General features: G+C 47.7%; 1 protein-coding gene, 1 long non-coding RNA gene and 1 pseudogene across 2 annotated transcripts; 2 read left to right on the top strand and 1 right to left on the bottom strand.

Annotated features, from left to right (window-relative positions):
- Positions 1 to 38,290: 38,290 nt before the first annotated feature.
- NOL10 (nucleolar protein 10) lies at positions 38,291 to 127,007 on the bottom strand. Its single transcript, XM_027077888.2, has 21 exons — positions 126,816 to 127,007; positions 124,074 to 124,119; positions 121,508 to 121,606; positions 118,439 to 118,516; positions 117,040 to 117,077; positions 115,701 to 115,837; positions 114,923 to 114,988; positions 113,262 to 113,322; positions 108,465 to 108,550; positions 105,896 to 105,974; positions 104,022 to 104,171; positions 102,002 to 102,068; positions 95,026 to 95,078; positions 65,160 to 65,286; positions 62,643 to 62,722; positions 62,363 to 62,461; positions 60,489 to 60,578; positions 51,924 to 52,097; positions 51,426 to 51,673; positions 42,455 to 42,557; positions 38,291 to 39,108 (listed from the first exon to the last, which is right to left on the bottom strand). The coding sequence occupies exons 1-21, from the start codon at positions 126,879 to 126,881 to the stop codon at positions 38,989 to 38,991; spliced, it is 2,067 nt and encodes a 688-aa protein (XP_026933689.1). The 5' UTR covers positions 126,882 to 127,007; the 3' UTR covers positions 38,291 to 38,988.
- LOC113604928 (uncharacterized) lies at positions 50,055 to 66,774 on the top strand. The gene is made up of 3 exons (XR_003426969.2): positions 50,055 to 50,384; positions 64,277 to 65,306; positions 66,458 to 66,774. It is a non-coding gene; the product is annotated as an uncharacterized LOC113604928 (long non-coding RNA).
- On the top strand, positions 123,151 to 123,308 carry LOC113592532 (uncharacterized; annotated as a pseudogene).
- Positions 127,008 to 144,179: the final 17,172 nt, after the last annotated feature.

The raw sequence follows: 144,179 nt of genomic DNA, 5'->3' as shown, positions 1-144,179 counted from the left end.
GAGCAACCCTGCGGCGACAGGAAACCACAGACCCACCAGGTGACAACGGGACCTCTGCCTGCTGGGTTGGAGGAGGGCCTTTCCCACATCAATAACTGCCCAAAGGTGCCGCTGCTGGCTATTTGCTCCAGCAAAGAGGCCCCGGGGGTGGGGGGCGGGGAACAGGAGCGGTCGGTCGTTGGAGTCACCACCTGATCGAGCTCACACGAATCCCATCATCCTCCAGGACCCTTAGGTCTCTGCAAAGCCCAGAGTGCTAGAATTTAAATCACTGTCTCTTTTTTTGAGGCTTGATGATAAAAACGGTGTCTCTGAGTTCAGTAGGCACATGGTAGGGCTTTGATACTTTTTATAAGGAGAGAGAGCTTTGGAGGAGGAGGAGGAGAGGAGGAGAGGAGACATCCACTCAGCTGGTTTCCACTGTGACAATCCTTGTCCTGTGAGCCTTGGATCCTCTCGTCCATGTATAACGGAACCATTCAAAAATTTGTTTTATTACTGACCCCCATGAACCAGTGTCCGGACCGGTGCGCCATAGTCACCAGACCCTACTAACTAGTCCTTGGTCATTAGAGCTCAGGACCAGTGTCTGGCAATGCCCCCCAAGTCTTGGTTCTTCTTGGTCCACTCCACGGTTGCTCATTATGGCCATAGGCCCCCTTGGGGAAGGGGGTGGCGGGCAGTTTGCGGCATTTCCCTGTAGTGTCATCTTGGGGAACCTCCCCTCGGTGATTCCAAGGGCTCTCGGGTCTGGGCAGCGGGTGAAACACCTGACTTTCCACCATGATGAATCAGGCCAGGTCTCTGCTTGTCAAGCTGGACGTTTCTTTGGTCATACAAATCGACGAGGACATTAGCAACAGTCTTTCTTAGGTCCCAGGAACCCTGTGATCGGTTGAAGACCTCTGCAGGGCAGCGCCTTTGAGGACCATGTGGGTCCTGCTGCCTGTCTCAGGGACACACCCACCTGGCCCCTTCAGGGACCCCAACATTCCCTCTGAAATCAGAGGGCCCATCTCAGTGGGGACAGATCCCGGGCTATCTCGGCAGCCCCGGGGAGGGGGCAGGGGGAGGGATATTGACTTCCTCTCTCTTCAAAGATGCTGGTCCGCTAACTTTGACAGCTAGACTCAGGTAAAGGGACTGTATCCTCGGGGGAATGGCGGGGGCGGGGGAGGGGCTGCACAGGACAAGTCTGCCCACCATTTATTCCCCTGATGTGTTTGGACTCTTTGCTTCACATTAGTGTGAAAACTCAACTTCCTTTATCTTGGGCCAACACCGGGTCCAGGTTAACAGCCAACCACTGAGCCAACAGCCTCACCCGGCTCACCAGGACTCCAGATTTTTGCTAAGTGCAACTATATTTAATGAGATCAACCCAATCTAGCATTCGATTTCTTTCTTCCTAGTCTAAATATTCTCAAACCCGTTCTCGCATATACTCCTCGAGACTGAGATTAAATACATTGGCACATGTTGGGGGGTTTGGTAGGAGTTTGGTACCCTTTCTGTGTCCTGAAGACTGGTCTCCCTCATCTTGCCTGGTGACCCTCTTGTTGTCTAAAGGCAGCAAGAGTGGGCGGGTGAGGAGGAGACAGAAGGTGGAGCTTTATCAGCTGGGGTGGGGGGAGGGGGGTGATTCGCGGGCTCTGGGGGCTTGGGCATCCCAGCAAAGCAAACATTCCCAAAAGTGCCTGTGCAATTCCCAAGGTTCCCACACTTTCCCTCAAGACATCCGGAGGGCTACGAAATCGCTCTGTGTTCAAGTCAGACTCTGTTCAGTTGTTTTTTTTTTTAAGTTTATTTTGAGAGAGAGAGAGAGAGAGAGAGAGAATCCCAGGCAGGCTCCGCACTGTCAGCACCGAGCCCGATGTGGGACTTGAACTCACGAGCCGTGAGATCATGACCTGAGCCGAAGTCGAGGGTCCGACGCTTAACCCGCTGAGCCACCCAGGTGCCTCCGGCCTGTGCTCAGTTTTGAGTCACATTAGTCAAGGCTACAGAGACAAGCTCTCTGATTCTGTCAACATGTCTCGAGCCCGTTCTTTCTTTCTTCCAACTCTTGGCACAATTAGGAGCTGCCAGCCCACACAGCTTCAACACGGTTCACCCCAGTGGCCGCGTGGCCGGCCTCCCCTGGGCTCCGGAGGCCTCCATTCCAGGTGAGCCCAGGACATGAGCTCGGTCACCGTGTCTCCTCTGTGGGTCACGCTTCCCTCTTGAAATGCCAACGGGGTCTGCCCTGCCTGAGACCCTGATGGCAAGGGTAACCACCGCCAGTCCCTCTCTTCTTGAGGGTCTCCTCGGGGTGCCCGGTTGCAGACAAGAGGGCCCACGGTAGCTCAGGCTGTGAGGCTTAGAGCTTCCGAGAGGAACGGACAGCCAGGTTCAATGCCACTGACCAGGAATAACACGCTTGGGAGAAACACTTAAGGGTTTCCAGAAACCCCCCTGCAGCCCTGCTTGTCACCCCCGTTCATAACGTAGGCACAGGCCATGGCCCCAACCCAACGCCCAAGTCCCAGGAGGCGAGGCCCAGCACATGGCTGCTCTCTCGTGTTCCTCCGGCTGCCTTTCCAGTCTCGTCAGCGGGAGGGCGAAGACGCAGACCCGGACGGGCCCTCGAAGCGGTCGGATAGCCCTGGAAGGTCGGGGGGCAGACCCCATCCCAGCCGGGGACCACGGAGGAGACGTGGAGAGCTGTGTTGGACACGCGACAATGCAGAGAGAGAGAGAGCTTCCAGCGGGGACCCAGCCCTGCGGAGGCCTGGGGACGGGGTCGCACGCGGGCGGGTGTGCTGGGTGCCCTTGGGGCCTCTCCACGGCGGAAAGCACCCAGCCGTCCCAGAGCCCACGTCCTCCTCACCCTTCTGTCTGTTGCAATCCTCTGTGTCTTTCCCGGCGACTGGACACAAGGCCTGGTCGTTCCCTCGTCTGTCACAGATCATAGACTGTCTCCAGGAGAGTCGCACCGAGGGCGCGGATTCAGGATTCAGCAAACGCCTTACTCGCCCTTTGAGCACGTGGTACGAGTTCAGGAGACCCCAGAGCCTCATCCCCTGCCGCTGCTTCTCTGAGCCTTCCCATTCCCCTGCCCCTCCCCCCAGGTGTCCCCTGTGCTCCTGTCGGGGCGGGGGGGGGGGGGGTGCCAGGGGCTTCTGTCAGACAAGCTGCTGCTTGCTCGCCCCCAGCTGCCCAGGGCCCTCTCTTCCCTCCCATTTTCGCACGGCTTCAAAAGTGCTTGTTTGGACGAGGCCAGGCACCTGCAACAGCGTCTCCGGGGTTAGACACACGCAGGTTCGCAGGTTCAAATTCTGGCTCTGTCTCCGCCCACGGGCTCTGTCACCTCAGGCGAGTGACTCAACCCGAGTCCCAGTCGCCTCACCTAGGAAAGGGGCGAGTATAATACCTACCGTAGGACGGCTGTGAACAAGAAATGAGCTGCACCCCTGAAGTCACGGGCCAGTCACGGCCCAACCATGGCTCCGGCAGCAGCAATAATAACACGTCAAAGGCCAGCACCGGGTTGGATTGTCTCATCCGGTCCCCGGAGTGGCTCTAGGCCCTCTGTGCTGATGGAGACACTGAGGCTCAAGTGGCTTCTCCAGGGGGAAGCTTGGACTCTGATGCAGGCGGTGTGGCCCCAGGGCCTCTGCTCAAACTACCACCCTGTAACTTCTTTTCTTTCCAGACCCAGGCGAAACCTCCAATCGCAGAAGCGCGTTGGGGTCCCTCCTGGCATCGTGTGGCCAACACCTGCAAACCGTCCCCGGTCCCTGCCCTGTTCCACCTGGGCCGGCCCTTGCTCCCCGCGGAAGCCCGGGAAAGAAGGCCCCCACCGCCTCCTGGCGGATCCTCTGCGCGGTCACAGAGCCCACACCGCACTTGGCGTCTGCAGCCCACGGGGGCTTGGTGTCCTTCCCAAGGCCTTAGACCCCCAGCCGCGATGCACCGCCTCGGAGAGGCAGGGCATTTCCTGGCGGCCGCCCAGCAGTCGGCCAGGCTTTTAAATCAGCTGACGTTCTCTACGGCCCCGGGAGACAGGGCAGGATGCTATCCCAGCTCGCACGTGGGGAACCCAAGGCCTCTGCCAAAGTCACTCCGCTGGCAAGAACCTAGGGCCCTTCCTGCCTCTCGCCGGTCAGCTGGCATCTGGTGGCAAGGCGGGGCGCTCTTCCCTGCCCAGGCCTTGTGTTGGAATCACCAGGGAACAGATTGCACACCCACTAGATCAGGGTCTCCGGGTGGGGCCCATGCCCTGCAGTTGCTTTTTCAATACCCAGGGGGTTCCCGTGTGCGGCCTCCGTCATGGCCACTGCCATTCCCGCTGTGGCCGGTGGGGGGGTGGGGCTTTCCCCCGAATCACCCACCATCATGAAGATTTAGGAACACATTGTGCGAGTGGAGGACGTCTCTGGAAGAACCGGGGAAAAATCAGGGCTGGAGATCGTTTTGAAATCCTGAGTTCACCTGGGGACACCGGGCTCTGTCTCGCCAGCTCAGAAACGGCCGAGCAAGACAAGACACATAAGCGCTCAGGGCTTTGATGAGGAACCGGAATATTTATACAAGAAACAACAACCGAGAAAGGGAAAAAGCAAAAAGCATCCAGACTGAGCCTGCTGTGTGCGCTTTTGCTCCAACCGCAGCCCTGGGGCCCCGGGGGGGGGGGGGTCCTATTTCTGGAATGCGTCTCTTTGCCTCGTGCTGTTGCTGTTTCAGCAGGAATGTTCTGGACGCAGGCAGGCTTTCTGTCGCCCTTGCTCTGGTCTGTGTGTTAACACCTACGCTGGGGCCTCCTTCGCATACAAGTGATGAATGTCAGGCCCAAGGAGGCTCCCTGGGTCCTTGCTGCCTGCCTACCCAGGCCCTCGCCGAGGAGTTTGGGGTTCAAGTAGGGTGTCACCGCTCGACTCTCGTCTGGGGTCCGCAGAGAACCCCTGAGTTGCGCCCTACAGGCTCCCGGGCCCTTGGCACTTTCATGGAGCACATCTGTGGCCTTGCTGGCGGTACGCACAGGGTCCGGAGCTGTCTGCCTCCGCTGGGGTCACTCCCTGCACGTCTTCAGGGCCGAGAGCCACCCTGTCAACCTCCCCTGTTCTGGGAAGGGCGAGTCCCCGACCTGGCCCAGTCACCAGAGGCGGATTAAAGTGCTGGGTGTAGACCTCTGGCCCTGAGGACAGCCAGAAACACGAACCTCATCCCCCTCTGCAAAGCCCCTCGGGGCACAGACCTCCTGGCTTGGTCCCTGGCGCCATTCCGTCCCCCCACTGCCCCCCGCAATGTCTGTTCCTAAAGGTTTGCTTTGTAGTCATTCACAGGTACGTAGGCAACATTCCTCCCAGAAATTCGGGCACGTCCCCCTCCTGCCTTATAAATGCTTTACTCCCTGCTGTGGGAAGACTCAGTTTCTGCTCCCGAAAGACTGGAAACGATGCCCCCCCCAGACAACCGGGTGCAATGACATCATACTGCGACATGGGTCGCAGCCACCGGCGTCCTTCCTCAAACGTTCCCAACAAGGCAGACAGGCCAGCACTTGTGGCCACCTGAGGCACCTCTCTCACCTCTGACTCTGCACTTTGGCCCCGGATGGACCTCGGTTCAACTCTGAGCACCGGGCTCTGACCTCCTGGGGGGGGGGGGGGGCCGTGAGCGCCAGGAGCCTCCAGGAGACAGATTTCATGCCCTGAGCTGCTGAAGCCGAAAGGAAAGCTGGCGTGGGGGACTAAGAATGAGAACCAGGATGGGGAGGGGGGTCCAGAAAAGAGAAGGGCCTGGCAGGAAGGCCAGACGGCAGCTGACTCGGTCACAGGCCACAGTCGTCGGGGGGCCCTGCCCAGCTTCATGGCTACGGCTGCAAACAGGTGTCTCCTCCCTCCGGGCCCTCCCTCCAAAGCACGTTCCGGCATCCACGCCTCCTTGCCAGCTGTCCTGGACCTTGGTGGCCTTGCTCATTCTCTGGCCCCCCGGACCCGTGGCAGGAGCTCTGAGGGAGCCCCAGTCCCCTCCGTCTCCTACCTCGGGCAGCTGGGCAGTGTTCCCGCCTGTCACTTCTGCTTCCCTCCTGGCGGGTGATGTAAGGTCAGGCCTGCTCTTGCAAGCAGAAGGTCAGAAAGAGCTTGCTTGCGCCAAGGATGGGGCGACGGGGCTGGAAAAGAATGAGAAATTTAGCTAACAGTCAACTCTGCGAACAGTCCAGCCTCCCTGCACCCGCCCCCCACCCCCACCCCACCTCCCAGAGGCTGCAGAGAAAGGCCCGGGGCCAGCAGTGACTCAGTGACTTTCAGCCCTCCTGACTGCGGCAGCTCGAGCCGGGGAGAAGGTTCAGAAGGCAGAGGCCTCAGCTCATACCCAGAGATGCTGAGTACCCAGGGGGCTGGGGGGGGGGGGGCTGGAATCTGCATTTCTGGGCAGCCCGCAGGGCTTGGGGACAGTGGCTCATCTCTGACCACAGGCTGCAACACTGGACAAGGGAGAGACCTGACCAGGTCTGATGCCCACCCTGCCCAGGCCCAGTGAGCCTGACCCCTGCCCTTTAGAGAGGGCACTGACAGCCCAGAGGCCACCCGGGAGGGAGTGACCACAACGAGGCTGTCGTCATGGGCCATCACACAGGGCCCGGAGTCGGTTTAACGCTCCGCTGCTGCCGTTCTGAAACATGTAATGATTTCTGAACAAGGGCCCTACATTTTTATTTTTCACCTGTGATAGATAATAGAAAATACGTATATTGGTCTCTGCCCCTGGTTCTTGGCCCAGAGCTCCTAAAACCTTTGCGATGCCCTGAGTGATAAGAGCATTTAGGAGCATTTCTGTTCCAATATTTGCTCTTTGACCGTAGTCTGACACAGAGCTCCTAAATCCCTCGGAATTTCCTGGGTAATAGCAGTGTCTTTGTTCTAACGAGGTGAGTCCCGGAGGGCTGCGGGAGGGGACTGGTCACCAGAGGACCAAGCCGTGATTAAAAGGCTGGAATTTCCAGCCTCACCCTCCATTCTCCGTAGAGAGGACAGGGGCTGGGATGGAGTTAATGAGCCATCATGCCTAGGTGATAAAGCCTCTCTAAAAAGCCCTCAAGTGCGGGGGACCCAGGGCTTCCAGGCTGGTGGCTCATGGAGGTGCTGGGGGTGCACTGTGCACGGAGTGAAGCCCCTTCCCACATAACCCTGCCCTGTCCACCTCTTCCGACTGGAAGTTCACCTGTCTCCTTTGTCCGATCCTTTTAGAAAAAAATGAGTAAACAGTAAATCATCTGTTTTCGTGAGTTCTTTCTTTTAAATAATTTTTTTATTCATTTGAGAGAGAGAGAGTGTGTGTGTGTGTGTATATGTGTGTGTGAGCAGGGGAGGGGCAGAGAGAGAGGGAGACACAGAATCCGAAGCGGGCTCCAGGCTCTGAGCCATCAGCACAGAGCCCGATGCGGGGCTCGAACCCACGGACCGTGAGATGGTGACCTGAGCCGAAGCCGGACGCCCAACCGACAGAGACACCCAGGCGCCCCTGTTTTCGTGAGTTCTGAGAGCCTCTCGAGTAAATTAATCGAAGGAGGAGGTCGTGGGAACCTGCAATTCACAGCCAGACGGTCAGAAGCACAGATGCCCATCCGGACTTGCCATGGACGTCTGAAGTTGGCGGGGGGGAGGGGGGGGGGTTGGGGGCTGTCCCGTGGGACTGAGCCCCTAACCTGTGGGATCTGACACTGTCTCCAGGTGGATGGTGTCAAAATTGAGTTCAATCCTAGGACATCCGGCTGGTGTCGAGGAATCACCCGAGCGGGACAAACCCCACACTTCTGGTGTCAGAATGTTGGGGGTAGCAGCAGTGTGCAAGGAGGAGACGCAGGAGGATCGGGGGGGGGGGGCTTTCCTAAATTATTAAAATCTTTCCAAATTACACAACTGGTCCCAAGCCAGGGGGGTGAGTGCCCTCCTCAACGCCGGCACCTGCTGCCTGGCTGGTGTGTTAATGTGGAGGACATGGGACACACATAGAGAAGGGAGTGGCCGTCAAACATCCGGAGGGCTGGCAGAGAAAATGAACGATCTGGCTTCTCGAAGGACACTCAACCCTGAGGGTCGGACTGAGGCTGCTGGCTGGTTTCCAGGGGGAGGAGGCTGACTGAACATCAGAGCATCTGCCTGTGGCTTTGCTTCTCCACCACGGGGGCTGCACTCCAGGCAGGAGACCCCGGGGCCTGGATTTACTACCTGGAGTGACCCTCCTGGCACTTTGAACCTCGGTCCAGGGACACGAGTCGTCTGGCGAGTGCACTGAGAGACCACCACTGGGCACCCAGCGGGAGGGATGACAGGCCAGGCCTCCTGAGCGCTCACCAGCCCTCTGCCCGGGTTCATAAACACAAAAAGCCTGATCACCTGATTTTTTTGTGTTTATGATTGTCATCTTGCACATGCGATCTTCCCCATGTGGGAAAGTGGCTCCCAGAGCGGGCGCGGGCTGGGCTGGACGGGGCTGGGCTGGGCCACGGCACCCAGGCCTCCAAGCGTGCCCTCTCATCAGCGGTCTGGGCTGGCATCTCATATCTGGCACCGCTGCACCCTGGGACCTAGATAGAGAGGCGCCTCGGGCCCGACTCCTCCTCGGCCATTAAAGGCAGAGCTGGCGTCCCCCATCCCCCAACCCCAGTCCAGTCCCAGCGATGGCTCGTTCATGAATCCATATTTGCTGGGTACTTCGTGCTGCTCTTTGCTTAGTCCTGTTTCGACTGGCAGTCCAGAGAAAAAAGAAAAGGCCCTTCCCTATCACAATCTTGGAAGACACGCAAACAATGGAGCCTCATTGTTTGGAAAGTCCTTGCCCTGGAACCTAATACTCTTTTGGCTTTTAGCTTTGATCTTGCATCTGGAAAAACCTTTACTCCTTACCCTGGTGTCAGCGACCGGAGCTCGGGCAGAGTATTTGAGAAGAGAGGCCACGCAGGCCAGCCGGATCTTGGGGAAGGGGATTCTTGGAACGACAGTGACCTCCTTCCTTCGTTTCCTGATTGAGTTGGTGCTGGTTTGCCTGGGGCCATTTTAGCACCAAAGTCCCCCAGTCACACCAGGCCTATAGCCTGCAGAGAGGGGCTCAGGGACCTCAGAGCAGGTGGGTGGCTTGCCCCAAGGACACGGCTCAGGGGCCCCCCTTCCCCTCCCACCCGGCCCTCCCGGGCAAAGCCAGCTTGGAGGCATCAGCCCCACAGCCGGTGCAAGTTCAGCATAACAGATTCTGTTAGTCTTAGTAGAGAGTCAGAAATAAAATCAGTCTGACACTAGGTCAGAAATAGATGAGGAAACGAATAAGCAGAATGGAGAGTTCATAAATGCTTCCGGGTATACTCACTCGGGCACCCGCCGTCCAGTAAAGATGGCCCCGTGGAAACCAGGGGAAACTGACTCCTCATACGTGTAAAATTAAGCGGGCTCTTGTACCTTAGAGCACGTCTTAAATAGCAGACTCCATGATGAAGTAATCACTTTAATTACGAACCTAATGCAGGCGTACCTCGTTTTATTGTGCAGACACCGTGTTCTTTACGAATCGGAGTTTGGTGTTAACTCTGCGTCGAGTCTCTGGGCTCCACTTTCCCAACAACATTTGTTCGCGTTGTGCCTTTGTGTCACATATTGGTCGCGAAATAGTTGGTAAATATTTCAGACTTTCTCGCCATTAGTCTATTCGGTATGGCGATCAGTGCTCTGTTTATGCGGCCAGTGGTTATGACTCACTGAGAGCTCATATGACGGCCCTCATATTTTGGCAATAGAGTACTTTTTAATTAAGGTCTGCACGTTGTTTTGTTTTGTTTTGGTTTTTTAGACACAGTGCTATTGTACGCTGAAGAGACCATAGTAAAAGGTACACATAACTTTTATATTCACTGGGAGGCCAAAAAAATTCACTTGACTCACTTTATTGCAATATTGGCTTTATTGCAATAATGTGGAACTGAACCCACAGTATTTCTGAGATATGCGTGCAGAAGGAAAATGTCATAGGAAAGCTATGTAACCTAGAGATTGGAAAACGCTTCCTAAACAAGACCCCAAAAGCACAGACTATAAGGGAAAAAATGATAAAAGGATTCTGTTTCCCGAGTCCCACCCCTCTGCTGACCATAGACACCTTTTACCAACCCCCCGTCCTCCCCACCCCCACCGCTCAGACACCTTCCTTTTCGGGCACGTCTCATCTCCCAGCCCCGGACTCCACACATCCCCACAGTGTCCTGTGCACCGGTGCCTGTGTCCCACCTCCTGGGACAAGCATCAAAGCCCTCGAGATTCTGAGTAAGAGAGTGTCTTGTTATTCATGGTGATGAGGGAGTCCTGAGAGTTCATGGTAACAGATGACTCAGGAGGGGGCCTGGCCATACCGCAAAGGCCAACCGAGTGATTAGAGCGTTGGGGCTTAAGCCACACGGTATCAGAGCCGCCCTGAGGGGCAGGATGAGGAATCGGAGGTTGAGGTCAATCCCATAGCCAATGGTTCAAGCAATTGTGCCTAGGTAATTAGATCCCAGGAAAAATGCCGCACCCCAAAGCTCGAGTGAGCGTCCCCAGTGGACAATGTCACAGTTGAATGCCACGACCCCAGTGACCGTGGGGGCTCCTTACTCCGAACCCTCTGGACTTCTATACCCTCTACCCTCTTCCTTTGGCCAGGTTTAATTTTTATCTTTAGCTATAATACAACTGTAACCATAAAGTATAACCCTTGCCTGAGTTCTGTGAGTCACTGTAGGGAATTGTCAAACCTGAGGGGATCCACGGGGACTGCCAAATTTGTAGCCAGTGGCTCTAAAATGTCGGTGGTCCTAGGGATCCCTGAGCTTGTGGTTGGTGTCTTAGGTGAGGTCCATCGTATGGAGGACGGGCCCTCAACCTTGAGTTTGGCTGACCCCAGGGAGGTCCCGTTCCTGAGGTGCTGTCCCCACAGTTATAGTGCCCACCCCCCCGCCCCCCAGGCTGGCTCCCTGCCTCCGGTGTCGTCTTCTCTCCAGATCTTCCTCCAAATTGCTGTCACAGAGATCCCCCTAAAACTCAAATATTACCTGACACCTCCCTTCAGCCCTTCACTGGCCCCCATTATACCCCAGGAGGAGAGTCAAGAGACCGTGGCCCCCACACAAGACCTGTGACCTGGCCTCTTGCTGACCTCGCTTTCGCCCAGCTCAACCTCAGGAAATTTCTTTCTGGGCCTCACCCAACTCCTTCGAATTTCCTGAAGCTTTTTGTCCTAACATTGGTCATCTCCACTTTGACCTTCAGAACTCAGCTCACGTATCACCTCCTCCTCAAAGTTTATCTTTGACCCTTTTCCTGAGACTCACCACTAACGTAGGTGACATCGGCCATCACCCTGTGATACTTACACCTGAGAGGAGAATTATCTGCCCTTGTGGACTGAGGACTGAACTGTGTGCTTTCAGAGCAACTGTCTCTTTGCACTTCTCATAGCCTGGAAACCCAGGAAGCTCCCTGTCCATGCTTGTGGGATGAATCACTCAGCCTCGAGAATCCTCACTGACTCAGTTATCCCAAGAGAGTAAGATTTACAAATATTCATTTCTCAAATTGACACTGTTGGGAGGTTATTCCTGCGTGCAAAGTCCAGGGAGCCCTGTTTTGTGCATCACGTTTTGTCTCTTTTTAGCATTGTGTGACCTTTGCGGATCACTCGTAGTCAGAAGAGTCATTATGGATATATGGATTACACATCGTCTGATTTTAACTAACGTAAATGTCTTCAGGGGCGCCTGGGTGGCTCAGTCGGTTGAGCATCTGACGTCAGCTCAGGTCATGATCTCACGGTCCGTGGGTTCAAGCTCCGCGTCGGGCTCTGTGCCGGCAGCTCGGAGCCTGGAGCCTGCTTCGGATTCTGTGGCTCCCTCTCTCTCTGCCCCTCCCCCGCTCACACTCTGTCTCTCAAAAATAAATAAACGTTAAAAAAAAATTAAAGTAACTGTCTTCCAATGGAGAAGCGACTTTAAAATGATTCAGGAAAAAAATCCTACAATTGAAAATAATCCTAATACATAAGCCCAAGTACGGTATTTGTCCCCAGGTCCTGGCACAGATCTCCTAAAACCCTGGTATCTCTGGGGCGATAAGAGTGTGTTTTGTATATATGCTAGTGAGGGGTCTCAAAAGTGCTAGAAAGTTCCAGCGTGGGTTCTGGTCAACAGAAAGATCCAGCCACTATTAGGGGGTTTGAACTTTCAATCCCTCCAGAGAAGGGAGAGGGGCTGGAGATTAAGTTCCAGTCCTGGTGGCCAACAATTCGATCAATCATACCTATGTAATGAAGCCTCCATTAAAAACCCCTAAATGATGGGGCTTGATGAATACATTCACGTTCCGGGAGGGTGACACACTTCCGTGTCATGGGAACAAGGCTTCCAAGCTTCAGGCCCCTCCAGACCTGGAGTTAAGTGTCCGACTTCGGCCCAGGTCATGATCTCACAGTTGGTGGGTTCGAGTCCCGCATCGGGCTCTGTGCTGATGGCTCGGAGCCTGGAGCCTGCTTCAGGTTCTGTGTCTCCCTCTGTCTCTGCTCCTCCCCCCTCGTGCTCTGTCTCTCTCTCTCTCTCTCTCAAAAAGAAATAAAAACATTAAAGAAAAAAAGCCTAAGAGGTATCACCAGCAGGCAAACACTTAAATGGGCTACAAAATGGAATAGCAGGTGACAACCAACACAAATAAATTCCTTCGCCAACAAATACATTTTCCAACAGGAAAATGCCTAGAAAACACTAGTGGAGATTTGAGCGATCATGAGACCATTTATTCAGCGGGAAGCATGCGTACAATTGAATAAAACCACAGATACTGTTACTATATCTGGAAAAGATCACATTTCAATAAATGACTTACACAAAGAACTACTTTTTTTTTTTTTTATGAGCCCCTAAAGGAAGGCATTTTCTCAACCGTAAGTGACCTCTTTGAAACAATGTGTTTATTGAAAAACTCTGAGAGCTACTGGAGCTGCCTTTGGCTTGGAATTTTTTCTTTTAAGGAAAGAATTCGGGATCAGGTTACAAAGAGAGTGAGGCAGGGAACTCACTCCTTTTGTCCTTGAGGAAGGCAACGAGGTTAATGCAAAGAAATGCACGCAGATACAGGTGGTTACTTTGATAAAGATAAAACCTTGAAACAGTAGGATCTCGTCCAGCTTTTGCGATGACAAGAGTGCAGAAAATCTTTTGTTCCCCGAAGATCTAAGCGTGATCTTGTGACAGAACAGTTAAAAGGCCCATTGAGCTGAAAACAAACAAAAAACAAGTGTCCCAATTTATTGCCCCTTTGTCTGATGCACTCGCCTGGTAGGTGTCTAAGACGCGGCTGCACAGGCACATGCACCCGGGCGTGCACGCCATCTGGGCCTTCGGGGCAGAAGTGGCGTTCCAATAATTCTAAGAAATTGCTTCATATTGTCCCGTTGAGCATTTCGGAAACTACGTTTGAAAAGGAGACTGTCGTGTGATTTTTTTTGGTGGAGGGTCCCCTGGCAATGTGTCAACTACAGAGCTTTCGTATCCGAGTGCTTTAAAAACCTGAGTGGCTCAGCCGGTCGTGCGTTGACTCTGGATTTCAGCTCAGGTCATGATCCCAGGGTTGTGGGATCGAGCCCCATGTCCGCCTCTGCACCGAGCATGGAGCCTGCTTAAGATTCTCTCTCCCCCTCTGCCCCTCTTGTGCTCATGGTCTCTCTCTCTCTCTCTAAAATAAAAATTAATTGATTTATTAATTAATTAAAATAAATCAAAACTTGGGGGAACATAGTTCTTTAACCTATTTAAAAACTGTACCGATGAAGAGGTCTGAACACATTAAAAATATAGAATCTTTGGGGCGCCTGGGTGGCTCAGTCGGTTGAGCGAGCGTCCAACTTGAGCTCAGGTCATGATCTCACAGCTCGTGAGTTTGAGCCCCGCGTCGGGCTCGGTGCTGACGGCTCAGAGCCTGGAGCCTGCTTCGGATTCTGTGTCTCCCTCTCTCTCTGTCCCTAACCCACTCGCATTCTGTCTCTGTCTCTCTCAAAAATAAATAAACATTAAAAAAAAAATTAAAAAAAATAGAATCTTCTGGTTAGTTTGCACAAATAGATGACAACAGGGAAGATGGAAAGCTATTAGCCAGATTTTAACAACAACAGAAATCTTTGCCTAATTGGTGGATTTCAAGGAGAAACACGATTTTGTCTGAGTAAACAATGAGGCTCTTCGTTCACGTATCAATTTGTTTTTTCTTATCATTTCTGTATTTCATTGCTTAGTGAAGAAATAACGTCTTCAAGATTCATTTGTGCTGCGCGTGGGTAACTACACCTTCCAAATTGAGCCTCCTCCCGACCCCACCACGAGCTTTGCTGTTCCAGCCAGGCAGGGCTATTGTCTCCCAATTATGCCCGATGCTTGCCTGTCTCTGATTTGTTGCTCATTCCATGTCTCCCTTCTGGAGAGTTCTTCCTTTGGTCTTCCCTACTCCCGCCCTTCTCATGCATGGAAGCTCAGCTCAAATCCGACTTGCTTCGGGAAGAACTTCTGGGCATTGTCTTCCGTGTGCACCTCGCTTCTCAGCCAGACAGCCGGCTCCTGAAGGAAGACTTGGCATGACGTTTCCCTGGCCCCTCTGACGAGCTCCACACCAGGCCAGGCGCCTAGCGGGTGCCGGAGAAGTAAATGAAAATGCGTGAAGAGTAGTATAATTTGTCCTAAGTATCCCCTGCACTTTGGGATCAGTTCAGTAGGCACTTCCGGTGGGGTAGACACGGCTCAGCTTTGGAGACCCAGAGGCGCCCGTTCCCAGCTGGGCCACTCGTGGGCTGTGGGACCTTGGTCAGCCTCAGTTTCTTCATCTATGAAATGGGCAGACGCTACGGGGGCTCACCAGGGTCAGTGTGAGCCGCGTCTTACACGGTATCTAGCTCTTAAAGCTGCGAAGTACACCCTGGGTGAGGTACCCGGGTACCGTCTCAAGGCCCGGGGGCACCCTCCCCCTCCCCACCCTGACTTGGGGTCCTTCCCACGAAGCCAGCCCCAAAGCTCTGTGGTTTCAGCCTCTTCTTATGGGAGCCCAGCTCAGCGGTTCCAGTAACACAGAGTGTGGAAATCGAGATATTCTCTCGAGTCCTTTCTCCGTTAGATGTCCCCGTAGCTCTTCCCGGGCTCCCTGACCATTGTCACTACCTGGCATCATCCCCAACCAAACCACATGCCCACCACTGCTGCCAGACTATTTTGGAGAAGTAAAGAACTGGAAACCAGACTGGGTGTGGGGCTGGGCTCCTGGTCACGGGGGGATAAGGGAGCGTGCTGGCACCGGGGACCCACCGGGCGCCCCGGAGGACTCGGGTGTCCCAACGCCTTTCAGTCAGAAGCGTTGGCTGCCTGCTTCCATTCTGACATTCCCCCGAGAGCCGTGCCCTCACGGCATCTGGACTTCCCGAAGCTTCTCTCACCAGTGACCCCTCGTCCGGCTGACCCCACGATCGGCAAAGAGTCCCATTCCCCACGAAGGCTGCGAATGGGCGTTCCTGGGTTTTATCTTTCATTGCTAATGGCTTCTTTTTAAAGAATCGATTTTAGGGGCTCCCGGGGGGCTCAGTCGGTTAAGGGTCTGGCTCTTGGTCTCGTCCCAGGTTGGGATCTCACGGTTCGTGAGTTCGAGCCTCACATCAGGCTCCGTGCTGACGGGGTGAAGCCCGCTTGGGATTCTCTCTCCCCGCCTCTCTCTCTGCCCTGCCCTCCTGTCTCAAAATAAATACGTAAACATAAAAAAAAAAGAATTGATTTTAAATGTTTCTCTTCATCTGTTGCTTTTTACAAGTGTGGATCTATTTTGAGAGAGACAGAGAGCGTGAGTTGGGCAGAGGCAGAGAGAGAGGGAGGGAGTCCCAAGCAGGCTCCGGGCTGTTCGCGCACATCTCGACGAGGGGCTTGATCTCAAGAACCGGGAGACCGTGACCTGAGCCGAAATCAAGAGTCAGACGCTTAACTGAGCCACCCAGGTGCTCCTTAAATGTTTCCTTTTCAATGACGGAAGTAGCAAACGGGCTGTGAAAACCTAAGAGCAATGCAGATGTGCATAAAGGAAGATATCAAATGTTCCGCTGCCACGCCTACCAGAAAGAAATTGTCGCTGTCCGAGAAAGAACCACTTCTCGCCCACTTCTAGAGCCCACTGGCAGCTGGCCTCACGATTCCTGACACTCTGTCCCCTGCCACCCCTCCCATTGCACGTGTCCCCAGCAAGGGTGGTTTCCGGCTGGTGCGGCCCTCCAGCTCCAGGGTCCCGATGACATACCGGAAGGCCTGCCCCACCACCAGGGTCTGCCCTGAGCCGGACAGCTGACCCCAGCCCTTCCTTCCTGGAGGTTTTTCCTCCCCCGTCCTCGGGCCTGCACACGGCCTCCGTCAAAGGCTTCGTTCAGCAGCCACTGGAAGGAAACTCCTGTCTGGAAAGACTGGATCTAAGAAGTGACGTCAGCCAGACCTGTCATGGGCATCACTTGGGTCCAGGGGGAGCGCGTCATCCCTCCAAAAGGGCCCGTCTGGAGCCTAAAAGAGGTACTTTTTAGCACGAACACGGGAAGTGTTATCGGACAAGGCAGGAAGTCGCCGCACGGATTTTGTCACTCCCCGGCTAACAGGACTTGAAAAGGTCGGATCAAATCGCATCAAATCAAAACATGTTCTATGTGCCACGTGTTGAAAAGAATACAAAGAAATGTACAACGCAGTCTCTCCCTGCAAGGAAATTCAAAGGTGTGGATATTGTTGTCGACTGAACGTATTAGTCATTCCACTTGGCATCGCGACGCAGAGAGATCCAAAGCGGCATCCTCCAACGTTCCGGAAGTCCAGACCAGCTGGGAGCTCCACAAAATCACCGAGATCTGCGCTCTAACGGGCTTTCCGAGGCTCATCCCTGGCGTGTAGCCTTTGTCCTCACAGCCCAAAATGGCTGCTGGAATCTGGTCATTGCGCTAAAATTCCAGCCTTTGGGGAGGAGGCAGGAGATTGGAAGGGACGGTCCCTTCTTAAGAAACAGTGACTCCCAGAAGTGGCATTTATCGCTTCTGCCATGTTGCCCTTGTCCAGAACCGAGTGACGTGGCCACACCTAGCTCCAGGAAGGCTGGGAAGTATAGTCTATTCCAGCGGTCATGTGCTAGCATTTAGGATTCCTGTTGGGAGAAGGGGAGGAGAGGTGTGGGGTCTGCAACACCAAAGCCTAGAGGAAACAGTGGTGGTTTGGAGATCCCTGGTGTCGGGGAGACGCTGGGCTCATAGGTCCTTCCACGCCGTGTCTAATGCGCCCCGCAGGGCCTGTGTGCTTCAGTCAGTTATAAAGATTCTTAGAATCTCTGCTCGAAAGGCCCTGGAGGCCCACTGGTTCCCACACCTTCGGCCCCGGTGATGACGAACATAGTTTCCTGTCATGCATTTGCCCCTTTTCTGTTTGAGCGGCCCCCTCGACAGGCAGTCATTACCTTCCGAGGCACTTGGCATTTCTTTGACTTAACTGGTTCTCCTTCCGTTTGAACTTAAACCCGCTGGCAACTTGTAGGAGGTAGTGATCAATGCCACAGCCTGAAGGAGCTCAGGTTCTGTGCCAGTTTGGGGGGACCCCTCTGACGGGACTCCTGATGTGTGCACAGTAGTGCTGGGCCTGGGGGGTGGGGTATGTGCCCTGTGGGTGAGCAGGGCGGGCGCCCCGAGAGGAGAGAGCCAACCACCGTTAGCAATCAAACCCTTTCTCCAGCCCCAGAGTAAGCTGTGCAAAAATCCAACACGGTTGTTCTGTCCTGAGGGTAGTGGATGGGCAGGGACCGCCCCCCCAGCTGGGTCCCCCAGGCCCCCACATTACCAGAGGCAGTGGGGAGCCCCCAGGCCCCCCTGAAACGACACTGCCCTTGTTCCATCGGGAACAACAGCTCTATAGGCCGTGGGGACAAAAAGGCCTGAGTGGGTAGGACGCCAGTCCTCAGGCATTTGCAAGCTGGAGGCTGGGTCCCGGGCTTGTGGCGGGCAGGCCGCGTTCCCCAAGGCCTCACCGCGACCCCAGGGTCAGGCGGCCTGCGTGCACCCTGTGGCTTTTTCCGTATTTACTCCTGAGTGTCCTTCAAACAATGAAGAGGAAATACTCCCAAGCCCAGCTGTCCAGGATACACGTGCCTGCAGCCTTTTTCCAGCGACAGAGCTGCGGCTCGGTGACGGGGGCGGGGGGGGGGGGGGGGGGGGCGGGCTGCTGGTCACGGGAAGGAAGCCCCACCCGCGGGACCAGGAAGCAATAATGTGGCATCACTGATTTCACGGCCGCTCTATTCTCCAGGCCATGAAAGAGAGGCATCGCGCCCTTCCTCGAACACTACACCTGCGGCAGGCCCCCGGGGGCGGCCTCGGCTTCCCTTTGAACCAAGCACGGCCTTGGTCACACCCCAGCTTTGAGGTGTTGGGACTCCCTCCTGCCCGGGGACCCTTTATTCCCGCCTGATTTGGAAGGCACGCCTCCCTCAGGACTCGGTCTGTCCTGCCACCATCCCCGAGGGCCACAGGCAAGATCACAAAAGCCACGCGAGCCTGCGGGGACCATGGTGGAGCCCCCTGGGCCCAGGGAGGCAGGGACGAGAGGAGCAGAAGCACCTTCGTGGGCCTAAGCCCCCCTTTTCCAAAGCGGGGGGCTCCCGTCAGGGCCGCCAGGACACAGCACCACACCCCGAGAGGCTCGCTCGACAACAGAGATTTATCGTCACGGTTCTGGAGGCCGGAAGTCAGTGGCCTTGGTACCTTCCGAGGCTGCGAAGGCGGGGTTCTGTTCCGGCCTCTCCCCCCCGCCGCTGGTGGTTTGTTGTCAATCCTTGGTGGTCCTGGGCTCGTGGAAGCATCACGGGGACGCCTGCCTGCCTTCACCTTCGCACGGAGCTCGCCCCGTGTACGTGTCTGTGTCCCAATCTCCCCTCTTTACAAGGACAGTTGGGGCCACCCTAATAGCCTCGTGTTGACCAAATCATCTGGGTGACCATATTTCCAAATACGGTCACGCTCGTAGGTACCGCAGGTTAGGACATCCACGTGTGGATTTTAGGGGACACAACCCCCAACAGAAGATGCACCAGGGTCCCCAGTCCCATGTGAATTTCAGTGTGTCCCACGCAGGAGTTGGGACAGACTCACATTAAAAAAGTATGTTGTTTATCTGAAATTCAGATCTCACTAAAGCATCCTATACCCTCCTGTCATCCCTCCCTCCCTCCCTCCCTCCCTCCCTTCCAACTGGCAAACCTTACGTTAAGCAGACCCCCCGCCATGAAAATTCAGATACCCCCAACAGAAAAGTGGGCTGGTTCTTTTCTTTATGAAAAGATTAATCATGAGATGCCTTTACAAATAGCAAATCCCAGGGCGCCTGGGTGGCTCCGTTGGTTGGACGTCCGACTCGGGCTCAGGTCGTGCGTGATCTCGCGGTTTGTGAGTTCGAGCCCCGCGTCGGGCTCTGTGCTGACAGCTCGGAACCCGGAGCCCGCTTAGGATTCTGTGTCTCCTTCTCTCTCTGCCCCTCCCCCACTTGTGCTCTGTCTCTCTCTGTCTCTCAAAAATAAACGAATGTCAAAAAAAAAAAAAATTAGATAGCAAAAGCCTCTGGAGACATTAGGCAATTAGAGTAAGGACCAGTATCTGCACAGACAAGGCAGAAACCCTGTGTCTGATCCCCATCTAACGCTGGGACAAGGAGGGTCAGTATGGGGAGTAGGAGGCTGGACCCCTGCTGGATTTGCACTCCTGGGCGTGTGGACGTGTTAGGGGCAAGCCAGGTGGGTGAGCAAGAGACCCACCTCCAAGCCCCGGTCCTAGGACCATCTTGGCCCAGTCACCTACTCTCTGAGCCTCGGTCCTGTCGGGGAAGCGCACATCTCCTTAGTTCGGAGGAGACAGCTGAGGACCTCAGCCCATCTGATGGGAGGCTGGAGGCCGGAGCCTCCCTTCAGCAGGACGGTACGTGGGGAACCGGGGCCTGCACCTGGCAGGCTCACCTGGGCCCCCCCCCCCCACACCCAGGTACCCACAGTCATGAAGAGGGAGCCGGTGTGGCCGCAGCCTGCTGGTGCTCCGAGATTTCTCCACTGAGATGCTCAGAGGCAAAGCAAAGTGCACCTGTAACGAGCCTGTTTGGCTCCTTTATTTTTTAAACATATATGCACATATATGTTTATTTTTGAAAGAGAGAGAGAGAGAGTCAGAGCACGAGCAGGGGAGGAGCAGGGAGAAAGGGAGATCCAGACTCCGAAGCAGGCTCCAGGCTCTGAGCTGTCAGCCCAGAGCCCGGTGCAGGGGTCAGACTCACAAACCACGAGATCGTGACCTGAGCCAAAGTTAGACGCTTAAGCAACTGAGCCACCCGGGCGCCCCCGAGCCTGTTTGGTTCTTGAAGTCCAGACTTTCTCTTGTGGTCAACAGCCCGCCAGGGATAGTGGCAGGAAAGTTATCCAAACAAACGGTGGTGTCGATCTCAGGGGAATTAGGCGACGTGACTCTCCAGCAATTAGGCGAGGGGCAATTAGCAGGACCAGGCAGAGACTTGGGGGGAACGGGGTCCTGGCACCTATGCCTGGTGGCTCGGGGCCCGGCCCAGCCCCGTCCTGCTGATGTAGCAGGGCTGGGCACAGGGACGGAACTGGCATCGCTCCTGGCGGGTGTGGACACTCCGTCACAGCTCCCGAGCTGTGTTAAGCTCCGCACTCCCGATCAGGAGCGGGGCCCACCACGTTTGACTTGCCCCTTCCGTCTGACGTGCCACTCACTACCTCTCGCTCGCCAGCTCCCGTGGAGTCTGCGGTGTTCGCTCCCAGAAGAACTCAAATCCAAGCAGTGACAAGGAGGGCACGAGTCCCTGGAGCCTGGCCGGGGGTGGCGAACGCCCATGAGACGAGGAATTGGGCCGTCTGCACGATTTAAAATTTTTTTTTTTCAACGTTTATTTATTTTTGGGACAGAGAGAGACAGAGCATGAACGGGGGAGGGGCAGAGAGAGAGGGAGACACAGAATCGGAAACAGGCTCCAGGCTCCGAGCCATCAGCCCAGAGCCCGACGCGGGGCTCGAACTCCCGGACCGCGAGATCGTGACCTGGCTGAAGTCGGACGCTTAACCGACTGCGCCACCCAGGCGCCCCTCGTCTGCACGATTTGACGAATGTGACAAATAAATCGGGTCTGACTCGGCGGGGTAAGTCGACCGTGTCCTTCAAACGCATCACACCTTGTGTCATAATCCTGGCGTGGGTTTTGCCCTCCTTTTCCGTCAGTATTATTTAAAACCCACGCTGCTTGCTTCCCCGGATGATGCGGCTGCTTCCACAGGGACCCATCCAGTAGACAAAGTTCCTGATCCTGGAGCTGAAGGGCACCGATGAGTCAGTGCGCAGGGAGGCACCCGGGGTGCAGGAAGCGGCTGATCAGGCGTGAAGGAGGCAACCTGAGCGCCCAGGGAGGGAGCTGGGGGGTGTTCCTGAGCGGCAAGCCTGACCCCCGGGTGTGATGGACAGAGCAGGGCAGGGACACCCTGTCCTCAGGCGGCTGGGGCCACGGCCGCCCTCGGTTGACTTCAAAGGAACTCAAAGCAGGGACTCAAACAGCTCCCCGTGTTCACAGCGGCGTGGTTCGTTCACACCAGCCGAACTACGAAAGCAAGCCTCGTGTCCGTCCACGGATGACTGGAGAAGCCTGGTGTGCGCGCGCCTACAATGGACTATAAGTCAGCCTGAGAAATGAAATCTGGGTACATGCTACCACGGCACGGGTAAACCTTGACAACGTTATGGTGAGCCAAGTAAGCCGGACACAACAGGGCAACTGTTGTGCGATCCCCCCCGCCCCTTGCATGAGCTACCCAGAATTGTCAGCTTCCCAGGGACAGAAGGTAGACTCGAGGTTTCCAGGGGCTGATGGGGGGGGGGGGGCGGGGTGGAGAGCTAGCGCTTCATGGGCACAGCGTTTCTGTGTGGGATGTGAGCCACTGAACTGTGTGCCCACAAACGGTTACCATAGCAGAGTCCCTCTCCCCCACGGAAGGGACAGGCGTGTTTTTTTTTTTACTGGTATGAAGAATGCTATTCTCAGTTCAGCACATGCTTCAGGGAGCCGAGTGAGCCGGAGCCCAGGCCGGGGAAAGAGGGAGACAAGGACGGAGTGTGAGGCTGGCCCTGGGGCTCCCCCCCCCCACCCGCCCTGGGCCGCTCACTCCTTGGGGTGCGGACGCTGCCAGAGTGGAAGACGGGGAGGGAAACTCAAGTTGACTCATCTGCAGGATGTCCAGATCCGGATAGGACCTCCAAACTTGGCAACCTCAGAGGAAATGATCGTAATTTTTTCTTTTTTTTTTTTTTAAGACTCTCGTGTCACCTAGACGCTCGGCCGGGACTCTGTTTCCTATTTCAAGACTTTTCCAAATGGTTGTGTTTGCGGAGACCTTCACAAACACACGTCCAGGGGAAGGAACCAGAAGGAACGGGGCTTCTCCAGGCCTGCTGCTCAATTCCCTGGGCTCGAAACCCTCCTCAGGTGTTGAGCCGGAAGGGCGTTGTGGGGACGAGCTCGGGGCAGGAAGCGTTGGGGCTCAGAAACTTTCTGAGATCTGACTCCAGTAACTAAAAAATAAATGGAATGCGGATCAAGAGGGCTTTCCCGAGCATCTGGGCCTCAGCAAGACTCCGCTCACCCTGAGTGAAAGACAGGTGGGGGCTCCTACTCTCTGGCTGTTTTGATGCGGTCCTTCCGAGAAGATCTAGAAATAAATGCATGGCTCGTTCCCATTCTCTTATGTTCAGTGGGCACCTGAGGAGCCCTCCTGCGTGGCTGGCAGTGGAGGCCGAGAACCGGAGCGGTGAGGCCCGGCCTCCGGCCTCCGAATTTCCAGTAATTTCCCCTTCTCCTCTTGTGGTATTTTTGCCACAAGGACAAGTGAGGACAGGTGTCCAGAGGGGGCCCCGCCTGCTCTCTCCTGAAAGATCAGCCCCGGCTCCTTTGCCCCCACGTGCTGGGAGGCCAGCCGTCGCGAAGGCCGCCCTCCAGGGTCCTTCCGGCCTGAGGAGGACGCACAGACTGAGCCTCCACAAGCCACTGACCGTTTTGCCTTAATTTGTTGCTTTCGGGTCTTTTCTTTAGACTTAATTCTTAAAAGTTAGACTGAATTTTTTTGGAGCAGTTTTAGATTTAAAAAAAAATTTTTTTTTAATGTTTGTTTTTATTTTTGACAGAGAGAGAGACAGAGCATGAGTGGGGGAGGGGCAGAGAGAGAGGGAGACACAGAATCCGAAGCGGGTTCCAGGCTCCGAGCTGTCCGCACAGAGCCCGACGAGGGGCTCGAACTCAGTAACCGCGAGATCATGATCCGAGCCAAAGTCGAGGCTCAACCGACTGAGCCACCCAGGGGCCCCTGAGCAGTTTTCGATTTACGGAAAAAAGCAAGAATAGAGAGTATAGGGAGCTTGCTTGTACCCAGCACCCAGCTTCCACCCTCACGGACAGATTAGTTTGGAACGTGTGTTACGATTCGTGAACCAAGGTTTTTCCTTGATTTTTCCCTGCCGTCCTTTCCCTATCCTAGGATCCCACCTAGGACACAGTTACGTCCGGTCTTCCTGTCTCCCTGGCTGGGGCGGCTTCCCGGGGACTGTGGTCTACCTCGTTAGCCGGGACCCCACACAGCACCCAGAGCTGTGCTCTACCTTTCGAGTGCTCAGCCGGGAATGAAGGGAAGGGGCTGAAGCAGGAACCCGCCCTCTCTCCCAGCGAATGTCAAAATACCAGTAAACTATGTGAGTTCAAGTGACTCAACACCGTTGTCTTTGGAAAGACAGGGATCAGCGATGGGGGGTGGGGGGAGGGTGCATTTTGCTTTCCTTGTTACATTTCTGTAATGTTGAATCGAGTCTTTTTAAATAATCAGCATGAATGCCTCTTCCGATTCGAAACAATAAAATAGTGGCACCTGGGTGGCTCAATCCGTTACGCGTCCGACTCTTGATTTCGGCTCAGGTCACGATCTTGCGGTTCGGGAGTTCGAGCCCTGAGTCAGGCTCTGCGCTGACAGTGTGGAGCCTGCTTGGGATTCCCTCTCTCCTTCTCTCTCTCTGCTCCCCCCCACTCGTGCTCGATCTCTCCTCCAGAAAATAAATAAGTAAACTTTTTGAAAAATAAAAAAAGAAACAATAAAATAAAGTCCAGCAGTGAGGCGGGGCCGCCCGCTCGTCATCTCAGCACGGCAGGGGGACGTGGACATTTTCCCACACGGAGAGGCCGGTGTCTACCTAGGATGAGCAGGGTACGAGATGGGCCCAGAGCCACCCCGTTTCCTCCTAAGGCATGTTGGGCCCCCAGCCCCCGCCTCTGAAAAGAACTGAAGTTGGGCTGATGAGCAACCCTCCGGAGAAGGCAAGGCGAGGAGGTGATCGGGAAAGCGGGGGGTTGAATTGGCCAAGCCACCTTGGGTTCAAGAGCTGCCCAGCACCTTCGCTCCAGGAAGGGAGGCGCAGGTCCTCGGGGCACCCAGGACCCACAGGAAGCCCTTGGCCGCCTCCTGGCGCTGTTGCTGGCCGACCCTCATTCCTGGGCTGGCCCCCCTGCCTGGAGTTTCAGGACCGCCCCATGCAGTCATGGCCTTGTCCTGTTCTGTCTCTCCAGGCAGAACTGGAGCGAGGGCCCCGGTCTTCCCTGACTCTCGTACACCCCACCCCGCTGCCCACCCCCGTCCGCTGTGGGGACAGCACCGGGGGGGAAAGGCTTCCTTCTAGAATCTGAAGAACAATCTGAACAGTCTCAGATGTCAAGTATGATTGACATCACTTGCCGGAGTCCCAAGTCCCGGTTGGAGATCACGTCCTAATAGAGGAAGCTGGGAACGTGGTCGTATGAACAGAGTCAACGTCTCCAGGCCCTGCGTGTCCCTGAAAGCTGCGGGCGGCAGTTTGAGGGTTTCTTCTGAGCCGTTTTCCCTCCCTCCACCCCCCCAGTCGCGCCACACCGATCGCCCAGAAACACACACCCGTGACCCAGCTCGCAAGGGCTCGCGCAGTGGGATGTCGCCACTGGCGACTGTGCGGCCCAGAAACGCCGGAAATATTTCATAAAAATGACTGAGTTATAAGTCAGGCCCGCGCATGGCAGGTTGTGATGGAAACCGCAGATCTGCTTTGGAAAAAAAAAAAGGCCAATAATTCGAAACCCAAGAGACTGGGATTCCGAAATCAAAGGGAGGAGGCGGGGGAGGGGCGGATGAAGGAAGTGAAATTCTTGAAATTCACTCAATTTCTCGGGGGTTCTTCCTTCCCTGAGCCACGAGAAGCAAGGCCACGGCAGACCACCGGGCAGCACGAGGCAGGAAGCAGCACCTCCAGGAAGTAACTCTCCTCTGTTCTGGATCCAAAGACATGACTCTTCTACGACGGAATGTATCCGGCAGGTTGTATCAGGAAGAGGGAGGCCCAATCTATCAGAGATCTGGCCTCTAACTGATGAAAACGGTGGTGGGACAAGTGGGGTCAGGCAGTGGGGAGGGGGCCCCAGGGCTCCAAGAACTCTGTTTCCGTGGTAATGGTGCCTGTGGCTTGAGCGTGGAGCCCACGCCACGGACACAGGGTCTGGGACCTCATTTGGAGCACAGTCTCCACTGTGTTGCCATCTTGTGATATGGATAACCGTCCCATGGGCAGAACCCATCAGAATGAGGCTCCCTGCCCTCCCCGCCCAACCCGCCCCGCCCCCACTATGCCACATCTCTGGCCAAGCTGGTCCAGGCCGGGCAGAGACGGGGTGATGCTGAACACCCACCAGGAACCCACCATTTTCCAGGCCCTGTCGGGTGCCTTACTCATTTTACCTCATTAAATGCACCGCCCCCCAGTCTTGTGAGGTAGAAATAATGATGCCCATTTTACAGGTAAAGAGATCCAGGACGTTTTAGGAACGTTCCCAAGTTTTCAACTTATGGTAAATGGTAAATCTGGTTGTTTCTCCCGAATGTGTGGTTCCTGATGCTCTGCACACGGCAGGCCCGGTTGTGGTCAGGGTCCCTTCCAGGGAGGAGGTTGCTATGGTTACCGGTAAGTGGAAGGAATCCAATCCCCATGTTTGCCAAAATTCACAAAGGGGCAGACCTGTCAGTCAGGCCCTTTTTTGAAGGGCACTCGCAGCTCCATGAGCGTGAGACCTGTCCCCGGCCTTGCCCGATGTCACCTCTGTCACCAGGTTCTGGTGGGAGCCAGATGTGGGCAGAGGCACACGGCGTATTCTGCCCCAGCATCCTCCCCTTTTATCTGCATCAGTCGAGACAGGGCTGCACCAAGAGACACGCGGACCCCCCGGGGCCTCCCGGGGCTGGAAGGTTAAGGTTGACGATGATGGATGGCCTTGTGAACTGAAGAGCTAGGATTTAGAGAGCAATCTAGGAGCCAGAGGGACAGAACCCCTGGATGGTGTGGCCCCTGAACACTCCCCGAGGCTGAGGGCGAGCTGAAGAGTTTGGCCCCCACACTTGACTTTTCTGGGGGCGCCTGGGTGGCTCAGCGGGTTAAGCGTCCGACTCTTGGTTTCGGCTCAGGTCATGATCTCACGGTTCGTGAGTTCGGGCCCCAAGCTGGGCTCTACGCTAACAGCATGGAGCCTGCTTGGGATTCTCTCCCTCCCTCCCTCTCTCTCCCTGCCCCTCCCCCACTCGTGTGCGCACACGCGCTCTCTCTCGCCAACTAAATAAACTTTAAAACACAAAGAAAACCTGAGTCTCTCCATCTAATTGCACACAGCGCCTGCCACCCGGGTCTCCGTGAAGAAAGAACACGCCGCGTTTCCTTCATGTGGTACTGAGCTCACCTACATGAAAGGCAGTGACCCCACTTGCTAGGCCAAACCCTGAGGGAAAATAATTATTTTCCAGCAGACATTTTTTAAATGATTCTTCAAAGATGCACCCCCCATCCCCCCTCTGCTGAGAGGAGTACCCCTCCCCCCACTTAGGGGCAGAGAAGCCCACGGGCCTAGAACGATCTACCCTTAATGAACGCCGCCTGGCAGCCGGGCCAGGAGGAGGCCTCGGAGGGTCCGCTGCTCGTCGCTCTCTCTCCTCGCTCCCTCTTGCTGCTGCCCCACCGGCCTCTCCTCTGCAAGAAGCTTCTGCTGGGAACCCTGGCTGTGTTCCCGTGGTTCTCAGTCAGCTCCGTCCCTCTGGCCCCTCCGTCCCCTCCGTCCCCTCCGTCCCCTCCGTCTCCACAAGGGCCGACCCGTTAGCCTCACCGCCTTCAGGTCGAGGCCCTGCCACTCACCAGCCCGCTCCCTGTCCCCACCGGGACCTGCCTCCTCACGACAGTGGCCGTCACAGGTTCGCATGGGCTTGGTCAAGCCATGTCCCTGCAGTGCCACCTGGAGCTCCGGCTCACCGGCCTCGGCCCCTGCCGTCGCTCCTCTCTCCACCTCCACACCTTCTGTATCTTCCATCGCAGAGCCTGGTTCTCCCGAATCCGATCCCTCCCGACCACTTGCGGCGCGTCCCCAAGACGTGGCATTTTCCAGTTTCTTTCTTTCTTTTTTTGATACCTTAAATTTTATTTATTTTTAAATTTTTATTTATTTACGTTGAGACCCAGAGACGGTGCAAGGGGGGAGGGGCAGAGAGAGAGAGAGAGAGAGAATCCCAAGCAGGCTCCGCACAGTCAGCCTGGAGCCCGATGCAGGGCTTGAACTCACAAACTGGGAGACCACGACCTGAGCCGAAACCAGGAGTGCGAGGCTTAACCAACCGTGCCACCAGGAGGCCCCAGCCGGTTTATTTCAAGTGTGGGAGTAAAGTCTTTGCCGTCGCCGTGGACTTGTGGCTCCACGGTCGGCCGTGCGCAGAGCCCTGCTGGGGGTGGGGGGGGGGGATTCCCCGCTCCAGAGAAACGAGGGAGGAGGCTAAGTGGCCACGTACGCTGACCTCCGAGCCTGGCAGTTCCAGAAGCACGGAGACATGTGGGACCGCCAGGGAGGCCCTCAGGCCCCGGAGAGGGTTTGCTTTCTCACATGAAGTCACAGACAGACAGCACAGTTCTTGCCCCCGGAGGGAAGAAGAACCCGGCTGACACGGAGTCCGATCCTTGGAGTTTGGAACACAGCCCGTCTCAGACCCAGACCTCACTTTCCCCGTTGGTGACGAATTAAAAAAAAAAAACTTGTTTTCGTGTTTTGTTTTATTTATTTTTGAAGGAGACAGAAAGACAGAGCGTGAGCAGGGGAGGGGCAGAGAGAGAGGGAGACACAGAATCCGAAACAGGCTCCGGGCTCTGAGCCATCAGCCCAGAGCCCGATGCAGGACTCGAACTCACAGACTGTGAGATCATGACCTGAGCGGAAGTCGGACGCTCAACCGACTGAGCCACCCAGGCACGCCCCCATTGGTGATGAATTAAGAGCGGTGTTCTCTGCCATCCCCCTTAGTCTTTTTAGCCTCATCTTCCGATCTGAAACTTTAGTAGTTTATTAACATCTGCTCGCAAGTCTAGTAGCTCCCACACCTTTGTTGGTGCCCCGAAATGTTGCCCAGCGTCTGTGAAGCACGAGGCTGTGTCCGGCAGCTTCCCCACACCCACTCAACAAGGCCGGACCAAGAACTCGCTGCGCGTGCTGAATCCCACGCCCGGCGCATAGCGAGGGCCCGGCGAATCCCAGCGTGCTGGGTCATTTCATGTGTCATTTTGACTGACTGGGCCCCTGGGTGCCCGGACATCGGGTCAAACGTTCTCCCGGGTGTTTCTGTGAGGGTGCCTCTAAATGAGATGAACGTTTTAGTAGACTGAGGAAAGATGGGCCTCCTCGGTGGGGGTGGGCCTCACCCAAACAGTCGAAGGCCTGAAGGCAGAGCAAGAGGGAGCTCCTCCCGCCTGCCTGCACCGACAGCACGCTGGGCCTCTCCGGCCTTCAGATTGAGACCGAATCTTCTGGAGTCTCCAGGCTGCTGCCTTCCTGGCCGGAGCTACGGCATCTTCGGGTTCTGAGTCGGGCCTCTGGACTCGGACGGGCACCACGTTGGCTCTCCGGGGTCTCCAGCTGGCTGACGGCGGATCTGGGGAACCCGTCAGCCTCCGTAACCGGGTGAGCCAACCCCTCGCAGTGAATCGCTTTACGTGTCTACAGTCTGAGGGTCCTCCCCGGACAACCTAGTGCAATCAGTGTTATCCGAGCGGGGACCAGATCTCCATTCCTTGCAGCCGGCGGCGTGTCAGGCGCTGTGAGTGCGTTCGCTCAAAATCGCTGAAGTGCCCGCTCTGCGCCCAAGAGAAAGAACCACGCGGTTCGTGCCACGGCGGGGACGAGAAGGTCGCAGGTGCCAGACTCGCTGTCGGTCGGGAGCTACTCGGTTCTTTATTACGGCAGAAACCAGCAAGGGTAAATTTACTTATTATCGTGAGCTACACGGCCACACCTTTTCTTATGTGTGCTTCAAACAAACCCGTTGTCACGGTAACTCTCTGAACACAAGATGCGACCTGCCTTAAAGAGCCTGAGAGCTAATTACAATAGTGCTTTATGTGTAGTTATACCTTTCTTCTGAGGAGTTTAATGGACCCCACTCATTAAGCTTCACAAACATCCTCTGAAGTCTGCAGGGGACAGATACTATTAGACCCATTTTACAGGCAGAGACACCAAGGCACAGACGGGTTAAGCGACTTGGCCACGGACTGGCAGCTTAGCCGCGAGCAAGTCTGGGCCCGACCCAGGCCTCCTCTTGTTGCCTTCTGTTGTCTCTGCTCACCGGGCTCCCTTCTGGGTTCCGAGAGCCCTTCTTCCCGAAGGGCTCGGCTTCCCACAGCGTGCCCTGCCACCGTCCAGGTGCAGAGGGGATGCTGCAGGGGTGAGGGAGGGAGCGGAGCAGGGGAGAGAGGAAACCACTGCTCCATCGGCCTCGTGTGGTACAGTCAGCGACGGGCCTTGGGGGCCGCGCACTCGGCCTGATGTTGGCAGGGGGGAGGCGCGGCCGCGGGGCCACAAGCCAACTCCCAGGCGCACCTGCCTCAGTCGGGAGAAGTCTGCCCCTCAGTGCCGGCCACGCAGGCCAAACGCAGCCTCAGGGGCTTCTGCTCTGACTCAGGGGCCCTCCAGGCAGGGCCCGGATCAGCAGTGGCTGCCATGGTGGGAACCCCTGGAATCTGGGGGCTCCTCTAGTATCTGTGCCTGGAATACTCCCCCCCCAGATGTCCTTTCAGACCTCCCCCCCGCCAGGGGCGCCTGGGTGGCTCTGTGGCTTAAGCGTCTGACTCTTGATTGAGGCTCAGGTCGTGATCGATGGTTCGAGCCCCCAGTGGGGCTCTGTGCTGACAGCACGGAGCCCGCTTGGGATTCTCTCTCTCCCCCTCTCACTCTCTCTGCCCCTCCCCTGCCCGCTAGCTCTCTCTCAAATAAATAGACTGAAAAGAAAAAGCGCCTTTCCCCAGGCTCACTTCTTCCCCACGCCTGTCCCCACGTGGCCTGGTTGACACGGCGGCGGCTTCCCCGGCCCCCATCCCGCGCCTCAGCTCCAGTGAGCTCGGCAGGGATCCCGGTCTCTCCGTGACCCCCAGGCAGGCCCCAGGGGCGCAGCGCCCTCTGCTTGGTCCCCGGCACTGGGCGATCGCTCAGTATCCACACGGGCCTCGAGTTTTGACTCAGGGTGTGAGCGGAACGATGAGGACGAGGAGCGCGTTTGGCGGGGGTGGAGCACGGGGTCCACGAGTCTTGTTTGGGACACGCCGAGCCTGACACGTCCCCACGCAGGCGACAGGTGCAGCCGATTGGTGGGTGGCTCCGGGACACCCAGGAGAGGTGACACAGCGATCCAGAGGTGGTGACCGCTGGGAAGGGGAACGAAAGGTTCGCCGAAGAAGTCCCCGACTGTGTCAGCATTGTGTGGGCGGTGAGGGGAAGGGGCTGGCAGTGAGACCAAGGAGGACGAGGGCCTGGACGGTGTCCGACAGGACAGGGGAGTCAAGCGGGGTCAGAGAAGTCTGGCCTCAGATCTGGCAAAATCTGGAGATGAGCTTCCGGCCTAAGAGCTATTGTCCTTGAGTGGAGGACGGAAGGAGGGGCTGTGGGCAGATGGACGCAGGCCTGGGGCCACGAGGAGGAGGGAGGAGGCAGTCAACGAGCCTGTAGATCGGCTGTGTAGACCCGCTGTGTAGAACCGTGGGCGGCAGAACCAGCAGGGGTAGGAGGGAGAGAGAGGAGGGAGGGTCGGATGGGGAGGAAGGTTTCAAGGCCCTAATTTTGAACCCACAACCGGAGCATCTGAATTGGGAACTGGGTGTGTCATCGGGAGGACAGCGAGTTCCAGGGATGTGATACGGGAAACCCACGCAGGCAGGTGTTGCTGCTAAACTTAAAGATTCTTTCAAATCCTCGGAGCCTGGGACTCATGACTCTGTCCGAAAGAAACCCAAGGCCACTAGAAAAGTAGTTGGCCTCTCTCCCACCCAGCAGGAAAGCATTTGGCCCTACGACCTTGAAGTTCCTCCTCTGGAACCTGCCACAATCACTCGCCCCCCCGCCCCGCATCAGGAGAGCAGGGCGGCACACAGATTTTCTAATAAATTTTTCACCCACTATGTGCTCGTTCGTGATGAAGGACAAATGTTTGGAGTACGGGACGGCACCCTAATTCCCCATATAGTTCATTCAAGTAGAACTATTAGACCGTTTGTATTGCACTAATTATTTAGGTAAATTTACATCGGGATAAAAACTGATTTTCAAGAAGGAAAATTACTAGGACTGGAATTTTCCATGCATATTCAAGGAGACATGTAGTATCCTAAATCAAGTTATTATATATGCCTAAATATAAGGAAGTTCCAGATATAAGACAATTCCATAATTTCCCAAGGAGAAGAAAAAAAAATTATACCAACTTGGATACGTAAACTTTTTAGAAATGTTGACAAAATCACCAAGTATCTACATATATATGTGTATACACACACACACACACACACTGTTTTCTAATGCTTTGTCCTTCTCTTTCAAAGTATGAAATAGAATTCAGTCATCCCAAGACCCAACACATCCATTTACTTTGGACTTTGCTTGGACTAAAATACACTTTTGGTATTCTCAAATGCAAAGAAGAGACAAGTTTTCTATTGAATATGTAATGTGGAAACTGGTCTTTGTCACAAAGAGTTAAATGGTTATGTGAGGGTCACCATCTATATTTGCTCAAAAACTCTAGAGTTTTGTTTCACCTTCACGGTTACAAAGGTAAAGTGAAGGCTGAAAATCATTTCAAAACCAAAATTGATCAAATAAAAACCCAGCGTTTTAATGCATTGAAAATTTGCCTAAGAACTAGAAAATCTTTCACGTTTCTTTATAAAGCCACGAAAACTTTCTTCTATAAAATCTGTTTTGCATTTATTTCTTTAAATGTTTTTACTTATCTATCTTGAGAAAGAGAAACAGAGAGTGCACGCAGGGGAGGGGCAGAGAGAGGGAGAGAGAGAATCCTAAGCCGATGCAGGGCTTGAACTCACGAACCGAACCGTGAGATCATGATCTGAGCCGAGATCAAGAGCTGGATTCATAACTGACTGAGCCACCCAGGCACCCTGAAATATGCTTTGCATTTAAATGATGCTGACAGAGCTTTTAAAAAGAATTAAATATTCATCTTGTACATTTAGTAAAAAAAAAAAATTCTTCTAGAAGCTCAGGCAAAATGTCTCACCACACAAAGTATCACAATTACAAGTTGTGGCAACAAGGACACCTCTGGGGGATGAATTTCAGTGGGCTTTGCACCAAGTTTCTGGAATGCAACAATACAATCCACCTGTTCGGGTAGGCAGTGATTTTCAACTTGGGGCTGGATCTACCATAGTGGGTCGAGAAGTCAATTTAATGGGTGTGAACCTATTACGTGGATGGGTGGGGGGTGGGGGAAACGAAGGAAACTGGAATAGGATAGAAAGAACAATCGCAGGGAGCTTAATAGGTTACAGTTTGTATCACTTTTGATATGCATGTGTTCTGGGTCACAATGTCAAATGTGTTTCTTACTGTGGGGCAAAGTAAGAAACATTTGGAAACCAGCGGAGGTAGAATTTAGGAAACCCAGAGAGGCAATAAAACCAGGGGAAAAGAAAAAGCAGAGCCCATGCTTCTCAACTCGATGTCTTGGGTTTTATTACTTTGAAGAAGCAATCGGTTGTTCTCCAAAAATGATGGCGGGGTAGAGAGGTAGGAAGGAGAAAAAGGATCAGGATGGACAGTTAACTGGGGACTATGAGATTCAACCAGAGCAAAGGCTCTGAATCAAGAGTGAGCTTGGTGTGCAAAGCACAGACGTTCGGGACGAGGGGAGTTGAGGGGAGGAAGCTCACTCTGGCCCATAGCTTTGCTTCTTAATTCAGGGAGGAAACAGAAGCAATTCAAGGGAGTGCCCACCAGCTTCCCTCTCCCTATCTGCCTATCCGTCACCTACCTACCTGAACTTGCCTGTGTATTTCGCCTTCTCTCTCGTTACAATCTGCCCGCGTGTCTATGCAAGGTCACTACGTCTATCTATGCACCACACCCCATTCCCTCCTTTGCTACTGTGCCGGTTCTAAACTACGTCTACGCATTCCTTCTAGGGTGGCCCAATCTAGCAAATAAAGATATAGGTCATCCATTAAACTTGAAGTTTGGATAAATCACAAGTTTTTCACGTAAGGATGGCCCACCCGATATGCGGAACATACTCTGAAAAATTACTTGCTTATCTGAAATTCACATCTCACCAAGTGTCCTGTATTTTATCTGGCAGCCTTACCGATGCTCCTTACGCTCAGAAGACGGCACCTAATTGAGTTGAACGGGGGCGGGGGGGTGTGTACTTCACGACTCTTAACAAACGGAAGAAAGCGTAAGACCTCTGACGCATGACCTCTGGCACCAGGTGATGCTCGAAAGCATCGTGCCCTCCATCTTGGTCTCTCTCACGCTTGGATCTATTGCTCCGGGGAGTTAGCTACCAAGTCCTGAGGACAGCCCCATGGAGAGGTCCAGGTGGCGGGGGAACTGGGACCTCCTCCTGCAACTGTGTGTCTGGGTGTGGAAGGGATGTGCCCTCCAGCCCAGGTCACGCCTGCAGACGACCGCACCCTCAGGAGAGGCCCTGCATCCGCACCACCCAGCCAGGCTGCTTTTGAATTCCCGACCCACCCAAACCGTTAGGTGACTCTGTTATTTTAAGCTGCTAAGCTTTGAGGTAACTTGTTACACAGCAGTAGATAACTACTACACTTACTGATGCTGTCACTCTGGAGATGGTCCTCTCCGCCATCATCACTTTTTCCTTCTCCTGGATGATTCCCAGCAACTTGCAGACGTGCTGGGATTTCTCTCGTTTTAAAGAAAACCGTCTCTTGATCGCACACGTCCTATTTTCTGTTCCCGTATGTCCCAAAACTCCAAGTGTTGCCCACCATCCCTCCTTCTGACTCCCTTTTGCCGACTCCCTCCTGAACCACTCCAGTGAGGCCTTTCTGCCCTGAGACGGCTCTTGCCAAGGGACAATCGCCCCTGTGGTATTGAATTCAAAGTTCCATCTAACTCAACTATTCATTGAATACAAATGTATTAAATAGCGACTATGTGCCAAGCATCGTACTACATGCTGGATATACAGCAGTGAACAAAACAGACCAAAAAAAAAAAAAAAAAAATCCCTGTCCTCCTTCAGGGTACATTCTGGTGTGGGATGGGGGTGGGGGACAAACAATAAACAAACAAAAAAAGCAGCACAAATATTTATGGATAACATAGTATCTGGAATCAAAATCTTTCAAAGTAATGGGGCCAGCGGGTAGGAGTTCACGGTGAAATGACATCAGATCGCTGTTAACTACTGAAGCTGGGTGATGGGTACGTATGGGGGAGCACATTAAGCTGTCTTCTGCTTCGGTACATGTTTGAGAATTTCCATAATAAAGTCTCTTACAAGCACATCGTATTGGGTATCCATTGAGGTGTGCGGGGGGCAAGGGCGGGACCATTTATTTAACATCGGCTGGTTGCTCCCTGAGTGTGACAGACACGCCAATGGCTGGCCGAGGAAAAGCACTCCAAGCACGGGAAATGCACCTGCAAAGAGAACGCATCTGGGCTTAAGAGAATGCCTGGAGTGTTCTAGAAGCAGCAAGGTCAGTGCCACGGTGCCCCTGCCTGTGCACTCACAGGTAAGGTCTGTGCTGCTCATGGCGGCCGGAGGACACACGGTGTGGGTCTCGCACGAGAGATGAAAACCCACACAACTGTCTGAGGAACTTTGTAATAATTATAGTTGGAGGCCTACCAGTACACTCCATAAACAGTGTGGAAAAGAACGTCATTAAGGGTAGCCCAATTATGTTAAAAAAATATCTGCTTCTGCTCTTAGGACAGATGGTGAGTCCCACGGATAGAGCTAAAACAATAGCCTAACTAGAGAACCAAATTCTCTCAAATCTCAGAAAAAGAGAGATAATCTCAGAAAAAAAAAAGAGATAATCTCAGAGAAAAGAGATACAGAAAAAGAAGAAAAAGCAGCATTGCCATTTACAGTGCTTTGCTACACGCACGGGTGTTCCAGAAAGTTACCTATGTACGTCTCTTGAAAAAATAAGTTGGGTTACACTTATCACAGATGTGACTTCTTAAAAGGTTCTTTCCGTAGAGTTTTAGGCATAACCATCAATAGGGGAAGAGTCAGATTATGGATCAACCATACAGTAAAACAGTCTGAAGTTTATAAAAAGCAATGAAGTACATCTCTCTGCATAGGTCCTCACTTGAGAAAATTAGTTCTAAAAATCAAGCTGAGGAACAGCATAAATAGTATGACCCCATTTGATTACCAAAACAAATGTGTATATAGCTGCTTATAAGACGGAAGAATATTTGAAAAAATGTGTCTTAGAGCATCAGGAGTGATCTCGGGGGATCAGATGGGACTAACGTGTTATAATGGGTACAGGTGACTTTGATACAATTCTTTTCTAATCAGATTTTGTAGTTGGGGTATAACATGCATACAGAAAGGTGTACCAGTTGTGAGGGTAGTAGCTTACCACCCAGGTTAAGGGGCAGAACCAACCAGAGCCCAGATGCCCCATCGTGCCCACTGTGTGCCCATCAATTTCCTTTCAAATTTGCCTTTCACTTTCTTTCAAATAGTTGTTTAAAAACATGTTTAGGGGGAACCTGGGTGACTCAGTTGAGCATCTGACTCTTGATTTCGGCTCAGGTCATGAGCCCACGGTTTGCGGGACTGAGCCCTGCGTTGGGCTCTGTGCTGACAGTGTGGAGCCTGCTTGGGATTCTCTCTCACCCTCTCTCTGCCCCTCCCCTGTTCACTCTCTCAAAATACACAAATAAGCTTAAAAAAAAAAAAAAAAAAAACAGGGGCGCCTGGGTGGCTCAGTCGGTTAAGCGTCCAACTTCGGCTCAGGTCATGATCTCATGGTTCATGGGTTCGAGCCCCACATCAGGCTCTGTGCCTGGAACCTGCCTCGCAGGACTCTGTGTCTCCCTCTCTCTCTGCCCTGTACCTCGTTGTGCTCTTTCTCTCTCTCTCAAAATGTAAATAAACATTAAAAAGAATGTAAAAACCCCACATTTAGGCATCAGGTCAGGGATATTAGAGACTGAGGGGCATCTGGAGCAGGACGAGGGGAGAAATCACCGCTCAGTAGCCCCTGGGACGGTCCTGGTGTGGAAACCAAGCCCCCATCTTTAGGCTGTGCCCGGCTCCCTAACGCCCTGCATGTACTTCTTCTCTGGTGGAGACCCACAACGTAGGGCTGGAAAGTAATCCATCACAAACCAAACAATTACCAAGTATGAAACTTGCATTCCGAAGAAGGGAGAAGATTGTGGCAGGTACCTGAAGAATCTCAACCCGGAAGAGAGGGGGCTATTCTAAGGCCCTGACAGGGGGGCCCCGGGGCCTGGAGGGGGCATCTGTACATCGACCTGCTGAGTAAGTTTTCCCTGAACACCCATCACAGATCCCTCTGCCCTTTCGGGGATCCCCCAGGACAAGAGCTGAGCGAGGGGCAGCCCTGCCCTGGAAAAACCTCGGTATTAAGAACTCGGTGGAGTCCACAGGGACGTGTGCAGAGGTGAGGGAAGGGCGGCACTCGTGAACCTCGCCCCATGCTCATGCTCACCTAACACAAGTACCTTAGTTAATTCTCACAAATGTGAAGCACCAACCTCATTTTACAGGAGGGAGTGAGACTCAAAGAGGTTAAATAAACAGTCAAAGGCTACCGAGTGGGTGGGCAGCAGGGCCGGGATTGAACCCTCGGTCGGGCCAGCTCTGTGGCCAGCGCTCCAGCTCCTCGCCCCGGGGAGGCCCCGGCCCCCCATCTTAGAAGAGCCCCCATGGCACACTGGCTCCCCACCCCCAGGGAGTGTCCCCCAAGAAAGGAAAGAGAGGCCTGGGAAGGCCAGGTATAGGTGTGAAAGCACCCGGCCCCAGGAAATAGGTCTGCTCAACCCCCGGGAGGAAAACCCGCAGCCAGCAGTGTCCTCGCCTCACTTCTGGAGTCCTCTACTGAGGAAGTGGTCAACGTGGGAAACAGAGAAAAGGAAGTGCAGAAAAGCTGAGGCCCCTTCCTTCGGGAGGAGGTGGCTCATAAAAGGGGTTCAGGGCATAAGAAGCTGGAAAGGGAGAGCAGTGGCTCCAGGGATGGAAACAGGTGAGGCCTCTGGTCCCAGAGCACGAGCCGGGCTGGGTGCAGGCAAGAGTCTGTCCCCACACGCAAACCACACGGACACGCACCACAGACACATTCACCACAGATACACATACACACAACACGGACTCACACGCCACAGACAAGGCACCTTTTTTTCTGGAAGCACACCACACCTCTCGGGCCTCAGAAGCGGACGCCTGTCCGCACAGAAGCAACAGAGATGTGATGGGGACGGGGGATGGGCCAGGAACGTGAGCCGGGGAGACCCGGACGGATGAGGAACCGTGCGGCAACAGGAGGAAGAAAAGGAAGGCGGGGAGAGTGGGCTAAGTCCGGGGCCGCGAGGCCAGCTACACACTCTGCAGCCTGCTGCCCTCAGCACGTTCTACCTTCCCTTCGTGCTTACAGCATTTTCAGAAAGATTCTGTCATTTGCGGGCCAAAGAGCCCCCGTTCCAGCTGTGCATAAAGAAACACGCTCCCAAAATCCCACGAATACCTGCAAAACTAGGGAAACCAAATTTAATTTTCAAATTAATTCAAAGAACGGGTCTGTCTCAAAGGAGCCATTAAAATGAAAGTATTTACTTTTACAAATGTTTTCTCCAGCCAGTGTTATCTCAAATTGCACTTAAGAAACAAACAAAAAAATCTGTACTCTTGTGAAAAGTTAAAAGAATAACCAGTAGCTTCCGTTTCCTGTTTTAGGTTGTTATTACCGCTAAGTTATACTCTCTTGGTACACGAACGTTTTTTTAAAAGTCCCAGACTAACACGCGTACAAGCCACAAGCGTCCGAACGTCTGACCGCGAAGCCGGCCGGCACCCGGGCACCGGGTGGGACGGGGCGGGTTGCCAGTGAGTGGCAGCAGGCGCCGCAGGGAGGAAAGTCCCGGGACCACGAAGAGCCTGCAGTTTCAGCCCACAGTGACTTCCCGTCTCGCGGCACACGTTTCACAACGTGGAAGAACCACCACCTGCTCCACCTGATTAAAACCCGGGGAAGACCGACTGGGGCAACGACGACTTACAGAGGGCAGCCTGGGGGCGACCCACTGGCCGGCGGGGGGCGGGGGCGGGGGCGGGGGCGGGGGCGGAGTCTGACGCGGAAGCACGGGGACAGGCCGCCATTCACCCTGCAGAGGCGCCAAGGGATCACGGGAACCTCCAGAGCGCGCTCCCCCGTCTGCGACGCACTCCGAGGGCGAGCGGTCCGGGCGCTCCCTCCTCACCACACGTAGGGTCATTCCCAGATTCAGTGAAATGGCCGTCCCCGTCTGTGTCTTGACTTCAGGTGACCGGCTGAGCGACGCAGTGTCTTCCTTTCCTGTCGGTGCAGTTTCTCAGCCTCTTGCTGCTGCTTCTGCTGTTCAGACTGAAGGAGGAAGAGAAGTGAGAGAGAAGGAGGGAAAACCCCAATACCCCCTTTACAGAAAGGGGACCGGCAGACCACCAACGGCCACAGCCCCGCTGCGGGGCTCTGGAAAGACTGCCCCCGGGACCCCGGGGCACGTGGTCTGGCCCCTGGACTCTGCCCCCACAATGCTGCCCTATTCGTAAGCCAAAAACACGTATTTCCGTGGCCCCAAACCCAAAACAAAACAATACTTACAGGTACTAACGGTGTATTTCAACCCACCCACGATTAAGTATCACCCGCCAGAACTGGTTCCAAAGATGTTCCAGCTGTTTCCGAAGAGTCAAACTCCCCTCGGAAGCCAGAGATTTGCTACCGTTAACCACCGACAAAGGCTGGGCGGACAAGCGGCCTGCGAGCTCCTGGCGGGGCGAGTGCGCAGGTAGGCTCGCGGGCCGAGCGGGCCGACCGCGCCGAAGGCGCCCCGGCCCCCGGGAGGCCCACCGCTTTCAGTGGTGCTTCCTCGACGCAGAATCCACAGTGGAGGGAAGAGCCGTGTGGTTTCCAAATCACATCTGACGGGCCCAACAGTACCAACTCTTGAATGCAAAGCTCAGAAAGTATTCTCAGCTGGTGGGACTGCACGAAAGGGAAACTGAGAAAGCGCTGCCGGGACCTAATTTTTCTGAGTTGAAAAGCGCCACCTTATAGACACCAACGAGGCTTGCCTGACGGTGGCCCGTGTTGCTCTCCGCCCCGAAAATACTCCTCTGTGTTCTGCTCGTCAGGGGAAGTCTCTGTCCTCACCCCAGCTGGTCCGACTCAGTACCTCCCGACCAGAGCTGAGAGGTGAGCGAGCGGTGGGGAAGCAGAGACGACCCGAAGCGTCGAGTCCCCTGCTCTAGGAAGCTCCGGGACGGGGGCTCCGGACGAGTCCGAGTCCTTTCTGATTACCACTGTTTCCTCAGAGCCCATTCCACGGGGCGCGTTCCTGTCCCGTGTGTCCCGAGCTCCTCCGCGCCCACCGTGCCTCTGCTCCGGGCCCCTTCGGCCCACTACTCCTCGGAAAACAGCCACACTCAGTTTCTAGAAATGCAAACGGTCAGTTTTCTGCTAAAACCTGTCAACGGCTTTCCGCGGTTCCACTTAGGTCCGAGGAGAAACCCACGGCCCGCTCACAAGGCCCCGCAGGACCAGGCCCCCTGTGCTTCCGACCAGATCCGACACCACTCCTCGCGGGATCCCGTTTCAAACACGCGGGCCCTCGTCCGCACCCTCGAGCATGCCCGACTGCCTCCCTCCTCAGGCAAGAACTCTGCCTCGGTGGTACCCTAAGCCTGGAGCCCCGCCTGGCCCCTCGGGGCTCTCAGCCTGCACATCGTTCGCCCTCCCCGGCCCCCGTGTGTGGGTCAGGCCCCGGCGGATGCTCTCACCGCACCTCTGTCTTCCGCTGGGGTCCCCGCCACCACCACCATGATGGAACTGGGGGCGTGCTCCTTTCGACAGACTGAGAACCGGAGAGGCGGGGACCACATCTGTCTTGTTCTGTGTATCCCGGGCACACACCCCAGAGCGGATATCTGAGACGCACTTGTTAACGGTAAGCTCAGAAAACCCGAGGGAACCCGCCTACCGGCACACCAGGTAACAGGATCAGGACCCTTGTAGAGTCAGTCAACACTGGGCATCTAATATTTTGTTTCTTCATGTTAAAAAGAATCCCCGAAAGTGTCTCATCCAAACAATTTCGGGGAATGACGAACCCAGTAAAGGTAAACAGGGTGCGCTGCAGCGTTTCTGCAGCTTCAACACGGACGTCCGTCCCAGGCGTCTCCCTATGGGTCTGGCGGAAGAGCAACCTTCCGGGAGCACCTCCCTCGCCAGCTGCACACTGCGCGGGGCCCTGCCCGGCCTTCCCCACCAAGGCAGGAGCCTCCTGAGGAGTCTGTAAGCAGCCACGACTGTCCCGCGGACGGAGCCCCATCCAGAAAGGGACCCGCACCAGCCTCTCTCTGAAAGGCCGTCCTGGAAGACGTCCACACCACGTGACCGGCCCCTTATGATCTATGGGCCAAATAGCTCATCTCCACGTTTTCCTTTCCTTCTCCATCTCGGTCCTGCCCCGGTTGCTCTCCCACAGTCACCAGCAGGCCGGCCCAACGAAAGGGGGGACACGGGCGCAGGCGAGACCACACGGAGCAGCCTCGCCAAGGATCTGATGAGGGAGGAACTACGGTACAGGAAATTCGAAAACTGGATTTGGGACCTAATCCTACTTTTGCCACTATACAATTTTAAATAATATGAGAGCATGAACTTTCCCCTTCCATTCTATTCACATATTAGAAAGTATACATGAGGGGCGCCGGGCTGGCTCAGTTGGTAGAGCACGTGACTCTTGATCATGGGGTCGTGAGGTCAAGCCCCACATTGTGGGCAGAGTTTACTTTAAAAAAAAATGGGGCGCCTGGGTGGCTCAGTCGGTTGAGCGTTCGACTTGGGCTCAGGTCATGATCTCAATGGTTTGTGGGTTCGAGCCCCACATCGGGTTCTGTGCGGACAGCTTGGAGCCCGGAGCCTGCTTCGGATTCTGTGTCTCCCTCCCTCTGCCCCTTCCCCGCTCATGCTGTCTCTCAAAAATGAATAAACGTTAAAAAAAAAATTTTTTTTTTTGAAGTATATATATAAATCTTGGAAAAACTTGAGATGTTACCTAAATATATCACACACCTAGTAGAGAAAGAGATTTCTATTAAAAACTACACAGATCCCTAATCATTCCTAAGTAAAAATGAGATTTAAGAAGTTAAAATTTGGTTACTCAAATGATACAACTGGCATAAATCAAATATTAACTGATGCATCCCCCAAAAGAGCTTCACAGCCTCTGCTTGACTCAACCATGGGGCCATTTTAGGTATTTCTTAGTGCTTTTGTTTTTAGCCAAAAAAAAAAAAAAAAAAAAAAAAAAAGTAATAACAATCATAGTCATAATTTCAGAGCCATCCTATTTTCATTTTCGCACGAACTGTGTAAGCCCCAGACAGTCAGGACTTTCCCTTTACAGGGAAACCAGGGACCAGGGACCAGAATGAGTCCAGTGACCCAGATACCACACTGCTGCCCTGTCCCCCCGGGGACCCCGGGACCCGCCTGCCTCTGCCTCGGCCAAGCTGTGTGCCTGCCCCGAACCCAGGAACCCAGGAGGGGCTGTGGCTGCGGGAGGAGTGCCAGAGCGGGAACACGGTTCCTCCGAGGGGAAAAGCCTGGGAGGGCAGTTCTGAGGCCAGACACACACACACGTAGCTCTACTGGAAGCCTAGTTCCCTTTCTTGAATGAAAAAACATAACACTAAAAACTTACCCTCTTTAACGTGAACGTCAACTCTTTGCTGCCAACTGTGGTGTCTGATATACTCAACGTGCCATTTTTTGCCTCAAGTTTCAAACGATCTTCAAGCGTTTTACTGTGGGAAATTTAAGAGAACGATACGTTAATTAGCATTACGTTGATTTAGCATTTGAAACCAGTTTTAATGAGCACTGCTCACATGCAGAAAATCCTTTACCCTTGTGGTCAAGATAGAAAACGGCATTCATTTAACACAACCGCGGGAAGAATTAAGGGCGCTCAGCCTTTGCTCACACCCAGTAGATACACGGTAAAAACAACAGCTGCCCCAACAGCCACGAACTTAGTATTTTAAGTGGTGGTTCCAAATAGATTTTCAATGATCGCCGCTTATCTTACTAAATCACATTTCTGAAGCCAAGATCCAAGGAGCACTATTTCTGAAGCCTGTAATTTCCTGTAATGGTCAGCGGCACCTATGCTTCCAAAGCATTTCGTATTTAAAGCATGCACAAGGTAGGAGAGCGTTTCACTCACCTCGTCGAGGGAGCGAACACACAGATCAAGCCTTCAGATCAAGGCTTGGAGAAGGGCCACGCGAATTCTGATTTTTCCTTCGCTCACTCTTAGCTCCCTGGACTACACTCACCACCCGTCGCATGAACAACCCGAACCGCGAACCGGCCTGACTACAGACGAGGGCAAATTCTATCCGATTCAGTCTATTCACTCACTGCTATTTCTCCAGGTGACTTTTCCTTCCAATTTCTTACTTGAATTACTCTTCCCGAAGCACTTTACCCCAAATGTAAATTTTGTTTCAAGTCTTGATCATATATTCCAAACTTTTCTAGAGTCTCTTTCTGTACTTCCTGCCCCTGTTACGGTTTGCTGTGCCCCGTAATTCTCTGTCATCTGCATAATTAACATCGCTGTGCCCCGGCTTTACAATCAAGACGTTCCATTTGTATTTTGCACATGTAACACTTCATTGCATGTTGCTGTAACGTTTTATTAGAAAATCACAACACTGGCCCTTTTTGTTAACTTGGTTCGGAGGGGAAAAAACTGCGTTAGGCTTGAAGACAAAAACTTCCCGTAAGTTTTAATATTAGCTCTAATGCCTGGAGAAACGGCAAAGCAGCAACACCCTCAGGTGCCTGTGATGGAAACGGGTGCGGGGAGCAGAGGAAGAAAGAAGGAAAGAACGTGGTTCTCTCTTCTATTCCCTCCTCGAAAAAAGTAACCGCACTTCCCTTTCAAGTTAATACTGAACGACCTAACTGAATTGGAAGACAGCTGAACCGGGTGCAGGGTTTTCTTTTTCCTGAAATACGATCTTCATCACTAATTACTGGGCAGAACACTGCTCCGAAACGCCCCGTAAGATAAAGCGATGCTCCTTTGAAATTCTGAAGGAAACGTTTGATGTGCACACCACGAGAGATTTATCTCCAATTTACGACTGGTAGTGATGTACGAAACAGGTCTTCTTTACATAATTTGAGACGTGAAGTGGTTAGCATAAAAGTGGCACTCTTTTCTAAGCAATAATGTTATTAAGAAGCACTTTTAAAGTACTTTTCATCTTCAAAGCGCTTTACAGACGAACTAATTAATCCTTTCAACATCCCTGAGACACAAGTATGTATCCTTTATAGATGGCGAGAAGGGAGGTGAGAAGCTAACTGGTCGCCCCAGGCCACACAAGGACTCAAGTCTAAAAGCCAGGATTCCGGTTTGAGAATTTCTGGTTTCCAGGAGTGTGCCACACCAAACCCGATTTGTAAAGTTTTGTGTAGGAAATGTGTCCACTGGGTCTCCTAAATGACAAGCTTCCACACGACAAACGGAACGGAGCTAAGATCTAGTTTACTTTTTTTTTTTTTTTTTAACAAGAATCCCGACGGGAAGCATACACGGACTCCAGCGTGGATGGGAGTGATGTCGGCCTAAGCACATTCCTTGGCCTGTTCATGCCGTTTTCTGTTCTTTCCTTTCGTGGCTTCTGAATAGCTCCGGAGCCTTGGAGACAGGGTGGCACACGGAAAACACTAATTTGGGCAGAAAGTGACTTTTCAAGTAAATTGTGGGCAATTACTACTCTTTTAAGAATGACCTTATTTCCTCCATGATAGGGTCTATAAATTCTGGTTTCCTCTCAATGTACTTTCAATGTGCACTTGTAAAAACTTGTTCTGTCTGGGCTGCTTGGAAAGAGAAGCGGAGTTTTAGAATGAGCCGTGGCACAAGATCAGACACAGGCACTGAGCGTGCAGATTTCTACATGAAAGCAAGCGCCCCTGCCCTCCCTTTGAAAGTCAGTTTACGGTACGTGGCTCTAACCAGCCATCCCTAAGCCAGCGCCTTGAGAATGAATTCAGTCAGAGACGATTCAAGAAGCAGACAGACACCTGAAAACCATCTACTATAACAGAAGCACAAAATGCACAGGGCCACACCGTGTGTCACCAGTAAGTAAGGTTAAGAATTTCAGGGAAAAAAAGTTCACTGTCACAAGCTGAACAGCCCCCTTCCCCCCCCACCAATGTGTGGGGACTGGTGAGGAAGACAGATGTGGGCTTTTAAAGGTTGAAAGAAAGAAATTACTCAGCACAGGACAGACAGGGCGATGAGGGGAAGAACCAGAATTCTCAGCAAGGCGATCTTTAAAAAAATAGGGGGGGGGGGGGGCACAAAGTACAAGGGGAAACATCAGATCAGATATTTATTGTATGCCCCAGAACTAATGCATCTCAACTGAGTTTTTAAAAATCACTTTGTGTGGAGGCACGTTGTGTTAGTTAGTACAGCACTGAGAGGAGTTAACTCAAAACAAAGGACTCATTCCTCCACAGTCTACACCAAAGGGAATAAGGCGGCAGTGGAGAAATGGAATCTACAGATAAATGGCAGACGTTACGTACTCTGTTTAGAACAAATGACTCTGACAGATACTTACAGAGACCGTATGGGTTGTTGAAAACGGTCTGATGCTCTCTGTCTGCAGGTGCTCCTTCGAGGCCCCTATCTTCGCAGATGTGAACTGAAGTAACCAGGGTGTCTGGACACCTCATCTATCAGCTTTATTCAACTTTAAAAAGATTCCTAACGTCCACTGTTGTCGCAAGTGCGGGGCAATAGGCACTCTGGTAAGAAGCAAAGAGCTCAAGGCCTCTCTTGAGGGCGATATGGCCGTATCTACCGCATACCCCTTTTGATCCAGCAAGTTCCATGACTAGGTCATACAGCCTCTAAAGGAATTCCCGCACGTGTGTATATATTTATCACCATGAAAAAGGGAAGAGGAAAGCAAGGAACAACCTAACCAACCCGAATCCGGGAATGTGACCCATGTGATGGCCCGTCCACCTTATGAAAGACTGACGCAGCTCTAGGTAGGCCTACACGTACTTACAAAGAAACATTTTCAAGACTTCCTGCTGCATGAAGTGAGAAGTTCAACCGCCATGTGATTACAGCAGGGCCCATTCCCGTCCAGGAAAAAGCTAACACTGACCACGCGTGAGTGACAGCAGTCACCTCCGGGAGGGAGTGTGGGGTCAAAGGGAGATTCGCCTTTTATTCTACACTCTTTTTAAGTATTACAATGAAAATGTGCTTATGTATCACCTGAGTCCCTATCAACTTGAGTAAGATTCTTTTTACCAAGTGCAACTTTGGAATGAAATCACTTTCAAAATCAGATTTAAAAAATGCTTGTATTAAACGAAGAGCGCGTGCCTTCCGCTCTCATCCACGACCAGTGAGGGAAATGAGCTGGAGGGTCCGTCCACAAAGTGGATGAAGTCGTAGGTGTGATAAGCGGCTTCCCAAGAGCTACTACAAGCACCTGGTGAACAAGGTGAATTCCTCCAAGGCAGGAAATGTCTTTGAAACCTTTGAATTTCCAAGGCAGACCACAGGCCTGGTGCTTCAAAGAACACTTTCCTACTGAAGGGCCGCCTGGCAGGGAATATGTATTCCCCCGAGGGGAGGGGGTGAGGAAGCTGTGCTCTAGGAGCTCCCCCCTGCAGGCTCCCCGTGCCCCCTTCCAGCGCCTCCCAGCACCCCGCTTCCAGAGCCTCCCCGAGACCCTACCGCCCTGATCACCAAAGTGTGGTGTGCCCAGACCCCGGCCCGGGGCCAGCAGCACGAACGCCCCCACTTTCTAGCTACAAACCTGACTGTTGCCACCCATCCCGCCAGCCTCCCCTCGGGTCTTTGAGGAGGGACCCCCTGTCCTTTCTGAGGCTGTCTCCTTAAGCCGTGCCCTGGCCGCTTCCTCCTGACTGCTCACTGAATTCAGCTCTGTCAATTTACTTATGTCTCTTGGGTCACTGTGTGCTTGCCGGTCAATCCCCCACACCCCCCCCCCGCCTACTAACACATTCTGTCCCTCAAGCCTAAAAAACTTTTCCCATCGAGTTATTGGCTTTGACTCCTTCCTTTTTCTGCCAAACTTCTTGGAAGAATCATCCATATGCACTGTTCACAATATTTATTATCTCCATTCATTCATCAATCAATCGCAATCAGACATCTGGGCCGATGCCTCAGAAACGAGTCCCAGCAAGACATCTTCCTAACGGCCTTTTAAACCTCCGGCTCGCGGGCCTCCTGCCCCATCTGACACTCGCACCACACCCTCCCCGCTCGGCTCTCTCCGGTTTTCCTCTCCATTTCTGAAAACTACCCGGTAATTTTTACTACCTACCTTCCCCTTAGCCTGTCCTCCGAATCGGAACTCTTTGCCCTCGGCTATTGGTGTGTGCGGTGCCATCTCTAAATTTACACGCAGCATTTTGCTTCCAGTTGCATTTTTCTAAAGAGAGGTGGATGGTTTTTATCGTGGACTCAAGAGAAAACCTCTGTTGCTCCCAAGGGGCTCCATTCGTCACCCTCGCCGCACTCTACACATTGGTCTTCCTCATACCGCGACCGCGGTCTCGATCACACGGGAAAAGCTGGGATCTCAGCCCTGTGTCTTGCCCCCCCCCCCCCCATTTCCCTCTGTCTACTGAACATTACCCAGAGGACACCTGGGCACCACACACTTGACGTGCGGATACCCAGCTCAGTACTTTCAGCCTGAAACCCGGTTTTCGTTCCGTATTCTGTATCTCAGTGGTAACACTGCCACATGGTTCAACATCACCCGACTACTCCTTTCTCCTTTGCCATTAAATTAGTAACGGAACAACACCGTGGCATACGCCCATTTTCCTGTCTCATTCTTAGACAGTCTGTGAGTGACGTGGCTCGAAGTCGGCCCGGTTCTCGCTGCCCCCAGTTCAGGCTTCATCACTTGTGACTGGGATACTGTATAGTCTGTTAGCTGATCTTGGGGGCCCACTTACTCCCTGCCTTTTCTCCCTAAAACTGAGATATTTCATTAATAGTTTCTGAGAAAGAGGGACTTTGTATTTTTATTTTCTACAACAAACACGGACTGCTTTTACTGTATAGAAGCATGCACACCATGGGGTGGAGGGGCTGGAAACAGATTTGATGGTGTTAATCTTAGCGTCACGACGTTCCCGGGCTCCTGTGCTTGGGCCGGGGGGGGGGGGGGGGGTGGCCTGTCTGCTGCTCCCGCCGGTCACCCTCCCGCACCATCATGCTTCTCTCCGTTTCCACATAGCATTCCTGTGCCGGCACGCCACTCCTCCTGGACCAGCATCCTTCCCACCCTGCTTTGGGGGCTCATCTTTTTGCCTTTCAGAAGAGCAGTTTCGCTATGACCTCTTGTTAAGACTTCCTAAGTCTCCAAAAGTTCAATCCCTTTCGGTCTTCCGTGCTTTCCGCACGCCTCTTCACGGCTCACGGAGGACCAGCTAGAATGTCAAGGCTCCAGGACGCGAGCTGTGCCTTGTGTTTCCATCCCCCGGCTCTGGACTGCACTTTGCTCACACTAGGCAGGCACTCAACGAACATCCGCCTGAAGAATGGGCGAGGAGAGAGGCTGACGGACGGATGAATAAACACAACGCACAGCACACTGCAAGGCACATAAATGTGTGCCGACAGACATATGTATCTATCTGACGCCGTGTCACCACGCCAAGCGAAGAGAGGGACTCACTCAAGTACCGAGTTAGGACTCATCGTTCACTTTTCTCTTCACAGAAGCAGTTTTAAAGCCGGGCGGGTCCGAGTGAACACTGAAAACACAACATACTCAGTTTTGATGCTGTGTTTTATTGATTGCCTTGTGGTAACTGAGAGAATAAACGGAAGGCGTTCGCTTTGGTGTTCTCAAGGACAATGGTTCAATGCTTCATTAAATAATATTAAAATATTGCAAGTTCGGGATCTGCCAAAATGATCCAGTCAAGACTAGAACTCAGTAAGCAGTTTGTGCCAAAACGCCCAGCCAACTGCAGGCTGTTCAAACCAAAGGGTTATTACTTTCGGCTACGGGACTCCCCTTTTAAGCTCATGGAGTCCTATCACTTACATAGTTCTCTACTCAAAAAAAAAAAAAAAAAAGAAAGAAAAAAAGAAATGTTTACTTGCAATGTATTAACCTGGCTATTACTTATCCACTAAATACTCCATCTTGTTTGTTTCTCACATTAATGTCCTGCTACAACCCACAGGCAGAGCAAAAATGTCAAGAAGGTTTACTCATGCCTCCGGCCCCAAATCACCACGTTGCCAGGCTTACGCTAGAGACCGCCGCTCCCAGGTCTCCCTGGCCGGTGGGCTGGAGTAAATGATTCTCAGCAGCCCTGGCGAGGGTAACTCCCCGAGATGCCCGACACGTGGCCAAGGCACAGAAGGCCCCCTTCCACCAAGGTTCATCAAGTGCTTACTTGGGTCTAGTACTGACTCAGAAGCCAGCAATAGAGTAAACAAAGCGAGACCAAAGCAGCAGATAGTCTAACAAAGAAACTCCCTCCCCGGAATCGGAACACTACGAAAGCTAGCCTTCCTCCCGCTGCTGAGGCGGACCCCAGGTTAGATGCCCGAGAATAACAGGGACGCGGGGCCAGGCTGCACGCGCCGCCGGCAGGGACGTGAAGTGCAGCGGCTTCCTTGAGAAACTGCGTGGCAGCTTCTCGGAAGGTTAAGCACCACGTTACCATGTGACCCTGAGGAATACAGCCGGGAGAAATGAAAACACGTCCGTGTCAAACCTGGTACGCAGATGTTCGCGACGGCATCATTCCCAACAACCGAAAGGCGGAGCGACCCAAACGTCCGCCACCGGGTGAACGGGTGAACGGCTACGCAGGCCGGTCTAGGCACACGCCGGAATATTATTTGGCGAGAAAACGAAGGAGGTACTGGCAGACGCTACAGCACGGATGAACACTGGAGACGTTGCGCTAAGTAAAAGAAGCCTGACAACATGCCACGTCTCGCGTGGTCCCCGTTATCGGAAATGGCAGGGCAGAAAGCGGACAGCGGTCGCCCGGGGACGGGGTGGGCTGCGGGCAGGTGGCGGTGACTGCCACGGGGGGGTGGGGGTCTCATCTGGGAGATGAAAACGTTCTCAAATGAATTGTGAGGAAAGCTGCACAGCTCAGTGATTATACTAGACACGGGTGAGCTGCACGCGTTAAGTAGGTCAACTGGATGTTATGTAAATTGTATCTCAAGGAAGTTGTTACCAAAAAAAAAAAAAAAAAAAAAGGCCAGTAAAGATATCTTCAAATGATATCAACCCTATTACTAGATTCTTTGTTCACCAACAGATCTTTTGTTTGTCGGAAGCGGAATTTTGAGATGCTCCTGGATTCTACGTTACAGGAGTCCCTTAACATCCGGTGTCTCAGATGCTCGCTAGAAGTTGGTGAGATAAACAGGACTAGCCAGATCTCCGTTCCAGAAACAATTCAGCCTGTCCAATGATGTCCTCTCCACCCTTTCCCTACTTCCTGCCTCCGAAAAACCACATTTTCCAAACGGGAAGCCAGGAGCTGGAGAAGTACAGGTACGGAAGTGGTACTAAGCCGGGCCTCACACCTCGCCATGTGGCCCGCCGCCCCCGGCCCCCGGCGGACTCCCCACACCTTTGGGGTCTTCTTTCGAGATCACCTATCACACTCTCATCTTACACATTAATACTCAGCCCTCGAATCCTCAGAGCAGAGACTTACACAACTTACAGCTCGTACACAATCTAGAACTGAGGACCTAGCTTGTTCCTTACCTAGACACAACAGAAGCTGTCCTATAATACGTACAACAGAATTCTGTTGTCATGTCCTACAACAGAAACTGTCCAAATAATACCTTTTTTTTTTCCCATGTTCACTTTTTTATTGTGGTAAACTATACTCACGTTGCTGTGCAGCCATCACCACTATCCATTTCCAGAACTTCCTCACCACTCCCGACTCATAAAGTGATTTCTCCCCATTCCCCCTCGCCCCAGCCCCTGGTAACCACCATGCTACTCTCTGTCTCTATGTATTTGACTATTCTAGAATACCACTTTTGCTCGTCTCTCAGCTCTCTCGCAAAGGGCTTGAAATTTCTGCCAAATTGTCCAAGTGACTTTTTCAGTAATCAGGTAAGCTGAGAGAGGGATAAATATAACTGCACTTCTAATTAAAAAAATAACTTTTTTTTAAGAGGGAAAGAATGTGTTACCGGTTAATTACCACTGCACGGAAGACTACTGAACTGCGGGGCAGAGAATAAAATGGGTATTTGCAGGCTGGGGAAACGGGGAAAAAACAAGGACAACAAAAGCTATGTGACTTTTATGGTGGACAAGTGTGCTCACTATACTGGCCACTACCCAGAGGGCTAGACCCCGGGTCTTACTGTATGTAAACACCACCCCAAAGCGCTGTTAAAAGTCATCTCAATAAAGACAGTGTTACTTCCCCTCAAGCCTTATGGCGCTTCCCTGACATTAACTCCAAAGATGCAAATCCACCCTTGGGGCGACACGGCGGAGAGGCAAAGCAAGGCCCCGGCCACACGGCCAACTCGGGGAGGCACCACCGAGAGCAGCGTTACCTACTTCATCAGCTTCTGCTTTGTGGCAGAATCTCTGAAGCTCCTGAATTCCTCGCCTGCTTTGATCTCGTAAAACTGGGGCCTGAGGACCGTCTGCCGGTCCTCCCTGAGCTGCTCCTGCCGCTTGGCCTTTTCCTCCTGGTGCAGCAGTCTGCGCTGCCTCCTGACCTCTTGGACCCAGGCTTTTTCATCATCCGAACTCTCAGCACTTTCTGCATCACTTGGTTTTCCTTCCGGTTCTTCCTCCTCTTCCTGAAAATAAAAATAGTAAGCGGCAGCTCCTTTCCCCCACCAAACCCCGACCTGTTACTTGCTGGTGACCAGCAGTCGCCCCCTGGGACACGTGACATCGCGCATTGGAGAAAAGGCCTCTCGTCAAAGATCAACTTCTAAGCTGAAGGTCAAGCAAATTACATCGCAAGGGTCTGAAAGGCTCTTCCAACTCGCACAGAAAACTCTTTCAACGAAACACGAGTAAACACAAGGACAAGGAGCACGTTACTTTTTCGTGAAGTTCTTGTTGCTCCAAGAGTCTTAGTTTCTTCTTCCTTTTTTCACTAATTTTTGAGACAAGTGGATTCAAAAGCCTAAATTCTTCACTCTCTTCGTCCACCTGGAAGTCAGGGTTCTCAAACATAACTTTAAATCGATCATCAGTGAGAATATTAGGAAGGCTCTATGAGAAAAAGAATGCAGGAATGTAAAGTTAGTATGAATAAAATCTGACCAGAAAGATGGCCTAAATATATTTGTCAATTATAAGTTAATAAGCTGCATAAGGCATTACTTTAATTATTAGGGAACTTCTTTAGAGCTCGTTTCTAGAACTTTCTAACTGCCCTTGGGTTTTATCTCCTACTCACAAATTCTATTAATCCATTTCAGACGGTATGTATTACCTGGCCATTCAACATAATGAGCTAAGAATAAACCTCTTTGGCTTAACTTTCTGCTTAATATATTGAACAGAATTTTCCTCAATTAACATTTTTTTCATGAACAACACTTCAAGGAAATACATGTTTCTAAACACAGCTTTTTAGGCAGAGCTACTATACTGAAATAAAATTAGTGACTCTTCCAACTTCATTGAAAACTGCGAAGGGAATAATACTAATAATACTAAGAAGAATTAACATGGTGGGAGCTGCTGGTGGAAGCTTCCTGACTCTGAGTGATTTGGAAACGTAAGGGAAGCTTCCACCTCTTAGAGGATGGCCTCATTTTTTCCGTAGGCCACTGAATTGTTCACAACGGACGCAGAGTAAACCTGACACAATAAAACTGCTACTGAGACTCATCTGAATAGCTCAGGGTTCTGAACAGAAACTTTTCTAGAATGTATTATAAATGTATCTGTTCATGCAAACAGAAGACAATCTTCTACACTCGGGGCTCTCCTATAGTTTTTTATCTGCTATAGGTTTGGAAACCAGACAAATCAACCTACTGAATACGGTCTGTAAAGTAAATAGCCCGAACGTGGGCTGAATAGGCTAACCCGTTCATGGCGGGTGGAAACAGCTGGGCTCTGAGCGTGGTACGTAGAATACGGCTACACAAAAATCTGCCAAATCGTGAGATGTTGACGGACTTTGGCTGTTTGTTCCTGGTAGGCACCTAAAATTTGATAAACGCTTAACCTAAATTTCTGTGACACATTGAATACATATTTAAGATATACCGAACAAGTCTTCCCTGATTAAATATCATTTCCAAGACAGATTTAGGTTCAAGGAAGAAACAAAGATAGGTAAGATCCAGTTCCTGATCCCAAGGTAATCTAAGGAGAAACAGAAACACAGTAACAGAAACAAAAGCCTGGACGCCGCCAGGCTCCTTACGAAGGATGCTAGGCAGAGTTGCAAGTGCTCCGAAAGCGAGAGGTAAAAGGTAACGCCAACAGGAGGCACATGAGAAGGGTTCATCGGGGATGCAGCAGACGGAAAGCCGAAAGCATTTCCAGCCCACTGAGGAGTGGTGAACAGTCTGATGACACAAGAATAATGACAAAATTTGGAAAAGCATGTTTTGATCAGGCCAGACTGTAAGACCGTGCCCTTTATTCTATAGGTGAGGGGACTGCTCAGGAGGGGAAGAGGGGGAGGAGGAAAGAGGTGACAGAGGTGTGCTCCAGGACCCCTGGGTGACAAGGAGAATTCTGCACTGAGAGCCCTCGGCAGCGCGGTGCCTGATGGACTGCTGAGGGAGAAACCAGTCACGTTGTGACTACCAGACCGCTTTAGGAAACCGAGAGAAGAGACGGGGCCTATCTTAGAGCAGTGGGATCTAAGGGCGGGAACAAGTACGGTTGGAGGAAAGGGTGACTATGAGACACAGTTCCACATCAGAATGGACAGATGCAGCTACAGAGGAGCCGGGAGGGGGGAGAGTGAAAAGCAGGGTGTGAAGTCTAGCGTAAGTGACTGGAAAGTCAGGGCTACCAGGAGTGGGGACCCATCACTGAAGATCATCAGAAAAAGGTGTAGGGTGGAGTGAAGGACGAGAAATTATGTTCCAGAAACCAAGATGTCCTCCAGTAGGTGCATGGATGAACCATGGAGCATTCAGACAACTGAACGGCATTCTGTGCTAAAAAGACATGAACGACCAAGTCATGAGAAGACACGGAGAAATCTTACGTGCATTTTACTAAGTGAAAGAAGCCACTCTGAAAAGACTTCATATGTATGATCCCAACTATATGGCATTCCCGAAAAGGTAAAACAATGCAGACAGTGAAAAGGTCTGTGGTTGCCAGGGGTTGGGGCGGGGGGAACAGAGGGACGAATGGGATTTTCAGGGCAGTGAAAATACTCTGTGTGATATTCTAATGGTAGAAACAGGTCATTATACATTCGTCCAAACCTACAGAATGGACAACACCAAGAATGAAGCCTAATGTCAACTGTGGACTTTGGGTGATTCTGCTGTGTCAGCACAGGTGTATCCATTGTGACAAATGTCCTCTCTGGTGGGGGATGTGGAGTGGGGGATGGGCGGTGCATGTGTGGGAGCAGGGGAGCGTATGGGAAATATCTGTGACTTCCCCTAAATTTTGCTGTAAACCTAAAACTGCTCTGAAAAAAAAAAATTTAGTCTTTAAGGAGAATGTCATCTGGTTTCTGATGAACACCATTAGATGTCTGGGAACAACGCAGCAGTCTCAAGTGAGAGAAGGAGGCAAAATTGTACACATTTTTAGAGTTACCTGTAAATATAGGATAGGTGACATTGCCAAAGATCCAAGTATTTTCAAATGAATAGCGGTTAGCCTATCATGCATTTACACAATGAATGAATGAACCCTAAAAGAAATATTTTCCTTTTCATCCTACTGTATTTATTAAATAATCATATTTAGTACCAGAGAAACATGTTAAAAAAGAATATACTGTGGGGTGCCTGGGTGGCTCAGTCAGTTGAGCGTCCAACTTCGGCTCAGGTCACGATCTCGCGGTCCATGAGTTCGAGCCCCACGTCGGGCTCTGTACTGACAGCTCAGAGCCTGAAGCCCGCTTCGGATTCTGTGTCTCCCTCTCTCTCTGCCCCTCCCCCACTCACACTCTGTCTCTCTCTCAAAAATAAAGTTTAAAAAAGCTTAAAAAAAAGAATACGCTGCTAGCATTAACTTTTTTTTCTTAATCTTCAAAAATAAATTGTACTGCCTAAAGACAAGTTATGTTTTGGATGAACAATTATGAACTACTAACTCTTCGGACCTAGTTATAAAAATATCTTCCTTGGAGATTTTTCCTAGTCTGTTTGTTTTCACAGCTGACTTAAAAAAAAAAAAAAAAAAAGGAGTAGGATAAGATGAGTGCTATTCTACAGTAGTCTGTAAGTGTCTGGGTAGCTATCTACCCTAGGAAGATACATGTACATAAGCTCAACACCTGCCATTCAAAGGTGAAAACACCTGGAAGCATCATTATTCCTAGCCCTGCTTCCAAGATTTGAGTAGGATGTTTATTCTGAATATTCTGTCCCAACACAGTAACATACAAGGAATGCTTCATATTTAAAACAAGTCCATTCCTTTAATGCTATGGTATCTATGAAATTAATGCCGCGATGGCTATGACGCAGACTTCTGGGTAAAGATGGTCTGAACACACGCGTCTCCTTCTAATCTCTGCCAACTCCATTAAAACAACAGAAAATGGACTTTAAATAAAGACACGACCCTTAAGGATGAGGAGGACAAAAAAGGAAACAGGAGTGGTGAGATTCTGGAAAGAAGAAAGGCAGGCCTCAAACCTGCCCTGTCCACGGAGAGGCTTCTTCCCTGCAGGGGAAGAGGCGTGTCCTCTGGGACAGCAGGACCCTGAGGGCCAGGGGAGCGTGTGGCACGAAGGGGCTGCACACTAATGTCACCCTTCCCCCCAAGCCGCCGTGACTAGGGTTCTCAGAATGCTAGGAGCCGGGCGTCACCCTCCAGGCAGCAGAACCTGACCGGCCGAGAGAAAGGCCAAAAGACATTGCTGTTGGGAGCTTCCCCGAGGAAACAGCGTGGCCAGGTCACCACACAGTGCGTGGGGAGTCCTGCCTCCCCACCTCAGAGCTGCCATTCAGCTTTTTAGACCTTTCACTCTTAAATATAAACAAATGACCTGAGGTCACAGGGGGAAAAACTACTTAAAAAAAATTTCCCCCCCCAAAATTCTGCCAGCACCGAAGAGCCTGTTTCTGGATTCAAAGGGCCCACACAGTGGCCGGCACTGAGGGCTGGGTTAACAGAGGGAAGGCAGTCCCCGGTGCAGGCTCAGCCCCCCGTGGGCACTTTCTCCACTCTTCCTCTTCCTTGCCCGACTCCCTTATTTTGGAGGAGAGAATCCTAAGGAATTTCCCGAGGAAAATAAGCACATAAATGTAATGTGTGGTTGTTGCTGACAGCATGCATGTCTGAACAATCTCTTCACTCTACACCCTTACACTGACTGCCTGCTTGTCTGGGTTGGAGAGAATATTCCCTCAGAAAGCTAAAGGTTAAAGGTCCTGTATGCAACATGGGGAGAAAGTGGAGCGAATCCCCAGGATGCCGGCAGCGCACCGGCATTCGGAGGTGACCAGTCCAGAACGGAGCAGGGCCGACACATGTAGAAGACGCTCCGTCAGGAGAAGAAAAATTAATGTAAAAACCGATATTCATATAAATACCCTGCGAGGAGATGTAGAGAGCCAGCAAACTGGTTAACTAGTTTACCGCTAGTTAAGCAGGGCCAACTAGTGATCACCACACAGAAAACAAACAAAAAGTCAACACTCAGTCCAGGGAAGACGGAGGCTGGACGGGAAATGTAACCATGAATTGCCTCCAGACTCGGCCTTGGGCGGAAAGAGCACCTGCATGGTCCTGACGCAAGTGCCGGGTGCTGAGCGTCCCAAGTTGCAGTAGAACTTATCGGGAGGGAAGGTCATGGAAACAGGTAAGATGACTGGCCTGGCATTTAAAAGTCAGGGGGGCGCAGCAAGGGCAGTATTAGGACCCAAGGGAGCCTAACACCAAAATAATTAGCTGAAAAGGCAAAAGTATCTCTGGACAGGAGAAAATGAGGGAGGAGGCGGAGGAGGAAAAGGACAGAGGGAGAGCCGCCGTTCCTAACAAACCCTGGAGAAACATTTAGTTCCTAAAACTACATGTGTAAAACTGTAATAAAAACCAAGAGCAATTTTTCACTGGTACTGTAAAGACTTTACAAATAGTATTTGGGATGTGAAAGCCGCTCTGATCCAGCCCGGTGTCTACACACGCACGGCTGCCTCTGTTCCCTAGAGAGATGAATTATGACTTTAAGACCTGCTCTTAATGGTATGGAATAACCCCCGGGCTAAGACACCGCCCCGCAGCTCCGGGCAGAGCACACCTGGCCTGGAGATGCACTGCAGGACAACCCGGGACTAAACCGCCGCGGAATCCAGCAGGGGGACGTCCGCACAAGAGTCTACGGCAACAGCGACAAACTGGGAGAAGAGGCCAACAGCCAGGGGACGGCACTTGTAAGGAAAATGGCTCAAACCCTTCCCGATCAAATGGTTACCCACCGGTGCCACACCTCTCCAAGCTGCCTGTGCACACGGGAAGTCAATTCGCACTTGTTGAGAGAACAGATGGACTGACTCTCACTTAACTACAATTAACGCCCCCAAGTGCCTTCGTTTGGCTTAAGAGGGCGATGATGCTTCTTGACACTAACCACTCGGTGGGAGGGCCCCTTCCCACCGCAGGTCCATCATCAACTGAACAGTACACCCCTTCCTCAGCTTTAGTTATGTCACGAGGGGCGCCAATATCTGGAAACATATGTCACCGTCCGCCTCCAAGAAATTCCAGTTGGGGCCAAGGCAGAGCGAAACCATACTGACTTTCCGATCAGGAGCCAGCAGAGCTGTGCGAGCTCCTGAGGCTTTGGAGGACGGCTGGCAGACATAACAGACCTTTTTTAAGCATTCTGCCCATTACGAAGGGTTCTTTCCTCGGCTCATGAAGGCGTTTTAAGGTCTTCATTTTAATTCGACGACAACGTAAACAACAGATCGTATAAGCTTTGTCTAAGAACAGCCTCAGATTTCTCGAAAACTGTACTCAAGAGTTTCTGGCAGGAAACCGAGCCCTGACAATAGGCCCCAAATTGGGTCAGGAAGCAAATTAGGGGCAAATTAGGGGCACGTTTTACAAATACCACTTTCTAGCAGAATTTTATCAGGTGGCACAGCTTTTACAAGGACAGCACTTCCAGCAGCTAGAGACACAATGCTGTCTGAGGAGAGAGGATGAGAATTTTGAAGGCTGTTCCTCTTTGCACCGCAACAGAAGCAGCACACAGCCTGTCCATAGTACATAGCCTGACGGAGGATTCTTCACAGGATGACCCTCTTACTGTTTTCACAACAGATTTTAAATGCACAGATGATCATGGTTTTTCCCGTTGGCTCTTATGATCATTTTGCATGCTTTCGTTCACAGAGTCATTTTTACCATCCTGCCCCCCCTGCAGAGTGAGGACTATCACTATGTGTCATAAACCTTCTCTGGCTGCCCCCAAACTCAGTGAAAGAAAGGGGATGGCGGGGCAAGAACAGGGTCCTTTTCCCACATTTTCATAATCACAAGGGCCTTTTTAAAAGGCTTCTGAACTGAGCATACCACACTGCACAGGTATCAAAACTGCAATTTAGTCTTACTCTCTGTAATATTTACATATGTATCACATAGATAAAGACCCGTAAGCGTAAAACATTGACAGGAAGCGTATATCTGCATCCTCCATTAGCCCCACTCTCTTCCTCCTGAAGCTTTAGGGCCTGTAACCCAAAGATCACTCCCATTTAGCTTACAAAATGACATTAGACGTTATGAAGCTGAGAAGTTAGCTCCCTAGCTCAGGCTGGGCTAACAGGAAAACCCAGGAGAGTGCCCTGAGGAGAGTCAGCGGTGCAGGGAGCACTCACATCGTTAGTACTTTAAGATACACGTACACACTTAACGCCCTGACGCTAGTTAGGAGGGTGCGTAGATACAGCACGTGCATACAAATGTATGTAGTAAGTTTAAATAATTGTTCCAATGTTGGCATATTTTTCACATACTGAAAATGGAAGCATAAACATCATCTACGTATTTACTTAAGGTGGGCTTCTGAAAATCAAGATTTAAATAATATAATAAAAAAACGTAGCGGGGCGCCTGGGTGGCTCAGTCGGCTGAGTGTCCGGCTTCGGCTCAGGTCATGATCTCACGGTTTGTGAGTTCGAGCCCCATGTTGGGCTTTGTGCTGACAGTGTGGAGCCTGCCTGGAATTCCCTCCCTCTCTCTCTGCCCCTCCCCCACTCGTGCTCACTCTCTCTCTCTCTCTCTCTCTCAAAATAAATGAATAAACTTAAAAAAATTTTTTTCAACGTAATAGGCCAGGATGGAAGGTGCACAAGGATGAGGAGGCAGAGGGTAAGCAGTGAGTGTGACTCCATTTAGAAATCACAGCACTCCAAGAAGGCCCCCCTCTTGTCCCATCGTTGCACGTTATAGAAGAAAAAACTACGCCCCAGTGAAGCCCAGGGTCACCCAGAATGACCCAACCAACGAGCAAGAAACTAGTGAGCGACGTGACCCCTCGTCTGTAGTCCACTGGCAATTCCTGGAACAGACTGGAACAAAAATAAACACACAAGGAGCTGGCTCATCTCATGTTCACTCACCTCTTTAAAAACTACCCAGAGAAGAGAGAAAGAATAAACAAGCAAACAAGAACCGCTCGAGAGTATAACCGGTCCAAAGTCCCAAGGTTAGGCCCTTTGCTCAGAGTCAGGTCCCGCAGGCTCCCGAGAGATGTGACCTTTACAACTCATTCTAGTAAGGAGCCAAGGCTGAGTTATCTGCCTGCCTGCTCGAAGCAGGTGATGAGGAAGTCTTCAGGTATCTGGGAAGATTAGAAAAATCTCCCCCTGTCCTGATAATGTCAGCTACATGAAGCGTTTATTTCAGGGCTGATCTTCATCCATTTTCACCCTAGTAACGGAAGCTGAGCTGCAGTTACACAGAAGGGTGCATACCTCCTGACAATGCCAAGTCTAAACAAAAATTCGCTACTTCTGGAATTATAAAAAGACCTAGTCAGAACAAAGAAAAACAATAAACAATTTAGGTATTTAACAGCAAAAGGATTAAGTAAACGATACATCCTTAGGAGAGTATATGCAGCTCTCCAAAGAATTTACAAAGAATTTTTAATAAAATGGGAAACCACTTGTGTTATTTTACACAACCAGGATAAATATGTATACAATATTATCTCGCCATCATAGCTTAGAATTTTAAGAGAAGTAAAACAGGAAGGAAATTCAGTAACATCTTAATGATGCCTTCTTTGGGTAGAATTACGTAAGTGACACGCTTTACGCTCTTTTCTATTTTCCAAACTTCTCATATTGAGTGTCTATTATCCTATAAGCAGGGGGGAAATGAAGCTACGTGTATTTTTCAAGAATAAAGGGAAAAGATAATTTTAAGCTACCACTAAGAAAATACAGAAACAATTTATCAATTCTCCGCTGCTTTATAAAATCTTACCTTAACTTTCTTCTTCCAGGTAGATTTTTGCTTCTCTTCCTCTTCCTCAATTAATTTAAGTGCCAGCTCTTTGTTAACTTTCGGCAATTTCTAACAGCAGGAAAAAAAAAGGTGTATGAAATGTCTACAGTTTAGCTTTAAAAGTTAACAGTTCTGTAAGAAGTACAATCTCACCAACAGGTGATGTCTAATTCTCATTTTTAAACTTTCGTCGTCCCCAGAGTAGGGAAGAATGCGGACACAGGGGACGCCATCAGGCACGCACAAAGGGACAGAGCCCTCAGCGCTGGGAGCGCTTGAGCTCACGCGGCCCCCTCTTGTGCATGGAGAAGCCAGCTGGGAGAAGCAGTGTCGGGGGGTCAGCGCACCGGGGGAGGCCCTCACTGTGAACGGGAGGCCAGCAGGCCTGCCGCTGCGGCCCCTGGCTGGGGTTCAGGGAACCCCTAAAACGCTACTAATAATCCCAAATGCACTATCTCCTGCTCCTGCAGTGGCAGATTTCTAAGGGGAGTTCCAGGTGTGAGTCTCACAGCTCTCAGGACAAAGCTGCGAGCTCTTCATTGTTCCCCACTTAGTGTTTATGTCCCCTGTAAAATACAACTTGGACAAGTAATGCAAAGAAGGGGACAAGAGTGCTCCATGTCCCAGCCTCCCTCTTGCCCCCACACACACATCTGACACTCCCAAAAAACACGTAATCTGGAAAAAGGAAATACCAGCGACTAGCCTTTAGTACTGAGTGTGTGTACATATGTGTGTTTATGCACACGTATGTGTATGTACGTACGCATGTGTCTTTGGTACTGTGTGCACATTTGTGCACACGTATGTAAATGTACACGTGCATGTGCCTTTAGTACTCAGTGTGTGTACATACGTGTTTTGCACATGCGTGTATATGTACGTATGTACATCTTTAGTACTGTGTGCAAATATGTGTGTTTATGCACCCGTATGTGTATGTATGTATGCATGCGTCTTTAGTACTGAGTGTGTGTACATACGTGTGTGTTTATGCAAATGTACGTATTTGTACACATGCATGCATCTGTGTGTTCATTTATCACCAATGTTCAGCTACAAACGAGCACGGCAATAAAGAGAATGGGAAGCAGAGGGCCTCAGCGTCCCTGCCTGCTGGCTGCTGGACCAACATCGAAAGTTAAAAGTTCTTCCCCCTGGCAGCAAACAGATGGTCAGCACAGCCTGGGGTTCCAGTTTGTGGTTTTCTGACCACCCCCCAGGACGCCAGCCCCGGCTGCAGCCTTCCTGGCAAGCCCGGGTCCCAGCGGTAGCCTCAGCAGCCCAGCTCCTCAGGGCCCGCCTCCTTCCTGGTGCTCCCCGCCCCCCACCCAGCCGTGCTACCTGCTTCCTGCAGCCACTGCCTCTCTTATCAATATCCTTATTCCATATCAGTATCAAGATGCCTCAGTTCTCTAACACCTGGCTGACAATTCTTTACGTTGAATTCTATTAATGTAACTAGGTGGCCTGATGTGACATAGTCTGATGGCCCTGATCCAAGCAGACAGCCTACGGTACTGCCAAATGTCAGAAATGGGAATTATCGAAGCCTCAACACCCTAAACACTGAAAACTCATCCGAAAACTCCATCACATTTTCTTAGAAGGGCCGCCACTATCAGTCCCTCCGGCATCCTTTCCCACAACGTCATGACCACAGAATCCATTACGATCAACCTGTAAAGAGTGTCCACCCTCATGACCAGTAAGATACACCAAAACTATTAGAAACAGATGTAAACTAAAAATGGGAAGACAAAGAAACGGATGGCAGGTTGTTTTGGAATAACCTACAAAATGAAAATTAAGTACTTTCCCCTGGTAAACTCAACAGTGAGCACAAGATCTACCTTTAACTGGACTCTCTGTGCACGTGTTTCTTCTATCTTCTGTCGGATCTTATCTTTCCTGTATTCTTCATAAGCAAATGGATTTACCATCAATTTCACCTTTTCAAAGTGGAAAAAAAAAGTTCACGAATAAAAGTCATATTTAAGAGCATGTTTCATATACACCATGACTATTATGCTGACAGATTGTCTTACAAATCAAATATGTTTTGCAAAATGCAAGTAAATAGAAAAGAAATGGCTCATTAATCACATAAAATCAGGGCAGTTTTCTATTTACCTTGTGATAGAGTCTTATATCCATGAAAAATCCATGCATATATGCCCGGAGAAATGGTGACCCAATTAGGTGTGCGAGCCCTGGAAAGAGTTTTAATCACAAGAGGGCAGGTCATTATGAAATCTTTTTTTTTTCCCATTTTTTTTATGTTTACTCTTTTTTTGGGGGGGAGAGAGATACAGAGTGAGAGCAGAGGAGGGGCAGAAAGAGAGACAGACAGAGAGAGAGACAGAATCTGAAGCAGGCTTCAGGCTCCGAGCTGTCAGCACAGAGCCCGATGTGAGGCTCGAACTCATGAACCGTAAGAATATGACCTGAGCCAAAGTCTGACACTTCATGGACTCGAGCCACCCAGGTGCCCCAGGTCCTTATGAAATCTTGATGAAAAATAAACAGGTTTTCTTGGATTATAGTAAAATTTCACTTCTGATTGATTATCAGAAGATTTCACTCTGGAGACCAGAACCACTAATTTTCAAAAACTATGGAGAAAATCTAGTCCATTCTAAGCAGTGTCACTCTTACTTATTTTAAATGTCATATTAAGCATAAAGGTGACAAAAAGTCTTTATGAACTATGAAAGACTGCTAAAGAAAGATCCTTAATACTAATGGTTCTCAGATTTTTGGATTCCATGGATCAGTTTAATTTAAAAAATACTCCTGGCATCAACAGTAACTTGCCAACTTTCATTGTGCCAGGTAGGAGCAGTGGTGGTGGGGTCGGGGGGCATTATCTTCCATAATTTCCAAACACAAAGCACGCTATCACAATGATAACGTAGAAAGGGCATGTTCTTTCCATTATTCTCATTTTATAGATGAGAAAACCAAGGCTTAACAGGGTTAAACAAGCTGGCCAAGTCCCTCGGATATGAAGCAGAAGAGGGGGACGTGTACCCGTCAGCCTTCCTCCGATGCCCACGGTGTTAGTCACCATGCGTTCTGTCCAGCATTCTGGCACAATATTCCATGAAACATGTTTTGGGAAATACCATGCTTTATAACTGCCTTCCTCACCCAAAGTAAACACAGTAAGAGAGACTAAACAAGCACCCAAGATGAACTAAACACAGTCTTTTTAAAACCCTGCAAAACAACAATGACTTTTCCCCTCCCATGTTAAGAATGGAGGTGAGTGTGACAGACACAAGTATAAAAATTACACTGAAAATGCTTAGGAAGGCCCAGAAGCAGGAAAATCTTATTTCACCATATTTGATTCAGGGATCATTTTTAAAAAGCTGACTACAAATCTTTCCTCTTTAAACATTAACATTTAAAGAGTTATTTTGGTGGGAACTGGCAGAAAATGAGTTCTGCCTGAATTAATTGTGCTATGAAATACACCTTAAGGGACTCCTCGGTGGTTCAGTTGCTTAAGCGTCGGACTCTTGATCTTGGCTCAGGTCGTGATCCCAGGGTTGTGGGATCCAGTCCTGTATCAAGCTCTACACTGAGTTCGGAGCCTGCTTGAGATTCTCTCTCCCTCCCTCCCTCTGCCCTTCTGCTAGAGCTAATTAAAAAACAAATACAGCTTAAAAATAAGGTTTAATAACTTCTCTGTTTATTTATGCCACAACTCTATTTTCTCTTAACGTTTAACTGCGGCTGTACACCCATCTGTTCCACAGACACCTAAGTTGCCTGGATTCGTAAAGAATGGGTCCTTTGAGTCTGCCCGCTCTCCATGCAAATTTCTTACTCGGCCTCTCTCCAACGGCACGACTCGATCAGCTCGATCTGCTCTCCTTTTCCTACAGGGTAGTACCAGTCATCTGAGCAACACGCATTCCCCTGAGGGGCGGTATGGTTGAGGTGAAAAGCACGTGCTCCAGGTGTAAAGCCAAACCCTCACGTTCACGATCACTGGGGTCTTTGGCAAGTTCGTTTCACCTTTCTTGGGCCTCAGTTTCCTCGTCTACAAAATGGTGTCATAACCGTAGCCACTCCACGGAGCGGCGAGGATTAAGAGCTGTATGTGAACGTGCAGAATATTACGCGGCACATGGTAAGCCCTACGAGTGCTGGCTACCACTGATAAAAGGCATTTCTTGTCTGTGACCCTCAAGCCTAAAGGAACTATTAAGGTTCTACGTATCTGAGGATTCAATCGGGTTTCTAAGTTTTGGATGAGGTCTTCTGTAAGCTTAAAGGGAGCCAGAAATCATTTACGTGCAGTCTCTGCGATATTTTCAAAACCTTTTACTCAAAGCAGTACTAAAAAAAATACATCACTGCTTTCTTGACACTTTTCTATACATAGCTAGTGTGCTCAAGAAAGTTACTCCTCACTTAAGATACAAAAAAGGTTGGGGAGGCTGAATTATCTGAATCTGTCCTAAGCAGAGATTACCAACTTGACAATGTACATAGACTGTTATATCTGCTTTGGCAGAAAAAGAAGATGCGGAGAATCAGATAAAACGTGACTCTACTGCCCCCAATGTTCAAAACTCCCCCTCCCCAACAACTTTATAAATATTTTATCATAATTTTTTTTTTTTTTTTTTTTACCTAAATTTTCAAGGTCTTTCTTGGTGACAAATTTGTAATCATCGTAAACTGTGCTTTCTGGATTCTCTTCTAGTTCTTCTGTCAAGTTGTCCAGGAAGGAGCACCACCTGGGAGCAGGGCCCAAAACCTACCGGTGTTGATTAAAAGGTTAGCAAATGTACATTCTCGCCACATCAACTAACGGTGACTTACTTTACAACCAGATTTTCTTAAATTTAAAAATCCTTGTTTGTATCAGAAGTGTTGGAAACTAATTACAATATGCATAATCAACAAGTATACAATGGAAGGGAATAAAGTAGGAAAAATTTAGGCTTGTGAGGGAAAAATTTCAGTCTGGGATGCAACGATATTAAAAAAAAAATTTTTTTTAATGTTTATTTATTTTTGAGAGAGACAGAGACAGAGCTTGAGCAGGGGAGGGGCAGAGAGAGAGGGAGACACAGAGTCCGAAGCAGGTTCCAGGCTCTGAGCTGTCAGCACAGAGCCTGACGTAGGGCTCAAACCCACGGACCGCAAGATCATGACCTGAGCAGAAGTTGGACGCCCAACTGACTGAGCCACCCAGGCGCCCCTGGGATGCAGATATTAATGAACGTTCTTACATTAGCACTAAGCACTATCAAAATACAAATAAATAATGCAGGTACTTAAAATAATATCCATTTATCATCTCTTTCATTCAAAAGAGTGCTAGAATCTACAAAAGCATATTTGACATAAGAGATTTTTTTTTAAGTCCACCTCTCATGAAGACAAAGTCTAAAATGAGAATCACCTTTCTTTTTTTTAAAGCCTATTTATTTTGAGAGAGAGACAGAGAGCACAAGTTGAGGAGGGGCAGAGAGAGAGAGAGAGAGAGAGAGAGAGAGAGACAGAGAATCCCAAGCAGACTCCACACTGTCAGCACAGAGCCTGACATGGGGCTCGAACCCAGGAACCGCGGGATCATGACCTGGGCTGAAGTCAGACGCTTAACCGACCGAGCCACCCAGGCACCCTGCAAATCACCTTCTTTTCAGGGGTTTTCAACTAATTACTTGATAATTATATTTGCTCTTCTGTGGTCCACTTCATTTAATTCATTAAAAATTAAAATTCTCTATATAGAATCCTTCAGACTTAACCTAAAATGGGTCACCAGGACCCACAAGTTAATCCCAATGATAGGCTGGGGAATAAAAGTTGAATACAATTTATAACCCACTAATACAATATGAATAGTTCACAATTCATAGTTGTAATCCAACTGCTTCCATAAAATGTGACTGCTTTTTACTTTTTTGCTGTTGACACAGATCTTTCCCAGCACTACGCCTCACCCACTGAGGTCAAGGCTTATCCCAAATGAAACAATGCTACGCAGCAGGAAGGCTACGCTATTGAAAGTGTCTGCTGAACTCCAGGCTTTCAGAAGAACAACCCTGGGCTGACAAAATGGAACTTCCCGTGACTACTTCCCTGTGTATTTTGATAGCTATTGACTCAACAGGAGAAAAACAAAAATCATAATGGAAATGATGAAACCTAGCTTAAACTTTCTGGGGAAGGGAAGGTGGAAGAGACTAGTAACAAGGAACAACAGCGCCTAATACCATCTTCACTCAAAAAAACAGTAAATGTTAGATACGGCCACACTGGCATAGTATCATTGTGCTCGATTAGAAAGGGTGATCCCCCCAAGCCCCAAAGGTTATGGCACTCATCAACATGAAAAATAATGTTTAAGGAGCATAAAAGGAGTCCTATCAACAACTTTCATATTGGCATAATCTATGCAATTTAAAAAAAAATAAAGGTTTTGATGCTCTGAGTGGTTTGACTCTAACCATAAAAGATAAAACCTTCAAGAAATGCAAGGCATTAAAAAAAATTCAATGTAGGACACTTTTTAAAGAAACTGCTATGATTTTAAACAATTTTAGGACAGTAGCTCGAAGTCAACAAATGTCGATGAGAAAATGCTACTACATATAAAGCACTGTGCTAAAACCAAAGAGTTTATCAAACCTGGCTGGAGCAGAAAATCTAGCGGAACACATGCACACAACATTCAGTTGTGTAAAGCACAGACTGAGATCGCACGGAGTCCGCGGGGAAGACAGGTGGGGGCTGCAATACACGGCAGGCTGGGACCCCGAAAAGCACATACAGAGGGACTTCAGGTGGGAGCGAACTCCTGAGTAAGCTGGGAAAATCGTGAGCCCCTTCAAGAGAGAGCTTGGGCACTTACGCTCCAGGTATGTGCGTCCCATCATTCATAAAGCAAACGCAAAGCTCTGCCATCTGCTGGAGTAGAACCTAAGACGGCAATCTCCTCTCTTCTTTTAGACAGAAAGAAAGCACCCTATGGTCGCTTTTCCAGAATATGATCCCCAAGATACTGTCCTCTTGGGAGGGTAGGAACTTCATCTGTTCTAAATGCTGAATTTCGAGTACCTAGAATACTGCCTGCCAAGTAGTACTGTTTTCAATACATATTTCACAAATACATCTATTCTTACATCATGTATGAATGTGTTCATGAATTCCACGTGCACAAAGTACTAAGACCTAAAGGGTCCTGGGGCACCTGGGTGGCTCAGTCGGTTAAGCATCTGACTTCGGCTCAGGTCATGATCTCACAGCTCGTGAGCTCAAGCCCCGCGTCGGGCTCGGTGCTGACAGCTCAGAGCCTGGAGCTGCTTCGGATTCTGTCTCCCTCTCTCTCTGTCCCTCCCCTACTTGCACTCTGTCTCTTTCTCGCTCTTAATTATAAAAAAACATGTAAAAAAATTAAAAAGAAAAAAGACTTAAAGGGTCCTGTTTGGCACGAGTATTTTTTAAATTGTTTAATTTTCCTTATTCAGAAAAAAAAAACAAAAACACTCAAATACTTCTCCATAAAACTACTGGATATGAGAACACTTTTTGGTGAAAGTCAGACTATTTTGCCTCCTATGCGAGGGGGCAACGGTTACCAAATAACCTCATAATAAAGCAGTTTCACCTTTAAAAACCTTCAATCAGTGATAAACATGGGCTTCAAAGACAGTAAGATTATACTGTGCTAACCGACTCTTCTGGAGGGAGGGTGGTGAAGGGCAGGAGTATCAAAATATCATCCCAGATCTGAACTTATTTTCACAAAAGTCCTTTTTGATAACGTTCCACGACATTCATCTTGATTAGTTAACTGGATTCTAATGGAATTGTTCTAAACGGCCTCTCAGGGGACAGATCTGGTTACGGTAAATACACTCTGCAATCAAATTCGTGGCCATTAAATTTTACAGGAGGAAATATTTCCATCAAAAACAAAATTTAATCGGGTGGGTTGATTTTATTAATCACATTTCCCTAGTTCCTCTTCAGGAAAAAAAAAAAAAACATCAGAACAACCATAACAAAGTTGAAATTAATGATTTAACTGGCATTAAACTGCAGGTCTACCTAAATCACAGCTCTCCTCAAAGGTCTACCATTAGCTTGTAAAAGCAGTAGTTGGCTTTTGGAGGACTTAACCATATGCACAACTCTCTGGGGTACCCATAAGGACCACAATATTAATTAATGTGTAAAAAGTCCTTGTTTTCACGCAAAATATGTTAAGCCTTCAATTAATCCTTAAAAATATATTCATTTGCTTCCTACATTTCAGGCTTTCCAACTTGAAGAAAGCTTCCTTTTTAACCACTGGTGTCCTATTACTACTCTACGTATCGAAAGCTTCTAGGTTTTCTGTACTGTCATTAGACTGCTATATTCCGTACTTCCGCCACAACTGATTATTGCTTGCTTATCTACATTTTTATGCACCTTAAGAGTTGTTTCAGAAAGCTGGTGAAGACTCTTCTATTTTGAACTTCTGTTATCTGTTAATGAACTTCTACTTTGAATTTGTAAGAATCTCCTAAAGTCACAAGTCAACACAGCAGAGAACCGGAAAGGGACTCTCTGAGCTACTATTAAGGGACACTGTGGGTCCCTCAGCAACTTTAATGACCATCTTATCAATGAATCTAAACAGAAACATGTGGTCCTCCTGAATGGGAAACAATCTTGATCAACATGCCCTGGGAAGGCCTCAACTCCAATGCAGCCAAGTATCTGCTTGCTCTCATCCACGTGAGCAAGAAGAACTGATTTTAAAGTACGTGAAAACACACGCTACGTGCCCAAGATCATCTGTCTCTACGACTACGAACTTCAAGACGTTACTTATATAAGCTCAATTTTAAAATTCAAAGTTCTCGTGGGGCGCCTGGGTGGCTCGGTCCGTTAAGCTCCGACTTCAGCTCAGGTCTATGATCTCATGGTTTACGAATTCGAGACCTGCGTCGGGCTCTGTGCTGACGGCTCAGACTCTGGAGCCTGTTTCGGATTCTGGGTCTCCCTCTCTGCTCCTCCCCTGCTCACACTCTCTCTCGAAAATAAACATTAAAATTCAAAGTTCTCATATATTCGGGTAGTGGACAAAAATGACAGAGTGGGGAGAAAAGAGAATGGATTATTAAAATTCTTATGGAGTTGACAGAAGAGGGTGGCCCTCCCACACCCTACTTACGAAAAATCACTGTGTCACACGCATCCCAAAGCTGGGTTGGGGCAGAAATGAAGATTGAGAGTTTTCTAAAGGGGTGGTTTTTAACAGATTAAGGACAGTTAAAATAACAACAACAAAGTATTATTCCTATTATTAGAGACAAAGAGCCAAACTAGTAGGTCAGTATAAATCTCATCATTTTTTCCATCTACTTACAAAGCTACTGAGCACAACTAATCTCATCATCTTCCTACCGTCAAATGGTAAGAAAATAACTGATAATGGCAATTAAATTTGAAATTCTTTTATGTTTATTTCAAGTTTTATATTTAAGTTCCAATTAGTTAACATCTACTGTAATATTAGTTTTAGGAAGAGAATTTAGTGATTCATCACTTACACTTAACACTCAGTGCCATCATAAGTGCCCTCCCTAAGGCCCATCCCCCATCCCCACCCTCCAACAACCCTCAGTTTGTTCTCTTTTATGGTGTCTCTCTTCTGCCCCCCACCCCATGTTCCTCTGTTTCGTTTCCTAAATTCCGCTGACTTATCTCGTTTAGCATAATACACTTTAGTTCATCCACGTGGTTGCAAATGGCAAGATTTCATTCTTTCCTTATGACTGAGTAATACTCCATTGTGTATAGATACATGTTCCTTATCCATTCATTGGGTGATGGACATGTAGGCTCTCTCCGTAATTTAGTTCTTGCAGGTAATGCTGCTATAAACATTGGGGTGCACGTGTCCCTTCAATTCAGTATTTTTGTATCATTTGGGTAAATACCTAGTGGTGCAATTGCCGCGTCATAGGGTAGTTTTACTTTCAACTTTCGGGGGAAACTCCAGTGTTCTCCCGTATGGCTGCACCAGTTTCCACTGCCACCGACAGTGCACGAGGGGTCCCCCTTCTCCACATCCTCGCCAACACCTGTTGTTTCCTGTGTTGTTCAGTTCAGCCATTCTGACAGGTGTGAGGTCGTACCTCGTTGTTTGTTTTTCCCTGAAATTAGTATCTTGAATTTCTAATGATTTAAAAAAACCTTTAGCAACTGAGAAAATTCTTAATTACTCTACTTGGGAGAACTATACCACAGACAGTAAGTAACTCTGAACGAAAATGGGCTTATAAGCTGGGAAACTTCAACTGACATTAGCACACACAGAAGTACAGGATGTACCCCAGCACAAACAGTTGATTTTTAAAAATATTCTGTTCCAGAATTCTCAGAATGCATTGCAGCATAGTGTGAAGTAGGGTATCTTTAAATGATAACTGGGGGCGCCTGGGTGGCTCAGTCGGTTAAGCGTCCGACTTCAGCTCAGGTCACGATCTCGCGGTCCGCGAGTTCGAGCCCCGCGTTGGGCTCTGGGCTGATGGCTCAGAGCCTGGAGCCTGCTTCCGATTCTGTGTCTCCCTCTCTCTCTGCCCCTCCCCCGTTCATGCTCTGTCTCTCTCTGTCTCAAAAATAAATAAAACGTTAAAAAAAAAATTTTTTTTAATGATAACTGGAAAAAGAATCATGATAGTATAAGAGAGCATAACATCACATGGAAAAATGACTTAAGTATATTGTTAAGAGAATAAAACTAGCTCCAATAAATGTCAGGGCAGATCTTAATTCATTTTTCATTCATCACATATTTACTGAGTTCCATGCTTATTATGTTCCACTCCATAAAAACAGGTAGCAGGGCACTTGGGTGGCTCAGTCACTTAAGTGTCTGGCTTTGGCCCAGGTCATGATCTCACAGTTCCTGAGTTTGAGCCCCCCATCAGGTGCTCCCCTGTCAGCACAGAGTCCGCTACGGATCCTTTATCCTCCCACTTACTTTCTGCGCCTTCCCTGCTCACTCTGTCAAAAATAATTCAAAAATTAAGAAACAAAAACAAAAAACAGGGAACAAAATAAAACCCCACAGGAAAGGAGTTTCACATATAACAATACTTATGTGGAAGGACTAGATGATTCTCAATTTCCTCAGCCTCATTTATTCATTCAAAAGGTTAAGTGAGCATTTACTAAAGGTCAAGTGCCAAATGTCAAATATAAGTAAAACGAGTTTGGAAACCAATGAAATACAACATATAAATGTGATTGGCATCATAGCAGAGAGATTTTCAAATGGTGTCGGGGAGCCCTTCCTTTACTGAGGCAGGAACTGAAGATAGCTTTTAAGAAGCCCTCTGAGCTAGCTAGGCCTTGAAAAATTCGAAGAGGTTATTACATGTCCAGTAAAACTTAACTAACGTGTGAAATATTTTAAATTCAATGCTACCAAAATTAATATATATTTTACGCATTATATAAAAGATGTCTAGTTAGAATTATCGGTTTACCTTTTAGTGACCTTATACTACTTTAATCCTTGAACCTCAATTTAAACTCTATTTTATAATGACACCACTGAATAGATAAGCACTCCACTTACAAGCAACAATGGAGAGTGTGAAGACACAACAATTTTACTGTCTAACAACCAAAAGTAAATTATCTATTAGAAGATTCTGTCAGAGAACTGTTTTCAGGACATTCTAAAGTAGATATAAATAGCAGTTTCTGGAGCTAGAGCAATGATGAAAATCGTATCAAGAACAGCAAAAATAACAATCACTTTAGCAAACAGAGAGTTTCTTCATCCCCCTTTACGAATTTTAAGTCGTATTTAACCAGAAATCTGTTAGGAGGCCGTAACTCTTTATCAGAAACTACTGGGTCCAGAAAGAACTTGAAGTTCAGATTTTTTGTGCATTTGAAAAAGGTAATGTGGTATGCATACTGTATATTATATAAAATCTTTGGTGAGGTCTGGGTCAACGGTCCATATTCAGACACATTGCTATCTCTGCAGCAAAATCCATACATATTCATACCAGTGATATGGGATTAAAAAAAAAGAAAAAAAGCCTCATCATTACATGGCAGGTTTGAGTCTTGATGAAGCAAGTCAAGTCAGGTTTTCCCACCAATGAATTATAAAAAAATTTTCAGGGGTTTATGGACCGCAGAACCGTGGATCAGAGAAAACAGAGGTATGCTGTACTATAAATAAAATGATAAATAAATAAATAAATAAATAAATAAATATTATTATTATTATGATGGTTAATTTTTCTAACTGCATAGCCTGCATCTCTAGGGGCAGAATGGGATTTTGCCAACTAAGACCGACTATTCAAAACGTACACTTAAAGGAAAATTTCCTTTCAAACTTTTCCTGCATTACTAATTGAAAGGCACCACCGGCACCAGCATGTATTTTCAAATTCTGACAGCTGGGGCTTAATAATAACCGAAGGTAAGCCCAAAACCAGAGAGACAGCTGGGTGAGCCGAGGGAGTGGCCATGCATTTAAGCATGTAATTGCATTTGCAACATAATGAGCTGCCTAATTGCATACCCAAGTTTACATGCATTTGCGTGAGTAATTATGAGTCACTTACAGGTACTCATAGTGCTTTGTCCTCTCCTTCCTAAAAATCAGATGAGCAAAGGAGCAATTGAGTTTCAACATTTTAAAAGGTTGATTTCAAAAAGGAGAAAAATTATTACCTGCCATGATTTGCATTTTGAGTTAGTTTTTGAAAAAGCAGTTTAGACACTGGAAGGAAATGATAAGAGAATAAGGCCGAGCAGAACAGATATGTCAGATTGCTCATGCCACTGTCTACTCACTATTAGCCAACCAAACCGACAGTCAGTCTCTGTATGAGAGGCTCTGGGAGTACAGACAAGCATGATACGGATGCCTGTCACACCCAACGGCTGGGGGAAACAGGATACCCCGAGCAAATATTTAAATACAAAATTAAGACCGATAGTGACAACAACCGGGATTTGTTAATAAGGGCGCCCTAAAGACATGCTTTTGTCTCCTCTCCCTCCCAAGCTTAGTTAAAATTCACAGTCCATCAATATAAAGAGGCATTAACGTTCAAGGACAAAAAGAACAAAAGAGGAAAATGCAGCAGTCGAGGGATTTAACGTGGTGAATGCTGGGGGCCTATGGAGGTAGAGAACAGAAAAAGGGGAGTAAATTCTTCCCTGGAGTCCTTGAGACCCAAGACTTCACCTGGGAAACTAGGTCTGAATGGAGGGGAGGCGATGGAGACGACGAACGCCTACGTTCCCACCAGCCCTTAGGAGACCAGAGGATGATTCTCTGGAGAAAGAGAAGTGGAGACAGCTCCACAAGAGAGGGCAGCAGGCGTGGAGACTTGACTGTGGGGCTGATATCAGTTCATTAGGTGGCAGTCTGCACGTCCACCAGTGGGACCCTCAGCTCTTTTCTCATCTTCCAGAAAACCAAAAGCCACCGATGTGGTGCTGCTGCCAGCCTGAACCCCCCCATGTTCCCATAAAGAAACTGGGGATGCTCCAATGTCTATAGCAGCACGATCAACAACAGCCAAAGTATGGAAGGAGCCCAAATGTCCATTGACCGATGAATGGATAAAGAAGATGTGGTCTCTATATGCAACGGAGTATGACTCGGCAATCAAAAAGAATGAAATGTTGCCATTTGCAACTACGTGGATGGAACCGGAGGGTATTATGCTAAGTGAAATTAGAGAACAGAGAAAGACAAATATCCTATGACTTCACTCATCTGAGGACTTTAAGGCACAGAACAGATGAATACAAGGGAAGGGAAACGAAAATAATATAAAAACAGGGAGGGGGACAAAACAGAAGAGACTCTTCAATATGGAGAACATGTAACAGAGGGTTACTGGAAGGGTTGTGGAGGGGGGATGGGCTAAATGGGTAAGGGGCTTAAGGAATCTACTCCCGAAATCTTTGTTGCAGTATATGCTAGCTAACTTGGATGTAAATTTTTAAAAAAAGAAAAAAAGAAAGACACTGGGGGATGCTTCTCTGCAGGGAGTGAAAGATCACCCTACAGTCATTAGCTCAACAGTCAGCATGAAAACTACAGTAGACAAGACCACCACATACAAAGAGCTTCCAATTGGTATTTTAGTGCCTCATTCTTAAATAAGAATAGATCGCCTAAGATCACCATTCATTTATTACACAAATAGTTATATCAGACATTTGTCTCTTCATGGTAGATACAGCACTGAATAAAACAAACAAGAATCTCTACACTCCAGAAAGGAAAACAAAGGAAAGACAGAATTGATAAAGAAGTCTTACAATTCAACAATAAAAAGGTAAGTAATTTATCTTAACTTGACAAAGGCGGGGCGCCTGGGTGGTTCATCGGTTAAGCCTCCGACTTTGGCTCAGGTCATGATCTCACGGTTCCCGAGTCTGAGCCCCACACTGGGTTCTGTGCTGACAGCTGGCCTGCTTCGAATCCTGGGTCCCCCTCTCTCTCTGCCCCTCCCCCGCACTCGCTCGCTCGAGCTCTCTCTCTCAAAAATAAATAATAAACATTTAAAAAATTAAAAAACAAAACAAAACAAAACAAAACTTGGCAAAGGATCTGAATAATTTCTCCAAAGATCTGAAGAAGGCCAAAAGCAAATGAAAAGAGGTGCCACACCATTGGTCATCGGGAAATGCTAATCAAAACCAAATTAAGGTATCACATCACTCACTTGAATGGCAATACCCAAGAAAATGCAAAGCAACAAGTAATGCTGAGGACGTGGAGAAACCGGAAGCCTCCTATTCTGCTGGTGGGAATGCAAAATGGCGTGCAAAAAACAGCGTGGCCTCTTCAGTTAAGCACGGAGCTTCCATACGATGCAGCCAGTGTAATCCTAAATATGCACACCCAGGAGAACCAAAAGTACATGTCCACACGAAATGCTTACAGCAGCATTACGTGTAGGAGCGGCAACATTTACTTCAAAAGGGAAAGCAGCCCAAACGTCCAACGACTGATGAGCGGACTAACAAGACGAAGATCCCCAAACAAGATTCCCGTACGAGGGAATGTCATTCGGCAATTAAAAAGGAACGTAGCACTGATCCATAATACAACACGGATGAACCTGGAAAACATGAAGCTAAGTGAAAGAAGCCAAACACAGAAGGTCACATATTCTCGAACTCCTTTTCTGTGAAATGTCCACACTCCAGGCAAATCCAGAGAAACAGAAGTAGAATAGTGGCTGCCAGGGGGTGGGGACGGGGGTCAGGGGTCAGGGAGTGACGGGTATGGGGCTTCCTTCTGGTGTGCTACAACGTGCACTTTGACGGTGGTGCTTATGACACAACTCGGAATACACTAAATACTCCTAAATCGTACGCTTTAAAAGGGTTATCACTTACGGCTTGTGAACTGTGTCTCCAAGAAGCCGTTATTTTTAAAAGCCTAATTAAGGATCACACGTTGCACTAGCTTATTATGCCTCTTCAGTTTCCGTTAAGCTAGAAGAGCTCCTCCTGCCTTTCTGAGTTCAGGCCAGCTGATCTGGAGAGGTCTCCACATCTTACGGACTGTTTCTCAGCGTCAGATTCGGTCAAACACTGCTAACGAGGATGCACCGCTGGCCGGTGCCAGAACAACTCTTAAAGCTATTTCGACCTCAAGCATTTGGCTTTGTATGGTTACTATTTGTAATGTCACGTGCTTCGTGTGTTTTACACTTTTTTTTTTCCTTCGTATTTTGGATTTGGGGTATAAAATGAGCTTACAGGAAAGGGGGCCCGATAAGGGTTCATCTGGGGACCAGATCCCACGAACCAGAGAGGCTACTGGGACTACAGAAGGAGAGACCGGAGAGATGCAAGTAATACTGTACCTGTCCCCCTCCCTCCCCTTCTTCCCGCACCACACATACACAAATCAAGTGGAAAGATGAGCAAAACTGAAGACAGGGACACACTTCAGTTCTTTTCAAAAGGAGCTGTTATCATGAAATTACCTCTCAGCAAACTTCTATGACAAGACCGTGCCTACAGATACACTCTCCTGTCTCCTTACTTCACCAAGTGCACAGACACACAAACTCAGTCCACTCTCTTCTTTTTTAAAACCATCAACGTTTATTTGAGGTGCCGGAATGTCAAGAAAGCGTCTGGGAAACCAAAGTGACCATTTTTTTTTGAAAACCGGACACATATATCCACTGGACACGCACTGACTGCATTTAGAACATGGAAGCTTAGCGAAAACCCAGTATTTCTGCTAAATTTAGGAACAGAATCACACTCAAGCGAACCACTGCAATTTAAGAGAGCAAACACTTTATTCCAAACCATGAAATCCCTTCAATAACACAAATCTCTTAAATTTCTCTCTTAAGCAGTCAAAACTGCATTGTAAGCTGCAAACCTAAGCAACTCTTAATTTATGCTAAAATGCTTTCTGCTTCTGCTTTCCGTGAAATTGCCAACAAGGCCCTAAATTCTCAAGAGGAAGAATATCTTCCTACAGTCCCAAACTTCTTCAAAGTCCACTGCTAGTTAAATAGGGAGCATCTGTTTCTTTGAAGGCCTCCCACTGCTTCTGTCCTGGAGAGCCTGGCCTCACACCCCAGCCCCTACTTCACGGTTACCATCACACGACACTTGAAACCCCGGGTCAAGTTTCCTAGAGCTCACAGCCAGGGTCCGCAGTGACAATACCTGCAAGGCAGTGTTAATGTCGGCCACTTCAGCCTCCTCCTCTCCCAATTTCCTAACCACGCTAAAAATGTTCGACCTTGACGGCTAGGTCTGCGCACACGCGCGCACACACACACACACACACCCCCCACGGGCTGAAGGCACCACGCCAGTTCTATCCTGTGAGAATGTATTTATCTTTCTGATCACACACCTGGCAGTGAGCGCTCCCCCAGATCTTGTTTTGTCACCCGATTCCCGCCAAGGCTCACACAGATGGCTGTCCTGTGTTATCCTGGTGACCACATCACTAGTTTCCTGGTTCCATCCCACTTCCTTGCAGGCAGAAGAATTTATTTATAACTGCTCTGCACATTCTTATGCTTTCCAATTTGTAATTCTGAAGTCTACGTAAAGACTGGCGGTATATTAATATTTTAAGATACCTAGAAATGGGACCTTGGCAGAAACGAAGGAAGAGGAAATGTTTGAAAATGACAGGTATGCTTTTTCTCAAGGTCCTACGCCTCAACAACGCTATTCCACGAGGATCAAAAAACATTTTGTCCTCCGTTTGCAGTTACTGTTTACCTACACGGTGCCACACACGGAAGTAGGAAATCCTGAAGACATTTTAAATTCAAGCAAAGTAAGATTTCCCATACATCCTTCAAAAAAGCCAACGGAGAGCATTATACTGGCAGAGCGAACGAAGAGGGTAAACGAACCCAAAATGGACCCATAATTGAATAATGTGTGGCCAACCGCTACGTATTTAAGTAACTTTCTACAACCCTAAGCAGAACGTCTACTTCAGAGTTCAAATATCTGTATTTCCCACTGAGATGATAAACAGGCATGAGACACATGACAATATTAAAGACCTGATTAGGATCGATGCTGGCGGAGGGGTCTGTGAGAGGGAAGCAGCGTGTACACAGCATTAAGCTTTTTTTCAGTGAAGTCAGGACAGATCTAAAAACTTCACGTAAAATCTATCTGTAAAAAGAAGGGGGCTTTATAAGAAAATCCATACCCACCATGAAATCTGTAAGCTCAGAATGAATGGAAAACTATGCAGTCTGGTAGGGGAGTGGGCAAGGGTAACATACGACACCCACATTAGCTGACCAAAATTTTCCCTCTGGGTTCCTTGCCAACCAAGCCAGAAAGACACGCAGGGTAAAGTAAAAAGATACCAATTACTTGATACTGACATGTCTAGAAATAGAAACTCTCTCCTGGAACTAAACTCAAGAAGTAAGAGATCTTTCTTTAAGGGACTCCAATACTGAACAATATTTCTTTAAAAGAGGTTTACAAAATACACGTCATAGGAGTGTGAAACATCAAACACCATTAAGCTGTGTTTATGAAGGCCAAAGTTATGTGATCCAAGCAAACGGTGTTACGACCTAACTTGACTCCGGAATCATTGAGAGCCATGCTGTCCTATACAGTAGCTGCTAGCCACGTGTGGCTATTTATATTTAATTTAATTAGAATGGAATAAAATTTTAAATCCAGTTCCTCAGGCACACTAAGCACATTTCAAATGCTCAAGAGCCCCATATGGGTAGTGGCTACTGTGGTGGGTCGAGCATTCTAGAACACTTCCATCATTGCAGAATGTTCTACTGAACCGTGGTTTACAGAATTGAAAGAAAGGAGATAAATAAACATCCATGAATAGGAAACTAAGTAAATAAACCACCACCACTCTCTAAATGACATACCAGGCACCGATCAAAAAGAATGGGTTTGACTTACGTGCTGATCAAAATGATACACTGTTAAAGGACAAAAAAACCTTTCATAATAATACGCATAATGAGATTCCAATTCTGCTCAAGTACACACGCTTGCGTGTGTAGGGCCTGGGAGCTGAGCAAGGTAGAGAACTGACCTGACCCCGCAAAGAGCTGTACCCCATCTTGTTAATAACGGTACTTGGAGGGGTGATTGGGAAGAACTTTTCCTTTCTATTGTGATTGTCTATTTTTACGTTTGTTTTTTTAATTAGGACATTTTTTTCTAAAGACAAGCAAATAGCACCCCTCAAAGGACTTGAGGCGCAGATACAGGTACGAAGGGTTAGCAAGCCCCCTACAACAGCGAACTGAAACAGCAACTGGTTCGGACAGTCTTTACAAAGGACCCGAAGCCCAGCTCATAATTCAGGATTGAGGTCCTCAGGGAACACCTGGACTGGTATTCGCGATATGGACGGAGATAAGACCTTGAGGAAAGATTTTTTTTTTTTCCTTCCAGAAAATTCAAGAACCTAATGCACTTACAACCTTTGATCCTTTCCACGGAGATGCATCACAAAAACCCAAAAGATCAAAACTTCTTCCCAGGAAGCACTTTAGCACAATAATACCTGAAGCTCCAGAGTTTTAACTCCTACACATGGGAGAAAGAATTTCAAGACAATCTGATTTGACATTTCTTTTTTTCTTTTTTAACGTTTACTTTTATTTATTTGAGAGACAGAGAGAGAGAGAGAGAGAGAGCGCGCGCGCATGCACACGCAGGTATGTGTGCCAGCACCAGAGGGGGAGGGGCAGAGAGAGAGAGAGAGAGAGAGAGAGAGAAAGAGAGAGCGAGCGCACACGCCCACGAGAGAAAATCCCAAGCAGGCTCCACGCTGTCAGCACAGAGCCCGACACGGGGCTCGATCCCACAAACTGTGAGACCTGAGCCGAAATCTAGAGTCAGATGCTCAATATAAATATTGAGAGCAGCTTTATTCATAAATGCCCAAACTAGAGGCAACAAGAAGCTCTTCAACAGGTGGAAAAATAAACCAATTTTGGTTCATCCAGACAACGGAACAGAATTCAGCAACAAAAAGAAATGAGCTACTGAGCCACAAAAAGACACGGAGGGATCGAAGGCGTATTAAGTTTAAAAAGCCCATCTGAAAAGGCTACATAGTCTACGATTCCAGCTTTATGACATTCTAGAAAAGACAATACTGTGTGGACAGTAAAAAGTTCAGTGGTTTCCAGGGGCTTCGCGAGAGCCATCGGGAGGGATAAACAAGGTGGAACACAAGGGGATTTTCGGGAGGGAGGGGGCAGTGCAAACTATACGGTATGATACATGATGGTGGATACGCATCATTTTACCTTTGTCAAAACACACAGAACGAACAATACCAAGAGTGAACCCTAATAACTTTGGACAATAATGTAGCGTCAACGCAGGTTCACTCAGTGTAACAAACGTACCACCCCGCTACAGGATGTTGACAATGAGGGAGAGTGTATTGTGTGTGAATGTGTGTATGGAGTGTGTGGGAACTCTGTCCTTTCAACTCAATTTGGCTGCGAACTTAAAACTGCTCTAAAAAGTACAATTATGAATGAATGAATGAATGACACGACCATGTGCAGACGCACAAGAAACGTGGATAGGCAGACCTAACCTTCCTTTCAGTACACCTCACTATCATTTACACGTGATTTCTTTCCAACCAACAATAATGTTCCGTTCTTCACGCAGGTAAATACATAACCTAATAAAACATATGAGCCAAGGTGAAGGTCAAATTATTCATTTCCATTTAACAATTTTAAAAAAATGTTTTTTTAACGTTTTATTTATTTTTGAGAGACAGACAGAGTGCGAGCAGGGGAGGGGCGGAGAGAGAGGGGGACTGAATCTAAAGCAGCCTCCAGGCTGAGCTGTCAGCACAGAACCCGATGCGGGGCTCGAGCCCACAAACTGGGATCATAACCTGATGAACCGATGGAGCCACCCAGGCACCCCTCCGTTTAACAATTTTTAACAACTACCTTCTGGAGCAGCCTGAAGTGCTAGGAACATAAACCAACCCTACCCCCACTTCTCCCCAAAGCTGAAAATACCGAAGCAAAGAGATAAGTACACGGGGGTTCACTATACTTCCGCTTTATGCATGTCTGAAATCCTTCCATAATAAAATTTTCAAAATCAAGTCAACACCATCCATTCCTTCAGGTCAGCACGTATTCAGTGAGAGCCTGTGAAGCACTAGCCATTGTTCTAGGCACGAGAGCCACAACAAAGAGTAACAACAGAAGTCCTGCCCTTGTGGAGCTTACACCCGAGAACATGGCAGCAGGGGACCAACTTTCTTGGGATTTGAGAACACGAAGTCAAAGTAAAGACTGCGCGAGTCCTAGACCTTTCTTACCGTTTTCTGTGCATGTCAGAAAACAGAATGTAAAAGAAAGCGGCCCAAAATTCTTGCCTATTTGTAGAACTTACCTTGTATTTTTTTTTACATGGTTATTATTTATTTTTGACAAAGAGAGAGCACAAGCACGGGAGCAGGGGAGAGGCAGAGAGAGGGGGTGAGAGGATCTCAAGTGGGCTCTGTGCTGAGAGCAGCAAGTCCACTGCGTGGCTCGAAGTCACGAACCGTGGCATCACGACCTGGGCCAAAGATGGATGCTTAAGCAACTGAGCTGCCCAGGCGCCCCAGCTCGCCTTCTATTTTTAAGGAGAAAACAAAACACACCAAAAAATCAGAGCAGGCAATGGGCATAGTGACATATGATTTAAAGAGTCAGGCACACTCAGAAGCTAAAACCAATCCCTGGTTGTGGACACTCGAGCCCATCACCACCACCTACATGGCCACACCAACAGGACGCTGGCGTACTAGCTCTACTGCCAACTCTATCTTGCCCAAAATAATAAGGATGGCAAAGAGATCAAGGTGGAAAGCCCCAAGAGACATAACTTGTCTCTCTAGGAGACAAGCCTTTTGGTCAACATCTGATTCAAGCTGAGTAAGTAGCACCCGAATAGGAAGCTGTCGTCTATTTTCGAGAAAGTGGGCATGCAGGCATGTAACTATATAAGCAAAACTAAGCATCATCTGACATATTAACATAATAAAGCATATGTCACGTGCACATCAAGTACCTCCACATGAAAATGACATGCATTTAACCTAACCAGAACTGCAATTAACTTCTGCAAATGTGACGGGATGCTCGGAAGAGGACTTCCCGAGTGATGCACGTTAATGCTTCCCACAGGTCTGCCATTCTTACGACCAAATAAGTTGTCATCAAAAATGGAAATGATTTGGAGGGTTTCCATTGTCGGGGAAAATGCCTCAGATACTATGTTGCTGCCTGAAAGTGTTCAGATTAAAATAGGAAGCCCACACTTCCCTGTCGTAAAGACGCAAACAACTTGTCTGTATTAGAACAGAATACCTTATTAGCCAGCTGCCTGACTTTTATTTCCCATTTCATAGTCACGAATATATAACGGAAAAGTTACAGACGGCATACCACGCCTTACAAAACAGTTTCATGCATAAGATGAAGTTCAATTATGACAGATCTGCTGTAAACTTGGGTTGGAAAGGAAACTCACCCCCCAGTAAAGGGGGCATCCGTTCTGCATCCCTCTCCTGTTGTTCACCGGGAAAAGGTAATGAAAATACACACGCTTTGGATCTAACCCGTCCACTAACCTATATGTGCCTCACATTTTTTTCTCCATAAAATTAGGTCTTTTATTTTTCGTAAGATACCTTACCCTTCTAGATCTTAAAGGCTTAGCTCTAGCTCTAAAATGCTTTTCTTGGAGAACAAAATTAAATATGCGTTCCATTTGCATTATTATGAATCAAGACATCTAAAAAACGTGCATCTTGATCTGAAAACTGAACTCAGTGTACAATGAACGGTGCTTTTCCTTCAAATTTGTCGTTTTCTTCTTTGCACTTCCTCCCACCTTCCGACAGCGCTTCCCACACTCTGAGTCATAGACATTTTCTCCTGCGGTCCGACACCCCACCATTTCCTCTGCCTCACACACGTGCCTTTCTTCCACGATCTTCCTCTTTGCCTACATCCTAAAACACGCCTTCTCTGCATGTGCGTGACAACACGATTCCTGCACTCTCTTCTGAGCTTGCTCTGACCCTCAGCCTGCAAAAGATTTCTCAGTGAACATTCCCACATGAAGAGGCCCCAGATCACCCCTTCGTTGCACCTCCTTGTCCTTCTCTGCCCCATTCACATGTGGAGTCACGGCCAACATTCTGCTTAACACCCGTCCCTCGGACTTACAGCTGGAGAGAATTCCCAGACCTCTTTTCCACTGAGGCTGCTGCTAAGCCCTCTTGCCCATCCTGAACTTGCTAACTGTGTTTTCAAAATCTTTTCCCTTCTCTCACTCCATCCACTGCATGGTAATATTTCTGAAGTTCAATTTCATTGGTTTAACCTCTTATATGGAGATCAGGCTCTAACATCAAGCAGGTAGGACTAAACGGAGTACGAGCAGAAATAAAAATTTGCAAATCCCTTTGGGATACCCTGCAGTAAGTGAAAGAGCACATTTTTCTCAGTGTTGGGACAGGGCAGATACAATGCGTGACCTGTATCTAGTGGCCTCGTCATGCCCCAAACCCCGTACCTCCAATTATCAGGATCACACTCAGCGTGGCAGCACCATGAGAGATACCCGGGGAAACCTCTTTTGCGGCCAATGACAGACTCAAGCAGCCTTTTGCCAACGGCGTCGTCCATCTCGACCACGTGACATGAAAAATAGACACTACTTTCTCTATTCTCCCAAGAATGACACAGAACCAGTACCTTCCTCAGTGCACAGAAGGGAACTGACTGATCACATACAGCGGAGCCCTTAGGGATTAGGACTGAATTTTCTTAGTTGACAAAAGGCTCTTCCCCCGTGCAGTTCGGTCCAGGACATGCGTCCACCACACGGAATGAGCCGCCACGTAAGTGACACCGTGTGCTCTATCACACTAGCCCTCCGCACGTCACAGGACTTCCATTTATATTTATGTAAGCTAAGTGAACTTAATTATAGGACTGTGCTATAAACCTAATCGATGGCCACTAAAATATTCCCAAATACAAAGAAAATATAACAAAATGTTAGCAAGAATGTCTAACTAGTGAGGCTATGAGTGTTCTTTTCACTTTTCTGATATCTCAACATTTTTAAAAATAGCTCTATATTATTTCTTATATTCACACACAAAACCCACTTTTTACTCATCTCCAGGAGTTTATATTGACGTGGGGAGAAAGCAAGATATGAGACCACAGAAACAATGTTTCAGATTAAATCAATGGGAAAAATACAGTAAAATGTTAATGTGTTTGTGTTTGGGTGGTGGAAAGGTGTTTGAGCTTTCTACTTATCTTTACTTGCCATTTTCTTGTTTTTTAATTTTTTTAACGTTTGTTTATTTTTGAGAGTGAGTCGGGGAGGGGCAGAGAGAGGAGACAGAATCTGAAGCAGGCTCCGCGTTGTCAGCAGCACAAAGCCCAACGTTGGGGCTCGACCCCACAAACTGTGAGATCACGACTTGAGCCGAAGTCAGACGCTCAACCAACCGAGCCACCCAGGCGCCCCTATTTGCCATTTTCTATAAAGAGCATGCTTTGATGATAAAATGGAAGGGAAATGGACTTCAGTTTTTAAAAATCAGAGTTCTTATTTTAGCAACCAGATTTCATCACTGCTTTCTGTTTCTCTGTTTTAACATTTATTCATTCTTGAGAGACAGAGACAGAGCGTGAACAGGGGAGGGTCAGAGAGAGAGGGAGACACAGAATCCAAAGCAGGCTCCAGGCTCCGAGCTGTCAGCACAGAGCCCGGCTCGGGGCTCGAACTCACGAACGGCAAGATCATGACCTGAGCCGAAGTCGCACCCTTAACCGACTGAGCCATCCAGGCGCCCCTTGCTTTGTTTCAACAGCAGCAAACCTCATGGCATTCAAATGCTCTTTCTCAGCCTGCATTTTATATGATCTGTAACAGACCGAACAATGCCAAGCCATATTTCTGAACTCGTTTTCCTAGTCTGTACTTAACGGTTTTGTCACAAACCTTTCAGTATATCTCTGTTTTGCTCAAAGCACATTCCTTCCAAAAGCAACAGGAAGGCCACATAATGCCAGATACTCTCTGCCACTGGGCTCCTTGAATTCTGCTGCTGTAGGAAAGCTGTAACAGTCATCATCCACTGGACAACTGTTACGTGCCTGCCACTGTGATGAATGACGTGATAAATCTATTCCACACGACCGCCTTACCTCATTCCCCTTCCGCAGTTCCTGAAACTAAGGCTCAGATGGGGTAAGTAACTCCCTCAAGGTCACCACATTTTTAAGTGACGAAGCTGGTATTCAGAGTCAGGTGAGACTAATTACAAAATCTGATGTCTTTCCACTCTGTAACGCGGACCAAAGACATGCCTTGTAGAGCCAGCCCTGCCCACCGACTTGTCATTTGACCTTGGACAGATAACTTGATTCCTCAGCTATAAATTAAGGAGTTGGACCAGGTGACCCCCAAGTTCCTTCCTTCTCTCGTGTTCTGTGCTTCAAAAGCTTCCCCTTTTCCTTTACAGCACGCTGAAAATTCCTTTAGCGAGGAAACAATTCAGCAACTACTTGTTTACGTTCTGTCCTGTACATCCTCTGTGTGCTAGCAAATTCCCCGGGGGGATGGTTTTCTCTGCATCTGGCACTACCTCCCTAAACCAAGACAGTATGTTGCTACTGGCATTCTGAGACAGGAATTTCTAACAAAATCTACTTCTGTCGCTGTGTCTAACAGCCCTCTCCTTGAATGAGCGTTTTAGGTGAAAATGTGATTTGCCACTTTGAGGGCTATACCTGGACACCAGTATATTCAAGGCCATTTCACCATACACCAGGTGGCCAGACAGATCTCACATCTGGGGAATTTCCAAATATCCAATCAGTGGACACAAAAGGGCTTTCAGTGTTGGCCTGGAACTGAAATGGATCCACCGGACCAATCGTGGTCCAGATTCAAACCCACGTCTTAGACAGGAGCCTGCAGAGCACTTTCAGCCAACTCCTACTTCAAAGCACAGGCATGCACAGGAAGAAAAACAAAGGCACCGTTTCCAATCTTTAAAACAGATAAGTCTTCCTTACCCAGATGAAAAGCCAACTTCTGCACAAATTTCAAAAAGGGTCCAACAAAAGCTAAATGCCCTTACCTTCATATTTTCCTTTTGTATTCTTCTAGGAAAGACTTTATCCTCTTAACAGCATCACCATTAAACCTTCTGGACAGGGTATTACTTTTATAAATCTGTCAGTACTCCCAAATACAACGATTGCATCACTCCAAGATGTTCTGATCTGGCTGATTAGAATGCACTGTCAGAGCAAAGGAACTGATCCTTATCCTACTGTATAAAAATTACACTCTGGCACTTAGAAGCCATGTTCTTCTTTTTGTACTTTTGTCATTCAATAGTGGTAGCAGCAAAAGGCAAATGGAAAATGCGACTTTGGTAGAACAGCTAAAAATTAGCATTGCCAACCAGCCACTGTGGAAGCTGACAATCATTATCTAAGATTCTCCAAATCACAGTCATCGGGTTACTCTCCCACATCTTAGTTTTATTAATTTTTCACCGCGTGCTACCTGGATGCCTACCGTGTAACAAACAGGCGCTCCTTTAGGTGCTGGGAGTGTAGCAGTGAAAAGGCCAAAATGTGCCCCCGAAACCCATGCTTTGTATCAGGAGGGAGGAGGAAAGACATACATAAATATTTGAAGTAGATAAATAAGTGTCGGGAAAATATGTGTTCATGGAAAACTATAGCACTGCCTAAAGCAGGGGCCAGCAGACTTCTTCTGGGCCTGGTACATTATTACAGGGCTTGTGGGGCACACGGCCTCTGTGTCAACTGCTCAGCTCTGCCATTTTAGTCCGAAAGCTGCCGAGGACAACACGTACACCAATGGGTGTGCTGTGTTCCAACAAAACTATTTACAAAAGCAGGTGCTGGCGTTTAGTTTGCCAAACCCCTTCGAGCTGATGTGATTCTGATTTTCTGGAATCTGTCTTCCAAGTCCGTAAATGGAGGTAACTGGCAGCAATGCAAAATACCAGACTTGCGCGTGAGTTCTGTCCCGGACGATTGACCCTCCACACCTCTGACAAATCCGATCTGTGTCCACCTGCACGCACCCAACTCAACGCAACTTTATTCCACGTGGATCTGTGCTTTTTTTAGACTCCTCCTTTGATCTGGTGTAACTGGGTCCGGTTCCCTCGTTTAATTAACAGGCTAAGTAAAATATTTTAACACGTTTATCTGGCATCTACGTGAGAGTCATGATTTCACGTTTTTCTGAAATGATCTTTTAAGTTTCGGAGGTCTCATCAAGAAGCGCAACGGATTCACCTGACGGCCAGGCACACCCCGACAGCCCGAGAAGTGCCCCTCACGTGGGCTGCTTAGGTTCGAGCACAGCTTTCCCCTTGGCCCCCAGAGGTGAAGCTTGGGGGGGGGGGTGTACAGCAGAACTCTGCTTTCCTAATTTTAATTTTCCTGTCTACCAACTTGACGTATCGGTTTTGGTTCATTTATGTTACTCCCCCTTGGTGGCAACAATGGCTGGGGATTTGGTGACCTCCATAAACGGATTAATGGGTTACAGGGATCTCTCTTCTCCGATGGGTGAGAGAAAATGGAGACTCTGGATTTTTAGCCTTTTTCTGCATGTAGGTCATTTTAAGTCATGAAAGGGCTTATGCCAAGCAGAGTGATAAGCCTTTGGAAGGTGTTACGCGGTAGAGTGTTATCATCCAATTTACATTTGTTTTGTCTTTATTTTTATATTTAAATCACTCGGGCTGTTATATGGAAAACAGACTGCAAGAGAGAGAAGAAAAAAAGAGCAGTGAAGAGGCCATTCTGGCAATCCAGGTGAGAGCACAGGAACCGAAGCACTGGGAAATGGCTGGGTTTGAACCACCAGGAGCAGAGTAGATGTGGCCTGCAGACAGATGGAGGAGGGAGCGCAAGTGGAAAGGGGTGGGGAGAAGGATGGCTCCTGGCTCCTGCACTCTGGGCCCGGATAACCGGGTGAATGGTGATTCCTCTGCCGAAACAGGAACACCTGGCAGGTGTGGGGTGAGGGTGGGGAGCTGGGATCAAGAATTCCACTGCGGACCTATTAAATATATGTGCCTGTTAGAGCTCCAAGTGGAGAACCCACGTAGGTTAGTGGATATTTAACTACAGCTCCGAGAAGGAAAGACTTAGATGGCAATTCGGAAGTGATCAACCCACAGGTGTCAGAGAAAGCCTAGGGACATATGAGCTCCTTGGGAAAGAATGTAAACAGAAGCGACAAGGACTAAACTCCTGGGTACACTAAGATTTGGAGGTCAGGAAGGGAGAGGTAAGGCCCGAGCCCTGACCGCACACAGAAGGAGCAACCAACTAAGACTGAGAAAACCAAGAGAATACAGTGTTCTAGAAGCCAAGGTAGTGTTTCAAAGAGGACTGGTCAGCTGTGCCAAGTGTTACTTAGAGATTAAGTTAAGCGATCTGTGTGTGATATACATATTAAGGAAGCAAGGGCACCTGACTATTCGTACAGCTGGCTCTCCTGGAAAAGCATCACTTTCTCGGTTGGCCCAGATTCACTCTACTGTTCACTTTGTTTCTAGAGATCATGCAACAGATCTGTCATTCACCATTTTGCCCGCAGATATGTGCTGTGATCATGAGACAAAAAGAAGACCAAGTCTTTAACCCTAAACTTTAAGATTAAACCAGGAAGAGAACATCTATACAGAAAGGAGAAAGGAGACATAATGGGGTGCCTGGGTGGCTTAGTCGGTTAAGCATCTGACTTCGGCTCAGGTCATGATCTCATGGTTCGTGAGTTTAAGCCTCACGTTGAGCTCTGTGCTGATGGCTCGGAGCCTGCTTCGGATTCTGTGTCTCCCCCTCTCTTTGCCCCTCCCCCTGCTCGCACTCTGTCTCTCTCCTGCTCTCAAAAATAAACAAGCGTTTAAAAAAAAAAAAAAAGGAGACATAAAATATTTATGTAAAATGGAGACTGATAATTGCGGTCTGATCCTCTGACCACCCCCCATCCCGGAGCATATTCCTGTCACTGCACCCCAATCCTTTCCTTCACAGCATTTGGCTACACATTTGTTTACCATCATCTTCCCCCAGATCGTGAACTCAAAGGCAGGACAGGAAGGTGGTTTCACTCACCAACACATTCCTGGTTCCAAGCACATACAAGATGTATCCTTGCTGAATAAACAGAACCACTGGTCGGTCTCCTCCATTTACTTTCATCATACAGGAAATGATAAAAATACTAACAGGCAAAAGAGCAAAGGGCCACCCATCTAAGACTTTTAGGCATTTACTTTTCAGACATGGTCAAGTCCGTTGTAAAATAACTTATTTACAATCTGGATAGCTGACAAAAATTTGTTACATTCTTAAGAGGTGGAGGTAAGGACTAATTGTTAGAAAGCACTCTATGGCTATGCTCTTAAAGTCTTCTGGAAAATTATGCCAAAGCGCCCCAGAGCAGTAATATTTGAAATACTGGCCTTAAAGAAAGATGCTGCTGTATCTGAGAGTAGCCAGGTAGCGATGAACAAGTATCCGGAAATGCCTCTACAACAGTCTGACAAAGTGGCTGAGTTCAGAAATAGGCTAAAAATCCAATTTGCCACAGACGAGAGCAGGCAAGATTATTTGCAACTGAATTTTTTGGTCTTGGTCACAAAAGCCCCTGGAGAACGAAAACACTGATGAGAAAATTACGCCCATTTTTAATTCTTGAGCAACACACCAAGTGTGCCCAAATGCAAGTATCCATATGGCGACTACAAAATGTTTCATGCCACTTCCTAAAACCGACTTCCGGAGGCGACGGGTTGTTTCCAAAGCACCCCCCCGACCGCCCCCGCAAACCACGTGGCACTTCCTGACTGTGTCTCTGAGGACCACCGCATGGACGTGTGACCCAAACCAGCGACCAAACCCTTACGAAGACAGGAGCCAAGTGAACCCAGGGACGGCATCAGAAGCCCTTGGCCCTGCAACAGACCTTTGCGCAGCTGAGAGTGACAACTCGCTGAAGCGAAGAGACCTTCTTTCCTCAGTCTGAGCCTTTTATTACATTTCACAACGTTCGGCTGCTCAAAAACGTCTGCATTTCCTTGGGCTTTATTTACATGCCTTGGTGAGGACGTGCGTGCGTGGTTCGTACGCAAGTGAAGCAAGCACTCTTGAGCGTTTAAGATTCTCAACACCTCGTTATCTCTCTTCGCAAAGACAGAGTTTTGTGGGCTTATGCGTTACGCTGGATAAATGCCAGCGCTATTTCCCAGCAAAAATACAAGTGCTAATGCAGGTTAAATATAGTCCTTTGTGTTTTCGCTCTGCCACATTTTCAGGTAACGGGGCTCCAAAATACTTTCCAAACTGAAAACACAATTTTAAGTTAAGTAAGTAGTGAAACTTAAAATGTTTAATGCTTGGTAGATTTTTTACAGATAGTAAAAACATTTCCATAAAAACAATAGAGTTATCTTTTTTCCTAAGGAAATGTTTTAAAATAAAATACCTAACCGCCAATACTGACTGCTGGGTTCGGTGACATTGCGTATAATCTTTATAGTGGCTTCAATTTGCATGCTTTAAAAATTACATTTTTGGCGTTTATTCTTCTAAATCACATAGCTTCCTGAACAAATAATAACGTGTCCTCCCCTTACATTTTCCCTCAAGATTACACATCCATATATATATCCTCGAGCTTACAAGTAATCAACTATTCAGGCGTGAGGGGTTTCAGGAGCTCCTAACACAGTGGGAGCTTGGAACTCAGGGTCATTTCCAACAGAAACAATATTAACCACACTGGCTGGGTTTCGGGGGGGGTGCCACAGGAGACTCGGATTCCCTCTAGAGTCTACACAGAGGCCAAAGGCTTAATTATAAAGAACTACCCTAAGATTAAATTCCATTTCAGGGGAAAACCAAACCTGAAAAACTATTCTTGGCATTAGTCTCAGGAGCTGCAGTTGAATTAGACCCTGGAATTTAAAATGCAAACAAACAAACAAGCAAAATAATACTTCCTGGCCTCTGAGAGGGAAGAAAGGGGTATACTAAGAAAATGGGGAAGGAGCTGCAGGAACCTTGGCCGTAAAAGATTAGTTGCTTGAGGGGTTCTGTATGTGGCACAGCGTATACACCGGGAATTACATTTAATCTATAAAGATTTCAAGTATTCAAGAAAGATGGTATCAGATAGAAATGCAAAACTTAACAAGCTAAGAGAACATTAACCTGCCTTCCTTTTTAGTGCAGGCCCAAAGCGGGGGAAAAGAGCTTTCATACCTGATTTATTATAAGATATTAATACAAATCGCAATCCAAACCTCCTAAATTTGGCATGAATCATATATTAAAAACACACTTCCCCGCTTTTATAGGCCTCAAACCATTGTGCCAAAGATCAGTTTGGTAAATCTGATAAAATCTTATGACAAATGGCAGGCTTTCAGACCCCTGGGCTCTCTCCCTGCCCTGACGGAATCTTCCAAGTGAAGACAAGGGCGCTGTAAAACACCAGGCAGCGCAGGGTAGAAAGGCAGGTCGGGAAGGAGCGCCGAGTACAAGTCCCAGCACTGAGCTTAGCTGCGCAAGAAGGACGTGCACCCGCTGTCACTGCGGTCACCCTGAGCGGATGGTCCCTATGGGCTTTTTCATGGCTTCTGTTAACTCTGCGTTACAAAGCTGAAACTAAAAAGCTCTTAGAAGAGGGACTAACATTTGTCAAGAAGGCAGTTTCTCACCCCCTCGTTGGTACTGGCCCCTATCATTCAAGCTAATTAAAACCCCCGTTACTTGGAACAGAAAAGCCCACCCCAAGAATGAGGTACAGAGAAGTGAATAATGGGTCTCCTCTAGTTCTAAGACGATACAAATGTCACAGGCCAGGCAATGAAAAACAGTGGAGATGACGGGGCCGGAGGGGTGGGGGGGGATGGGTGAAATAGGTGAAGGGGACTGAGGGAACACTTGTGATGAACACGGAGTATAATGTGTGAAACTGCTGAATCACTATACTGTCCACCTGAAACTAATGTAACAGTGTGTTAACGACACTGCAATTAAAGTAAAAGGAAAAACAATGGAGACAACTCAAAATGTTGTAGGTAATTTTAATGCCTTGGAATTAATACTTCTGAAGTGAATTCAAGAAACCAGAATGCAGATGTTTATATAAAATAGGACTTCACACCAATAGCATCATAACTAAAAGTTATTGTATCTCAATATTACCAACATTTATAATATTACAAAGAGGGAATGGGTGGTTTTTACTTCCTTATACTTTGTCAAACACTTAGCATAAATAGAAACATTCGTTCATTGTCTAATAAAAAAAAAAAACAGTGCGCCGTTCCTTTTAAAGATCACTTTATAAAGCATACAACATGTACCAAGGGGAAAATAATTTTAAGTTTATTTTCAGAGACAGAGGAAAAGAGAGCGTGCGTACATGAGCAAGGGAGGGGCAGAGGGAAAGAGAGAATCCCAAGCAGGCTCTGCACTGTCAGTACACAGCCTGATGTGGGGGCTCGAACTCATGAACCGTGGATCATGATCTGAGCCAGAACCAAGAGTCGGACGCTAAACTGACTGGGCCACCCGGGCGCCCCCCTCAAAGGGAGAATAATTTTTAATATCCCCCAACCTTTTCCTCATCTACACACTTACCCAAGCAGAAACAGGGCTGCCGTCTTCGCTCTTCCCTCTTCCCTCTTCCTGACTCCCTACGTCCCCTCAATTGCTACGCGCTATCTTCCAATTCTTCCCCACCGCCCCCAGCGGCGCACAAACCGGGAAGGTGGTCTTACTGCACGAGCGCTCAGGACCGCCCCTCCTGTGTCTACACTAAGGGGCTCTGCGGCCTGCAGCTCCTGACCCTTTCTGCAGGCCTCCTGATGCAGCCATCCATGCTCCGTCTTAGACCTCTGTCCCCCTCCACTGGTTCAGTCTCCATACAGCTGACAAGGAAATGCCTCTAGTATACGCGACATCAACACCTTCCGGGCAAGTGCTAAAGGCCAAAGCACAGTAAGCACTCCAAAGAGGACCTCTCTCGGGACGAGAAGTAAGGTTTAGGGGCTGAGCGGATGTTATTCTGTCTGGAAGACGACGTCACGCGGGACCCAGGCAAGGCATCTCTTGTGATCTACACGAGCCCTCGTCAGCAGACACCTCTGAGACACGCCGTGCGGCAACGCAAGGACAACAAGCCTCTGAAATGACCGCCTGCCTGTTCAGACTCCTCTCAGATCCCAGAACCCAAAAGGCTGCGACCCCTGAGAAGGGAAGCCCGGCCCAGGTAACGCGGGCACCGTCGTCGCTCCTGCACGTGGCTATGGTGTCATCTTACTAGACCCATTCTAAGCCACTGTCCTAGTGGCAGCCAAGATAATCCTCCCCAGATGCAAATCTGATCCCATCACTCCCCCACGTAACGCCTGTCTAGGACTCCCCGCCGACACGCCCACCGGGCTTACCAGACGCCGCGCCCCCGGGCTCCTGACCCCGACCCCTCTCTCTCTGTGGCTCGGCCACGTGGGGGACTTTCTCCCTGATGTCTGCACAGCGTTCCCTCCACTTCCAAGACCTCTCTCGCACTCTGCACCCCACCCTCTCCTTCCCGTGGACGTCACCATTCCCCAGGTCTCTCCTGGGAAGTCCGCCCCGCGGGCAGGTTTCTCGGTACCCTCTGTGCCCCCCGTCAGCTCCCAGCCCCAGGCTGGGTGGTGCGCCTCCCCTCCCGAGCCCCAGAGCACCCCCCTTCGTCCCGTTACGGCGTCCCTCACGCTGGACTGCCTCTCTTCATTCCCTGCCAAGGGACTGCTTGAGGGAGGGGACAGCGCTCCACACCCCGTGACACTGCCAGCGTCTAGATGGGGCCGGACGCACAGTTGATGCAATCGATGAATGTATTCCCTGACCACACGAAGACAAGGAAAGAGGGATAAGCTGACAGGAAGTCAGAAGCGGCGTCTGAGCAACCAGGGAAAATGGAACGAGGGACAACTTAGACAAGTTTGCCGCTGGAATGGCCTGTTTCACTAACAACCAAGAGTACCTCAAAGTGCTTTCAACAACTTACCGGTTTCCTGAAACCACAAAAAGTTAACATCCACCAGAATACTTTTTTGGGGGAAATACATACACCGTTAAGCTATTTCAAAAGAACCACGGTAAATATGAAGAACGTTCCGAAATGGAGGCTGCCAGCAGTTACAGAATTCACGTCCCTAAAGTCTTGCTCTGGCACACTCCTCACCCCTCCCGTCCTCTCCCCAAATCTCAGAAACGGAGCTGTTCGTCGGCCATAAAGTGATCGAGTGCCAGCTCTGTACGATGCTGTTTTCTGTGTAGGGGACCCTCTTCCCCGTCTCTTTCTTACTATAATCTGAAACGTAAAGTTAGGGAAGCTTCCGTCATATGCAAGAGAAGAATTCTTTAAGGAAGAACAAAGGGCCAGGACTGGCTGTGTGCCAGCACCAAGCAGGTCCACCTGAGACAGGTTTCTTAGGTGTGACTTGTTTGTGAGAGAAATGACGCGACTTAAGAGCACCAGGCTGTTGGTTCAGAATCAGGCCTCCTGATCGCTAACGGCTTAAAGTTCAAGATTCCGAAATACTTGGAAACAAAATCCAAATGTAAATCTGAAGAACAAAGACTAACTCTTAATGTCTACTTTAATGGGGTACTAAGCAGTTTCCCATAAAACGACAGTTAAGCATTCTTTTCCCGGCTCCAGGAAGCAAAGCGAAGCTACCCGTGAGCCCGCTGTGTTTAATTTACGCAGCCGCAGGCAGACCCGAAGGCCCTCAGTACACCCAGTTTAAAAATAAACTACCTTTGCTTGTCCTATTTTTACCGTAACTCCTATTTGTATTACTTACCGGAATGTAATAGATGCCCATCTTGGGGGTTTCATTGGCAGTAAGAAGCATTCCTAAAAATAAGCACAACGAGAAGGGTAAACAGGCGGGGAAAAGGAAGGTGCCCTTTTCTAGTTGTTTTACACTATGGACCGGTGCTCCAGGTGCCCAGAAGACGGTGCGTGGCGAAGAGCCGGACCCGGAAACCAGGCGGGTCATGGGCTTCCGTCCCCGGCCCTCCTAGATGGGGCACCTGAAGTACCGTGAAGTTCTTTACAACATCCCCATCGGCGAAACATTCCAGCCAAGTACACAAGCAGTTCCCACCGTCGGGTGCTCAGGCCTACGTAGAGCCTGCCATCATCCTCCGAGGGGTTTTCAGCTTTCAGCACAAGTTTTCAGCTTTAAGTACGTGGACAAAATGTAGTTCTGGTACACCATTTATGATAATAAACTGAAGAAATTAAGAACAAAGGCTTCTTTCTGTTAATCAGGAATCCAAGAACCAAGGCAAAGCATCTCCCACAAAACACCACGGCAAAGTAGTTCCTAAGGTTTGCATTAAACCTCACGTCTGAGTGGAAAACCAAGGGACTGACTTGAGCGGGTGCTGTGTGCAGCTACACCAGCAAAGACCTCTCCAGGGTCTCACAGCCCTTACTCTCCCCAATAATTCCGTCGTCGGGGAACCTCACGGCCTCAACTAACAGAGTGGTTAATCATTTAGTCTTCCCGAGATGCACAGTTTAAGAAAGCAGAGCTGACGGATGGGCAAACTTCCTGGCATTCAATGATGGCACCCCTGTTACCCCAGGACCCCGTCACTCTGTGGCACAGCACCAGGGTGCACATGTCCCAGGCTTTGTTCCCTGCCCTCTGCCACCTGCGGCCTACTCCTCCCCGCAAGCCTCCTGAGGCGGCTCCAGTGCTCACAGCCCCTGTTCCAGAATGACGGCACTTTCGATGCAGCTGAAATCAGCCACCATCTGGGGAGTTCTTTACAACCTGGTAAGCGCCTTCGCAGATACTATCTTGGTGCACATGCAAAAAATCTCTGAAATAATAACAGCATCCTTATTTTACAGATCAAAAAAAAAGTTCAGCGGGACTGAGTGCCCTTGTCACAAGCCAGAGAATTTTAGAGCCAAACCTCCTACGTCCTTTAGACACAGTGGGAGAAGTTGTTCTGGGGACTGAGGAGCCAGATTACCACCAGAAAGAAGGTTCTTGCCAAACATACTCCCCAAGCCTGGCTTCACTGGCTTGACTCTGAACACGGATCATTCAGCAGTGAGCATTCCACAAGGAAACACAATCACACCTACCCACCAAACCACAGAGAGGGCTCTAATCTAATGGCTCTCAAGAACCCAGACTGGACACGGCGGATTGTTTTCCACATGGAATACGATCTTTCTTGGCCGTATATGGACAATGATAGCAGCTGACTTACCACCGAACTAAACCGGGGAAGGTCAGGACTAAAACCGATCATGAACGAGAGAAACCGGCAACCTCAACAAAGCCCAAGAACAAGAAGGAAAAAAAAAAAACTAGTGAAAGGAAGTTCAGCAGAAATTAACATGATCATGGGCAAGAGAGGAGAACTTTATTTCCAGATTAACAGTGTGGCCTCACAAAATTAATTTGCTCAAGGTCACCACATAGCTAGGAAGGAGAGTAGCTGATATTCTACGGACTCCAAAGCCCGTGCAACGCAGGACTCTAAAACCACAGTAACAACTAAGATAAAATGAAAAGGCTTCTTGCGGGGTCAAATAATAAAAATTTCAGAAGTGCAAATATAAACACCATACAGCAACAGGAAAAATGTTAATATCACGTCAACTGGAAAGCAAAAGACAACTATACACACAGCATGAGGTCAATGATTGAAAACACACAAACATGAGATTAACACGAGAACTTCTCTCATGGAAATTGTAATGGTACTCGTGAAGAGACTGTGGGCTTATGAATGATTTTTCCTTTAAGTTTCCTTTATAGTGATGCTTATTAAAATGACAATACCAATTAAAGTAATTTTTTTAAACATTTATTCATTTTTGAGAGACAAAGACAAAGTGTGACCGGGGGAGGGACAGAGAGGGAGGGAGACACAGAATCAGAAGCAGGCTCCAGGCTCCGAGCTGTCGGCAAGAGCCCGACGCGGGGCTCGAACTCACAGACCGCGAGATCATACCCTGAGCTGACATCAGACGTTTAACCGACTGCGCCACTTAAGCGCCCCGACAGTAAAAATTTTAAAAGAGAAGGAAGAGCTCAATAGTGCCTAGAGTCAAAAGAACACACATCCAGTCTGAAACAGCACTGTAGAGTGACGTATCCAGTGTCCTGTGTGGCCGAACAGGGCGGCCAAAGAGGATGGGATGGATCAGCAGCCCCCTCCCAGGAAGCGTGAACATGTGGATTCTCCTGTGCACGTGCTTCAGAGGCCAAAGGATTCACCGAAGCCCAGAGTTCCAAAACCAGATTGGATGCTCTCTGCCAGTGCTACTCACTCCACTCCCAGGGCCACCCTGCAAACTGGCCCCCGGCCAGGCGCTGAGTGTAGAAGTGGAAAGGAAGAATTCAGAAAGCTGTATAGTGATGCGACATTGCAGGGAGATCCCCACGTGTGCTCCTTTCCCTTGTAACGCCTTTTTACTACGTTTTACAAAAGTATCCGGTCTGAAACGGATTAGAAATTTAAACACAAAGGAAAAACACAATCTCTGCCGTCAGAAACATCTGCACTGAAACGTACGGCAGCGGTCACCGCCTTGAACAGCTCAGAGCAGAGCACCTGTGAGAACAGAACTGTGTCAGGGACGAAAGGCCAGGACATTTCTTCCATGTGCTCAACCACGGATGTGACTATGGAGTTTGGGATTTTACCGTACAGGGCACCCAGGATGTTTCCACATGGCTCGAGCTGCTCTTTCCCATGTTGGGAGAGGACATTTGCCACAGATGGGAAGGCGACTGCACACTGAACGGGGAAGGCCGTCTGCAGGGGCCTGGAAGGCGGCTGGGGAAACCACACTGGGTGCTTTACACGATCATTCAGCCTGAATTCAGTCTTTCTGAGTCGAAAGCCCATCTTCTTTTCTCCGTAGCAGCGATTCGAACCCAGCGATCCCGGGTCCCAGCGGCGGCGGGGCTCAGACACCCGTGAGCCCGACAGGCGCCGCGCCACGCCAACGCGCCGTCACGGAGCCGACCTGCAGGGCAGGCGCCCAGCGCAGAGACGCCGGAGTCGGCCGAGTGAGCAAGAGCAGGAACAAAACAGCAGCCAGGAAGGCGGAGCCATTTCTCAATATTCTGAGCAATCTTCGTATTAGAAAAACATTACAAAACAGTAACCGTGATTCGGCTCTAATTACTTCAAAATGAGTAAGTGAGAAGATAAAGAAAGAAGGACGTTTTAGCTTTTCTAAAATATGATTAAGCGCCTGATGATTAAGCATAAGGCATCAAGAGCGGCGTCAAAGGGAAGAGGAACAGAGCAGGGGAGAGCAGCACAGCGCGTGAATCACACCCACTCACACGCAACCCCCACGGCAGCCGAGGCCCTGGTCTCACTGTGCTTGCAAAGCTCAGGGAACAAACCATTTGGCTACTTTTTGTGTTTGATTCGCTTCTTACAAGTTATTTGACAGTGAAGCTGTCCTTCTGTTCGAAACATCACTCTTACAATGTTTACCTCCCAGGAAAGTACATTTCGCAATGGGGAGACCCGGTGGTCACCTTAACCCAGGGACCACGCTGCCCCTCCCTGGCCCTGGATGCTTCTGGGAAGGGGTCTGACACAGGGGACCCAGCATTCCTCGTGGCCACAATATCTCACCTACGGTGCGTCACAGTCAGATTTAACTTCTATCTGAGATAAAATACACGGGCTGGAGGCACAATGTCAATGACATTATGACAGCTAGCCACACGAATCCAGGGTGAGGGACATTCTATGCGACTACTGCCCTGATCTTGGAAAAATCAAAGAAAACAAAACAAAACAAAACAAAACAAGGACGGGTGGGGGGACACGACTATTGCAAACTGAAAGAAACTAAAGATGGCCCCAGCTCAGCGTAACACACAACCTTGATTACGGCCTGGTTCCAAACAAGGCGCTACAAACGGCATCTGGGGGACAAGTGGGGAAACGCAGGAATGGACCGGAAGTAAGACAATACTGGAGACCGAGAGTCATTAGACGGGCTGGCGGTCCTCAGTCCCTCTGACGACACGGACGCCGCACGCCCTCGGTGGACTTCCATAGCTCCCTCGCGCCAAAGCTGCGCCCTACACTGGGCCAGATCCCCAAGTCTGGGCCAGAGCCGTGCAACAGAAATATCGTGCGAGGCTCACGTGTGATTTCACATTTTCTACTAGACAGATTTTAAAAAAACTATTTCAAAAACAGGCAAAACATATTTTAATGTATCTTATTAAGCCAGTATGCCCCAAACGTTTCCATTTCAATATGTAACTGACATAAAAAATTAAAGGTTTATTTCGCGTGATTTGTCTCCACGATGTCTTCGAAACCTGGTGGGTAGTTTACGCTCAGAGCACACCTCACTCAGTTCAGGTCGGTCACCCTGCCAGGTCTCAAGGGCCACACATGGCCACACGTGACCATGCAGCTTCCGTCTCTCAGCACTAGCTGCCCTTCAAATTCTCACCCCCCAGGGGCACCAGGGTGGCTCAGTCGGGTTAAGCGTCCGACTTTGGCTCAGGTCACCGTCTCACGCTTCGTGAGCTGAAGCCCCACGTCGGGCTCTCTGCTGTCAGCGCAGAGCCCGCCTCGGATCCTCTGTCTCCCTCTCTCTCTGCCCCTCCCGGGCTCTCCTGCTCTTCCAAAAATAATAAAATCAACATTTAAAAAAAAAAAAATCCTCTCACCCCTTAACCCAGCCGCCCGCTCACCAGCCTCGTGCCAACCTCAGTGCCACCTGACTTTACTCCTCCTCGTGGGCAGCTCAGACCCGGTTTCGGACCGTCTGATACTCTCTAACGGGGACCCCGACATCCTCATCTGCAATTTATTCCTGAACTCGTCCGCACTGGACGTCACCCCACCACTGCAACAAGACCCTCTCCGTGACCACAGACACACAGCGCCTCATCCTTCTCGGGACAGCAGCACGTAACTAGAAAGGGCATGGGCTCCAGAACCAGGAAAGGCTGGCTCTACCCGAGGCCCTGCCACAGCCAGCTGAGCCACCAACTCCAGCCCAATAACTCAACAGTTCTCACCTCCTAAGACGTGAGACAGACAGACAAGAAAAAAGAAAAAAAATGTGTGTGCCACTAACTACACAGGGTTCTGGAAAGATTAAATGATGCGTGGTCATCACCGAGCCGGAAGCACAGGAGCATTAAGAACTTGTTCTCTCCTTCCCGCCTCAACCTCAGTCGCCCTCAAGCTTGCCGAGCAGGGACCACTGGATCGCTTGTGCCTTAGCTTCTGCTCTACTTCGAAATCTGTCACTCCTTTTATTGCCACTCTGTCTGTTCCTGTTAAGTTTCTCAGCTGGCACCTCCTTCTCCTCAATCCCCGCTGAAGTGGACTCGGGTCCTACTGTGTACACATTCCCATGGTGATCTCACGCACTCCCACCTCTGAAAGACGCTGTTTACAGGCCTCCACACTTTGCAACCGCAGACCTGCTTCTCTTGAGACGGCACTTTCTACGTGCACCTGTCTTGGCTCCCGCTGCAAGGTGGTGGGGCAGGGCAGGGCCTCACGAGCACTTGGGAAACACGCTTCTGGGCCCTCCGCCCGGATACTCTCAGTACGTCTGGGACTGGGCCAAGGAACCTGTCCTTCTTAAAAAGCTCCCTGGGTGATACTGACAGCGGCCAGGTTTGAGACCCTCTGCCAGACACTGTCACTGTCCCATCGCCTCCTAATAATATTCAAATGTTCAAAAAAGAAAACAATCTCTCTAAACCTGCTCTGTCTCCTATGTTCTCAATCAGCTCAGAGCATCCCCTCCTACTAACTTTGGTTCAAAACCGATGTACCTTTTAGAGGACGGACAGCACAATCTGAACAGGTCCTGACTACAGACCGAGCCCAGATCATTCAGCACATCATTCCCGGACCTCCTCCACCTTGGTTCCCAGGAGAGCCACCAGGGCTCTGGCACGTAAGACTCCATCGCTTTCCCAAACGAGCCCCACCAATGGGACCCTGTTGCATCTGCCACAGCCTATCCTTCTTGCCGTTCTCACGCTGCTCCCTCACAGGGATGTGCCTCATCTCGCCGCCCCACCTACCAAATCTCACTCACCACTCCAAACACACCTGAACAAACATCTCCTCTGGCATCTCCCCTCCCCAGTTGCTCTGGCTGAGCCTTTCTCTAACACGCTGGCAAAGTGCTGTTTGTACACACGTGACAGGTCTCTCCTGCTCTGCCCTGTATCCGTCTATCAAAATGGGCTGTGTCTGTCCTCAGAACGCAACACTGCTTGAGAGTGGGAACTATTCCCATTTTCTTTCCTGCCCCCAAATTCTTCACCAATTTGTCTCAAATGTATTGTAAAATCTTGAAATCCACGATGTAATCCGCAAAACAGTATACAATACAGAAGATACCAAAACCCCTGGCTTCATGAGCCTCGTGGGTTATCGGGCAATCCCAGCCTTCTTCAAACCTCTAACCTCAATTTCCACACGCTATTACTAATCACATAAAAGGGTGAAGAGCACACTAAAATAGCATCTCACCTGCCACCTACCTATATATTGTTACCAGTTTCTACTAATAGCTAGGCTGGCTACGGGCTGAGTCACTGAGAGTGCCATTTTCTGAATCATCCACACCACTTCCTGCTCTTGATTCTTCCAGTAAATACAATATCCAAGAACAGTCCTGACCAAGCCAAACCCCGTCTTAACAAATGAAATGAAATGTGTTTAAAACCCAATAAAGCACAACTCAGATTTATCTCACTGAATGACCCATTGCTACATACCGCATACCTGAGTTGGGATAGAGGCAGACATCATTAATGTCATGTGCTGGTTCCAAGGAAGTAAATATTTTTCCCTAAAAGAATAGGCAAAAAGGAATTATTAAAACAGTTAAACTTTTGGCAATGCTGAGTAAAGAAAATAAACTGGAGGTATGACATAGCCATGTGGTTATGTGTAAATGGTACTGTGTAAAGAAATAAAATCACCTGATTGAAAGTAAAGAATTTAAACTACGGTACAGAGCTCATTTTATCAATTTATCAAATGCTTTCACTTTAGAAACAAAGAAACTGAGGCGAATGGGGGAAAAGCGACTTAACCAAGGAAATAAATACAGTTTCGCAGATAATGTCTTCATAGCGGCAATGGGTAAAGTTTAAGATAAAGTTGTGCATCAACTCAGAAAAACTCTCATAATCTGGAGTTAAACTCGTTGAACTCGTAATCCCCAGTTAAAGCCATACTCAAAGAAACCAAAGACTGGGAGGGAGTCAACACGGCAGGACGAAGACACTTTCTGCCATCTATATACCATAAGGCCTTGAGGAGGATCAAGGAAGACACTGGGTATAAATGATAACTTACAAAATGAAATCCTGTAAACACGCAATGAGTTACTTACACAGGAAAGACTACCACACTTCTATTTTCAATGGGAGAGAGGGGAGGAACGTGCTATATTTTAAATTAAGAGAGGGAAAGTAAAAGAAACAAAAGAGAGGAGAAGATGGGAATGGGAAAAGGTGATGAGAAAGATAAACAAGGAAAAGCAAGTCAAGCAAAACCAAGTAATCTGGGTGTTGGTCAAGAGGGCGTATTTAGTCATAACAACGCCAAAATAAAACTTATTGCAGCAACGACGGCAGGATAATTTCAAGCGCTGGTGTTGAAAATGTCTGCCAGCTCTCACGTTTATTAACTCGCTACCAGAGGCTCCCAGGGCAAAGGAGAAGGGACAGTTAAGGCACGGGGAGGACGGCTCCCGCACACTCGGTGAAAAGCTGCAGCCAAATTCTAATTCGAGACAGAGCTAGGAACGGTCAACACTCTGCGAGTTAGCCAAATGAAGAGTGGACACAGAAGTTATGATCCAAGCGGCCAGGAACCCCAGGGCGTAGCGGAGGGGTGATGAGGTCACGTCGCGGGCCGCTGTGTCGGGCACACGCGGGCCCCCGGGACAGGCCGGGCCTGTCCTCTGGCGCTAACGCTGCGGCCTCTGGACCCTGCACCCTCTTCACCTCAAAAACGAGTTAAAAAAATAAAAAGGAAGTAACGCTTTTTGACTCAAGACACGAAAGTTTGTAACTAATTAAACGCAAAGAGCTCTTAAAAGCAACTGCTATACTGAATACATTTTCTCCCAGTTTGCAGACAAACTAACCTTTCACTAGTTTCTCCCAAGTTTTAAAATGAAAGACGAAAAGCACAAGGCAGACGAAAACCAGAAGTATGGGCTTTTGTTACTTTTACTTTTTCACTGTTACTTGGAACTGAGGGGAAAGAACAACAGATAGTTTTAAGAAAATACTGCTTTTTAAAAAAACACTCTAAAGAATTACCGTGAAGGGGTCATTTCCAAAAGCCAATTCTTTCGAGATTGGTTTTAAGAGGTATGAAACTGAAATACATAGTAACACTGACATGGAAAGATAATTAGTTGCTCATAAAAACTTTCCCAAGGCTGTGAGAGAGCCTCAGGATCTAGGAGGTTCTCATGGGGCGATGTTTTTAAAACGTGATTTACGCTACTCAAGCAAACACAGTTTTAAACGTGATTTACGAACCCAAGCAAAAGGCATGCCAGTTCTAGCAAACCGGGAAAACTTTTTAGCAGGAAGAAGGCAGTCTGGACTACTTTACCTCAGTGGGAACATTAGCTCTGCTGAAGTACCTGTCTCCCAGCTAAGTTCCCAAACAGGGACTCGGCATCTTTCTCAAGAGCCCACGTAACTCAAAACGGGCAACAGAAAGAAAAAAATCCTCAGGAAAATACACTAATAAGTTACGTCAACAAAAAAGTACATACTGAGTTCTTGTTCCACATTTTGATGATTCGTGAGTCTGCAGACAAAATCAAATCTAATGAATCCTGGAAATGAAGTGACTTAATGGGCAGCCCGTACTGGTGATCCTTAACCAGCAATGGCTTATCTGATCGAAGATCATATAATAAAACCTAAAAAAAAAAGAAAACAAGTTATTTCTGTTTCAACAAATTAAACATATTTATCTTAAAAAGCAACTTTGTAAACTTTGAATAATGGCTACTATTTGTTTCACTGCCTTTTTATGAGCACAGTGAACACTTACTCAGGGCACAAAGATTTTTTTTTTAATTTTTTTAATGTTTATTTATTTTTGAGAGAGAGAGAGAGAGAGAGAGAGAGACAGAGCACGAGCAGGGGAGGAGCAGAGAGAGAGGGAGACACAGAATCCGAAACAGACTCCAGGCTCTGAGCTGTCAGCACAGAGCCCGACACGGGGCTCAAACTCACAAACCGTGAGATCATGACCTGAGCCGAAGCCGGACGCTCAACCGACTGAGCCACCCAGGCACCCCAAAGGGCACAAAGATTTTAAAGTCAGACAGCAAAAATACTCTAGAAAAATCTCTTAAGTTTACCTGTAGAGTACACGGTTTTTTTGTTCAATTTTTTTTTAATGTTTATTCATCCTTGAGAGAGAGACAGAGCACAAGCAGGGGAGGGGCAGAGAGAGAGTGGGGGGGGGGGGGTGGGGGGCCACAGAATCCGAAGCGGGCTCCAGGCTCCGAGCTGTCAGCACAGAGCCCGACGTGGGACTCGAACACATGAACCATGAGATCATGACCTGAGCCGAAGTCAGATGCTCAACCGACTGAGCCACCCAGGTGCCCAAAGTACATGGTTTGATTTAACTGGAAAGTAAGTTTCTGGCACACTAAGATTGAGAACTACTGAGCTATATTAAGAAAGGAACAAAAAGGAAAATTCGTAAGAATTTGTGCCATTTGTGAACCAAACCAAATATATATGCGGAGGGCCTACTAAGTACCAAGCGCTGTCGCAGCAACTGACAGAAATAATAAAAGGCTTAGTGAAGACGATCCTGGCAGATCTGCGACAGATGGGGGTGGCAAGGTTAGGACTGTTGGGGGAGGGGAGGGGAGGGGAGTGGGTGGGCAGGGCAGATCTCTTCTGAGCCTTGTCACTAGAGGCAAGAGGGCTGGGGAAGCTAGCTGCCAGTCCCTGGTGACAGATCCTCTGTAGACTCTGATGACAGAGGTGAACTCCACTGGAAGCAGGGTCCAGACCCACTCTGGAGAACAAACTTACAAGTGTGTGAATTCTGCCTTGAAGTAAAGAAGGGAAGAAAGAAAGGATGAAATTAACCCTCTGTAGCCGCTCAACCCATCCCTGTCAGACTAGCTCTGCTAAGGTGTGTTACTGCCTGGGATGTGGTCAGTGGTGCTCAGAGAGAAAAAAGGTTCCTTGTACAAATAAGTTTTGGAAATACTTGTTAAACACATTTCTTGTCTAGGGGAATCTGAGAGCCTTCAATACATATTGAAAAGCACTGTGAGCCTCCAAGAGCAGGAGTCTGGCAGAATTCCAGATTCTGTAGACCACAGAATTCTGTTCCACACACTCTGGAAAATGTTCTGAACCACAGTCAAGAGAATGCCTGAGGCATACCCACACGGTACCTCCAGCTCGACAGCCCCTCAGACCCACCGTGAAGGCCAGAATCAGAATTTCTCAAGGTACTACAATAGAGGATTCTGGAGAACCCACTCCACTCTGGCCAAAACAAGAATGCCTCATTTTGTTCCCACAGTGAACAGAAAGTATCTCCCAGAATACATACATGTCTCTGAGATACTAACGTTAAGTATGAAGTTCTCAATTTAAACACGTTTACCTGCCCGGTAGATGTTCCAACTGCCATGGTCAAGGCTCCATTAAATTTCAAAGCAGAGATTGTTGGTAAACTGTTTATCCTGAAAGGCAAAATATTCATGTTCCATATATATATGGTCAAACTTTCCAAGTAAAAAGTCGTTATTAATCTGCAATTCTCTTTTTTTGGAAGTTTTTATTTACTTATTGAGAGAGAGAAAGAGCAAGGGAAGGGCAGAGAGAAACGGGGACAGAGGATCCGAAGTGGGCTCCATGCGGACAGCAGAGAGCCCAATGCAGGCCTCAAATTCATGAACCGGGAGGTCATGACCTGAGCTGAAGCTGGATGCTTAACCAACTGGGCCACATAGATGCCCCTATTAATCTTCAATTCTAAAGGGGAAATCACACTTCTATCCTTATGTTTAAAAAAAATCATTGCATCAGGGGGCGCCTGGGTGGCTCAGTCGGTTGAGCGTCCAACTTCGGTCAGGTCATGATCTCACAGCATGAGTTCAAGCCTCGCATAGGGCCCTGTCCTGACAGCTCAGAGCCTGGAGCCTGCTTCAGATTCTGTGTCTTCCTCTCTGACCTTCCCCTGTTCATGCTCTCTCTCTGTCTCAAAAATAAACAAACATTAAAAAAAAAAAATGCCCCACCAAGGGCAAACGAAGCCACTAAAAACTATTTGTGAATCAATATTCTATTTAAAAAAAAAAGAGTATTTCTAAAGACCACAGGAGAGATTATCTTTTCATATCCCTTCTTTAAATTTTCTATGTTCACTTCTATTACAGTCATAAATTTAAAGCAAAAACAACCTTAACACATAATCATAATACAAAGAACGCTGGCCTGTTTCCTCAAATGACTTTTCTAAGAAGAAATCGTCGATGACAGAACTTATAAATAGAAACCAAGTCTCTCCATTTTAATTCAAAGACAAGTTAATGTTTATGAGTAAGAGAAAATTAACTTTTCTGCTTCCTAGGGAGTGGGTAAACAGCTTTCTCTTACAACTGACTCCCTACTTTCTAAAAATAAGCAGGTATTGGATTCGTTTTCTTTCATACCAATATAATGAAATGTTGAGAAGCATTTTTGTTGGTTCCTTCCATTGACAAACAGAGCTTCACAGTAATTCAGTAACCTGTGTGTTAATGTTTAGAGATTTTCTGGATGTGTGTTATATTTCACAACAAAAATGTCTGATTCTAAGAAAAAAATGAATATAAAATGAGTGAATTTTCCACTTTAAAATTCTTTACTATACTCCATATTGTGATCAGTGAAGTTGTTCATTAGTATTACTTTAATAAAACTCAGCAAGAGGGCAAAAATTTCCTATACTCCCTTTAAGTGTCATGATTAACAGATGAAAAAAAAATCAACTTATTCTTTACTTATATCAGGAAAAATATATATTAGAAAAAGACGTCTTTCCAGATCAGTGATTCTTAACTTTTCTCCAAGTCAAGCTTTACATAGGCTGATTTTTCAAAAGACGGAACTATACAGGGTTGCCTGGGTGGCTCACTTAAACGTCTGACTTCTACTCAGGTCGTGATCTCACAGGTTCATGAGTTCAAGCCCCATGTCGGGCTCTGTGCTGACAGCTCAGAGCCTAGAGCCTGGAGCCTGGTTTGGATTCTGTGTCTCCCTCTCTCTGCCCCTCCCCATACTTTCTCTCTCTCAAAAAGTAAATAAAGAAACATAAAAAAAAATTTTTAAAAGATACAACTATATAAATTCTTCTCTCCCCCAGAAAAACGCAAATGACACAAAAATCAGCAGTAATTTAGAGGGTCCACGTTCCCTCTGTACCCCACTCATCAAACACCCCACCTCCCACATGATACAACTACAGACAGGTAAATGTTTGACCAGCTGAAATGAATAAACGCTAATAAAGTTACATTACTGCAAACATCAAGAGCCCAGAGAAAGGAAGTTCCTGAACCGAGTATAGCAAATAATCCCATGTTAAGAATCTGACCAAGAGAGTATAAGACTGCACACTAATGCGAGCTCAGAAAAATGTCTGAAAACATGTACCAAACAGTAACCTCTCTGGTGAGTGAAGAAAGGACAGGGGGCTTGTAGTTCTCACTTAATTGAGGCATATTTAGAAGTTTTTAGCGCCCAAGTGTGTTACTTTTCTGATTGTTATAAATGTAGCAACTGGCAAACAGGAACAAGAAAATCTCAGAAACACTTGCCTCTCTCCAAGGTAGAACTCAAAGTACATCTTTCCTTTTCACTTACTGACAGGAGTGGCGACCTCCCGGTTCTATCACTAGACCCTAAAGAATTGGGAATACAAATTCCTCCAGTGCATCAATTTTAATACAATTCCCCAGCAACTAACAAAAAAGACATTCCATGTAGCACCTGAGAAAGGAATTCTGTCTGGCTTTCCCACTTAGTGAACTTTTCCAAGAGAAGGATTTTTACATAAAATAGTCACAAAACTACAACCTTAGACATGAGTCCGAAGAATTTCATCCTTTACTGATTTTAACCTGGTATTGACACATGCGTTTAAATCATAAGCAAATGGATATTTAAAAAGTACGTCAATTCCCACTTACTCTGAATCTGCCGTGACGCTACTCAGTGCACAGTCCAGCAGACCGACTCTACTGCGAGTTCTTGGGTCCCAGCACTCCACACGACCCTCAACACACAAAAAGTGGTAATTTTACACAATAGCTACTGCCAGGTATTTTTAGACAAACACCAAAAAAGGCCTTATTAACACAGTCTCATGGGAGATAAGAATTTAACTTTTTACCTTAATACCCTTTTTAATACTGTCAAATGTTTTATGATAAGCTGAGTTTGTTTTAGAATTGAAAGAAAGAAAAGAAAGAAAGAAAGAGAGAGAGAGAGAGAGAGAGAAAGAAAGAAAGAAAGAAAGAAAGAAAGAAAGAAAGAAAGAAAGAAAGAAAGAAAATGGATGATTGGTTAAGAAAAGAAGTCCAAAATGCAACGCATGATCCCTGTCTGGACCTTGGTTTGCTTGGGAGGGTGGATGGGGGAGGAGCTGTAAAAGACACTTTGGTATATAACTGGGGATATCTGAATACTGTATCAGCATTAAGTATTTAATATGTAACATTATTGTATCGGTTTAAATTTCTTAGGGATGATAACAGTAATATGATTTATAGGAGAGAGTCCTTGGGCTTTGTTTTAAATGTTTATTTTTGAGAGAGAGAGAGAGAGAGCGCACACACGTGAGAAGGAGAGGGTCAGAGAGAGAGGGAGACAGAGGACCTGAAGCAGGCTCTGTGCTAGGGCTCAAGCCCACGAACTATGAGACCATGACCTGAGCCGAAACCAAGAATGGGATGCTTATCCAACGGAGCCACCCAGGAGCTCCAAAGCCCCTGCTTCCAAGAAAAACATTTCAGAAGTGTTTAGGGCTAAAATACCATAATGTCTGCACCTTGTTTCCAAATGGCTCAAAAAACACATTTCGTATAATACACATGCATTTTTATAGCGAAAGAAAGCAAATGCGCAAAATGTGTACAAGTGATTAGTGAACTATGTTTTCAAGTTTGCAGAAAGTGAAGTTTTCAGATTTTCAGATTTTTTTTTAAATAAAAAGCAGGAAATTAAGCAAATAGAGCAAATAAAGCAAAACATGCAAAAAACAAAATGAGAACTGCAACCAACAGGGTTAAGGGAACAAGTGGCAAAACCCATCTAAGAATACTGCGTGATCACTGAAAACAATGACTTAGATGTGCATATACTAGAAATGCGTCCACAATCTGTCAGGTAAAAAAAAAGTTTACTTGAAGAAAACAGTATGGGGGGCACCTGGGTGGCTCAATCCAGGAGTTACGCGTCCAACTCTTGACTTCAGCTCAGGTCATGATCGCAGGGTCATGGGATTGAGGCCCCCCATCTTGGCGCCTGCTTAAGAGTCTCTCCCTCGGTCTCATAAAAAAAAAAAAAAAGTATGATCCCACTGTCTTTTTTAAAAAAATGACTGTACTAACACAGAAAACCCTGAGAGGACACACAATGAATCATTAAGAGTGTTTAGGAAGTGTAAGGAAACAGGATTGGGGTAGGCAGAAAGGGAGCTACGTGTCTCCCTTTTTACTCTTCTGTATTTATTTAATTTTGTGACGATAAAAAAACAAAGATTTTTTAAAAAACTGTTTACTATAACAACCACCTTAAAAAGTAAGACCTCAAACATCCTTAAAAGCCTTGACCTCGTGAGTCATTTAGTGTTATTACAAATGTGTCTGTCACAAAGATAAATAAAGGAAATCTTAGACATCATGCAGCAAGCAATTCCAAGTGGTTTGGCCTTCATGCCTTCTCAAAATGAGTTAACAGACTTTACGGACAGAAAAAAGAAAAATCACATTTCAAAAACAAAAAAACAGGTATGCAGATAAATTCCAGAGTAAATACAAACTTTTTTTTTTTTTTTAACCATAACGGCTCTGTGTGACCTAAATTTGAATATTTGTTGCTAGAGCCCGCACTCTTACGTACTCCGAAAAGCACAAAACGCAAGCCCTTACTGTTTGATTCTGACAGTAAGTAAGAACACCTGTCACAGACAAAAATAAAAACCCAACATGGACTATCCGACTTCATGTAAAAGTGACTGTGGAAGTCTGGTCTGACTATGCATACCAAATGTCAAGCCCCCCCCCCCCCCCCCCCAATCGGTAATCCAGGAATTTCAAGAACCCCGCCTTCAGGCAAGAGCGGGTCCAGTCTCCCCTCAGGGACAGGCTTAACAAACAGCTGGTGAGGGAGTAGCCTGCTCTGGTGGATACCTTCTCTTACAGGGCAAGTATCGTAAGGAGTAAACTGGTCTGTGAGGACTCTATTTAAAAACTACTTTTCCAGGGGCGCCTGGGTGGCTCAGTCGGTTAAGTGTCCGACTTCGGCTCAGGTCATGATCTCACGGTCCGTGGGTTCGAGCCCCGCATTAGGCTCTGTGCCGACAGCTCGGAGCCTGGAGCCTGCTTCTGATTCTGTGTCTCCCCCTCCCTCTGCCCCTCCCCCATTCATGCTCGGTCTCTCTTGGTCTCAAAAATAAACAAACATTAAAAAAAAACAAAACTATTTTTCCGAAGAAAATCTTTTAAAACCTCCCCTTGGTAATCCCAAGAAAAGTACTTACCAAGAGAATGCTTCATTGGCCTGATTTAGGCACAATACTATTATAATATATTCAACACAGTTTCATATATTTTCATTAGGCCAACTGTGTCCATTTCGAATCCTAATCTTTTTAACATAAAAATAATTTGATGAGAGGTGCGCCTGGGTGGCTCAGTCTGGGTGTCTGACTCTTGATTTAGGCTCAGGTCATGATTTCAGTTTGTTTGATTGAGCCCCAGGTTAACTCTGCGCTGACAGCGTGGAGCCTGCTTCAGATTCTCTCTTTCCCTGTCTTCCTGCCCCTCCCCAGATTGCACACAGTACTCTCTCTCTCTGTCTCTCAAAATGAACAAACTTAAATAAACAGGGGCACCGGGGTGGCTCAGTCGGCTGAGCAACCGACTCCAGCTCAAGTCATGATCTCACGGTTCATGAGTTTGAGCCCCACACAGGGCTCTGTGCTCACAGCTCAGAGCCTGGAGCCTGCTTCAGATTCTGTGTCTCCCTCTCTCTCTCTCTGTCCCTCCCCCACTCATGCTCTGTCTCTCCCTCCCTCTGTCAAAATAAATAAACTTTAAATAAATACATAAATAACTTGAGAAGAGACCTAAATTTCATCCACATGGGATTGGGTTAATCAACTGTAGTACATTCTAACAAAGGAATCCTAGCCATCAGTTTTTCAAAATTAGTTTAGCATTATAAGTAATAAGTACAAATGTATAAAGACGCATGGTCTATACTATTATGTTTTAAAAAAAGCAAATGAAGAGCTACAGTATATAATTTCATCTTTGTAAAAAACTTTAAAAATACCTAACACGTATGTAAACCTGCATATACCTAGAAAGAAACATTAAAGAATTAACTCTGGCTGTAGGATTTGGTGACTGGAAAGTGCAAGATGACATTTTTTTCAATATGTTTCTGACCTTTTTTTTTACTAGGAGTATTTATTGTAATTAAAAATGCAAATCTAGGGGCGCCTGGGTGGCTCAGTCTGTTAAGGGTCCAACTTCAGCTCAGGTCATGATCTCACAGTTTGTGGGTTCGAGCACCACGTCAGGCTCTGTGCCGACAGCTCGGAGCCTGGAGCCTGCTTCGGATTCTGGGTCTCCCTCTCTCTCTGCCCTGTCCCAACTCGTGCTCTGTCCCTCTCTCTCGCTCTCTAAACATTAAAAAAAAATTTTTTTAAAGCAAATCTAGGAAAATTCTTGACAAGCATGAAGAACAGGGATTCAAAAGCACTGCAGTTTAAAAGGAAAATGTTGTGTATTTCCCGAATGCTACTACGCAGGATATACAAATCACAATCCCATTCGCCTCTACAGCGTAGGGTGCTTCCGCATGGCGCATCTCACGGGGTTCTCACCAGCACCTCTATAAAGCTGGCAAGGTGGTGTTACCCGCAGTTCTTCGATGAGGAAACTAAGCCTCAGGGCAATTGATTCTGTTGTAAAACCAGTAAGTATCAGAGAGCCGGGACTCCGGGACAGAGTGCCTCCAGTTAAGAAAAAGGCTGGCAGGGGCGCCTGGGTGGCGCAGTCAGTTAAGCGTCCGACTTCAGCCAGGTCACGATCTCGCGGTCCGTGAGTTCGAGCCCCGCGTCAGGCTCTGGGCTGACGGCTCGGAGCCTGGAGCCTGTTTCCGATTCTGTGTCTCCCTCTCTCTCTGCCCCTCCCCCGTTCATGCTCTGTCTCTCTGTCCCAAAAATAAATAAAAAAAACGTTGAAAAAAAAAATTATTTAAAAAAAGAAAAAGGCTGGCTGTCGCACAGCCGCTGGTCCCGTGGAGCTGGTGATGCTCATCTAGCTCCTGATGATCAATGTCAAAGCCAGACGAGATGCACGAGGGGGCAGTGTGCAGCAACAGAAACACCGTGGAGTGGTACCAATGTTCCATACAAGCAGCAACCAGTAGCCTGTGGCTCCATTGGCACCCTGCTGAGAACAAGTAACTCGGTCCTTTTTTTCTGTTTCCAGTGTTTATTCATTGAGAGAGAGGGAGGGGGAGGAGCAGTGAGAGAGGAAGACAGAGGCTCCAAGGTGGGCTCTACACTGACAGCAGTGAGCCCTGTACGGGGCTCGAACTCATGAACCACTGAGATCATGACCTGAGCTGAAGTCGGATGCTGAACTGACTGGGCCCCCAGGCTCCACAAGCAACTCTGTCTTTGAGTAAAACTCCACTCGTCATCAAATGTGAAACAAATATTAAAAAAAATAAAGTCAACATATGCTTACCTCTATTGTTCCTGTGGCAAACAAGCCATGCACTGAGTTTATGTCACACACATTATTCTCCCTAAAACAGGAAAGGAACAACGGAAAGCTTTATTATTTATTTTAGCGGAAGGGATACTCGGTGAACTTTCTACATAAACAGCCCAGTCTTGTACAGAAAGAAAACATGCAAGTTCTTCCTCACTCACCTGCGCGTGAAAAAACACCAGAAATGAAGGACACTCAATCTGCCAGGCAGATGAGACAAGAGAGGAATTCCCTCTGAAATACTATCTCCCACCATGAGAATCAAGGCTCATTTGACTTTCTCCATGTTTTCTCCCCCGGCAGAAAGAACACGGGCAACCACTAAGCCAGTCCTGAGACCAGACTAGCTTGGGCCGGGGAGACTCATCGAGGCTTCCTTTTCTTTTTCTTTAAAACGAACACTTCACCCACCTCTTTTGGTTGTGTGAGGGTTACATGAAACAATTTACAAAACGTGCAGCACAGTATGCAGACAAGACACTCAACAAATAAGTAATAGCTACCATAAACAGGGAAGTATGCAGCAAAAGAGCAGATAACTTTTTATTATTCAACAACACATCATGAAGCTACTCTAGTTTTGTTTTTTTTTTTAAAGAAAATAAGAGCGCTGCAAGCCAATGTGAAAACATTAGCCAGGGTCTACCTAGTCTTTGTCACTACATGTCCTTCCAACCTTTAAAAACCTTTTCAAAGCGATAAGGAAAACCCAACAAGTTCTTTATACACTTGGAGGAGAAGTATCTAGCTTCTACCCCTTACTAGCTATGTGACCGTGGTCTTATCCTCTCTGCGCCTGAGCGGTCCTGTCTATAAGATGGAGATACTAATAGTACCTACCGTAAAATTGTTATAAGTTTTGTTTTGTTTTTTTTAATTTTTTTTAACATTTATTTATTTTTGAGACAGCATGAATCGGGGAGGGTCAGAGAGAGAGGGAGACACAGAATGTGAAACAGAGTCCAGGCTCTCAGCTGTCAGCACAGAGCCCGATGCGGGGCTCGAACTCACAGACCGTGAGATCACGACCTGAGCCGAAGTCGGATGCTTAACCGACTGAGCCACCCAGGCGCCCCAGATTGTTATAAGTTTAAAATGAGCTAATACATATAAAATGCTGAATAATATCTGGCACAGAGTATTTTCACTATTATCACTCTTACTGTTACTCAGTATTATGATTATGACTAATGTATTCTTAAGGATTTCTCTTTGAATAAGACAAAAATGGAGACTATAATGTATAATCAAAGGAAAACTTGAAAAAACCGAAAACGTCTGCCAGCAAAAACACAAAAAATAAAATTTTAAAAATGAAACTCCAAGTTAATTCAAAATGTCTCCACGAGAGATTAATATCACAGAACAAAATCATGAGAATTTAAAGAACACTGCAAAAAACAATAAACCGGACTTCTTAGTGAGTTATAAAAATTTTCTAGTCTGCCAAAAAAATTAAAAGTTTAAAGAAACCACCAGGTCTTCTGGTGAATTTTATGTTCAAGACAAATTGAAACTCTTTTTAACCAAGTTGCCCAGAGCTCTGCTTAAATGCAACAAGCTATCTGATAACTTGAGCGTCTGGCTCCCCCTCCTGGCCGAGAGAAACACCCGGATTCTGAAAAGACACTCACGCAGCATCCGTCTGTAGAGGGTTCAAGTACCGTCCTTGTTCTAAATTTAATCTATAAACTTCAGAGCTGCAAAGTAATGAATAAAGTTAGAAATCTGGTAAATGGCAATGAACTCTGCTTCAAGTAAACATAAATTTTAGAAACCTATATATATATATACACACCTACATACATATATACATTTCTGGCTTACAAGGCATTACTTCTCTCCAAAAACACCCAAATGTATCTTAAGCCTAAACAATAATCACCTTATTTGTGAGTCTGTTCACGTGTAAAAGTGATTTAAACAACTCACGTGACAAGAAAATATTATGAACTTATTAAGAAGAATGTTATTTAAAAACACAGAGAATCCAAGATCCAAAATGGATCTATAGGTATATATAAGACTAGAAGAAATACAATAAAACACTATTAAGGCGACATGATCATGGGGTTTTTTTATTCATACTTTTGACAATATTCTCCCAATTTTCTAAAATGATTTATCATTTTTATCATCATATAGAAGGTGGTATTTAAAAATGAGGTTTCAAAATGTCATGCGATGGGGTTCCGCAACCGACTTCACCACCACTAAGACCGCTATTAGGTACCCATGTTGCTCTAGAGTCAGAGCACGCCGCTAATAAAAGTCAATTTCTAAATGAGCAGTGACTTTGGAACTATACCCTTTGAGGGACCATGTCTTATCCCTCTCTTGATTCCTCTCCTCGATTTTAAGAACAGAAGTTGGAGGTGGAAAGGAGAAAGCAAAGGTGATCAGCCCCAATACCTCGCGCCAACAAAGTACAAGTCACAGGACGGATAGTGGTAGGAGAAATCTCTCCCAAACTTTGGTATTCTGGTTTTGTAGTAAAAACCCGATTGTGAGTGAAATTCGATGTATCTATCATTATGTAAAAAAACAGCCTGAAAATGAAAGAAGAAAATCAGTTTGCTGAGGTTTCTAGGAAAAGCATTTATTTCATCATCACTAGAACTGACAAAGCAGGAGAAACGGCGATCTCTCCCACCCGCTCTGTGTGCACAAGTCTCCATGGTGACCAAGGACCGGGACTAAGAATCAAAGCTCTGCCCTGCCTCCGTAATGCCTTCTTGCACCCCAGGAAAGCTTTTCTTGCCCTCCGAGAGAGACTGAAAACAAATGCCCTTCGTGCACCTGGCCCCGGCACTTTAGAGCACAGAGCAATGTCTGGCAACTTCAGAGAGTAATCTCTTACTTTCCTGAAGAACACAGTTTAATAATCTCACAATTACCACTCAGGGTTTGATAAACTCCCTGTATCAACCTAATGTTAATATATTACAAAGGTATCTTAGAAACTGCAGATGGTATTTAGAAGCAAACCCATCAATACCTAGGGAAAAATACACTATAAAATGGCATGTCCCCGAACACATGATTAATGACCACCACAGGCAAAAGAATCAACTGGGCTCCAGTCTCCGAACTGAGGACAATACATAAAGTCCCGTCAGCTCAGAAAATTCAATTTTCCTTACAGATGACATCTGACGTCACTAAGCTTTTACTTTACTTTCAAAAACTTTTAATTTTAAATTGAATGAGGTACTCTACTGACAACTTTGTAACTACCAAACACGACCTAAGGGTTGAGAGACGGACTAATGGGACCAAAAAAGAAAAGAAAAAAATATATATATTTAGCTGTGTTTCGAGCTGTCTCAGAACTGTTCCACAGCTACCTATTTGCAGTGTTAAGAAAATTAAGCATATAACAATGTTATTTTACTTTTCACATACGAAAGCAGCTTGGCAAATAACACCAGTGTCAATGTAAAAATTAAAAATCACAAATCTACAATCTAACATGGTCTGAAAAAGATGGCCGCTAACAATTCTTGACAACACAGATGAAGTTTCATATGCAATCCAGGAAACTTATTTTGGTATTAGACTGGCCAAAGGCTATCGCTCTCACTGTCCTTTTAAAAGATATTCTATATATCACATGTGTGTCAAACTAAAAAATATATTCATAGAAAATAATGGGTTTTATTTTACCACACAGCTATTTTTAATGTAACAACAGGAACATTACAAAAATACTTCTCATGACTTCTTGAGGACCCAATACTATCAAGCGTACCTTTGAATAGTCATCAGACAAAGTTTCAAAGGTGACAACTGAAAAACAAGAAAACAGTTAAGAAAAATTACAATTACCAATCCACATTCTTCATAACAATGCAAACCTGAGGCAAAGGTTCCAATGCAACACAAAAACTATGTACAAACTATATATAAACACCGGACCCCCCCCCCCTTTTTTGTCCTTCCATAAAATAAGAAGAAAGCTGCCATATTATATTGACCCCAAAACACCAAATGGAAAATTAAAAACTTTATAATTTCTCAACGCAGATCAACCAGATTTTCTGCAGAACTGAAGCTAATTAAATAAACTCACAAAACATAACGACTTCCAAATTCTACCAGTTTGTCTGAGATGCCCAAAACAGACATAGAAGAACATTAAGAAAATTATTTCTTTAAAAAAGAGAACAGCAGCTTTTTACTCATTCACCCACTAAACATAAAGAGTACAAACGGCATGTGGAGTTTGTACTGTTTTTAAAAAGGAATGGGTAAAACAAGCTGAAGAATACTTAGCCCATTACCTGTTTTCTCTCGACCCCAAACCCCAGCAGCCTGACAGAAATACCTGCTTATTTCCTGCCCTCCCCCCTGTGCAGTCAGTCGCCTTCTCTGCAGAGTGGACGGAGCCTATGAATGCGGGGAGCCTACTGTGACTACATCGCAGGCGACGGCGAAGGGGAGATTTATCATCACGCGAGCCCTTTAAAATCAGAGTTTTCTGCTGCTGCCGGCAGAAGGGGAAGTGGGAGAGAGACTCGAAGCAGGAGACGGACCCAACGACCAGGTGCTGGCTTAGCGGCGAAGACCAGGTGGCAAGGAACACAGGCCGCGGCTGCCAGGAAACGGGAGCCTGGGCCCTACAAGCACAACAGACTGCATTCTGCCGACAAGCGGAAACTGCGAAGCGGATTCTTGCCCAGGGCCTCCGAGTAAGAGCCAGGTGGGCCTGCCTGACACCCAGAGGTCAGTGCCGAGCACAGAACACGGCACAGCCTGGATGAACTTCACCTACAGGGCTACGAGCTAACGAATGGATGTTTTAAGCTGCCACACTCATGGGAATTTGTTACACAGCAAAGAAAACTAACACACAACGCATTCCCATTTTAAAAAGCAGAAGAGTTGGGGCGCCTGGGTGTCCCAGCGGGTTAGGTGTCTGACTCTTGATTTTGGCTCGGGTCATGATCTCAGTTTGTGAGTTCGAGCAGTGTGGGGCCTCCTTGGAATTCTCTCTCTGCCCCTCCTTCTCTCTGCCCCTCCTCCCACTAGTACATGTGCACCTTCTCCCTCCCTCTCTCAAAATCAATTTTAAAAAAATTTAAAAAGAAGACAACTATCCACATATAAAAATGCTATTTTCATGAACTCAAATTTAATCTCTTACTTACCTTCTGAATCTAAACACCTTTCAAACTTCAAGGATAATTGATAGGTGTCATAACATCGAACCCGAGGTTTATATGTTCCTATAAAAAAGATTAACGTGATGTAAAGCCTAAAGGAGGTACTTTTCACTGGCAATATCCTGCAGACAGGTTAAGTACACTTTTTGTTTAGAAGTAAGTAGGATTCATTATAACCACATGAAAGAAAAAGAATTTAAAAGCAGCCCTCCCCAACATCCCAAGGAGAAAACCAGCAAAGTAGATAAACAAGCAGGTCATAGAAAATGAAACACACGTAACTACTAAACTTCACAAATAATCTGACTAAGTAAACAAAAACAATGAGACAGTTACTGTCTGTCAGAATGGCAAAGATTAAAAGACGGTTAATATCTGTGTAGGTAAGAGTGTTAAAAAGGCACTCTCATACACTTGGTGATTAGTATAAACTTCTCTGGAGGACAATCTGGCAAATCTGTAAAATATGTGATGTTTGTACACCTTGAATCTGTATTTCAACTGATACAAGTTTATCCTGGAGAAACACACCCACAAGTGTACCAAAGACACAAAGCGTGTTTCCCGCAGCGCTGTTTACAACTGGCCAAAAACTGAGAGCAAATAAAACGCATACTGACGTGGAAATGGTTCAATAAATGATGGCCAATCATCACATGGCTCACGAGAGGATGGCCCAGGCCTGTGCCAACAGGGAAAGCCACCACAACATGCCACCGAGGACAAGAGACAGGGCAGAGAGCACAGGGAAGCGCCCCAGAGTGGCGCCTAGGTTCCCACGTCTGTGTAAGTCAACACTGACGGCATGAGCACCATGTACAGAAGAAGCTGGCAGAAGCACGGTGATGATCCCCGTGAAGTACAATTCTAGGGCATTTCACATTGTGTCTTCTGCAATTCTGTAACGTTTGCATGTTTTATAAGTTTATCGTGTTTGCAATCAAAAAGAGAAAAAGACTCGTCTTTAAAGCCAAAAGATTTTTTTTTTTAAAAATGAGGTAGTTCTCGAATCCTCGAGACCTCATTTAAAAATAGTATGTAGTAGGGGGCGCCTGGGTGGCTCACTCAGTTGAGCGTCCGACTTCGGCTCAGGTCATGATCTCACAGCTCGTGAGTTCGCCCCGTGTTGGGCTCTGTGCTGACAGCTCAGAGCCTGGAGCCTGCTTCAGACTCTGGGTCTCCCTCTCTCTCTCTGCCCTCTCCCGCTCATGCTGTCTCTGTCTCTCAAAAATAAACATTAACAAAAAAAAATTTTTTTTAATGGTTATGCAGTATAACATACAAATATACACACACATGTAACACGTTATATATTATATAACTGTTGACATATTTAAACCATATACAGTATATATAATTCATACATATGAACCGGAGACTAAGAAATGTGTTAATACTGAGACAATCATCAGCACGGAACAAAAGAGACTGGCATATAGATGTATAAAAGTTCTGTCAAATAAGCAAGTGTTTGGAAAGGAGATATAAATGGATATAATGTTAAGTCAGCAAAAAAAAAAAAAAGTGCACAATACACAGGATTTGGGCACCACGATCACAGTCAAAACACACACTGGATAATGCTCTTCTAAATTATAACATGTTAAAAGTTACCTACATTTCAGGGCTTTTTTGATACTAACGAATAAATACTACTAATATAGAATGTTAGTGGCATAAAAAATATTAGTCCATTACACAGAACCCTTCCCGGAACTTTCACTCATTGTTGGTAGGAATGTAAAATGATCTTGACCGCCTTGGAAAAAGTCTGGTGGCCGCTCATTAAAGCGAAACATACATCTACCCTACGGCCCAGCAATGTCCTCCAAAACAAGCCTGTGTAGCATTGTCCACCGTGCTTTATTAATAATACTAAAAAATGAAAACAGTCCAGGTGTCCAGCAAGTGGAGAATGGATGGATAAACTCTAGTACATTCTTATGAAGAAATACTATTTGGTAAAAAGAAAAAACCACTGACACCTGTGCCAGCATGGACGCATCTCAAAGACCTAAGAAAATAGATCTCACATAAAAAGAATATGCAGCGTGTGACTACAGTTACATCAAGTTTCCCACAGAGCAGTGGTTGCCGGTGCATGGGTGGGATCAGGATGGACTGTGAGGGGCACGAAAGAAGTTTCTGGGTGAGAGGCAAGTGCTAGATCTTAACTGGGGTTTTGCCTACATAGGTGAATGCATCTGTCAAAACTCCTCAAAAGATCTGTGCGTTTCACTGCATGTAAATCTACCTAAAAGAAAAGCCGTAGATAAATACAGTCTGGTTAATGGTACACATGCTGAGGTATTTATGGGAAAAGTATACTGGTATCTGCAACCTGCTCTGAGATGCATCAAAAAACGGGATGGGGGCGCCTGGGGGGCTCAGTCGGTTAAGCATCTGACTTCGGCTCGGGTCATGATCTCGCAGTTTGTGGGTTCGAGCCCCGCGTCGGGCTCTGTGCTGACAGCTCAGAGCCCGGAGCCTGCTTTGGATTCTGTGTCTCCCTCCCTCTTTGCCCCTCCCCCTGCTCATGCTCTGTCTCTCAGCAATAAATAAATGTTGAAAAAAAAAACAAAAAAACAGGATTAAAAAAAAAAGGATGGATTGATGGATGGACAGAGATGGACAGATATGATCCAGCAACATACTACTGAGAATCTAGGTGGTGGGTAAAAGGATGTTCACCTTACAATTTTTTCAGTATTTCCGTATGTTTGAAAAAAATTTTTTTTTCAACGTTTATTTATTTTTGGGACAGAGAGAGACAGAGCATGAACGGGGGAGGGGCAGAGAGAGAGGGAGACACAGAATCGGAAACAGGCACCAGGCTCCGAGCCATCAGCCCAGAGCCTGACGCGGGGCTCGAACTCACGAACCGCGAGATCGTGACCTGGCTGAAGTCGGACGCTTAACCGACTGCGCCACCCAGGCGCCCCTGTTTGAAAATTTTTATACTAAAACATTAAGGTAATTAAAAAAAGCGACCTTTCCCACACTAGCATTTCCTGCTAGGAAATGTACGTAAGTCGTAACCAAAAACATGCTTACCAGTTGCTAAGATATACTGTCCATCTTTTGACACCTTAATAGTGGTACAAACGGTAGGCATTTCAAAATCCTGAATAAGTTCAATTCTCCTACGGACATCTGCAAAGAGAGGAAGTAAAGAACTGATTTCACGACCAGGTGCTCATTGTAGCTCCTAAGACCCAGCATGCAGACAGTCACTACGAACAGGTCAACAATGTCCCAGTGCCTCCAAGCCTCGGAATACAGCCCCACCCATCACACAGGAAGGTTTTTTGTTAGCTCATACCTTAGCTTTCTAAGCTTAGTATTTTTTACTTTAAAAAAATTTTTTTTAAGTTTTTATTTATTTTTGACAGAGACAGAGTGCAAGCATGAGCGGGGGAGGTGCAGCGAGAGAAGGAGATGCAGGATCCAAAGCGGGCTCCAGGCTCCAAGCTGTCAGCACAGAGCCCGACAAGGGACTCAAACTCACGAACTGTGAGATCGTGACCTGGGCCGAAGTCGGACACTTAACCAACTGAGCCACCCAGGTGCCCCAGTATTTTTTACTTTTTAAAAACTATCATCACTAATTGAAAAAAAAAAAAAATGTCCACAGTGGTATATCAAACATCCAGTTTCAAGAGCCAGATAAGGGGGGAACACAACAAATATTATACCACTATCATTACTCAGTCACGGCTAAGACAAAAATCTTACCATTTTTTTCCTCCTAAATAAGTTTAGGGGTGCCTGGGCGGCTCAGTCGGCGGGGCGTCTGACTTCGGCTCAGGTCATGATCTCACAGCTTGTGAGTTCGAGCCCCATGTCAGGCTCCATGCTAACAGCTTGGAGCCTAGAGCCTGCTTCCAGAATGTGCGTCTCCCCCTCTGCCCCTCCCCTACTCATGCTCTGTGTCTCTCTCTTTCTCTTTCTCCTTCAAAAACAAACATTAAAAAAATTGTTTTTAATTTAAATCTTCAAAATCCTAAGTTTATGTAAGAAACTGCTGGCAAGCTGACTTTGCCTCTGTTGGCACCAGGGTTCTGAGCCAAGAGGACCCAGGCTGGATTAAGATTTAGAGCAGTGTCTCTGGATCAAAAGGCTTGAATACTGGACTCTCACAAAACCTGGTTCCCTTCTACAATCCACACAATGTGTCTACTGCAAGGACCATTTATGACTCCATGGCACATTACTGCCTTGCTTATTAAATTAAACCCAAATATAAGATTCAAACCAACTGAGTAGGAATGGCCCACTCAATATGAAAGACACATGACAGGTTTGAGATGGGCTGAGAGAAAGGGTTGATGAACAGTTTTTCCTCTAAGTAATCTGAACCTCTTTTCTACACTCTAGGCCACTGGGTAGAACGTGGGGGAGGGGGGAGTGGTCAGAAGAAATCGGAATCAGGGAACGTTACTAAAGGAGCAGTTCTTGTTTTCCTTGGATTCAAAGTTTCCATTTTCTAACTTCAGAACTATCTCCACAAAGCCGCTTCCAAGATGCTTGCCTTGGGGTATTTATCTCACGCACACAGAAATCCCTTCCGACACCTTAGTCTTTGATTTTTAGACACTAATTTAAACAACATATATGGAAAGATAAATCATCTTTCACATGTGACAAGCTGTAATGGAGAAAATTTGCCAAAAATCTGTTCGAAACAAAACCGATCAATGCCTTAAACTTATGAATCCGGAAAAGAACGATTCAGTGTGACACCCGAATCCTGGCAGCTAACGTGAGACGAACGTCCGAGCGCATAAAGGTCGCCCCTAAGGTGACAAGGCGACCCACCTACACGGTGGGATGCCCGGGAGCTGCGATCTGCCCCTCCCTCAAAAAAACAACTGATCTTCTATCTTTCCCTATTCTTCCCAGCCAGTATAAATTAAAGAATGTAAATTTTCTGCAATTATCCTTTATGAAAAAGATGCTGACGTGCTGGAGGACAAAGCAGTCACGGCCCTGCTAGGAGAGACGGCCTTCCTCGGGTCTCCCGCATCCCCGCCCACCTTGCTAGGTCCCGCAAGACTGCCGTGCCCCGGTCGCGCCTTCGCCTGAGCCGTCTCTCAGGGGTGTCTGCGCAGCCGAGAACCCTGATGGGTAAGGGAACGTGTCTCCTCTGGACAGACGGCAGGCTTGCTCACTGCGGCTACAGAAGCAGCGGACTTCCCGAGCTAGGTGCGGCTCAGCTGCAACACAGACCCAGTGTGCCTGCAGCCACCTGGGCCGTGCTGAGTGTCCCTGTGGGACTCAGGGCAAGGGGAGCTGGCAGAGATACGCTGATGCTCATGCCATCTGCTGTGCCAAGCTGGGGTTCTCATCTCCGACCCAGGAATCTTGTCTCTTCCGCTACTATCCGTGAACTCGTTAACAGGCTAACTCATTTTAAGTAGGTAGAATTCAACCTCACACCCACCAGGAACATATCAACCACAACAAAAGGTTTTTAGGAAGGAAAAGGGCAAAAAGTTTATTTCCCACTTTTTAACTGCCCTGTATCTTTGTCAACCTCCACTTAAATATGATAACAAATGTGTGAAAGCACTGTTGCATAGGTCATGCACGTAGCCAGGGTGGGGAAAAAAATACTCACCGACATCCTTCTTCTGTAGTGCTCTCTTCTTCCTGTCAGAAAGCCACTTAAAGAAAATGAAGAGACTTTATTTTAAAACAGATTTACTTTGCTTTCCTGCTTACCAAAGTGCTCACATTAAAAAAGTTAAAACTTTACAGGAATATATTAACAGAGGAAGTGAAAAGATTCTATAATCCCAACCCTGTTAACATATCCCCCGGGTTTTTTTTTCTTGTATATATTTACGTATATTAGACAATACATTTTATTCATTTTATTTATTATTTTTTTAGTGTTTATTTATCTTTGAGAGAAACAGAGCGTGAGCCAGGGGAGGGGCAGAGAGAGGGAGACACAGAATCCAAAGCAGGCATGGGGCTCAAACCCACAAACCATGAGATCATGACCTGAGCTGAAGTCAGATGCTTAACCGACTGAGCTACCCAGGCGCCCCTAGACATTTTAGAACCACTATGTTTTACCCAAGAGAAAACGAATTCATTGGGAAAGTAATAAGCCTCAAATATTAGGAGGGTTACCACTAATATATGGAACATCTTTATTTAGGTCAAATATTAAAAAGCAAACCATTAAAAGGAGAAAGTTTCTTGAGCATATTTTTTACAAAGAACAAAACTAGATCATTAAGCAAATAGCTGACACTTGATAATACGGAAATGATGCTTTTAAGTCATACTCACTGACAGATTTTTTTTTTTTGAGAGAGAGAGCGCGAGCGAGCACGCAAACCAGGTGAACGGCAGAGGGAGAGCGAGAATCTTAAGTAGGCTTCATGCTCAGCGTGGAGCCTAACTCGCGCTCCATCCCATGACCCTCGGGATCGTGACCTGAGTCAAAATCAAGAGTCAGACGCTCAACTGACTGAGCCACCCAGGCACCTCTGGGAGCAGATTTTCTTCTGAAATTAACGTAGCTCAATTTAGCAGACGGCGTAATTCTAAAGCCCAAGTCTTTCAGGAGGCCTAGCTACCTCCTCCCCATTCGTGAGGCCTCCCCGGCTACAGTTGTTTGCACAAAGCAGCTCGGATGAAAGCTTCCAACAGCACTGGCGGGAACACCCTAACTTCCCACTTGAGCCTACAAGGCCCACCTCTCCAGCCTTACCTGCCCCCACTGTCTCCCCATAGCATGCCACAGCCACACCCGCGCCTCTTCGGCTTCTCCAACATGCCAAGGGCATTCCCAGTTGGGGACATTTACGCTTTCTGTTCTCTCAACACTGAAAACTCTTTCCCCGTCTTTTCATTATCCAAGTTTCTGCTCAAATATCACCTCTTATAGAGAGGCCTTCCCTGAAGGCTTTATCCAAAACATTCTCTGACCACTTTCGCCACAACACTCTTTCTTCTTTTCCAATTTTTATTTAAATTCTAGTTAGCTGACATACAGCGTAACATTGGTTTCAGTAGTAAAATTCAGTGATCAGTCACTTACATATAACACCAGCGCTCATCCCAACAAGTGCCCTCCTTAGTGCCCATCACCCATCTAGCCCATCCCCCCACCACCTCCCTCCAGCAACCCCCAATCTGTTCTCTATCGTAAGCGTCTCTGTGGTTTGTTCCCCTCTCTCTTTTTTCCCCCTCCCATATGTTCATGTATTTTGTTTCTTAAATTCACAACGCTCTCTTCTAGTCCATTCATCGAAGCTGTCTTCCTGTTTGCTCACTTCTCCTTTCCCCCAACAGGGAAACTTATCACCATGTATCCCAACACTCAGAACAGGGCTACCGGCACGTAGTTACTTCTCAACAAATGCGCAGAATGACCAAAACGAGAAAGATCATGCTGTGTGATGAATAGTCGGAAGATGAGGAATTAGCTGGCCTGAATTCTGAAAAGAAAGGCAGACTCTAATCACAGACTCCAGATCTTTCGGGGGCAGGCACAGCGAAGAAGAAACAGCTCTTCGTTTATTCAGATTTCTAAGGGCAAGAGTGGAACTAACACCAGCATGCTATAAAATGACAAGTTTCGACACCAGTATCTAGCAAGTAATCTTAAAATGGAAATGAGCTTCTGCTAGAAGTTTCTTCCCACTGGCAGTGCCTGGACAGAGGCTTGCTCATCGCTTATAAGAAATTTAAAAAAAACAAGCCGCAGATCACAGATGGGTGAGCTTGGACAACTCACTCTTGCCATCGCTGGATCTGCTGCATACCTTAAACATGTGAAGACGACTGTAAAAGAATCACTATTTTCCCAGCTCCTTCAAACTCTGAGGTCCTAAGACCCGATGAAATCAAGTTAAGGTCGGCAAGGTTCAGAAACACCGCCCTCTACACCACAGAAGTCTGCAGGTGCAAAGTCTGTGTGGGTTTTCTTGCTCACTTGCTGTATCTCTAGAACTTGCCGTACAATACGAATCCAACAAACAGCTGATGCGTGGACATTAAAATGGGGGAGAAATGCCCGCAACCCGTCTGTCCACGCTTTCCTCCTCGGTGCGGCAGAAGCTGGGAACATCCCCAGAAGCCCCAAAGGACGCGCGTCGCCTGTTCTAGAGAACTCTGCAAAAGTTCCAGCGAAGCTCATCGCCCCTGATCACCCGCCGCCCAGCTTCTGGCGCGGGGACAGCAGTGTCCTCGACGACCGGCACCGACCAGCTCCCGCGGGCACGGTCACTTGCCCCCCGGGCCTCCCCGAGCCAGGGGCCGGCCAGGGCCAGGCTAACACGGAGGCCAGGGCCGAGGAGAGGGGCGGCTGCCTCGAGAGGCGGGGGACCCCGAAGTGCCTCACCTCAGGCAGGGACTTGCCGCAGCTGAGACTGTAAATCTTCACCTCGTTGAGGCTGGACACCTGCATGGCCGGACAGAGCAGCGGCGACCCACGTTCCTCCGCGAGCCCCTCTCCCCGCGCCACACGCGAGCATCCGAACCGCAGCGTGTCCCCGGCGCGACTGGGCGGCGTGCGGCGCTGGCGACGGCTGATGACGCACTCGCGGCGCCGGAACTGCGCCAGTTCCCGGAGGAGGGGGCGTGGCCGAATGGACTGGAGCGGCTGGGGGCGGGGCTCTGGCCAGGCCACCCCGAGTGCGGGAGGGCTGGGAGCCGCGCAGTCTCCCCTGCGCAGTGCGTGCGTTGACACTCTCCTGGGGTCGCTGTCCTGGCCGAAGTGTCGCCGCCCGACTGGGGCAGGCGGTGCAGGCCGGCGACCGGTGGCCTGGGGGGCTGGGTCAAGGGAACCCATCCAGCCCCTGGGCGAATCCAGAGTATTCAGGGTGGATTCTTCTCTCCTCCACCGTGTTTCTTTCAGCAACGTTACATTACAAATAAGTGCTCTTTAAAGTTGACGTATAAAAATGTTACTTGCGGGGGTGCCTGGGTGGCTCAGTCAGTTAATCGTCCAAGTCATGATTTTGTCTCAGGTCATGCATGATCCCGGCTCTGAGAGCCTGCTTGGGAGAATCTCCCTTTCTCTCTCCCCCTCTCTCTCAAACATTTTTTTTTTTTTAATGTTACTTTCGTCTAGATTTGTTCGACACTCATCCACAAAGGAGTGAAAGAAAAGAAAAGGCAAACTAAGGAAAAAGAAAACGATAAAAGAAGGAGTGGTCGGGGCGCCTGGGTGGCTCAGTGAGTTAACCGTCCGATTTCTCAGGTCGTGATCTCATGGCTCGTGAATTCGAGCCCCACATCAGGCTCTGTGCTGCCAGCTCGGAGCCTGGAGCCTGCTTCGCATTCTGTGTCTCCCTCTCTCTCCTACCCCTCCCCTGCTCACACTCTGGCTCCAAAAGTGAATAAACATTGTTTAAAAGTGTGTTTTTGTTTTTAAAGGAGTGGACATCAAGGGTGAAGTGCTTTGGAACCTGATGCCTTTTGAGACACGTGTGTGACAGCAACGACAGACAGACACAGCCCCTCACTACATATCGTTTTCAGAAAGTTCACAGACTGTTGATTGTCCAGCTGCATAGAGAGCTGCCATGAGTGCTGCCTAGCTGTGGGAAGTGCAGAATTTTCCGCTCAGAGGAAAACTTAAGGAGAAAATGCAGGTTAACAGCAGTCAAACGGGTCCGCTTAAAATTGTAACATAGTATTCACGTCCCTTACCTGTAGCTGAGGTGGGTCATTTGGGGCACAGGCTTTATTAGTTCATGGCAAGGCGGGGGCTTCTGTGGGGCTTTAGCAATTTTGTTTTTGTTGTCACTGTCCTCAAAGTTCCCGTCCAGATTCTATCTTCTGCTTGAGAGTTTCTTTGAGGAACTATGCAGGAAACCTCCTTGGGGAGGCAGTATGCCACGGTAGAAAGGTCATGGGTTCATAAGAGTCGTAAAATAGGTCTGTTAAGCAAGTCATAAAAAAAGAAAGCACTTATTTTCCAAAATATGCAGGATGATTTCCAAGAAACCTTGAATACTTTTGTACAAAAATGATTACTTCTATTATTTCAAGAATGTATTGTAAAAGCCCATTGATTGTAAAAACACAATAGAATCTCAGTGCTATGTGTTAGATAGAAGATATATAGATCTATCGTACTAATTTTTGATAATTAAGGGCCCAAGGCCATTTCACCAGACAATCTGATTTCCCACTGACTCCTAAATTTGCCTTCTCATTCGTTAGTACTGGTTTCATTATTCTAGTTTTGAATCTTTGCTTCCGCTAATCTGGATTCTGCAATGCCTTCCATTTCTCCTTATATCCAGATTCTACCAGCTCCTCAAAACTCACCTTTTGAACACCTTGCTCAGTCTCCTACGTGTTCACTGTACTGCATAAATAACTTTGTGGCCATTATATCTTTTTGCTAGATTAAAAAAATTTTTTTTTCATTTTAGAGAGACAGAGTGAAAGAGCTGGGGAAAAGGTAGAGGGAGAGAGAGAGAGAGAGAGAGAGAGAGAATCCCAAGCAGGATCTGCACTCAGTGCAGAGTCCAATGCAGGGCTTGAACCCACGGACTGTGAGGTCATGACCTGAGCTGAAATCAAGAGCTGGACGAGCAACCGGCTGAGCCCCCCAGGGGCCCCCAAAGTGTAATAGTATGTGAAACGCATGTATATATCACCCAGCTTCAACAACGCGCACATGACCCATCATGTTTCATTTACACCCTCACCACTCCCTCATCCTTGGGTGATTTTGAATAATTTTGAAGCAATTCTGTGGCAATTATCTCTGCGGGCTGTAAAGTACTTGTCTGACCACCCCCTCCATCTAGACCTGGTGGCAACCCTGAGCCTTAATTCATCTCTGAGTTCTCTGGGCCCAAACCAATGCCTAGTAGGTGGCACACTTTCAATAAGTATTCCTTAATAAAAATGAATCGATTAATTTATCACTGCTCATCCTGACCCAAAGTCCTGATTCTTTGATCCTTACATCTTGGCCTTTGGTAATATTAAAAACAACAGATCTCTATTCCAGATGATTATGGTTTCAAACACATCCATTTAAACATCTTGTGTCTCGGAGAGCCTGGGTGGCTCAGTCGGTTGAGCGTCCAGCTTTGGCTCAGGTCCTGATCTCACGGTTTGTGGGTTCGAGCCCCACGTCGGGCTCTGTGCTGACAGCTCGGAGCCTGGAGCCTGTTTCAGATTCTGTGTCTCCCTCTCTCTCTGCTCCTCCCCCACCCGTGCTCTGTCTCTCTCTCTCTCTCTCTCTCTCTCTCTCTCTCTCTCTCTCTCTCTCTCGAAAATAAATAAAAAAACATTAAACATCTTGTGTCTCTAACAAGAAATGTCGGAGCTTAGAGTCAGGAGCCACACGCGAGGGAACACAGTGTTTTCTGCAACATAAAACAAGGTGTTCTTGGTCCTCAGTGCCAAGACCCCTTCTTCCCCACAGTCACTGGCCTGAGGGTTTGACCTGCCACACTCTAGGGTTGTTTTCCACTGAGAACAGAAGGGCAAAGCTCGGTGCAGTTTCTCTGCTGTTTCTAGGATCACCTACAACACAAACACTCAGTTCCTGGGATGTGATGAATTTTGAATGAAGTGCTTATTAGATGCCTTTGCTTGGAGCTAAGAGAACGGACTCTAGAGCCAAATTGCCCGGGTCCAAATCCTGATTCTACCACTGGCTACCCAGAGAGAGCCTTGATACAGAGAGTTAATCTAATCTCTCTCTACCTCTGTTTCCCCATTTGAAAAATGAGGATAATATTAGAACCTACAGGGGCGCCTGGGTGGCTCAGTTGGTTAGGCAGCCAACTTCGGCTCAGGTCATGATCTCACAGTGTGTGAGCTCGAGCCCCACGTCGGGCTCTGTGCTGACAGCTCAGAGCCTGGAGCCTGCTTCATTTTCTGTGTCTCCCCCTCTCTCTACCCCTCCCCTGCTCACGCTCTGTGTCGCTCTGTCTTTCAATAATAAATAAACGTCAAAAAAAATTAAAGAAAAATATTAGAACCTACATCAGAGGGCTGTTGTAAAGATGAAACCACATCTTTGAGCATAAGCCACAAATCACTGAGTCCAGGACCTCTATTTTTAACATCCTTGAAATCAGTGTGTTTTGTGTGTCATGCGTGTTTAGTTGACAGTGTTTTTTCCTCTAGTGATGCTTGAGGTAATGGTGCATCTTATCGCTAATGGGTTTTCAGATTCAATAAAATACAATACAGATAAAGCACTTGGAACAGTGCCTGACATTGTAAAAACTATGCATTAGTTAGTATTACTTAGCCCTGGGAACTAAAATATTTAGAACTGTTTAAGAAAAAAGGAGCCGGGGCGCCTGGGTGGCTCAGTCGGTTGAGCGGCCGACTTCAGCTCAGGTCACGATCTCGCGGTCCGTGAGTTCGAGCCCCGCATCGGGCTCTGTGTTGGCAGCTCGGAGCCTGGAGCCTGTTTCGGATTCTGTGTCTCCCTCTCTCTGACCCTCCCCCGTTCATCCTCTGTCTCTCCCTGTCTCAAAAATAAATAAACATTAAAAAAAATTTTTTAAAAAGAAAAAAGGAGCCAAATTTAGGCTCCAAATAACTTACATGTCCTGTTATTCGTTGCCATTGCAGAAACTTGCAAGTAATGTTCAAGATCCCTCTCTCAATCTTTGCCTCCACGCCCAATCGATCCCCAAATCCTTTCCATTCTACTTGTCAGATGTCAGACCCATTCTTCTCTACTCCCACTGTTGTTGTAGGAGTTCAAACCTTCATCCTCTCTCACCTGGCCCATCGTAATCCTTTTTTCTGGTCTCTGTCTCCCACGGGAGACAAAATCATCTCTAACAGGAGAATCGGATCATACCACACTCGAACTCAGAACTCTTCAGTTCTTCCCAAACCTAGAAGAACACATCTGCACACCTTTGCTGGCCTCTCTGGCCTTCCTATCGCCATACATCATACTGCCCCTCCCCAGCCCCTCTCCCACCCAGCCCCTCACCCGCTGCACTCCCCAAGCTGAATTACTTACAGCTTGAAAAGTACAAGACCCCCTCCTTACCTCTTTATGCCTCCACATCTACTCTTCTGACTTCTTTCAACTCCCTCCCTCTACAAACCTCAGTAACTCCCATTCATTCTTCTCCATCCCCAGGAGGTCTTCAAATATCTAAGTTTCTCATCGAACATTGTATATAACCTCACTGCAGTGTTTCTTAAACCGGGGCTTACAGGTGTATTCTCAAAGAAATAGAGGGGTTTGTATTTCAATGACGGTCTTTTTAACAGCCCAACATGAGCGTATCTGATTATCTGCTTGGCCATCTCCTGAGAGTACTACCATTCAGTGTCAATGCCAAGTTTGCATTTAAGTTTACAGTTCACTGGTGCCACGTGTCACTCCTTTTATTGTCTTGCCTCAGTGATTAGAAGGGGAGGTGGCTGGTATGAAGTAACATGATAGGGACAAGTTTGAGCCAAGCAGAAGTCTGACGATGCCATGGCCTGCCGTGGGAAAGAAGGTGTTACGGTCGTTCAAACAGAGAACGGCGATGGAAAAAATCGAATCAACTCCATCAGGTAGCGGCCCGGAATGCAAAAGAATTCATGCAGCGCTACGTATTCATTTAGCAAAGTGGCAGATGGCTTTCATCAAAATGGTATCAATCACCATATTAAATTAATTTGAATTACACTGGTGTGAACTTTTAACGTTTTGCTTGAAAATAATGCGGAAGTTTGTTTTGCTGTGCAGTGACACGAGAACTAAAACCACGATAAACTTTAGCCGGGTTTACTTGTACGTGTTCAAGCAAGACATTAAGAAGAATTAAGTCTTAAATGCTACGCGGTGTCCTGCTTTGGCTCCTGGAACAGGAAGAGGGCGTTAATGGAAGAATTAGCAAAATCTGAATAAAATCTGTAGTTTAGTAAATAGTATCATGCCAGGTGTTAACTTCTTAGTTTTTTTTTTTTTTAAGTTTATTCATTTTTGAGACAGAGAGACAGAGTATGAGCAGGGGAGGGGTAGAGAGAGAGGGAGACACAGAATCCGAAGCTCCAGGCTCTGAGCTGTCAGCACAGAGCCCGACGCGGGGCTCGAACTCACAAACTGTGAGATCATGACCTGAGCCGAAGTCGGACGCTCAACCGACTGCGCCACCCAGGCTCCCCTTAACTTCTTAGTTTTGATGAATGCTCAGAGCCTGGAGCCTGCTTCGGATTCTATGTCTCCCTCTCTCTCTCTCTCTCTCTGTCCCTCCCCTGCTCTCACTCTCTCTCCCTCTCTCTCAAAAATAAACATTAAGAAAAAAATTTTTTTAAATTTTTTCCAATATTACAAATGAAGAAGATGAGACTTAGGTTTGCAAAAAAGAAATTTACCCAAAGGTGTTAACAATTGTTCATCTCTGGAATGGGTATGTGAGTTGTTGAAAATACTGTTTTCTCAACTTTTCTGTATGTAGTATAAGAACAGGTGGGGGGGGGGGAATGGGAGAGATAGATAAATAATTCAAGATGAGAATTTTTTGTGAAGATGTCAGCTGTCATCACAATAATCTATAGATTCAATGAAAGCCTAATCAAAATCCCAGCGGAGTCTTCGGGTTTGGGGTTTTGTTTTTTTCATCTTCATTTTTGTTTTTTTTTTTAGTGGAAATTGACAACCCGATTGCAAAATGTGTAAAATGTGTAGAAGTGCAAAGTGTTTTCTTCAAAAGACTTTGGGGAAAGGGGTGCCTGGGTGGCTCAGTCGGTTGAGCGTCTGACTCTCAATTTTGACTCAAGTCATGATCTCACAGCTCATGGGACCAAGCCCCGTGTCAGGCAGAGCCTGCTTGTGATTCTTTCTCTCTCCCTCCTTCTCCCCCCACTCACGCTCCCTTGCTCTCCAAATAAATAAATAAACATTTTTAAAAAGGACTTTGGGGGGAAACCACAGAGATGGAGGACTTGTACTACCTCATCTCAGGATGTACCATAGTAATCAAGATAGCTCCTAGAGTAAGAATCAGCAAACAGATCATGGGAAAGAACAGAAAACCCACTAATAAGCCCTGATTTATAGAATCGTCTGATTTTCAACAATGGCACCAAAACAAGCCAATGAGGAGAGGGAATCTTTTCAACAAACAGTGTTGGGGTAACTGGATCTCCACATGGGGAAAAATGGACTTTGAGTCCTACTTCATACCATACACATCATACAAAAGATATGAATTCAAAATAGATCACATAGCTAAACATCAAAGTTAAAACATTAGGATTTTAAAAGGAAACACAGGAGGATATCTTGTGACCTGGGGGATAGGCAGAGCTCTCTTAGGCCACAAAAAAATCTGTAGTCATAAAAGAGAAGTTGATAAGTTAGACATCATCAAAACTAGAAAGTTCTGGTCGTCAAAAGACATAGTTGAAATGAATAAGCAAAATACAAGTTCGGAGGAAATGTTCACAACACATTTACCAAAAAGGATGGGTATCTAGTATATTTATGGAGCTCCTAAAATTCAATAATGAAAAAAATCTAATAAAAATATATTAGTAATGACCGATAAGCACATGAAAGTGTCCTCTATATATCTATTCCTCAGGGAAATACAAGTTAAAACCACAATGAGCTGTCCTCCTACACATATCCAAATGGCTAAAACTAAAAATCCTGACAATACTCACTGACAAGTATCAGTGAGAATGTGGAACCACAGAAGTTTCACACATTGCTGGGGGGCAGGGCGGGGGAGGTGGGAATTAGTGCAATCACTTTGGGAAAACCATCTAGAATTATCTACATAAGTTGAACCCGTGTAAACCCGAGGACCCAGCAATTTCACTCCTAGACACATACTCGATGCAACGTGTGCAATGCGGGGACCAAAAGACACTTACAAGAATGTTCACATCAGCATTCTTCATAATAACCTCAAATCTGAAACGAGGTCACCGGCACGCGATGTCTATGACTGACAATGAATACAGTCAATTGAGACGAACAAACCATCGCTACGCCCAAGAACACAGAATCTCACAAGCACGTAGGATGGTTCAAGGAGCATGTGAGGATAAGGAAAGGTGGGGGGGGGGCAACTGATGGGGGAGATGGTCTGTCACTGTGGGCAGGTGATGGCACTGGCCTCTGAGAGGAAGGACCTGTCACATCCTCGGAGACAAGAAAAAACAGGCGGGGGTGGGAGCAAGGGGTGTGCAGGGTGAAACATCCACAGGCTGGGAGAATTAGAAGGGATAGGTGTCACTTTTCTTGAAGTAAGAGGCAAGGTCATGTACACAACGAAGGCTGCAAAGCCCAAGGGAGGGATTCCCGGAGAGCGGAGATCCTAGCCTGGCTGAATCTCCTTGACAATTATGTATCGATTTACTGTCTCCCCCCCAAGCGGGTAAGGTCCCTGAGAGCAGGGACCCAGCCTGTCTTGTTGACGACTCGGTCCCCAGCACCTGTCCTGGCCCGTGGTAGGTGCTCGGTGCATAGCTGTGGAATAAACGAAGGGGCCAGCGAGCCGAGGAAAACGTCAGGTGCCAAAGGCAGCACGGGTCAGATTTGTGTGGCCCCTTCCAGCGCCACCTAACGGCCAGGTGGAGATGGTGAAGAAGTTAGAGAGGAGCAAGACAAGGGTTTGCTGAGCACCTGGGGAGGGGAGGGGGTGATCGATCCATGGCAAGAGCAGAGCAGGAGAGAACGAGGGTGCAGACATGACGGAAGTTCAGACAGTCAGGCCTGGCAGGAAAAGAAGCAAAACAAGAAGGTGACAGCGCAGGAGAAGGCGGAGGTGTGCGTGTGAGCACATGTGTGTGCATGTGAGCGTGCCCGCGTGCGCGTGCCGTGCGACACTCAGTGGGAGCCGGGCAGGGGAGCGGGGAGGACCGTAGGCTGTGCTGTGTGGGCCAGTGGTATCTAAGATTTCAGAGGTGGGGCAGTTTCAGGTGATGACAAGGGGCGGGGTGTGGCCACAGGAGTGGGAGCTGGAAGACACAAAGGGAAGAGCCTTGGGGTGGGGGGGCTCCAGGAGCCTAGACGCAGGGGGTGGACGTTGTCCCTGGGGACACTCAAGCCACCCTGTCTTGGGCTGGAGAGAAATACTGCACCAAAGTCAGATGCCCGGGTTTTCTCGGAGGCAGGGGCAGGGGCCAGATGATGACGTTTCCCTCGCTCATCACTCATCACATTTCATTCATTCATTCATTCATTTGGGAAATACTGCTGGTTAGCCTCACCCTGCAGTGAAGCACGCAGACAAGGGTCTTTGCCTGGTGGATCTCGTCATCCCTGAGCACCTATCATAGGACACATGTCTGCTTTCGCTCGTCCCTTCCTAGGAAGGGCGGGGGGGGGGGGGGTCAGCCGGATGTCAGGGTAGAGGGGCTTCTCCGCGGTCACAGTCTTGGAAGCATCTGGTGTGGCAGCAGCGGTTACCCCACGAATGTTTTCAGGGGAGGGTCCCGGAGGGAGAACGAGGATGGTTGACATGCGGCTTGTCTACTTGCCTTGGAAGATGTCTCCCAGGATCCCTGAGGCTTCAGGACCAGAGGGAGGACGCAGAGCATTCTAGAAAGAACAGAGAGAGGAGAGCAGGGTGGGAGAAAGCAGGGATGACCAGGAAGTTTGCAGGGTGCGACAGGGCTGGTCCCCAAGGACCAGAAATGAGTCCCCCAAGGGCCTCTCCAAGCCCACGGACACGGGGCTCAGGCTCCTACCCAGCCTGGACCACAAGGACTTTGCCTAGAGATTTCACCCCTAGTTTTACTAACACCTTGCAAGCCCCACTTTGTAAGTTGGTGTGTGAATGTGAACCGTTTTATTTTGCGCAGGGCTTCGGCAGGCTTCCATAAAGCAGAGACTTGTGGAAATTTCCTGCTGCTCCTCCATGGTCGTGGAGAGTCGTTGTTCCTTTAGAACATGCTCATTCAGAATTCCCCAGGATCGGGGCACCTGGGTGGCTCAGTCAGTTAAGCGTCTGACTTCGGCTCAGGGCATCATCTCGTGCTTCGTGGGTTCGAGCCCTGTGCTGACCGCTCAGAGCCTGGAGCCTGCTTCTGATTCTGTGTCTCCCTCTCTCTCCACCCTGCTTCCGCCCGGCCTCTCAAAAATAAATCAACGTTAAAAAGAATTTTTTTTAATTTAAAAAGATCAAATGAAAAATTCCCTAGGGTGGTGCTGCTCAGTTTCCAAAGGAACACCCCTTAAAAACCGTGACGTGTTTTAAAAAGGCGGCACGTTAGTCCATTCTATTTTATCAAATGTTGGCTGTGCGATGTTGAGATCAAGAGAGAGGTCAAGCATCCCGAGCCTGACATCCCTGACCCCTGAGGGTGAGCGCAGCGTGCATCTCAGAATGATAGTTCCGGCAATGTGTATCCGCTGTGTACGAATCGAGGCTGTGTGATTCACGGCAAGTGAACAATATATGTGTATCAAATAATTAACTATCTGATCGATAGACTTATGAAATGTAATGTTTTTCAAGAGAAACTACGAGAATCCACTTTTACTAAGCAAACATTTACTGGCAACCCACTCTGTGCCAGGCACCGTGCTGGGTGTTGTTGACCCACAGAAGAGTGAGGAGTGATTCATGGCCTCCAGGGGCTCACAGCGCCGCCTTGGGGACACGTGAGTAACCAAGGGCCACCGCCTCCTGCGCTGCAAACCGTCACAGAGGGATGAGAAATACCAGGCAGTATGGAAACCCAAACAGGGACCTGGAAGGGTGTCACGGGCAGGTCGTGCTTGAGCAGGCTTGTTTGTTTTTAGGCTACCTTTTTTAGCATGTGGTATTTGCAGCTGCTTTACTATTTTTTTTAATAGCATTATTGAAATATAATTCACATACCATACAATTCACCAGTTAAACTGTACAATTCACTGCGGTTTTTTTTTTCTTTCAGTATATTCATAGAGTTGTGCAATCATCACCACAATTGGTTTACCTTTTCATCACCCCAAAAGGAAACTCCATATCCATTGTCCCTTTCCATTTTGCCGCAACCCGTCTCACCCCGCCCCTCGCCTCCCCCCTCCCCCAGCTCTAGGCAACTTCTAACCTCCTTTCTGCCCAATGGACTGGCCTATTCTAGATATTTCATGTAAAGGGAATCATTTAATGCACTTTTTGTGCGTGTGTGTGTGTGTGTGTGTGACTGGCTTCCTTCACTTAGCGTCATGTTTCCAAGGTCCCCCACATGGAAGCCTGTGTCAACACCATATTCCTTTTCACTGCTGAATAGTACTCCACGGCATGGATATACTACATGTTGCTTTTCTCTTCATCAGCTGAGGGGCATCTGGGTTCTTTCCACTTTGGGGCTATTGTGAATAATACTGTTATTAACACATATGGCCAAGCGTTTGTGTGGTCACGTGTTTTCACTTCTTTGATATGTACATAGGGGTGGAATTGCTGAGTCATCCGGTAACTGTTCAATGTTTAAGGAGTTGCCAAACTGTTTTCCAAACTGGCTGCACCTTTTTGTATTCCCGCCAGCAGTGTAAGAGGGTTCCAGCTCATCTACATACTCACCAACACCGGTTTTCTTCCTTCCTCCTTCCTTCCTTCCTTTCTTTCCTTCTTTCTTCCTTTTTTCTTTCTTTCTTTCTTTCTTCCTTTCTTTCTTTCTTTCTTTCCTTCTTCCTTTTTTCTTTTTTCCTTCTTTCTTTCCTTCTTTCTTTTCTTCTTTCTTTCTTTCCTTTCTTTCTTTTTTCTTTCTTTCTTTCTTTCTTTCTTTCTTTCCTTTTTTCTTCCTTTCCTTCTTTCTTTCTTTCCTTCTTTCTTCCTTTTTTCTTTCTTTCCTTCTTTCTTCCTTTTTTCTTTCTTTCTTTCTTTCCTTCTTTCTTTCTTTCTTTCTTTCTTTCCTTTTTTCTTCCCTTTTTCTTTCTTTCCTTCCTTCCTTCCTCCTTCTTTCTTTCTTTCTTTCTTTTTTCTTTCTTTCTTTCCTTCTTTCCTTCTTTCTTTCCTTCTTTCTTTCTTTCCTTCTTTCTTCCTTTTTTCTTTCTTTCTTTCTTTCTTTCTTTCCTTCTTTCTTTCCTTCTTTCTTCCTTTTTTCTTTCTTTCTTTCTTTCTTTCTTTCTTTCTTTCTTTCCTTCTTTCCTTCTTTCTTCCCTTTTTCTTTCTTTCCTTCCTTCCTTCCTTCTTTCTTTCTTTCTTTTTTCTTTCTTTCTTTCTTTCTTTCTTTCTTTCTTTCCTTCTTTCTTTCCTTCTTTCTTCCTTTTTTCTTTCTTTCCTTCTTTCTTTCCTTCCTCTTTTCTTTCTTTCTTTCCTTCTTTCTTCCTTTTTTTCTTTCCTTCCTTCTTTCTTTCTTTCTTTCTTCCTTTTTTCTTTCTTTCTTTCCTTCTTTCTTTCTTTCTTTTCTTTCCTTCTTTCTTTCTTTCTTTCTTTCTTTCCTTCTTTCTTCCCTTTTCCTTTCTTTCCTTCCTTCCTTCTTTCTTTCTTTCTTTTTTCTTTCTTTCTTTCTTTCCTTCTTTCTTTCCTTCTTTCTTCCTTTTTTCTTTCTTTCCTTCTTTCTTTCTTTCTTTTTTCTTTCTTTCTTTCTTTCCTTCTTTCTTCCTTTTTTTCTTTCTTTCTTTCTTTTTTCTTTCTTTCTTTCCTTCTTTTTTCCTTTTTTCTTTCTTTCCTTCCTTCTTTCTTTCTTTCTTTCTTTTTTTTCTTTCTTTCTTTCTTTCCTTCTTTCTTCCTTTTTTCTTTCTTTCCTCCTTTCTTTCTTCCTTTCTTTCTTTCACTCTTTCTTTCTTTTTTATAACAGCCGTGGGTATGAAGTGGTACCTCATAGTGATTTTTTTTTTTTTATTTCTTTAATGACTAGTGATACTGAATACCTTTTAATATGCTCATTGGCCTTCTGTATATCTCCTTCGGAGAATGTCTACTCAGATCCATTGCCCACAGTTGTCTTTTTATCATTGCGTGCAGAAGAGCCCTCTATAAATTCTAGACACAAGTTCCCTATCGAGTATGTTTTGCAAATATTTTCTGTTGTTCTGTGGGTTGTCCTTCCATTTTCTAATGACATCCTTTGAAGCACAGAGGTTATTTTTATTTTTACTTCTCCGATTTATTTTTCTTCTGTTATTTGTGATTTTGGTGTCATATCTAAGAAACTTTTTCTTAACCCAAGATCACAAAGATTTACTGCTATGTTTTCTTCTGAAGATTTTATGGCTTCGGCATATTCATTTAGGTCTATGATCCATTTCGAGTTAATTTCTGTAGCTGGTAATGGGGGCTTGTGGAGGCTGTCTTTTGATGCTTTTCCCTTTCTCAGAGAATTAGCAAAGTTCTCTGCTGAGGGGGGAGATGGGGGAAGGGAAGTTGAACATAGGCGGAGAGGAGAGTTTGAATAGGTGTCTGGAAGAATGGGAGACAACATGGATCAAGGGAGTATAGTAAATGACGGACTAGGCGTCATAAGCGGTGAAGAAGCAACCAGGAAGAGAAGGGTTAGTTTAAGTAGCTTGTTGGTACAGATCTCTTGGCTCCCAGCTCTCTGTCTCTGATGATAAGAATATCTTCCCTTCCTCCTGATACAGGGAGGGCAGCTTTCACAAGGGAGTTTTCTCACCTGGTTTTAGGAAGAAGAAGAAGAAGGGTCATAGTGTCTTTCCTGCGCCTGCTGTTTCTTAAGTCCCGTTAATTCAAAACGGTCAATAAGCCAAGTGGCATATCTTGGGGTGACATGTTCTGGGTTTCCTTCAAGATCAATCAGTGTGGTCCTGTGTTTTTCTCTAGCCACATACTGCTGTGGGATACAGGCACAGGGCTGGTGCAGAGGTAGATTTTCCCAGGGTTGGATTTGGGGCCATCAAATAAACCACAGCAAGGACGTGTCAAGAGCACGGAGAGGGTGAGCAAGGGGGTAGATACAATTTGGACTGTAAAGTTTAAGGAGGGAAGTGAGGGCATGACCGGGGGTGGGGGGTGATAGGCAATGGCGGGACGGATGGATTTTGGTCCCGGTGGGGTGGACAGGTAGGGTACTAGGAAAATAGGGTAGTAGTGTTGGGGGGGGGCAATAATCCACCTGGTAACTGAGGTAGCCATCTGTGTTCTTAACTGCCTTTATCCAAAGGAAAAAAATAAAACTGCTCATATTTCTATGACAAGCAGCAACAGAAAGGTATCTTGATATTTACGTTCCAAAGAGGTGGCTCCTAAAGCCTTAAGAAAAGCCTCTCTGGGTGGTAATGTTGGCCAGAGGCTTCTGTAGCTTTAAACAGGATTTATATACGTGTCAAAAGGATAGAGGTAGGGTTTACACACACACTTTTCTCCAGCAAATGCTCTAATAGAAGGAAAGGGAGGGAGGCCGGGAAAGATTGCTTTTTCTTTGGGCAATAGGAAAAGTTCAGACCCTTTATCGTTGGCTTTTACAGTGGTCACAGAGTGGGACACAGGGTGTTGAGACCAGTGAGGGGTCCCAGTCAGTGGTAATGACAAAGGCTAAAGACCTCAGGAGTAAAAGGCTCCTCATGGAGTAAAAGTTGATGGCATGGACCATCAACTGAAGGAGAAGAGTTCAAAGAAACAAGAGACCAGGGTGTGGCCAGAATCATTTCAGTATATGGTGGCCTCACGAGGTGTTAAGACATGAGTAGAGATGGAGAGAATAGGGGAGGAACTGAACGCTTCAGGAAGTACGAGGATGTGCCTTGGGGGTCTGTAGATCACCACGGTAAGTGGAAGCAGGAGGTACGTCTAAGCTGCACTGTCCAATATGGCGGACACCCTCCATGTGTCACTGTTTAACTTAAAATTAACCCAAATTAAATAAAATGTAAAATTCCAGTCCTTAGTATAAGTAGCCACATTTCAAGTGCCCAACAGACACAGGGCTAGTGGCTACCACCTAGGGAAGGCAGCACAGTTAGAAAATGTTTCTATTCCATTGGACGCAGAAAAATTCCATTGGATGAGGCACCCAGAGATTCAAAGCTGGGGAGAGGTGTGAGGGGGGGATCGAGGAAGAAGCAGCTGGAAGTGGCAAGAAGGAGCAGAGAGGATACTTCCCACTAGAGACCCCGTGCTAGTAGGTGTGGGGTCAAAAAGAAGCCTCCACTTGAGAGAGCTCTGAGAAAACAGCGGCCTCAGGGGAAGCCAGGTTGAGGGCAGCACAAGAAAGTGAGGGAGACGGAAAGGAGTCGGAGCACCAAGGGTTTGCTGATGAGGGATGTGAGTTTCTGGGGGCACAGGTACAGGGGCTGAGCCCTGGAAGAGGGATAAGAAGATGGACAGAAGGAGGGGTGAGAAGGGAACGTTGACCTGGGGGTCTCTGGCTTCCTGTGGTGACCCAATGAACAGGGATAGAGGGATAGTGGCCTCAGGGCACAGAGTAGGGCCAGGCTGTGAGTAGAGGTGGGGAACAGGACCCCTCTCTTCACTTCCAACGACTGGAGACCTGGAGGCCTGCAAAGGGAGATTTTCTTTTTATTGGAATACAGTTTTTTTTTTAATGTTTATTTATTTTTGAGCCAGAGAGAGACAGAGCATGAATGGGGGAGGGGCAGAGAGAGAGGGAGACACAGAATGGGAAGCAGGCTCCAGGCTCTGAGCCGTCAGCCCAGAGCCCGACGCGGGGCTCGAACTCACGAACCGTGAGATCGTGACCTGAGCTGAAGTCGGACGCTCAACCGACTGCGCCACCCAGGCGCCCCTGTAATACAGTTTTAAAATGATAGAATAGCCCACGGAATCTCCATAGATACAGCTATATGGTGAGACTACATGTAAAAAAGAGAGAGATACCTGTATCTGTATATATAATATATACGTTATTATTACTTTGAACAGTTTGAGAGTAAGTTGAAGACATTATGTCCCTTTGCTGCCCCCCGTTCCAGCTCTGGGATCACCCATTCCTCCCCGGTTCCCTGCTTCCTTTTCACGGACAACGGTATTTAGAAGTCAAGGTTTGGACTATTGATGTTTTCAGTGCTTCTAGGCTCTCTCAATGAACAGAGCTAGGAAAGAATCTGTCTGTCTGTCTATCTGTCTATCTATCCATCCATCCATCCATCCACCTTACAATCTAGGAGCTCATTACTGACACTTGGAGTCCCAATCCAGCAACACAGGGTTTCTTCTAGCTTTCTCCTTTTCCATATTTATAACTTTTTCCTTCTGTATGAGAAACGGGGTTTTGGAGTTTAAGAGCAATGGGAAGCGGTTGGAGCTTTTGAGCAGAGATGTGATGATGTGATCTGATACGTGTTATGAACCACAGCCCTGGGCTCTAAGGGGACGTGTTCATTTCCTAGGGCTGCCTTAGCAAAGTGCAACAAACTGGGGGGCTTAACACAACAGGGATTTGTTGTCTCAAGTTCTGGAACCTAGAAGCTCCAAACCAAGGTGCGAGCAGAGTCGTGCTCCCTCTGAAGCCTCTAGGGTGGACCTTGCCTTGCCTCTCCCTGCTTTCTGGTGGCCCCGGCAATCCTCAGTCTTCCTTGGCTTGTAATCTCTGCCTTTGTCTTTGCCTGGTTCTCTTCCCTGTGTCTCTGTCTCCTCCCCTCTTCTTATAAGGACCCCGGTCGTTGCATTTAGAGCCGACCCTAAATCCAATATGATGTCATTTTGATATCCTTAACGAATTACATCTGTGAATACATCTGCGAAGGCCCCTTTTCCAAATCAGGTCCATTCTGGGGTTCTGGGTGGACACATTTGGGAGACAAGTGTGATTCAACCACTACAGGAGACGGGAGTAAAGGGGATGAGAGCCCAGAACAGGGAGATGACAAGAAGAAAAGAGGTCAGGTGCAAGGTGCACTCTGGAGGTAGAACCTGGAGGGCACGCCTTGGACTGGTGGTGAGAAAGCTGCTTAAAGGAAGGGTTGAAGAACAGAACAGATGGAAATATTCTGCCTCGTGTTTTTAAAGATTGTAGCAAAGCTGGGAGCACCTTTTTTGGTGATAACAAATACTTGCTTAACAAGCTTTCAATGTTTATTATATGCCAGGCCTTTACTAATTTCCTCAGAGAGGTGAAAGACAATAAAATAAAATAAAATAAAATAAAATAAAATAAAATAAAATAAAAATTTTAAAAGTCGGGAAAAGGTAATTCAGGGCACTTAAACTTTAGCTCTCAAGAGATAAATACGTAACTAATCATAATAAAAGGTTTAATAATAATACTACTACTAATAATAAACAAAACAATGTAGCTGATAAAAATTGCCTAAATGCCCGGCCTTCCGGAATCAAATGTGGATCACGCACTGCATTTCCAAGAACAGAGGATGGGAATCTTCAGGGGCGCTTGGGTGGCTCAGTCGGTTAAACATCCGACTTCGGCTCAGGTCGTGATCTCAGAGTTTGTGAGTTCAAGCCCTGCATCGGGCTCTGTGCTGACAGCTCGGAGCCTGGGGCCTGCTTCGGATTCTGTGTCTCCCTCTCTCTCTGCCCTCCCCCCTGCTCACGCTCTGTCTCTGTCTCTCAAAAATAAACTAAAAAAAAAGTTAAAAAAAATTTTAAAAGATAGGATGGGAATATTCAGATGCCCAAAAGAATATTACGAGGATCAGGAGAAAGAAATAGAAAAAGAAGGCAGTCTCTCTCTGACTTTCTGAGCTGAAGAGTTGGGCAGGGACGGGACAGGATGGGAGATTTCAGAGCTCAGAATAGGAGGCAGAAAATGTGGACACATTATCGCGCTTTAGTAATTGATGTCTGGTGGGGTGGATGGCTGCCCATTTGAATATCATTCAGGATTGTTCTTGAGTTTAAAAATGGTGTGTTTACTATTAAAAAGTTGAAAATACAAAGGTCAAAGG

The sequence above is a fragment of the Acinonyx jubatus genome, chromosome A3 (assembly GCF_027475565.1).
Source record: "Acinonyx jubatus isolate Ajub_Pintada_27869175 chromosome A3, VMU_Ajub_asm_v1.0, whole genome shotgun sequence".
NCBI classification, from domain to species: Eukaryota; Metazoa; Chordata; class Mammalia; order Carnivora; family Felidae; genus Acinonyx; species Acinonyx jubatus.
Note: the sequence above shows the minus strand (reverse complement) of the source record. Positions and strands in the feature narration are given on the sequence as shown.

Excerpts from the sequence above, each read along its gene's own strand:
- NOL10 (XM_027077888.2), bottom strand. The coding sequence starts at position 126,881 with ATGCAGGTGTCCAGCCTCAACGAGGTGAAGATTTACAGTCTCAGCTGC. Across the intron at positions 60,579-62,362 it reads CACAGAGAGTCCAGTTAAAG|AAATTGCCGAAAGTTAACAA; the intron begins GTAGATCTTGTG and ends TCCTGCTGTTAG. Across the intron at positions 39,109-42,454 it reads TGACGTTCACGTTAAAGAGG|TCTGAACAGCAGAAGCAGCA; the intron begins GTAAGTTTTTAG and ends TTCCTCCTTCAG.